At 51.5% G+C, this 141,229-nt stretch overlaps 5 protein-coding genes and 1 pseudogene across 8 annotated transcripts; 4 read left to right on the top strand and 2 right to left on the bottom strand.

Moving 5' to 3' along the window:
* Positions 1-48,975: 48,975 nt before the first annotated feature.
* TMEM270 (transmembrane protein 270) lies at positions 48,976-50,629 on the bottom strand. Its single transcript, XM_081557910.1, has 3 exons — positions 50,534-50,629; positions 49,474-49,893; positions 48,976-49,316 (listed from the first exon to the last, which is right to left on the bottom strand). The coding sequence occupies exons 1-3, from the start codon at positions 50,603-50,605 to the stop codon at positions 49,020-49,022; spliced, it is 789 nt and encodes a 262-aa protein (XP_081414036.1). The 5' UTR covers positions 50,606-50,629; the 3' UTR covers positions 48,976-49,019.
* Positions 50,630-61,707: 11,078 nt separating this feature from the next.
* Positions 61,708-66,222, top strand: LOC145532268 (cytochrome c oxidase subunit FA4 pseudogene; annotated as a pseudogene).
* A 7,293-nt stretch (positions 66,223-73,515) lies between these two features.
* METTL27 (methyltransferase like 27) lies at positions 73,516-77,785 on the top strand. Its single transcript, XM_081557908.1, is given in 7 exon segments — positions 73,516-73,550; positions 73,822-73,939; positions 74,462-74,590; positions 74,803-74,938; positions 75,299-75,391; positions 77,390-77,519; positions 77,521-77,785. Coding segments are annotated over 6 exon segments (810 nt in total). The 5' UTR covers positions 73,516-73,550; position 73,822; the 3' UTR covers positions 77,726-77,785.
* Positions 77,786-78,664: 879 nt separating this feature from the next.
* CLDN4 (claudin 4) lies at positions 78,665-125,881 on the bottom strand. Its single transcript, XM_081557912.1, has 6 exons — positions 125,067-125,881; positions 121,378-122,174; positions 115,569-115,729; positions 94,787-94,933; positions 94,159-94,224; positions 78,665-80,509 (listed from the first exon to the last, which is right to left on the bottom strand). Exon 6 carries the CDS (start codon positions 80,143-80,145, stop codon positions 79,516-79,518), a length of 630 nt encoding a protein of 209 aa, XP_081414038.1. The 5' UTR covers positions 80,146-80,509; positions 94,159-94,224; positions 94,787-94,933; positions 115,569-115,729; positions 121,378-122,174; positions 125,067-125,881; the 3' UTR covers positions 78,665-79,515.
* CLDN3 (claudin 3) lies at positions 106,054-111,178 on the top strand. The gene has a single exon (XM_081557911.1). The coding sequence runs from the start codon at positions 109,972-109,974 to the stop codon at positions 110,629-110,631; it is 660 nt and encodes a 219-aa protein (XP_081414037.1). The 5' UTR covers positions 106,054-109,971; the 3' UTR covers positions 110,632-111,178.
* Positions 125,882-131,870: 5,989 nt separating the features above from the next.
* Positions 131,871-134,338, top strand: ABHD11 (abhydrolase domain containing 11). Of its 4 annotated transcripts, none has more exons than XM_081557904.1 (6): positions 131,871-132,052; positions 132,276-132,411; positions 133,057-133,230; positions 133,378-133,548; positions 133,651-133,832; positions 134,061-134,338. In XM_081557904.1, the coding sequence occupies exons 1-6, from the start codon at positions 131,937-131,939 to the stop codon at positions 134,191-134,193; spliced, it is 912 nt and encodes a 303-aa protein (XP_081414030.1). In that variant the 5' UTR covers positions 131,871-131,936; the 3' UTR covers positions 134,194-134,338. The 4 variants fall into 4 exon arrangements, with proteins under 4 accessions (XP_081414030.1, XP_081414031.1, XP_081414032.1 ...); XM_081557905.1 differs by having other exon boundaries at positions 131,871-132,056; positions 132,298-132,411; XM_081557906.1 differs by lacking the exon at positions 133,057-133,230.
* Positions 134,339-141,229: the final 6,891 nt, after the last annotated feature.

Here is a 141,229-nt window from a genome sequence, read left to right as displayed (position 1 = left end):
TTATTGCTTGACTCCTTCTCCTGTGCTGTCCTACACTCCCCACCACCCCTTCCCAGGCTCCCCTGGGAACACCTCCTTAATAAATCATTCTCACAGAAATCTGCATCTCAGGGTCTGCTTCTAAGAAACCCAACCTCAGACAGCTCCCAAGCCTGAAACTCCAGATCTAGATGTTTACTGCAAACCCCAATCTGTTTATCCAAACTCCTCTGGGCATGTCCAGCTGGCCCAGTCCACCAAACTCCATAACCCCATCCTTTTCAATCCCACGCCTACTCCCCCTATTTACTACTCACTCTGTCTCCTGCTCCCAAAGTGGGAGGGTCATTGTCAAAGCCTCACCCCCACCCTCCATCTACAATATCCAGTCAGTTCCCCTCCATCCTGTCAATCTTCTTCACCACAGTTCAAGGTCAAATATCTGGACTTGATATCTGTGACCTCCCCACCCATGGCTCCCCATCGTTAAAGATAACAACTTCTGGCCACGCCGTTTGAGACTCTCCAGGTCTCACTGATGTCTGCTGCTCTGAACCCTGCCTCTGGCTGTGAACACAGAGGGGATGGAGCTGAGTCCAGCCCGGGCATGACCCTGGGAAGACATCCTCCCCCGGCCCAGCCCTCTCTCCTCCTCCCCACAGCACCCGCAGCCTCTCTCCTTCATTTAGGAAAAAAGAATTTTCATAATTCAATTATTCAGAATTTTCTGGCACTCCATTTCACAATCTGATCTCTGTGGCTCTGTTTACCACTGGGTGTTTGTATTTTGACGGTTTCTAGCTGGGCTTTGGGCAACTCAACATTTCAACCATCAGATGTGTCCTCTTGTGTCCTCTGGTTGTGTCTCCTTAGACCTCTTCTCAGAGCCTTCATGTCTGGCAATGGGCTTCCTGGGTAACATCGTCAAGCAACCATCTGGATGTCTTTAGACGGGGACCGGGGCCGGAAATCAATCCACAGGGTTGCCATTGCCGCCTCCCCCAGCCAGCACTCCTGTGGGCCATCTGAGTCACGGCAGGCCAGCATTCCTGGTTTGCTCCCACCCGGACACATGGGCCTCCCCATGTGGGGTCCAGAAGGACCACTCACCGGGCACCTGCCTGGCTCCACATCTTCCTGGCTCCGTCACCCTGGCTCAAGTCTTTCTCACAGGAAACTTACATCAAACTAGAAACAGAAAGAAGCAACGTGACCAAGTGCTTTTTATAGTCCACAAAGTATTTTCGCATGTCTGCAGCCCATCGTGCCTGTAAGAAGTCCAGGAGGTAGGCGTGATTATAACCATCTCCACTCAGAAATGAGGAACTTGGGGGCTTGGAGAGAGGCTGCAGGCTGCCTCCCCATCTCAGCTAGACAGCAGTGCAGGAACTCCAACTCAACCTTTGGCCTCCAATTGCTATGCTTTTTTCTGAAATAAACAGATACATAAATATAACCAGGTGTCCCTAGTGAGTGCCGAACCGCACAGACTGCAGTACCGACCTGGCATCCATGGGGTTACTGTGGTCCAGGGAAGTTTCCTAGGGGGGTGGCCCAGAGTTGGATCACACATTGGCAAGGAACTGGAGGAGCAGAGGGGAGGCTCAGACCTGGAGACAGGCAAGCGTGATGGGGGTAACTCACACATGTGCCTTCCCGCATCTCCTGTGGAGGGGCTTCCGCCTCCCTCACACAGGCAGGCAGTCACTTTCACTCTCTCCGTTTGCCCTTCTGCGAAACTGAGGCTCAGAGGTGCAAGGACATGGGTCAGGTCACCCAGGCCGTGGAGGGGAGGAGCCAGGCCAGGAATCCAGTGAGTGGGAAGAAGCTGGGCCCTTTTGGCCTGGCCTGGGTGCCAGTGAGACCTCTATGGAGAGGACAGGGCACAAGAAGGAGCCGTGGGGACCCAGGCCTGGGCCGAAGGCTGCAGAGCAGAGACCTTACCGATGAGGGGCAGCGGGCAGGCGTCCGCACCGCCGAGCGGGTGTGTGGCTTTGGCTTGATTCCAACATCGGCCTTGCCACACCCTCGCTGAAGCCTTTCTGGTGAGCCGGCAGGATGAACAGATAGACAGGGAGTTCGGCTCTGGAGAGAGGGCGTGAGCCAGCTCCCATCTTTCCAAGAGGAAGAGGCTGCTCTGCTCACCGCAGGGAGTGGGCTCCCAAGCCCCTCGGCCATTCCATTCTGCTTCGTTCAGCCTCGTTCTGCGTTATTTTTTTGGCTTCTGAAACTGTTGGGGGAGGGGCAGGGAAGGAAGGTTTGTTTCCAATTGGTTTCAGAAGGCTGGAGCGAGACCTCTGTTTTCCCGAGGCCCAACAGAGACGGTCTGCATCAGGGCAGGGAGCGTGAAATCCTCTCTTAAGAGGTTCCGTGTGTCACCGGATGGAGCTGGGCTTCACCACCACCATCTCACATTCAGGTCATTTCCCCGGACCAGATGGAGAACTTCATTCTGCCAAGCTCCCCTGGCCCCAAAGGTGCAGCACGATGGCCCAGGACAGACCACGGGGGCACCAGCTGCCAATCCTAGAGCACTTGACATTTTTGGAGCCAGTTGGAACCAGCTTGGGCTCTTCACTTTTGCCCCTTCTCCCCCAAGAAGCCTGCCCTGACTGCCCACCCACAGGATCTCACAGCATGGCACGCACCGGCCTTGGCTCAGGGAAGCATCATTGCCATTTATGCCCGGTCAGACACTTCACTGTAGCTGCCATATTGTAGAATTTTATAGCTGTCTTCCATTATGTTTTCTTATCACGTGTCGTTAATTCTTTCAACTAGCCATCCAACACACACTCATCAGATGGTTATTTGAGGCTAGCTACGGGGATCTGGGGTGTTAGGAACAAAGACATGGTTTAGACTTAGGCTTGCCCTCAAGTTGCTCACCGGCTGATGAGAAAGTTGCTCACCGGCCAGACAGGTAAAGAGATGTTTAAAATTAAAAGGTGCAAGTGCTGGGACTTCCCTGGTGGTCTGGCGGCTAAGACTCTGAGCTCCCAATGCAGGGGGCCCAAGGTTCAATCCCTGACCAGGGAACTAGAACCCACATGCTGTAACTAAGAGTTCACACGTGGCAACTAAAGATCCCACGTGCAAATGAAGATAGAAGATCCCACGTGCTGCAACTAAGACCCGGTGCAGCCAAATAGATAAATAAAAATAATTTTTTTAAAGCTCAAAAAATAAAATAAAATGTGCAAGTGTTGATGCAACAGAAAAAAGGATCTGGGCATTGGGGGAGGTTTCCCAGAAGAGGTGATTTTTGAGCTGGGTTGGAAGGAGTAAGAGCTCCCCAGCACAGACAGAGAGGAGCAAAATGATGGGGGGAGGGTGTGGAAGGGTGGGCTTGAATAAGTATAGTAGTAATGACATGAATATCTGAGTATCTACTAGGTGTCAGGTACTGTCCTCAATGCTTCATTTGTACTAATGTATTTAATGATCATGAATATCAGATAAAGTAGGCAGATGGGTGCTAATTATTATTATCACTATGTTATGGATGAGGAGATAGAGGAACAGAGAGGTTAAGCAACTTGCCAAAGGTCACACAGCTAGCAAGTGGTGGAGCTAGATGTTGGCCTCAGGGCAGTCTGGCTCCAGAGACCTGCTCTTAACTTTGATCAGGTACTGTCTCACCAAGATGTATCACTGTGGTTCTTCCAGCGGGTTGTGGACACATTGTGCTCATGTTCAGTCACTCAGTCGTGTCTGACTCTGTGACCCCAGAGACTGTAGCCTGCCAGGCTCCTTTGTCTATGGGATTTTTCAGGCAAGAATACTGGAGTGGGTTGCCATTTCCTCCTCCAGGGGATCTTCCCCACCCAAGGATCGAACTTGTCTCTTGCATATCCAGCACTGGCAGGTGGATTATTTACCACTGAGCCACCTGGACACATTAAAGCACAAATAAATTAGCTTTCCAGTCTCAAATGATCAATACCATCTCCCTCACACACACACACACACACACACACACACAAAGTTGCACCAATCTTCACTCACTGTCTCCTTATGACTCTCCTTTCCCCAACAAGGGCACAAGTCCATCATAACAGTGTCTGCCTCTCAAGTTACCCACCTCCCCAGCCCTGCTTTTGTGACCCATCTAGAGGTGAACCTAGCCCTGCAGTACTTGCCGGAGGAAAAGGTTAACTAAGGCCTCCCCACAAGTCACCTGAGCTGCCAAACACCCAGAGACCAGCCAAGTGGTGAGCCTGAGTGTGAAATTTTCCAACCCGCCACCCCCGCCGGCTTAGTCCTGAGTCCGGCTGCCCCAGGAAAGATGAGCTCACACAGGGTCTACCCAGCACCTCGCGGACTCTGAACTGCAACCAGTGCTGGGGTCCCTTCCAAATCTCTTAACTCAAAAAACCTGTCTATGAGCCCCGACCACGGAGCGTGTCCGCCACGCACGATCGGTGCTAAGGAATGGCGCCCGGGGCTGGCTCGGCTGCATCCCAGGCCCCGAAGCAGGGCCCAGGAGTTGTGGCTTCACAGCTGAGGCAGACTCGGCCAGGGCCGGCTATGAAGACCATGGAGGGAGCCTCAGGCCAAGCAGATTAGCAAAAGCAAGGCTAGGGGATGGAAGCCCAGCAACAATACTGAAAGGAGATGCTCGGGTTCAGGCCTGAACTGGGGTAGCGGCCGTGAGGCTAGAGAGAAGCAGAGTGCCCCCCTACTGCCGCCAGAGACATTGGAAAGGCTCTGTGGATGGTGCTGGGGCTCTCCAGATTGGTTGCTGGGGAAAAGGAAAGGGACAGAGTGAAGGAAGTGGGGACCCAGACTTGTGCAGCCAAAGGAAAAAAGGAGCAGTTCTAGAGGTGTGTACCACAGAGGAGAGAGAATGAGCTGAGGGATGGCGGAAAGGGAAACTGAGAAAGGGTGGATTGGACATCTCTTCAAGCAGAGATGTCCAACAAGCAGCTGCCCATTGGCCCACTTTTAGAAGGGAAGACAGGTGAAGGTCAAGTCTTAGATTCCATATTTACTGAGAGTCAGGCTTTGGAAGAAAATGAGATAGCCAAGGTGAACAGCCAAACCCAATGGAAAAGGGGGTCCAGAAGGGTCTTGGAGGGGGGGTGTTCCAGCTGGGGATTAAGAAAAGTTAAAGGACTAACAGATGAAAGTCAAGTGGGATGGAGAGAAGCCAGCAGAGAAAAGTCACAGAATTCTTGGGAGTTGTGGGATTCAAGAAGCAGAAGGCCAAACCAGAGTTCAGACGGGGTGGGCACAGAGAAAAGGCCACTGGGTATAGAGAGCAGGGCATTCCCCCCTACAAGAGTCCAGTGACCAAGAGAATCTTCTCTCAGACAAACGCCAAAGAGGAAAAAGTCCATGCATCATATTAACCAAAATATGCAGACAAGAATGTTCATAGCAGCTCTATTCATAACAGCTCCAAGCTGGAAACAACCCAGATGCCCATCAATTGATGAATGGATAAACAAATCATGATATAGTCACACAGTGGAATTGTTTCAGTAATGAAAAAGGAATGAACTTTAGCTAGAAGCAATAACATGGATGAATCCCAAAAACATTAGGCTGAGCAATAATAGCCAGACGCAGAGGAGTACCTACTGCTTAACTCCATTTATAAGAAGTTCTACAATAGGCAAAACCAACTTCCAGTGATAAAGGTCATAATGACAGTTATCTGAGAGACGGGTAATTCTCCTGGAAGGAATATGAAGGTGACGCCTAAGGAACTGAAAACATTCTAGGTCTTCATTCTAGGTCTTCATCAAGTGGCAGCTTTATGAGCATATATATATATATATATATATATGCAAAATTCATCAAGCTGTATAAAGCTGTTTGCAAATTTTTAAAATATTTTATTTATGTATTTGATTGTGCCAGGTCTTACTTGCAGCATGCACTCTTAGTTGTGGCATGTGGGATCTGAGTTCCCTGATCAGGGATTGAACCCAGGCCCCCTGCATTGGAAGCATGAAGTCTTAACCACTGGACCACCAGGGAAGTCCCTGTAAATTTTACCTGAAGAAAAATGTAAAGTTAAGAAAAGGCAGAGACCAGGTGAAATCACGGAAAATGATGGAGTAGACCAGTTAAAGAATCAGTCCTTCCACTGAAACAACCATAACTTGGCAAAAATGGACTTAATCAGCTTTTGGAGGACTCTGGAATCTAATATAAAATTTACGGCTACCAGGAAGATGCTTAATAAGAGAAAGGAAAACTGAATTTCAGCAAGAGAACACTGTGACATTTTCACCCGCCTGACTCTCATTTCTCATTCTCCAGCATGGTAGCAGCTGTGGGGATGACATGACAGCCTGCATTCCTGATGTAACTGACTGATGATGGGGCTAATATAGAACTTTGTTCTTAAAAACTGGAATTGCATGTTTTGACCTGACTGGGGGGGTCCCTGAGGAATGACTCAGAAGCTGACTCTTTTTATGCTCTCCCTTGTCAACATACACACACACACCTGGAGTGACTTTCCAGGCGGCAGCAGCATCTGTGGAAGGATTTAAAGTCATATATACTTCATGTCCTCCTGGGGCAAAGGGACAAGTGGGACAAGTGGTTGACAGACCCCAAAAAAAATTGGGAAAGAGGAGGGAGAGAGAAGGATGGTTATTAGGGCAATAAAAGCTGAGAAGGGCCACTGCACATACTGGGAAAAGAGTGCAATGTGCATGCCCAGGATGTAATGAGTACTCAGAAAAGACCTGAGGTGTCGGGACTTCCCTGGTGGTCTAGTAGCTAAGACTCCAAGCTTCCAATGCAGGGGGCCCAGGTGCATTCCCTGGTGAGGGAACTAGATCCCAAATGCAACAACTAAGAATTTGCATGCTGCACCTAGAGTTCACGTGCCACCAACTAAGGATCCTACATGCTGCAACTAAAACCCAGCACAACCAAAAATGTCATTAAGTTCCACCTCTGATAACTCTGTAGGCTCTGCACAAGCAGAAGGTGAAGACTAAGGTGGAGTTGTAAGCAGCATGGCTTACTGCTGAAGGAACGCCTCAGCTCAGAGTGAAGCACAAAGACCAAGAGAGTACTACTTTTTTTTCCTTTTTGGTCCCAGTGTCACCTGCTGACTACTGAGACAGTCAAAGAGAGACTTTAGAGACCACACACAACAAGGAATATAGTATCTACGAAAATAGTTTAGATAAGTCATGAAACAAATGGACCAAAGTAAACCTGGGGAAGAGAGAAAATCTGATTTCCAGAGTTACTACATTATAATATTCAAAATGTCCAGTTTTTAACAAAAATTATCAGGCATACAAAGAATCAGGAAAGTATAGCTCATTCATAGGGAAAAAATTAATCAACAGAACCCATACCTGAGGAAATCTGGTCATTAGACTACTAGATAAAGACTTAAAATATAGTGTTTTAAATATATTCAAAGAACTAAAGGAAACTATAAACAAAGAACTGAGGATATCGGGAAAGCAATACATAATAAGAACATAACAAAGAGATAGAAAAATATTTTAAGGCAATAAATAGACATTCTAGAGCTGACGTGTGTGTGTGTGTGTGTGTGTGTGTGTGTGTATACTTAAAGCTCCAAAAGAGAAAATTAACGAAGAATTTTCTACCTAGTAAAACTATCTTTCAAAAAATTTAGGCAAAATTAAGACATTCCCAGATAAACAAAACCTGAAGAAGTTCATTGCTAGCATCCCTGCTCTGTGAGAACATTAACGGGAGTAATTCTGGTTGAAATGCAAGGACATTAGATGTAATTTGTGGCCATACGAAGAAATAAAAAATTATAGTAAAGGTAACTACCTGGGTAAATATAAAAGCCAATGCTTTTATAATTCAATATTTTTAGACTCAAGGACACAAGTAAAAGGAAGGAAAATAATAAAAAATTTTAAGGCAAACTGTAACTAAAAGAGTTGAAATGGTTAAACTAATATGAAATTTAAAAAATTTAAGTAAAAAACTGTTACAACAGACAAAGACATTAATTGTTAATGAGGGGGTCAATTCATCAAGAAGATATAACAATTAAAAACATTTAGTCACAAAATAGAAGACCTTCAAAATATATAAATCAAATATTGACAGAACTGAACAGAAAAATAGACAATTCTACAATAAAGTTGGAGACTTTAACAGTGCATGTTCAATAATGGATAGACTGGGATTTCCCTGGTGATCCAGTGGTGAGAATCTGCCTGCCAATGCAGGGGACATGGGTTTGATCCCTGATCTGAGAAGATTCCACATGCCACAGGGCAACAAACTCTGCCTGCACTGTAGAACCTGTGAGCTACTGAGCCTGAGGGGCACAGCTCCTGAAGCCGGTGCGCCCCAGAGTCTGTGCTCTGCAACAACAGAAGCCACCTCAATGAGAAACCCACACACCACAACTAGAGAAAGCCTGCAGGCAGCAAGGAAGACCCAGAGCAGCCAAAAATAAATAAATAAAGAGCCACATGTTGGCTCTTAAAAAAAAAAAATGTCTAGACCATCTAGACAGAAGATCAATAAGGAAACAGAGGACATGAACATTACAAAACAATCGGACTTAATTAGACCTACATAGAACACTCCAGTAAACAACAGCCAGAATGCACATTCTTCTCTAGGGCACAGAGAACATCCCTCAAGATAGACCATATGTTGGGCCCACTGTGAGTTTCCGAAAATTTTAAAAGGTTGAAATCACATCTTCTCTCACCACCACAGAATGAAGCTAGAAATCAGTACCAGAAGGAAAAGGGAACAAGCCACATATGTGGGAATTAACACAATCGTAAATAACCAATAGGTCAAAGAAGGAATCAAAAGGCCAATTAGAAAATGCTTACAGATTATCCACGTGGGGATGTCCCAATCTCTCGGCTGGGCCCAGCATCTGCCAGACAAGGGACGGGGGCTCCTGGCAACCGGGGGGCTACCCTTCTCGCTCTGCCTGCCGGCCCTCGGAGCTCCTGCCCACCCGTTGGCGGTGTGTGGAGGGCAGGCGTGTGGCACGCGGCCGACCCTCGACCCTCAGTCTCCAGCCCCTGCCTCACAGGCGTCTGCTGACGCCATGGCACTCCCGCCTCACCTTCTCGGTGTGTCTCGCGAGAGGCCCTCCCCGCGGTGGGGGCTGGGGGATCCCACCTGGCCCTCATAGGCGCCCCTGGAGCATCTGGGTCGCCCCTCGGCTACCCAAGGCCGAGTGATAGCATCCTTTCCCTTTCCCAGCGAGCTCCTCAGGTCCCCACCACGGTGGTGTGTCAGGTGAAGAGCTCTGTTGGGGAGTGCTGTGGTCGGTAAGGGAGGCAGGCGCCTGTCCCCCGCTTGTTGGTGTGGGAGCGATTGCGGCGGGCTGGGCAATGCGAAGGGGGCCGGCACTCTTGTCCAATAAGGCCCCTCCCTCGTGAGGCCCTATGGTTGCCCACACCGCTGACCCCGGCTCCCGCCAGTTCCTTCTGATGGCCGGAAAGGGAGGTGACGGGTGGGCGACTCTGCGCCCCGCCTGAAAAAAGCCTTTTCTGGTGACACACAAGGGAGCCTCGAGCTACCAGACTCCCTCAGCCGCCCCTCCCCCAGAATGCGAAGTGGCCACAATGTGTGGCCAGACCCTGCCCTCCTCCCCAAGACAGACAAAAGGAGAACACAGCATTCTGAAACACATGGGATGTAGCAAAAGCAGTGTTTGAGAGGGAAATTTACAGCAGTTAATGCCTACATTAAAAAGGAAGGGAAATCTCAAGGCAACAATCTAACTCTGAACCTTAAGGAACTAGAAAAAAAAAAAAGAGCTAACTAAACCCAAAGCTAGCAGAAGGAAGGAAGTATAGGAATTAGAGTAGAGATTAATGAAATAGAGACAGAAAAACAATAGAATCACGACAAAATTGACATATCTTTAGCTTGACTAAGAGAAAAAGAGTAGGAAAGACAAATTACTAAAATCAGAAACAAACGAGGGAACATTACAGCTGAATTTACATAAATAAAATAAAAGGGATTATAAGGAAATACTGTGAACAACTATATGCCAACAAATCAGAAAACCTATCTGAAATGGTTAGAAATTCCTAGAAACACATAAACTAACAACCAACTCAAGAAGAACTAGAAAATTTGAAGAGACCTACAATAAGTAAGGAGATTGAATTATTTATTGAAAACCTCCCAATGAAGAAGAGCCCACCAGATAGCTTCACTGGTGGTCAACCATACATTTCAGGAAGTTCAGTTCAGTTCAGTCGCTCAGTCGTGTCTGACTCTTTGCGACCCCGTGGACTGCAGCACGCCAGGCTTCCCTGTCCATCACCAACTCCTGGAGCTTGCTCAAACTCATGTCCATTGAGTCGGTGATGCTATCCAACCATCTCATCATCTGTCATCCCCTTCTCCTGCCATCAATCAAAGGAAGATTTCATGCCAATTCTTCTCAAACTTTTCCAGAAAAATTGAAGCGGAGGAAATACTTGCTAACTCACTCTATGAGGTCAGTACTACCTTGATACCAAGGCCATAGACATTAAACAAAACTACAAACTAATATCGTTTATGGATATAAATGCAAAAAACCTCAATAAAATACTAGCAAGCTGAATTCAGCAGCTTACTGAAAAACTACACACCATGACCAAATGTGATTTCTCCCCAGAATCCAAGTGGTTCAACATATGAAAAATGAAGCCATGTAAAATGCCACGTTAATAGAATGCATTTTTAAAGCATGATTACTCCAACTGATGTAGAAAGAGTATTTGACAAAATCCACACCTTTTATGGTAAAAAAAAAAATCTCAATAAACTAGAAATAGAACTTCTTCAACAAAATAAAGACCATGTATGTAAAACTGAAAGCACACATCATACTCAGTGGTGAAGGGCTGAAAGTTTTTTCCCTAAGATTGGCAACAAGTCAAGGATGCCCATTTTTGCTATTTGATACCACAGTACTAGAAAATCAAGCCAGAACAATTAGGCAGGAAGATGAAATAACATGTATTCAAATTGGGAAGAAAAGTAAAACTATCTCCGGTCATAGATGATATGGTCTTATATGTAAAAAACCCTAACAAATTCACACACAAGCACATATACAACTACAAAAGCTATAAACTCAGAAAAATTGCAGGGTATAAAATCAACTCACAAAGACCAGTTGTCTTTCTATACACTAGCAATGAACACTACAAAAAGACTTTTAAAGAACAATTCTATTTAAAATAACATCAAAAAAACCTAAAAACCTCTTAGGGATAAACTTAAACAAGGAGGTGCAATTCCTGGACACTGTAAACTATAAAACATTGCTGGAAGAATTTTAAAAGGCCAAAATAAATGGAAAGATAGCCTGTCTTCATGGATTGGAAGACTTACTTAGTACCCAAAACAGATTCAGTGCAATCTCTATCAAAGTCACAGTTATGACGTGATTTGCAGAAATGGAAAACTGCATTCTAAATTTCATATAGAAATTCAAGGGGCTACAAATAGTCAGAACACTCTTGAAAAAGGAAAACAAGATAGGCAGCCACATAATTCCCAATTTCAAAACTTATCACAAAGCTACAATTAAAAAAAAGTAGCACTGGCATAAAGACAGACATAAAGACAGATGGATTAGAATAAAGAGCCCAGCATTAAACCCTCACAGTGATGATCAGTTGATTTTTGACAAGGGTGCCAATACTGTTCAATGAGGAAAGAACAGTTTTTTCAACAAATAGTGATGGAAAAACTGATTTTCCTCATGCAAAAGAATAAAATTGAGCCCTTATCTTACAGCATATACAAAAACTCGCTCAAAATTGATTAAAGACCTAAATTTAATGACTAAACCATAAGACTCTTAGAAGAAAACATAGGAAAGAATCTTCATGACTGTTTGGGCAATGGTTTCTTTAAAAAAGACTTTTCAAATGGTGCTGGGATAACCAAATATCTGCTTGGGAAAAAAAATGAACCTTGATTCTCTCTATACAATACACAAAAATTAATTTGAGATGGATTCTAGACCTGGAAGTAAAGGGTAAAGTTACAAAGTTTCTAGAAGAAATCGAGAAAATATCTTTCCAACCTGGAGGGAGGCAAGTGTTTCTTAAATATTTGAAAAAAGATTTTAAGAAAAAAATTTGTATTTTAATATTTTTTTAAAAAAATTTAAATTAGACTTTATCTAAAATTAAAAACATGTTCTTCAAAAGTCACTGACAAGAAAAAGAAAAAAAAAACACTGACAAGAAAATAAATACAATAACTACAGAACAGAGAGAAAATTCTCAGAAACATACATCTGACAAAAGACTTGAATGTAGAATATACAAAGAATTCCTACAAATCAGTAAGAAGACAAAGCAATTAAAAATGGACAAAGGACTTGAAAAGACATTTCACAGAAGAAAGTACAAAAATAGTAAACACATCAAAAAGTAATCAGCATCACTAATCAGTGGGATGCTTAAAGTCATAATGATATACCACTATATACCCTTTTAGAAAGGCTAAAAATGAAAAAGATTGACAATTTAAATGTTACAAAGGATATGAAACCATTGAAACTTTCATATGTTACTGGCTGAAATGTAAACTGAAAGATGGTTTGACAATTTCTTGGAGTTAAACATATACCTGCCGTACAGTCCAAAAATTCCACCTGTTCTTGGGGTTTCCCCAAGAGAAATAGGTATATCCACACAAAGACTTGAACACAAATGCTCAGAGCAACTTTATTTCTAATAGCCCCAAACTATTAAACCCCAAATGTCCGTCTACAGGAGAATGGATAAACAAACTGTGGTATGTCCATACAGTGGGATAGTATTTGGAACAAAGTACAAGCAGCATCATGGATGAATCTCAAATGTTATGCTGGGAATTCCCTTAGGGTCCAGTGATTAGGACTCAGCACTTTCACTGCCATGGCCCAGGTTCAATCTCTGGTCGGCAAACTAAGATTCCTGCGTGTGATCAACAGCAACAACAAAAAATCATGCCATATGAAAGGTAAAATTCTAGAATAGGCAGAACCAACTTATGGTGATAGAAGACAGTGAAGAGAGTGTAAGTGAAGGTGGTAGATGCTCAGTTGTGTCTGATTTTTTGCAATCCGTGAACTGTAGCCCATCAGGCTCCTCTGTCCAAGGAATTCTCCAGGCAAGAATACTGGAGTGGGTTGCCATTCCCTTCTCCAGAGGTCCCCTGCATTACAGGGAGATTCTTTACCGTCTGAGCCACCAAGGAAGCCTGATAGAAATCAGACCAACAGTTGACTCTGAGGGGCTGGGACATGTGAAATGAGCGCAGAAACTTTCACAGGTGATGGGAATGTTCTGAGTTTTGATATGCCTTTGTCACAACTGATTGAATGATACACTTAAGACTGCATCATTTCACTGTAGGTAAATTACACCACAATGAAAACGGAATTTTTTAAAAGACATTCCAAGTGTCAGTGAGTATTTAGAGCTTTCTTTCATCTGTTACAGATGAGAATGTAAAATGGTGCCGTCGCTTTGGAAAACAGTTTGGCAGTTTGAACAGATTCATGTTGATGTATGGCAGAAACCAACACAACATTGTAAAGCAATTATCCTCCAATTAAAAATAAAATTTTTTTAAAAGTTGGACATACCCTTACCATATGGCCCAGCAATCCCACTTCTAAGCAGATTTGCAAGAGAAAATGGAAACATGTGTTCACAAAAAGGATTGTACACCTACGTTTATAACATATTCTTTATACAAACTAGTCAAAATCTGGAAATTTCCCTGATGTTCATCAACAAGTGAGTGGATAAACAAATGGTGTACGCAATGGTATTGTGCTCAGCAAGGAAAAGGAATTAATTACTGATATACTCAGCAATGGGCTTCCCTGATGGCTGATTGGTAAAGAACCCGCCTGGCAATGCCGGAGATTTGATTCCTAGATGGCGAAGATTCCCCAGAGAAGGACCCAGAAACCCACTCCAGTGTTCCTGCCTGGAGAATCCCATGGACAGAGGAATTTGGCAGGCTACAGTCCATAGGATCACAAAGAGTTGGACATGACTTGAAGTGACTTAGCATGCATACACGCCCATGCAACTTGAATGGATGCAGTTTATTGTGTGTTGAGTAAACTTAATAAAGTTGAGGTTGTTAAAAAATAAAAAATATTTTTAATAAACTAATTTTAAAAGAGAGACAGTCGACCAACAGGCTGGCATGTAGGTAGGAGTTCAGGCCACATGGGAAGTCCATGTGTGAAATCCACATTGGAGTTTGGGCCACATGTGAAGACTTCCCCAGGCTCACCATGACACACAGCTCCCCGGATCCTCCACTATCACTCCTAGAGATGCCTGGGACCCTGAACCCCCATCTGCCACTACCGAGTGCTCACTGGGTGTGAGGGCCTTGGCAACAAGAAATGGCATTTTCCATACATTCATTCACGTGTTTATTCAACAAAGATTTGTCTACTGAATGCTAAGTCCCTCCTGGCACTTGGATCCTCTGTTAAGTAAACAGAAACAGATCCTTCTTCCCCAATAAGGAATATTAATAAAATAATTTTAAAACATGATTTGAAGGCATTGCAACAGAATAATAATGGGGTGGATCAATCAGCTTTCCAAAGGTCTGAGGGCTCCTCTGAAGAGGTGACATTTACACCAACGCCCACAGAAGAGAAGTGTCAGTAGGGGACATCCTCACATCCGGTTCTGCAGGGCCCATCACTGGTCTCACCCAGAGCAGGTGCTGGATAAATATTTAGGAATACAAAGATGCCTTGCTTTGGACTTCGCTGGTGGTCCAGTGATTACAAATCTGCCTGCCAATGCAGGGGACACGGGTTCGATCCCTGCTCCAGGAAGATTCCTCATGCCTTGGAGCAACTAAGACTGTGCGCCTGCGCTCTAGAGCCTGAGAGCCACGGCTACTGAGCCCAAGTGCCACAACTACTGAAGCCCATGCGCCCTAGAGCCTGTGCTCGGCAACAAGAGAAGCCGCCACAACGAGAAGCTCACACATCACACAACTAGAAAGTAGCCCCCACTCACCGCAACTAGAGGAAAGCTCATGCACAGCAATGAAGACCCAGCACAGCCAAAATTTTTTTTTTAATTTTAATTTAAAAAAAGCACAAAGATGCTTGCTTAATAAGTGAACTTTTAGGTAATGTATTAGTCCGGGTTCCCCAGAGAAACAAGACCAATAGAACAGAGAGAGACTGATTTTAAGAACTAACTCACAGGGCACAATACAGCCGTGGCAGGAGCAGAAAGCTGCCTTACTTGACTCAGCCACAGCTATGGGCCCCGTCAGCCCTAATGAGGGCCCCCCTCAGATGGAGCAGATCCCAAAGGAAAAGGACCTGCCCTCCCCGCTGCCCAGCAGACTCCCCAGGGCTGAAAGGAAGGGGGTGGATCAGAAGCTGCAGCATCCTGGGTTGTCAGCAATCTGCCCATGAGATGTGTCCGTGGACGCCCTACCTAGACCCTTCAGCCCACCCGAGTTTACCTGCTGCTGGCATGTTTCTGGTATGAAGATGGCTTCAAGCTACTGCCTCTGTCTTTCTCTTTCTTTGCCTGAGGGGCTCTCTGACACCAGAAAACTGGCTGGGCTGGGTGTTGCCAAGAACTGTAGGGGATTGATGCCCCCTAAGAGCGGGTAAGTACCCCAGCCTCCCCAGGAATGCGCTACAGTTGCTGTTGTTCAGTCACTCAGTCGTGTCCAACTCTTTGCAACCCCATGGACTGTAGCCCACCAGGCTCCATGGGGTTCTCCAGGCAAGAAGACTGGAGTGGGTTGCCATTCCCTTTTCCAGGGGATCTTCCCAACGCAGGGATCGAAACCGGGTCTCCTGCGTTGCAGGCTGATGCTTTACCATCTGAGCCAGTGGAAATACATTTCTTGAGTTGCACTAGTCGCATTTTAGCACCCAGTAGCTCACACGAGGCCGGTGGCTGCCACACCGCTCAGGATAGATTTAGAACATCCCCAGCACACAGAGCACTGTCTCAGAGGGTGCCCCGGGGGAATGGAGGCCTGCGCTGCCTGCTCATGCTGGCCTTTCGTCCTTCCCTGCCTGTCCTCCCACAACCTTCCTGGGACCTCCTCCCAAATAAAAGACCTGCAGCCAACATCTTGTCTCAAGGTCTGCTTTCTGGAGATCCTAAATCAATGCACCTGTGACATCTCTATGAAGACAACCAGGGGTGACTCAGTCCCCATCTCCTGAAGGCCCCAGAAGAAGCTGAGGTGCTGTGTTCCTGACCCTGGTGCTGCCCCCCCCACCCCTCCAAAGGGGACACGTGAAGTAGAGAGACACACAGAAACCACCGTGGAGGGAAATCAACAACCCTGAGATCTAGGGGTGAGCATCTTGGCCCCTCATGCTCTAAGTGCTGGAAAGGGGGGTCAGAGCCCCTGAGAGTCCCACCCAAAGGTCCCCTGCCCTGACTGCAGCCAGGCACGCAGGCACCAGCACATCCCTAGTGAGGACCCAGCGGCTCAGAGAGGGGAGGTGACTCTGAGAAGGTCACACAGCTGCTGAAGAGCTGAGCTGGCTCTCAGAGCCAGGTCTCCTGAGACCCTGGCCCTCCCTGTACCTTCCCCGTGGGTCTCTGGGGGCAGATATGGGGTGATGCAGGATCAAGGCAGAAGAGGCTGGCCCTTCCCAGCTGGGGGTCTTTATCACAGCCCCAGGCCCAGCCCCCGGAAGGCACATGCAGTGAGCAGCTGGTCTCCCCTTCCCTGGTGAGCCGCCTTCATTCGGCTTGAAGGCACATGGCTCTCGAAACCCTGAGCAGGCTGCTCCGTGGAGGGAGGGGTCCACACGGTGACCAGGAGCAGGGGGACAGTCTGGGACGGGGAGTCCCGACCGTCTCACCCTTCACTGCCCACATTCCCTCCCTGGAGTCTCCAGAGCAGGGCTGGACATGGTGGCAGTCCGTGAGCTCTGAGCCATGAGCGCTATCCCCAGGGCACTGTCAAAATTAAATTAACATTTTTTCCATTTCCCTGTTATTGCAAACATATTGAAGGCTGTTGCACAAACTCCAGTTCTCCACTGGCTCCTCCACCCACTGGTCTTTCAGCCTGGGCTTCCAGGGCAGGTCTGGAGAAGGGCGGGCGACAGGTCTCCTGCCCCCTCCCCAGCCAACTCCTCCAAGGATAAGGTCCCCCAGAGTCAGAGCCAAGTGCCAGCCCATGCATAAGTCCACCTGCTCCTCCCTCCCACTGCCGCCAGCCCTCGGGGTTCCCGGGCACCCACCCCACTCTGCCCCTCTCTGGTGGGATTAGAAATCTCAGAGGAGAATAAATCTCCACACACCAGCCATCAGCCCGTGGCAAAAATGCTCGAAACTCAGACCTGAGTGCTCAGAACTCAGAGCCGCAAGGGCAACTGGGGCCTCGGATTGCAACAGATCAGCAGGGTCCCCAAGGAGAGGAATGAGGCCTTCCTGGGCTAATTCATTTGTTCGTTCAGTACGTGTGTGGTGAGCACACCCTCTGGTCCAGGCCGTGGAGGGACCAGAAGGATGGGACCCAGCCCTGCCCTCCGAGTTCACACAGGAGTGGGGGACACAGCCAGGCAGGGATGGCGTGCACTGTGGTGGGCGGAGTGGCTGCAGGACCATAGGAAACCTCCCCGAGGGGACTTTCAACTCGGCCAGTCTGTTGAGAAAGGGAAGAAATGGGAGGTAAGAGATTGGAAAGGAGAATCGGTACGGCCTGGTTGGAGGTGATGGGTCTTTGGAGGTGGATGGAACACAAGGTGGGGGTGTTGGGTCTAGCCGGAGGGGTGGCCAAGGACCTGGACGCGGAGGGCCCCACGGGGCGGGGGACCGTGGGGAGCCAGGGAAGGGTGTTGCCCTGGGGGGCAGGGGCAGGTTTGCGTGGGAAGACGCGCCCTCTGGCTCCCCGTGGAAGGCCAGCTGGAGGGCCAGAGATGAGTGAAGTGGATGTTGCAACAGTGTGAGCCAGATAAGATGAGCTCAGAACGAAGGCGACTACAGCAGGGAGAGAACCAAGTCATGGGATCGCATGGCTTGGCCTTGGTCGATCCCTGGCACCAAGGGTGGGGATGAGGGAGAGGGAGGAGTCTCAAGTGATGCCCGCATCTCCACCCGGAATCAGGTAGGTGGCAGGGGGGAGCTTCACGGAAAGAGGGGGAGCCCTGGGGAGGAGCAGGGCAGGTGGGACCCCCAGACAGCTGAGTGCAAGGGCCCGTGGGTCACCCAGGTGGGTACGTCAATTTGGTTCCGGATGTACTGGTGCAGAGCCCTGGGGAGACGGAGCTGGCCATCTGATCTGGGGACAGCGGGGACAGTCATCAACCCCAGTGTTTGATAATCAGACTGCCAGCCCAGGGAAGAGGACGGTGAGCAGAGGAGGGGATGTGGGCTGATCACCAGCACAAGAAGGAGCCCCGAGGGAGGGACTGGGGGAGACAGGACAGACCAGCGTGGGCAGGCATTTGTGGCAGGTGAAGCTGAGGGCAGACAGCAGGGTTGGGACCAGTAGCTCTAAGCCATGAGAGCTTCAGCATCCCCCTCTCCATCTGTAGAGGACTGGAGAGGGATCCAGAGAGGGTGGGCCGTGAGGGCGGAGGGGATGGGAAGTGTAGACAACCCTCTAAAGAAACTTGACTATGGACAGATTGATAGAGGAAGCCTGGGGGCGAAGGTGAGGGTGGGCGATACCCAGAGGGACTTTCCTTTTAAGATGAGGGAGAAACTAAGTGTGGTGATGTGCCAAGAGCTAGGGAGCATTTGCAGACACGGGAGAGCAGGGTGATTGCTCGGTGTCTCTGGACAGAGGACACCCAGCACTCGGCGGGCAGTTTGGGGACAAGGGCATGAGCAAGTACAGATGGTGGGAGCAGGCTTGGGCCTCAGGCAGGCTCCTTTCGTGATGGGGACAGAAGGGAGGGGAAGGCCAGCTGGGCAGGGGAGTTGTTGCAGATAAGGCAGGGATGACTTGTGTGCTTGGAGTGATGGGGAGCTGGAGGAGAAAGAGGTCCCCAACGTTCTCTCCTCTCCGTCAGTCGGGAACACAGGGTTGTGTTGGGAGAGGAGCTGGAACAGACACTGCTTGCCATGGGACTAGAAAGGGCCTCAGACCAAAGGCAGGGGGCCGGGGTACAGCCCAGCCCAACACTTGACTCCACACGTGACCTGGAGCAGAGCCTTCTGCCCTCTTGGAGCCTCCGTGTCCCACCAGCAGGACAGGGCCTTGGCATCAGCGTGGTGTCAGAGGGATGCAATGTGACATTCCACAGGTCTCGCATTTCAGACCCATGGAATTCCGAGAAGTCACTCCTGTAGGATTCCAGGCTCCTAAAATCCTATAACATAATTTCTGTGTTGCCACCAGGGATGGGTCCAGCAGACATCTCTCCCCTCAAAAGTGCTCTGTCTGCCCATCCCAGCTGCCAGCTCTTCTTCTCTCCCTTTTCCCCATCAGCTCTGGGCACGGCCAGCCTCGAACACGTCCCAAGTGAGCACTTGGCAGGCGGGGGCCGTGATTCATGCCCCTCCAGGAGGCTTCGTGGCTAGCCCGCCCGCCAGAGTATGCAAGACATTCTTGGCTCGGACCGTGTGCTCGGGATTAGCAGGGCGGGGGCGGCTGGGGCTGGGGGAGGCAGACTGTGTTCTCTGTCCTCAGCGAGGCAGGGGGCATCCAGGCACGAGCATGTCTGAAGTGGCTGCCAAGCTGGCCAGGGAGGGAACGTGGCCCCATAAGCAGAGGCCACGTCTGGAACCCAGACGGCGGGGCTGGGGCAGGGACGTTCAAGGAAGGCCGCCACCTGCTCCGTGTCCAGGGAATGAAGAAGAGCCAGGAGTCCAGGGCAAGCGAGGCTGCTCACCCCAACCCCCAGCCCCTGTATCCGTCCATGAGTCCCTACCCACCCCCACACCTACTCCTCCGGCCTAGAGCCTGGTCCACTCCACCCCACTGCCCAGATCCCACGCTTGGCTGAGAACCCAAAGCTTGCTCCTGGATGGTCAAGGAGCAGACACACTCAGCTGCCTCCTGTCTCTCTCCCTGAGTCAACTTCAGGTCTTCCTCCCCCGTCCCCCCTTCTAGGACCACTAACATTTCAGAAGAAGACTATGTGTCCCTAAAAATAAGCCTCCCAAGTCAAGGCTGTGTACACACACACACACACACACACATGTTGAGACCCACATCCTAGGACAGGGCTTTGCTCTCATCAGACCATCATCCTAAATCAGGGCTGTACTTCCTCCTTCCCCATCAGACCCGTATCCCCTGGTCTCATCTCTCTCTCAGCAGTGACAGGAGAGGGTGGGATTGGGGGTCAACAGCCGCCCAGAGAAGAGAGATGAAGAAGGTTGCCAGGTCGCCAACCACCCTCAGGGTCTCCTGGTTCCTTGAGGAGTCTCTGTGCCAAGGACAGATATAGACAGTTCCCGACTCGGGGCAGGAGGGCTGGGCTGGACCACTCAGGGAGGGGAGGTCCTGGCGAGGTGACTTTGAAGAAGGGTCTGAAAGGTGGAGTTGTGTAAGGGTGGCTCTAAGAGATAGATTCAAGTGGGTCTGACCCAGCGCTTGAGCTCTAGTCTCTGCCCCCACAGGATTTCTGAGCCCCAGGTCAGGGATGAAGACTGCTCGGGGACAGCCCCTTTGAGCCCTGGAGAAGGACGAGGCAGCATTTTCACCCCCTACCCCAAGCTTGCAAGGGAGAGGGGCAGAGGGTTGCTATGTTTTCCAGAGGCCATACCCCTACCCTGGGGGTCCCGGTAGTCAGCAGGCAACATTTGCAAAGACTCCTGGCAAACACACCGTTGGCCTGAAATCCACCGGACTTCTTTCCCTCCCTTGGCCTCAGGTAACCCCAGGTGACAACGTGGCCAAGACAGGAAACAACGGATATGAGTCCGGCCGCGGGTCCTCCAGGAAGGGGCTGAGACAAAGCAGAGCGGCGGGGCGGGGAGAGAGCTGGCTGGCGGCTCAGGTCACAGAGGTGGGGGAGGGCCCCCTCCAGCAGGAGCTGGAATGCCCAGCACCTTGGGGCTTCCTCGTGTGTGTTCGTCCTCTCCCCAGTCTCCAGCTGAGCACCTGGTCAAGGCCTCCTTACACGGGGTAGCACCAGGGACCCAGGGGGACCCAGACATGGTCCTCCGTCCTGGAGCCCTGGGACGAGGCAGGAGGGTAGATGTCAAACTCCAGAGCGCAATGGGGCAGGACTGAGCAGTGGAGGGCCTGAAGGTCACGTCTGGGAACCAGGGACCCAACTCCAGCCCAGGAAGGAAGAGGGCAGGGGAGGCCATTCCCAGCCTCTGGGGAAAGACTGGGCCTGTTGGGGATCGGGTGCGAGGCCCCAAGGATCACATCATGTTGGCCGCAGCCTCATGGGCCTAGGGGACACAGCGTGGGGGCTCAGGATCCATAGGCAAAGCCCAAGGGTGGGAGGAATCATCCAAAACTGCACTGAAAAAGGAAAGATCACGGGGGACATAGAAAGAGGGTGGGGATATTACTCTTCCTCTGCTTCATCTTCTGTCCCCTGAGACTGGAAGACCAAGGACTGGGTCTAAATCCCGGCTGCCCCATAGATCAGCCAGAAGGCATTGGACAAGATACTTGATGTGTCTGAGCCTCAGTTCTCTCATCTATAAAATGGGAGTGACGATAAAAACAGAGGGCCTTTGGCTAAGTCAAGAAAGGGCCCGGCGCTGGGAAATGACAGCTGGGGCTACAGGCACTGTCTTGTTCCCCGTCTCCAGGCCTCCGAAGAAGCACCCAGAGGCCCCGGCTCAGGTGGAAGGTCCAAACCAGGCCCGGAGCCCCTGCTAGTCAGGAACAGCGGTTCCCAGCCTTCAGCACCGCCCAAGCGGGGACGAAGGAGGGACACAGGCCCAGCTAGAGCCGGCAGGCTTCCAAGCCTGGTCCATTCCTGATCTGAGCGCCGAGACCTCTCCCCACCGGGGCACCCGGCCAAGCCCCTCCAAGACGGGGCCAAATCCGAGGACAGCTCGGCCAGGCCAGGGACGCAGGCTTGCTCCCCGTTCAGTCCTTAAAAGTCCACCGGCCGGAGCGCCTCTCCCACGGCGGAGGGGGCCGGTCAGGGCAGGGCAGCATTCCCAGCATGCCACGGGCGAGAGCGGCCCGAGGTCTCCCAGGAAAGCTGCTCGCTCCGGGCCAGACCCTGGGAAGAGGCCACATCACCAGGACCTGGGGCGCCAGGACACTTGCCGCCTGGCAGCTGGGGTTCCACCTGCCTGGCAAAGCCAGCTCGGCCCAGGGGGAGGTGGGGAGGGAGGGGGGAAGAGTACAGTTAGGACCGGATCTAATAAGAGGGAGGGGGGCTGGGGGGGAGGGGGCTCAGACAGAGGAGAGGGGCTTCGTGACGGGAGAGGAGACCCAGGCCCTCCCCATCACGTTCCTCTTGTCCAACTCTTGCCACACAGCTATCACGGGGCCACCCGCTCTAGGTTGTACCTCTGTCCTCCGGCCTGCCTGGCACTGACCACCCTGCCACGTCCCTGTCCATCTGGGACCTCAGTGGATCCAGGACAGAACAGCCCGAGATCTGGGGCCTCTCTGAGGACATCTCCACAAAGGTGGGGGCGGTCCAGATGGAGAAGGATTCGCGCTCCAGGCCCTGCTCAGGTTCTGAGGCCATAGTGCCGAGGCAAAGGGACCCCTGCTTGGCTTTGCTCTGCAGTCGGAGGGCTGAGAATCAGCTCACCATACACACAGAGACCTGAGCTACTGTGGGTCATTTCCAGGTGTGAGCTAGCCTGTGAGGCAGTGGTCAGCTCTCTTTGGCAGCCCAAGGAAGCCTGCCTGGAGGAGGAGGCATGATCCTCAAGCTGGGCTTGAAGGAGTAGGAAGCCACATAAAGGGGCCTGGCTGCAGGGAGTAGAGGGGCCATCCTAGAGCAGGTGTGTGGCAGGCATGGCAGGGGGAAGGGCAAGGTCAGGGCTGCAGAAGGGGACAGGCATTGCCACGCACAGCCTGGCAAGTGCTGCCATGTGGATAGGATTGCATCTTAGAAGTTGGGGGGCATATGGAGATGTGTAATCAGGGACTGCCAGGGAGAGGGTCCCCTGAGGAGCAGGAGAAGGAAGAGGGGGTCCCAAGACTAGTCACTACAGGGTTACCCCTCTGCCTCCTTAGGCTTAAGGAACTTCTGGACTCTGCCCATCCATGCGGGATGCCCTATAGAGAAGGAATGAATGTTTCACCTGGTCAGCCTGAGGCTCCATCCAAGATCAAGGGTGAAATGGTCTCCTAGGGCCCAAGTCTCCTAAACCCAGAGGGGCTGTGGGTCATGGCGGGTGGGGTCCGTCAGCACTGAACCATTCTTCCCCCACCCTCCTCACCCCTCAGCCCTGGAAGGCAAGTTACCCTGGAAATACTGTTTAGGTACAAACACTTCTTCAGGAGCTCTCCTGAGGGGAAGGGAGGAGAAGCAAGCCAGCTGGGAAGAGGCCCCTCCTGGTCACCAAGTAACCTTGGTCCCTGGGGAAGGTGGGGCCAGGGCTGAAGTTCCTTTCCCAAGGCCCACAGGGAAAGCTAGGGGGAAAGGAGGAGTGACAGCAGAGGGAGGAGAGCCCTGGAGCAGGGTCCTAAGGCCTGGATTTACACCCAGCTCTGCTACTGGCTCTGGACCTCAGTTTACCTTATTGGTAAAATGGACAGTTTGTCCTGATGCCTCCTTTGACCCTGGTTTCCCAACTTCCATATTCTCGGCTGCTGTCAGGACCTTCCCCGGGTGGAGGGGGGAGAGGTACAGAGATGCTTCCTGCTCAGCCCCTCGCAGAGCCCCTCTCTGCCAACCGCTGCCCTGCTGGGTGTGGCCAGAGTGAGCAGCTGGATGGGTATACGGGGATGCCACCAGGGGGTCAGAGCTGGGGAAGCAGCCTGGAAGGACAGGGTGGGGAGGAATTTGGAAATTTTTAGAACCTTGACAGCTGGAGCCCGGTGAGTCAGAGGGGCAGATGGAAGTGATTAGGCGCTGGTGGGAGGTGCAGGGGGCGGAGATGGGAACCAAGCGTGAGGGCTCAGGGCTGAGAGCTCAGACCCCAGCGGGTGGCTTCTCCTAGCTGCACCGTTGCCACGGGCCTGGGGCTCCTGTCCTGGTTTGCAGGCAAGGCTGTGCAGCCAAGGCTGTGCAGCCAGGCTTATGTGCTGCAGGACTAGAAGGCTAGAGGAAGGACACCCCCCCCCCCGCCAGGGAAGAGAGGCCCTCAGGGCAGAAGAGAAGCATGGGACATGGGGTGCGGGGCCCCCTTGCCATCCACTCCATAACACTTGCTGTTCAAAGGAAGGAAGATTCCAGGTGCCTGTCCCACATAGCCACTCCCCACCCCCTAGAAGGTCCTAGGACCTCCCCTAGTGGTAATGTAAACACCTTCACCCCAAATCCAATCTTATACTCCCCTTCCCCTTGGGAGGCTGCTCTCATGACCCTCAAATCATACCTCATCTCTGGGCAAGGGGAAAGCAGAGAAGAAGGCATTTTTCAAAGAACTCCACGCTAAACCATTTATCAAGCCTTTCCTGAGCCAGACCTGTTGCTAGGTTCTGAGAAAACTCACTGAGTCCCTGCCTTTGAGAGCTGTCCGGTCAAGCAGGGGAGGCATATGGCCGTGGAGAAGCAGAGTGCCTGAGGACAGTCCAGCGGGGCCTGCTGTGAGGTAGGGGTGGAGCAGGGCCAGGCCTGCTCCCGGAGAGATGCTGAGGATGAAGGAAACCAGGAGGTGGGGGGCGGTGGCGGAGATTATATCCCGCTGTTCAGATCCTGAGATTAATGAGTGAAGAGGCCCCTGGTCTCCACGCCGCAGTAGAGTGGAGCCAAATTGGAGTAGACGGAGGGGTGAGGACAAGGAGAGGAAGTGGAGGTGATCAAAACCCAGCCTCGGGAGCAGGGGAGGCGCCTGACTGTCAGGGGGAGTCCTGAAGGGGAGGTGTTGGGAGGGTGGGGAGTACCCAGGCAAAGCCCCCCTCGGGACCCAGGGCCCAGAGCCCTCCTGCAGAAGGGACCTCAGGACTGTCCCTTCCTCCTCTCCAGGCCTCAGTGGTCTCATGAATCCAAAGGGGCAAAGGCACTACCCCACCTCACCACCCACTCCCACCCTGCAGACCCACCAGCAACTCCACAGATCATCGCAGCGCTCAAACACGAGCTGTGAGGCACCGGACCCAGCTTTTTTCCAAAGCATCTCGTAGCTCCATGTCTCCCCAGACGTCCCCCCGCCCCCAGACCCTCTCAGTGTTCAGCGAACATGGGCGGATGGCTGCCATGTTCCAGGTCCACGCCAGGCTCTGTGGTATGGACAAAAACCAAGCGTGGTCCTGGCCAAGGGAGGGAGACAGACGGAGTGTCCTGGATACCGTGACTGACTCCACCTGGGATGTGCAGATGCCGTGTTAAAGAGGCGAGTCTCTAACAAGGGGCGAGTCTGGCGCGAGGGGCAGGAATTTGTCAGGCAGGCCTGGGTGGAGAGCTCTCAAGGGCATGGAGGTGGGGGGATGGCGGGGGTTCTGCAGGGGGGCTTCACAGAGGGTGACAGACAGGTCTAAGGAGAAGGTGGAGGTGAGCAAGGTCAGGACATCAGCATCAGGCTCTGTCCCTAGAGGCCATGGGCATCATTGTGGCCGTGTGCCGTAACTACTGAAACTCACATGCTCGTGGGGGATTTATCAAAGGTTTGAAGGAGGGAGGATCAACGTTTAGAAAGATCTTTCTGATGGCTGAGACTTCCCTGATGGTCCAAGGGGCAAGACTCTTCGCTCCCAATGCAGGGGGCCTGGGGTTCGATCCCTGATCAGGGAGCTAGATTCCTCATGCCTCAGCTAAAAGATCCTGCATGATGCAACTACCCATGCAGCTAAATAAATGAATAAATTTAAAGGAAAGAAAGAAAAAAGATCATTCTGATGCCTGTGAACAGGCCAGTGCGTGCGTGCTAAGTTGCTTCAGTTATGTCCGACTCTCTGGGACCCCATGGACTGTAGCCCACCAGGCTCCTCTGTCCATGGAATTCTCCAGGCAAGAATTCTGGAGTGAGTTGCCACGCCCTCCTCCAGGGGATCTTCCCAACCCAGGGATCAAACCCAAGTCTCTTATGTCTCCTGCACTGGCAGGGGATTCTTTACCACTAGCGCCACCTGAAAAGCCCTGAACAGGCCAGAATAAAGCCCAGCTTTGATGGCCATGAAGAAGAAGGACACAGAGCATAGTAGGTAAAATCTATAGCATTTGGTAACAGCAAGGAGGAATTGAGGTGGGGGAGGAAGACGCGTCTGGGAAGACAGGAGAATGGACAGGATGCAGGTAGAGATGGAGACGGTGGAGGAACAGCTATCCGGTAGCATCCCCAAGCCTCCCTTGAACTTGATGGCTTCCAGCACCTGGAACATCTCAGTAGAGAAGACCCACAAGGGCTGTCAGCATCAGATTTAGAAGAGTCATTCGGGCAGTGGGGAGAAGGCTAGCCTGGGCAGTGAGAGACCAGAGGCAGGGAGACATAGGATGAGGATGAAATGTCCCCTGAGAGGCCAGAGCCCCATTGGTGGGTCCTAGAGCAGGTACCAGGCAGCCACTGATCTAGGCTTAAAAATCACAGGTAGATCTTACATTTTACATAAGTAAGTTCTTGACAAGTTGGGTGGTAAATGCTTGCTGCTGCTGCTGCTAAGTCGCTTCAGTCATATCCGACTCTGTGCGACCCCATAGACGGCAGCCCACCAGGCTCCCTTGTCCCTGGGATTCTCCAGGCAAGAACACTGGAGTGGGTTGCCATTTCCTTTTCCAGTGCATGAAAGGGAAAAGTGAAAGTGAAGTCACTCAGTCATGTCCGACTCTTAGTGACCCCATGGACTGTAGCCTACCAGGCTCCTCCGTCCATGGGATTTTCCAGGCAAGAGTACCGGAGTGGGGTGCCATTGCCTTCTCCGAAATGATGCTTAGGCTGATGCTTAATGTCAAATCCTATTTTAAATGACCTGATTCAAAAAGGAAATTAAAAGGTTGGTGGGGAGGGAGAAAAAATGAAGTTGGAAAAAAACAATTTCAGGACCTCTCTGATGGTCCAGTGGTTAAGAGTCCACCTGCCCAGTGCAGTGGACACAGGTTTGATCCCTGGTCTGGGAAGATTCCACTTTTGCAGGGCAACTAAGCCCATGAGCCACAAGTGCTGAAACCCACATGCTCTAGAGCTGGCGTGCTGCATGTACTGAAGCTCACACACCCTAGAACCCATGCTCTGCAGCAAGAGAAGTTGTGTGGTGAGAAGACCATGCATTGCAGCTAGAAAGTAGAACCCCCACCGTGAGAAATCCCACGCACAGCGATGGAGACCCAAGGCAACCAAAAATAAAAAAACAACATTTTAAGTTAAAAAAATCCATTTATAATAGCATGAAAAAGAACAAAATGTTTAAATATATTTAACAAAAGAAGAACAAGACTTGTACACCCCAAACTATACAACATCATGGAAAGAAATTAAATATCTAAATAAATGAGAAGACATCTCATGCTTATGGATTGGAAGACTTGATATTGTTAAGTTGACAAAGTTAACAAAAATAGATTCAATGCAAGCCCTCTCAAAATCCCGATGGTGTTTTTTTGCACAAATGGAAAAAGTCTTCCTAAATCCAAATGGAAATGCAATGAATCTCAAATAGTCAAAACAATCTTAAAAAAAGAAGAGAAAGTCAGAGGACTCACACTTCCTGATTTCAGTAATCGAGACCTTGTAGTACTGCCATGAGGACAGACATAGAGACCGGTGCAACAGAATTGAGAAATAAACCATTACGTTGATGGTTAATTGATTTTTGACAAGGATGCCAAGACTTCATTCAATGGGGGAAAGAAGAGTCTTTTCAACAAATAGTGCTGGAACAACTGGAGAGCCTCAGCAAAAGAATAAAGTTGGACCCCCTACCTCACACCATATATAAAAATTAACTCAAAATAGATTGAAGACCTAAATGTAAGAGCTAAAACTACCAGACTCACAGAAGAAAACATAGAGATAAATCTTCATGACCTTGATGTTGGCAATGGTTTCTTGGATATGACACCAAAAGCACAAGGGAAAAAAATAGATAAATTGGACTTCACCATAACTAATAACTTTTGCGGTTCAAAAATTACTATCAAGAAAGTGAAAAGACAACTTATAGAATGGGAGAAAATATTTACAAATCATATTTCAAATGACTTAAGAGAGTATGTTGGATGAAGGACTTCTCTCTGGTGGGGGTGTGGAGGGGGGATAACCCTGCTCAGAGGTACAGACCACAGGCAACCTACCCCACCCTCCAGGGAGTGAGCTTGCTCCCACGGGGATCTGCCCATATAGGCGATCAGAGAAAGGAGAATTAGGGGAGGGTGGGAAGAAGCAGGGACCCTTGCGCCCAGGGCAGCCACAGTTCTCTGGGAACTCGCTCACAAATTCCCCGAATTCCCCCATATTAATTTTAGAACAGTCCTCGAAACCCGAGGAGGCTGGGGGACGGCCCGGCGCCAGGGCGGGCAGCTTTCAGAAAAGGGACAGCGTGAGGGAGAGGCTGTCTGGCCTGGACTCCCTCTCCCGGCCAGGCCCGGTCCACAGGAAGGTCACGAGAGGCACTGGCTGGGGCCAAGCCCCGTGCAGGGCGCGGGCCCAGGCAATAGGCCAGAAGGTCGCGGGGCCTGAGGTCTCAATTCCCACTGACATCAGTGCAAGGTGTCAGGGGGCCTGAATCATCGGGGCCCCAGGCCAGCCCGCCACCCCCCCCCAGGGGGGAGGGAGAGAACATAGCAGAGGTATGAGGCAGTCCTGGCCAGGCAGGCGGCCCCGGGCTGGGCTGGACACGGTGACTGTTTTATAGAATTAGTGAGTGGGACCCGCCGCAGGAGGGGGTGGAGATGTCATGGTCCTGGATTCCAACAGGCTGCCCCCCCACCCCTGCCCCCTTCTGATTCACAAAATTCATTCCAACGGCTAAGGGAGAGGAGCCCGTCGGCAGGGCCAGGGGGTCATAAACACGGGGAATATTAATAGCTACAGCCAGGCTGCCTGGGGGGCTCGGGGGCCTGCCAGAGGGACTGACTTATTTAGTCTCCTCATTAATGATGTGGAAAGAAGAGCGTTTATCCGAGCCTGGGCCGGGTGCTGACCTACATCAGGCCAGGGATTGCCCAAGCTGAGGACAGACCGCAGGGGTCCCTCCAGGGCTCTGTTCCTCCGGTGAGGATTCCTCTTGCACTATCAGGACACCCCAGCCCCACAACCCAGCCAGGTGTGAGCTCTGCACACCAGGAGTGTCCCGTGGCTAGGCAATGATGACTCTCCTTCCTGACCTGCGTGTGGGTGTGCATGAACACACACACATGTGTTTGCACATTTCCAACAACAGGATCAGCTGCACTCTTTCCTCTTTCCAGCCAGGTGGACCCAACCTGAGCATGTGGGCCCAAGTCAGGGTGCAGAGTGTCCAGCCACCCAGAAGCATCTGCTGTCCAGGAAAGGACGGACTCCTTCCTGAACTAGACCCCTGACCTCCCTAGCCCTTCCCCCCAACCTCTTCCTGCAATGAATTAAGTCTAGGGATACAGAAAACTAGGAATTCAAAAAGACTCCGTGCACATGCGAATTCACACACACACACGCACACACACACACATCTTTTCACTCTGTGCACAGCCTGTCCCAAGGGAACCAGAAATCAAAGCAGTTGGGCCCACTCTGCCCCTTCCCGAGTCCCTTAGGTCCTGAGAACATTATTTCAAACAGACCCCCAGGATCAGGGGATCACGGGCAAAGAAGTCTATGAAGAAAAGCAGCTGGAAAGGGTTTGTAGAGAGCCTGTTCAAGGCATGCCCAGGGCCCACGGCAGACGGCCTGGGAGAACCGCTCCCTTCTCCTTCCGGGAAGCCCCCCGGCTCCCAGCCGCACGGCTCCTGGCTGCCAGCGCTGGGACAGACACAGACAGAGTGGGACTGGCAGCAGCTGGGGCTGGGAGCCTGCCGAGTCCCAGGCTGGAATGAGCGAGAAACCTGTCCAGCGATGAGATCAAGGAGATGGCACCCATGTCTCCCCAGGGAGCCTGGCTCCTCGTCCCAGGACATTCCAAACTCCGCGAACAAAACATAGGGTGGGAGGCCAGCCAACCTGGGCTGGTGCCAGGTGGCCCCCCCACCCCTCCCATCCGTGGGCGGGGTGGGGAAGAGGGGAGCTGCCCAGCAGTGGGACCAGCTGGGAACAGAGCATGAGCTGCCGGGAAGGCTGCCCGCACAAGTCGCCCGGGGACGCGGCATCCAGACACCTGCCACGTTCCCTCGGCAGGCCGCCACATGGGGCTCATCCGCCCGGTCTCTCTGAGCCAGGCCCCCCGGGAGGAGCACTGCGGGCTGGGGGAGCCTGCTCATCCACCTGAGCATGGCCCTTTGATTCAGCCAACACCTTCAAAGCCCTGGTCACACTTAATCACCCCTGCAGGAAGCCAAGCCTGGCAGGTTTCCCCATTTCTTCGGAAACGAGGGCCCAGAGTGGAATTTGCTTGAGACCACACAGTGTCTGAGAGGTGAATGCACGTTCTCACCCAGGACTGCTGCCTCCCACTCCGAATTCTTCCCCGCCACACTTCGTCCTGACAGCAAGAGGCCACCGAGACCCTGGGCCCAGCCCACCGGATCAACCCCTAGTTCCAATAGCAGAGCCTCAAAGATCAGCAAGTTCAATGTCTTGGTTCTATAATGAGGTCAACTGGGGTTTCAGAAAAAAAAAAAAAAAAGACAAAGGATTGCCCATGGTCAGAGGGCAACAGAGGTGAAGGTGAGATTCCGATGAGGGTGCTTCTGGGTACCATGCCAGGCAGCAGGCAGGGTCCGAGGCTTGGAAGGTTGGGGAGTTTGGGGAAGGCCTCCGGGAAGAGGTGCTTTCCCCAACAGTTGGGTTCTCCGTGAAGCCCATTCAGTTGATCCCAGGTGGAGACAGCAATAGATCAACCTCAAAGAAGAATCAGAGGGTGAGCTGTACCACCCATATGACCTTGGGATGGTCACTTCCCCTCCAGGCCTCAGTGGTCTCACGAATGAATACAAGGCGGGCAAAGGATGCTGGCTCCGACGGGATCACACAGTGACTCCGCTTTGCTCTGAGGACAAGCCCGGGGCTCCCAGATACTGACCACACTCAGGAGCCCTCTAGTTCTAGTGGGGCGCCTGGGGAGGGCAGGTGGACAGGTGATCCCTGTCTTAGCTGGGACGTGAGGCCTGAGGAGGGACCAGGTGAAGCCTCAAAGACATGAAGAGTCCTGGCAAGAACCGGAGGAGCGATGAATGGACAGGGAACAGAAAGTATGGGTGTGGGTGGCTGGCGTCAGCTGCTTGGATGATATTCCATAAATGATAGGAGAACAAGTGGATTAAGTAAGGCAGGGTCATGGTCAGGTTGACCACGGAGCTGGGGCCATCGGCCCACGGAAGAAGTCATCGTACAGCTGTCCGTGGCCTTGAAGCTGCAGCAGAAGTCGAGAAGGCTCTGAGTAAGAATTAGAGACTGAGTTTTTCTTCTCTCCCCATACATCCTGGACTGTGGGCCCTCGATGTCAAGAGGGGGGTTCTGGTGCCCAGGGCTGGCATCAGGAGGCAGGACTGGCCTGCTGACTGTGTGCAGACCCTGAGGGAGCCTGGCCATCAGAGCCCTCTGCACGGAGGGGCCACCCCTGGGCTGAACTGGGTCAAGTTGACCGAGGGCACAGCAGCCATCTGGTTCCCCCAGCTCCTCCCAGCAGCCCTTGCTTGGGGCACGGAATGGTTTCCAGAAATCAGTGGTTCAAATATCCACATCAAATTGGGGTAAAGTATGAGAGAAGACGGAGGTTTCAGGAGGAATTCATCCAACCTGAGCCAGCAAAGTCTCACTGAGCGCCTACTATGTCCAGGCTTGGGGCTGGTGTAGGGGGTGTCAGGTTCAGAGATCCATGAGCCAGGTAGCCCCCAGGAACACTGGGCAGTGGGCCCTTGGCGTGGGAAGTATCAGTGCCTTGGTGTGGAGAGGAGCTGGGGGCAAGGAGAAGGGGCAGTGAGGCCAGGGGGCAGGAGTTGCTGGGGACCACAGGGGAACGTGGGATGCCCGGGTCTGCAAGTGAGCGGCAGACAGGGGAGAGGGATGGGGGGCTGGGAGAAGGGACCTCAGAGAGGGGAAGGGGCTCGCCAGTCCAACCCAACCGTGGTGTAGGACCAGGACCCCGGAGCCCATCTTCCCCCAAACCGCCCATCCTCTGCCAGGTCTCGGTGGAGACACAGAAGCAGGGCTAGGGGCCATTTTCACCTTTTAAAAACCACAGACATCCACACTGGGCACCGGAGCCAAATTTCTGGGAGAGACAGAGGCCTTGTGAACGCCTCGCCTGACGTCAATCGGGGCTTCTCTTTTGTGTCTGCGGCTTCGATAGAAGGAGGCCGGATTAGGGGCCCGAGCTGAAAAGGCAAGAGAAGGACCAGAGGCCAAGGGCAGCCCTGGCCTTCTGACCTGCCCTCCTGGGCCCAGAGAGCTTGTGGGAGTGGTGGGGGGCCCTGCTGATGAGCAGTGCAGGGGTCACCTACTGGGCAGGTGTCAGGGCATCTGGGGTCAGCAGCAGCATTGGGACCCCTTACTGACCCCACCCCTGAGCCCTAACATTTAGGCCAAATTTGTTGTCTGGGAGGCTCCATGTCCTCAGAGGAGGCCCTTTGACTATGGAGGTGGCATCATTGGCCACTAAGGGAACCTAGATGCCTCCTGCGCTACAGACCCTTGCCCAGTGGGGTCCCAGGAAGAACTGTCCTTGCCCACCCCTCTTTCCTCCCCTGCCCAGGGCAGTCCCCCTCCCTGCCCCTCTCCAGGCCAGAGCCTTTGAAGTGGTTCCCCCCCCCCGCCCAGCCCTCCTCCCTCTAATCCTCTTGACATAGCTGCCCAAGCTGTCCAATTTCTGGAGCTCAGCTCCCTAACACTGAGCCTCTGAGACAGGGAAACTGAGGCCCAGAGAGGCCCGAGGGGCTGTGCAATGCCCTCTGTGTCCTTGGGTCCAGTCCAGGCATTGGGGTACATTTTGCTAAAAAAAAGAAAGCCAGACTGGACACCCTCCCCAGCCACCAAGCTGGGTTCCAGCCTTCATTCTGCCTCTGGACCCTTTAAGAGGCTTCAGGAGTCAGGAAACAGCTCTGCAGGGGTGGACATTGGGGGGAGGGAGATGGTGGGGAGGGGCCAGGGGTCACCTTTAACACGTACCTGCCTCAGTCAGCTCCACACCGGGGTCCAGCCCTCACACTGAGGGCCCAGTCTGATTCTAGTCCAAGCCTTGACCCCAAACCCAGAGTGACCCCAACACTCACCCTAGGCTAAGCCCAGCCATGACCCCAGAGTGAGCCTGGCATCCAATTGAACCCCAGCTCCACTCTCAGACTGGATTCCAACCTGAAATACAGGCTGACCCCTGAGCCCAGCACAGATTGAGCTTTGGGATTTAATCTCAATCCCAAATTAAACCTTGATCCTGACCCTGACCCCAAAAGTAAACCTTGAACCTGGTCCCAAGGCAGAGGACTAGAGCAGCATAAACAGCCCAGGAAAGACTCCAGGGAGACCAGGATGTGAGCCCCCACCTCCTCTGCTGCTGGGCTGGACAGCAGGTCCCTCTAAATGGTTGGGATCACTTATGGAGAAGGTATGGAGAAGGGAGAGGCAATACAAGACTTGCAGGAATGGTGGCCTGCCCTGGGGGAGGCCCTGTTCCAGAAGGGACAATTCCCCCACGCATTGAGCCTTCCTCCAGGGAGAGCAGACCATACTCAGAGCCAGCTGGATCAGGGCCACTCTTGACAGAGGGTGGCTATGCATGGGGCTCCCAGTGTCTGGTCCCCATCTAATAACAGGATACACAAGGTTGGGGAGGAAGAAATCCAAGTTCCCCGGGCTGGCTGGGTCCTGGGGGACCCCTTTCTCCCCACCAGGTGCCTCCTGGCCTCTGAATGTGGGAACCAGGGCCCCAGGGAGGCCTGTCTGAGCCCCCTTCTGCCTCATCCCAGTCCCTGGCCACTCTCCTCGCCTCGCTGTGAGAACGTGCGCTTGCAGCCGCCGGGAAAAGATCAGCATGAAGGAATGTGCTGTCCAGGCTCCAGCGGACAGGATGGGCCCGCTGGAGAGAGAGCAAGCGAGGAGAGGTCGGGGAGATGGGAGCTGGGAAGGAAAACAGAGATGTGCCAGGCAGCAGGCCAGGCAGCGCCGGGCCAGCCATTGTTCCCAGAGCCACAGGTCAGGTGCATTGGGCCGGGGCCGAATCCAGCCTCTGCTCAACAGGGCCCCAGGCTTCCTAGGTCTGCCTGCCTCCCTCTGTCCCCAGACCCTGAGCTCCGAGGCCCAGCCCAGCCAAGGAAAGAGACAGACTTGTCCTCTGGGCCCCCAACCAGCTTTATGGGCCTCTGTCTATCTTTTGCTTCATCTCCCCTCTCAGGTCCACAGCCTCGCTCCATCCAGACCTCTCTTGGGGAAGCTTCTGGTTTCAATGGCTCAATAAGCTAGTCCACAGGTGGGCTTTGATAGCTGACAATGGCTCAACCTGTCCTCGCTGTGGTCCCCAGGCTCATAGTATCAACATTACCTGGAAACTTGTTAGAAATACAAATGACTGGGCCCCACCCCAGATCTATGAAATCAACAGTCTGTTTCTTTAATAAGTCCCACAGGCCTACGCTGCCCACTCAAGCTTGAGCACCACTGACATCAGAGTGTGACCTTGCTTAAGTCCACAAACGTTGATAGAAATGATACGCAGTCAGATGAATGAACAAGGGAGAGGAGTGAGCTTCAAGAGGCCTGGTCTTATCCCCAGGCTTGAATATAATGATTCCTTTTTGCCCAGCTGGTGTCCGAGAGAACTGCAGACCGGAAGAAGAGAGGACCGAGTGGCTGGACTCCCTCTGAGATGGAGTGGGCTCTCAGACAACATCACCTGCAAAAAGCCCATCCAGAGGCCCTAGGGCCTGGGACTTGGGAGATGCAAAGGGGAGCCAGAGTTGATGGGAAGAAGGGGTCCAGCAGGTCCCTGGGACTCAGGATCAGGAACCTGGGACCTGGGAACCAAGCAAGAGGGCAGAGCTGGGGACATCCAACGGCAGGCAAGAAGGTCCTCAGCATACAGTTGGGTTCCAAGACTCTCATGCTAAGGAAGAATTGATGAGGGGCCCTGGGAGCAAAGTTGAGCCTCTGTTATTAGAACTAAGACACAACACTGGACACTGAAGTTGGCTCCTTCTGAAATGCCCTAACTGAGGTCAAGTCCAGCCCCAGAGTTTGTAGCAGAGGTGAGCCTGCCCGTGGAGTCCAGGGACTCCAGCTGTCAGGAGGGGACAGGGAGATATTTGGTAAGAACCCAGTACCTTCTGATCCCTGGTAACTTGTCCCCAGATCTGGTCTTAGAGTCGGATATCTGCTGAAGTTGGGATTGCCCTTTCCAGAACTTCACACCAACTGGATGAGTGAAATCCTCCCGGCTTCCCAACTGCCTGGGTCTTGCCCAAACTTGGTCACAGTTGAGCAAATCATGACTCATATTTTCAGAATAAATTAGCGAGATAAACAAGGTCTGTCCCTACCTCCTTCTGTCCACCTGCCAGCTCTTCTCCATTCAGCACCAAGGAAGAGCAGGCAATTCAAGTGACCAGATCTCCACTTGCTTGACACCAGAGAACCTCCATGGCCAGCTTCCTCCAACGTTGACCATTTCCCACTCAACATGAAAAAGCCACAGCCAGCATCTCTGCTGGGTCCCTTCTCCAGGGGATATTCCTGATCCAAGGATCGAACCTGGGTCTCCAACATTGCAGGCAGATTCCTTACTGTCTGAACCACCAGGGAAGACCAAGAAGCCCAGAGATGTCCTCAAAATCTGCATGGCCCAGAGTATGTCCCGCTTGTCGTAGGAAAGATTTCATGGAGAAAAAAGGCACTAGTATCAAATAAGCGTGGGAAACACTGCATACCGGTGTCTGTGTGTACTCGCTTAGTCATGTCCGACTCTTTGTGACTTTATGGACTGCAGCCTGCCAGGCTCCTCTGTTTAGGGAACTTTCCAGGCAAGAATACTGGAATGGGTTGCCATTTCCTCCTCCAGGGGATCTTCCCAACCCAGGGATCGAACCGCATCTCTTGCATCTCCTGCATTGACAGGTGAATTCTTTACCACTGAGCCACCTGGGAAGCCCCTTCTTAATAGATCAAAATAGACAAAGGTTCTATGAAGTCCCACAAGAGAGAAGTCTGTCTGACTTGTCAAATCCAGTGTCTCTCCAGCTTATTGGGTCCAGAACCTTTTTTTCTCTCCCAAAGAACATTCTGTGGAGCATCACTTGGGAACCACCCAAAATGCAAAGCGACATTTCCCACTGCCATCTTGACACAGAGGAACTTCTTTCTGGAATTCCTGGGAGGAAAAGCAGAAGCTGGAGGCAGGGGGAGAGGGGGCTTCTTATTAAAAGACCCCGAGATAGAGAGAGCAGGGACCCTGGCGGTCCTCAGGGGCAGGTGGTGGGGCCCTGGGACCTTGCAGTGGCAGAAGGCTCTATGGTCTCCCCCTCCCAGCTACTAGCTGAACCCCAGCTTCCCCATCTGTAACTGGGGCATTTTTGAGACCTAAATAACATACTGCGTGGGCATCCCTGTGTCTGCCTCCAGAAGGCCCCATCTCCAGAGCCACCGACCCCAGAAAAGAGGTCAAAGAACAGAAGCCGCAGGAGGAGGGGGCAAGCTTAGCCAAGAGAGGAGGTCGGCCATCTGCTGCATCAGAAGAGAAAACCATGGCTAATCTGGAAAAGCCAGCCTGCAAGGGAGTGACCGCATCTCCCAGCATCCTCTGGGGCAGGTACAGTCTCATCGTTTGGCTGGACACAAATCAAAGACCAACCCACCTGCCTCCCTGTCGTGCCCAGCAGAGCCCCCTGTTCTGTCTCCTTGTTCCTCTGCATCCTCCAGGGCCTGAGATGACCTCCCAACCCCCACCTGTGAGCTTTTGAGGCTCCTGTCTTCTTAGTGGCAGAGGGGAGGAAAATTCTGCTACAGCTCCCTCCCTCCCGCCTAGACTTTTGGCTGCCTTCTGAAACCGGACAATACTGGGAAATGTTTGCACCCAAACAACTCCGCTGCTTCAGGAACTGCCTGACCCTGCCCAGGAAAGCGAAATTCTCCAGCTCCACCCTGCGGCCCTCTTGGTCTGGGGATCAGAAACCAGCAGAGAGGTTATTACCAGAGCAAAGGGGGTCACGGGCATCCCCAAGATGGCGAGAGGAGAGTTCAGGGGTCACCTCCTTCTAAGGACTGGAGTTTTTTCCTTCCTGCCCAAATCAGAAAGGGAGCTCTGGGATGGGATGGGGGTGGGGGCAGTGGCGGGTGGAAGAGAGGGTGGAGGGGGCGAGGGTATATGTATACATATAGCTGATTCACGTGGTTGTCCAGCAGAAACTTCCACAACCTTGTAAAGCAAGTATACTGCAATAAAAAGAAAATAGAAAAAAATAAAGTCAAATAAAAAAAAAAAAAGAAAAAAAGAAAGGGTTCTCTGTCTCCGACTGCAGGATACACAAAAGCCAGATTGTCAATATTTATCTGGAGAGCCCAGGCTCTGGATTAATCTGGCCTAAAGATAATACAAATAACACTTTGATGTGACTTGAGAAATGTATTAATTCATTCAACAAGCATGTGCTTGTTGGGTTCTGGGCCAAGCCCCAGGCTGGGCACTGGGGATCTGGGGTAGATCACCCCCGACTCTGCCTTGGAGAGGCCCACCGTCTAGGAAGAGAGAGAGGGAGGTCCCCCAGAATGCAATAAGATGGCAGGTGGGGGCCTGCTCTGTCCCATCTGAAATTCCTCCTGAGAAAAGCCAGAATGGCGTCACCTTAAATAAGGGCTCGAGGGTCAGCAAACGCGGGGGTGGGATGGTCTAGGGAGGGCCATGCGCACCCGTGGTCACGGCCACCAGCTCAGGAAGCCAAGGGGTCAGTGCAGTGTGCGAAAGCAGAGGTCGACGTCCGCAGGGTCTGATAAAAGGCTGGAGGCACCTCCCCTCCAGAAAGCCCTTCCCATCCGGTCTGATTCTCCTCTCACACCCTGAGGTGCAGAACACTAGGTACAAGTCAACAAATCGTCCAGAGCAACAAGGAGGTAAAACAGATTGCAATCTCCTGTGTGGCTGGTGCAGATGCGTCTGCATGGGACATTGCCACGGGGTGACCCCCGCCCCGGTGGGGGAGTAGGGGTTCCTGCCCCCAGACCTGCAGGGCTCATCAGTTTCCTGTTTCCAGTACCGGGTGCATGGGGCAAAAAGGAGAAGATGTCAGTGACCCTGGGCTCCCACCTGCGCCCCCCGCTCCACTGAATCCCTCGTGGGGGGCCTGCCCTGCTGTGCAGCCTGCCTTTGAGGGAAGCAGGCAGGAAGATGGAGGGGTCGGCCGCCTGCCGGGGGCAGCTCAGGTCAGGACCGCCAGTCTGCCTGTCGCAGCCCCTCACACCCACCTCCCCCCTCGAGCCAGAGACTGTGTTTTTGTCTTTCTTGGGAGGGGGGAGGGGTGCGGCTCAGAGCCCTGAGTGATGAGTTAAGTGACAATGAATTTGCGCCACATGGAGCCCTGGGCTTAAGGGGAAAGTGTTTTGGTGAAACGCAGCTGGGATTTCATCAACCCCCAGCCCCCAGACAGTACAAAAATAGTCCGGGCCAGGCCAGCTCTGACCCACAGGCCTGGCCCAGTTTCACCGCCCCCTGTCCTGGAGAGAGGCTGCGAGTGGCCTCTTTCCCTGAATCTGGGTTTCGTAATCTCGCCTTGTTGTTTTGGTCGCCTGTTTGTTGACTGGCCTGGTTTGTCTTGTCTGGAGGATTCGCTCCCTCACAAATTCCCTGCCGCTTGGCCCTGCAGAGAGAGGGAGGGGGTGAGGCAGGAAGACCCTCCCTCTCTGTTGGGGACCAGGCCCACGCTGGGGACTGATCGCGGGGCGCCCTGTGACCTGGGGAGTGTGGGTGGATGGGGGACCCTGGACACAAGGACGAGAGGTGGCCTTCACTCCAGCAAGAACTGGAGGGGCCTCGTCAACCTGTCAAGCCCAACCCCATTCCTTGGAGGGGAAAACTGAGGCCAGAAGCGGGAAGCGAGTGAGCTGAAGTGCCAGAAGCTGTTAACAGCATCACCTGGATTCACTCCACATACTCGGCACCGAGGGCCTGCCAGACACCTCAGAGGCCCCCCCAGAGTGTGGGTGGATTGCAAGAGTGGTCAAAGCCCTTCATCCCAAACCTCAGCTCAGAGGAAGGAAACAGAGAGGGAGCTGGACCCCTGGGGGCAGAGCAAGGAGGCGGGGAGGTCCCCCAGCGCCCTGAGCTTCTGTATCTCCCTCCCCCCAGATGTGAATGGTGAGAGCTGCTCCTCCAGGGCTGGGAGCAACTCCCAGGGGAGAGAGACTCACCTGCAGTGAGGCCAGGGGCTATTGGGATGGGGGGCAAGACAGGGACACCCCCAGGTGAGACGACGGAGACAGAGCCGCATCATCCCTCAGACCAGCCGCTGGGGGCTGCTGACCACACAGAAGAAAGTCGCAGGTGGGAACCTGGGCTCCGCCTGGACACCTGCCTGAGCCCTGCCATCCTGGGGGTCAAGGTGAGGGCCCTGAGTGGTTGAGGCTGCAGGGTCACAGCGTTCCGAGGCCACTTTGAGGACCAATCTCCTATCCTGAGCGCCGAGGCTAAGACAGACCCAGTCCTGGGGACCATGGTGGACACAGAGCACGTGGTCAGGGCATTGGAAACTTGACAAGCAGCGGCAGAAGGGCCCTGGTTTCTGGGATTCCCCTCGTGGTCCAGTGGCTAAGACATTTCTCTCCCAACGCAGGAGGCCAGAGTTTGATCCCTGGTCAGGGAACTGGATTCCACATGCTGCAACTAAGAGTTTACATGCCTCAACTAAAAGCCTTGCATGTCTCAACTAAAACCTGGCACAGTCAAATAAATTAAATTAAAAAAAAAAAACGGGACCTGGGTTCAGGCTGACCCGGGCTCTCCCCCAAGTTAACATAAGGGATGCCAAAGGACAGCATCCCAGGGTTTGGTAATGAGGGGCCAGGAGAGGCCACTGGAAGTCCACCTTGTGAGCAGGGGAAAGCTGGGTCGGCTGGGGGTCCAGCAGCCAGGGCCCATCTCCCTTTCTCCCCACGTGCTCAGCCTGTCCAGAGGCAGAGGAGCTGCTGTCCAGGATCAACCAGCAGCTTGCTCCTCAGACCACAGGATGGGACTCACGTGGGTCCTTCCTTCCTTCCTTCCTCGGTCTCCCCACACAGGGTCTGGCCAGAATACCTCAAACACACACAGGAAGCATGGTCTGGGCACGCCAACCCCTACTGCTGCCCCCTGCCCCGTGGACCCAGCATGTCCGAAATCCCTGCCGGCCTGGTTCTCTCCACCCCCAACCCCCGCACCTCCAGAGGGTTTCCGCTCCTTTCTCTCCCATTGTTTTCCTTCTTGGCCCTCAGCCAGTCCCCAAAGGCCAGGCTAAGGCCCATTGAAGCCAACCCAGTAAGGGAATGGGGGGCCGTCGGGCTGGGGCTCTGGGACACCTGGCCCAACCCCAGGAGTCTGGGGGGTCGGGGGAGGTGTCTCCCCAGCCCTCTTGGTAGGGGTGGGAATTAGGAGCTTTGTGAGGGGTAGGGGGTCAGACAGGCCTTGATTTGAATCGCTTGTCAGTTGTGTGGAGAAGGGATTTGTCTTCTCTGAGCCTCAGTTTGTCTGTCTGTAAAATGGGAGTGAGGATAACACCCTCCCGCCACAGGTGTGGCGATTAAGTGAAGTATTACATTATGGTCCATGTCCTCACGGCAATACCTGGAACAAAGAAAGTACCCAGTGAGGACGGCTGCCGTGTCCATGCCCAAGAAGGGCAAAGGGCTCTGGGTGGGAGACTTTGTTCAAAAGTATCAATGGAACAAGGAAGGTCAGTCTGGACTGTCCAGCGATGACACTCCGGGCCCCAGAAAGTCCTCTCCTCCTTCTTTCTGCTTTTTCCTCTGGCGGGTCAGATGGTGGCAGAGGCAAACTGATGGAAGCCCCCCGCCGACACACACACACAGATGCACATCCATGTAGACCCCCAGCCCACAGCCCTGGAAGCTCCGGGTGACCCTCCAGACAGCAGCCCCACCTCGGGAGCAGGGGTACCCCGAGGACGCTGGCCATAGAGCAGGGTGGCTCAGGGCTGACCCTCACAGCCCCAGCAGCCTGAGATTCCCACCTTCCAGAAGAATCAGGGGAACTGGCTCCCACCGTAGAAAAGCCTGTCTCTGGGTCTGGAAGGATCAACAAGGCAAGGGACCGCCCTTGCATGTCTGACACCTCATCTGAAGGCCTGGGGGGCAGTTCTAGGACAGACCCCTATAACTCAGCTGGTCTGCTTCTCCTTCTGGGCAGCAGCCCTTCTCAGGGCCTCAGAGACCCCGGCCTTCTCCCCAGGTCCTTTCTACTTTTGCTCTGTCTCCCCCACCCATCCCACTTGCAGAGCGGCAGTGAGAGCGGGAAGGACACAGACTTGGGAGGCAAACCCCCCGGCTGGAATCCCACTTCTGCGACCCAATGGCTGAGTGTGACCTTAAGCCTCAGGCTCCCCATCTGTAAAATGGATTAGTAATAACAACCGTACCTCATCCCAGGGAGGCTGGAATGAGTTAATACAAGGAAAGGCCTCAGGGCGGTATCTGGCCCAGGGTGAACACTCAATAAATACTAACCCTCATTATTTTTTATTTGTGTCTCTGTCTTGCATGTTTGTTGACTCAAATTTTCCGTGGGTAAGGAGGTGCGGAAGAAGGCTTGAAGTTCTGTGGTCTAAACTGCCCGCTGCTCCCAGGGCCTCTGGGCTGGAGGCTACGGCTACAAAGGATTCCTTTCAATTGGGGCCAGTGATGCTCTGATAAAGCTTGACCACAGGATGCAGAATCAGAGGGCTGTGGGCTCACACCCCAGGGCTCAAAGGCTAGGCCAGCACCAGAGCTGAGGCCATTCGGGGTGGGGAGGCAGCAAAGCCCTCAGTCCCAGGGCACAGGCTGCCAACACTTCTCGGCGTTCCCAGTGCCTCTCTCCCCTGCTTCCCCCCGCCGCCTTCCATGCCAAATATCTGGCCTCCACCCATGGCTGTTTGTGCCTCATGTCATAGGCGGCTGAGTCTCAGAATCCTAGATGCCTGGAGTTACAGGGTTGGAATATAGTGATGGAAAACTATCTAACACAGCTTTGAACTCTTGGTGAGAACAGCCTCTGCCATATTCCTGATGGTAAGCAGCCCTGCCAGCTTGGATCCCCTCCTGTGACAGGGAGCTCACTATCACAATCCCGTGAGAAGCCCACGTGCTTTCATTCCTTAGTGTCCCACGTCTCCAGTGAGGTCAGAAGGGTCATGCCCCACATTGAGGAGGAACAGTCCAGGCCACCGCTGGGCAGTTTCCACAGCTGGAAGGTTTCCTCCAACCAAGACCTGCCTTCCTCCCCTAACGGCCCTATGCCATGTCTCTGCCCCAGGAGCCCCTCACCCCGAGGTGGTCTTTCCTGCAGACTAGTGCCAGTGCCCTCCAGCCACCTGCCCTTCCAGGCTCTCTTCTCTGAGTTGGGGGCCTCTGGGAGACATCTAAGCCCATCCTGCCAACCACAGGTACTGGCAAGAGATGGGATTAGAAAGGAAGTGACAGGTGTGCACATCATGTGAGGTGTGCTCCATGACAGAGACCCAGCGAAGTCCCACCATCAGCTCGTGAGTGGCTCACCCTGCAGCACCCTAGGCTCCCCGGGAGGGGCAGGGCAGACAGGCGAGCCGGGGGGCCCCAGAGACTCTTTCAAGTGACGCCAAGAGCCTGCTGGCTGAGTTGGTGCAGAGTGGCAGCTGTCACCACTCCTGGTGGGAGATGTGTGTCTCTATTATGTCACAACTCAGCTATTCCCCAGGCAGCCCCCAGGAGAAGCCCTGGGAGCTGTGACATCCAGAAAGGAAGGGGGTGGTGCTCTGCACACAGGACCCCCACCTCAGGGCAGGGCGCCCCAGGGAGTACCGACTCCAGACCCCGCTGGGCATAGGGCAAGGGAATGGCCACGGGGCTTGGAACCTCCAGACGTGCAGCCTGCAGACAGGCCAGAGCAGCCGCCAGGGGCCAGATGGGCTGCATTAACCTGGGAGCAGGCTCCTCGGGGCCCAGATGCTCCGTGTTGAGCCGGCAAGCCGGCTTTGGGCTCCAGATGTGGGCTTGGGGTGGGGAGGGGGGATGGGACACAGCTCCAGATGTGTGCAGTCTGAGCAAAGGACGACTGTGGGACTCAGCGGCAGCACCCCCGGGCCTGGAGCTTCGAGGGCTGGGCCAAGGGGGCCTCTCTACTCACACCCACTCCAGCCCACCCACCGCCCTAGCCCTTGGGCCTCAGGGGATTCAGGGTTCACAGAACTCTGACCCAGCAACTACCAAGCCCAGAGGCTACGGCCTCTTTTCGTGAGCAAGGACAGAGCCCAGGGACCTGCCCAGCGTCATGCAAGCCAGGGACAGGTGGGACCCCCTCAGCGGGAACAAAGGGTCTCGAGTCCCTCCGACCACATGCAGCTGGGGGAGGGGAAGGTGGCGTGGTTTCCAGGGCCAGAGGCCAGCCTCTCCCCAGACGCTGTCAGCCACACCCGGCTGACCTGGGCATCCCTGGGGGAGCGGTGGGAGGAGGCGTGGCCCTGACCTTCAAGGTAGGGTCCGCGGGGTGTGAGGGGACACGGTCCAGGCCCAGGAGACTCAGAGGACGCAGCCCCCCAGCCTCCTCCTGCCGCAGACGATGCTGCTCAGCAAAGGATCCCGGCCGACCCCAGGCACTCAGCCACCAAGCTGAAAGAGGCGCTCCTGCTCCCTGAGCACTACTGTATGCAAGCCGTGCGCAGGCCCCTTACCAGCCAGGGCAGTTCCCTACAGCTCTGGTGCGGGGTGCAGGGTCCACATCTGAGAGACAGCCGGTCCCAGAGGCGCCCAGGCTGGGCCAGGCAGGGCCGGAAGAGCACAGGGACCAGCTCCTGGTCTGGGCCTGCCGGGGCTCTGCAGGCTGGGGCCTCAAGATGGTGTCTGGGGAAAGCCTTCCTAAGGAAGCCTTGCGGGGAGGTGGCCTCCCTAGAGCTGAGCCTCCTGTCTCTACATAGAACTTCCGCCCCGGTGGTGGGACTGCCTCAGAAGCACAGAGACCCCTGCAGCAGCCCCTCTTCAATGTCCAGAGCCGCCCCCTCCCCACCCCTTCCCGTAGACCCTACGAGTGGGCTGAGAGGGCAAGGACAGAGGCCAATGGTGGGCCCTGGGAAAGCTCCTCATCCTCTAAGTCCTCATGTCTGCACAGGGGCCCCAGCTCTGGCCTCTGAACCAGGAGGGTGTGGCGGGCACCCCCCCCCCGCAGTGGGTAGAGGTCAGAGGTCAGACCCACCACCCACAGCAGCTTCTGGGAACTTCAGCCTAGAGGCGGCCTCTAGGCTCAAGTGGAGGAGAGGGGTGGGTGGGCAGGCACAGCAGCCCTGGGGGACTGCTGGTCACCCCGCAGATGTCTTCTAACCCTGCCCTGGTGAGGCAGCCCAGAGAGGGTCAGCAGAACCAACTCCGTCTGGCCCCCGAGCGGGGAGCCAGTCGAGGCGAGAGGCACTAACGGGTAATGTCAGGTGAGAGCTCTGGGGAGGGGGCTGCGCCTCTCCGCTCCGGCAGCCCCACCTGGGGCCCACGCGCAAGAGCTGGGGCCTGGGGAGAGATGCTGGCCCGATTCTGTGGGGCCAGGGAGGGCCGCGGAGGGGGCTGCCCGCCCTGAGCGGGGAAGCCTCGTTTAGCCACGGCAGCCTGGAAGGCAAGGCCCGGGTGAGCCCCCACCCTGAAGGGCCTCCGTTGGTGGCAAACACGGGGATACCCCCTGGGGCGGCAGGGTCTGTCCAAGCCTGCAGGGAGCTCTGCTTAGTGGGTAGCAGAGTCCTGGGGTGACCCCCAAGCCTCAGGAAGGGCCCTCTCGCATCCATCACTTCCTCCTCCGGCCAGACCCCCACCCCGGGGCTCCAGCATCCCATCCCCAACTCAGGGGACCCTGATTTCTCGTCTTCTCACTCTTCTGCCTGGGGCCTGCCCAGCACCGACCCACACAGCCCCCCCATCCTCGGAGATGCACCTTGACAGCCCCCAACATCACTCTCCGTCCTGGGGACAAGGAGAAGCTTGAAAAGGAGCCCGACTCCCAGGGCAGTGGGCTCAGGGAGTGACTAGGAGCCCGAGGACCTCAGCTGATGCTCCGTGCGAGGGTTGGGGGTAGGGGTGGGGGCAGGGTCAATGAAAGGCCAGGGACTGAGGCCTGGGACTGAGGAGGGGGCCCCTCACAATCGTGGCTGGGCGGCCAGGGCCCTGTGTGTCTTGGCCGAGCGGGACCCCTGGGCCGCCAGGTATGTAACAATTCCAGCCATTTCCTGCCCTATTAATGAGAAAGGGGCTGATATAAATACACGCTCAGCATAAATAAATATAGGCCAGGCCCGGGACTGCATAGCAGACAGATTGCGTGGAGCTGCTGGCCAGCCCTGCAGCCAGCTCCCCCACCCTGTCCGCACCCCACCACCACCGCCCCCCAACTTGTCTTCCCTCCAGCAGGCCAGGGCCCCCCCACACTCTCAGCCCTGAGATAGACAGACCGCCCACCCTCCGGACCTCAGAACAAGGCCCCCCGTGGCGCTGGAAAGGCTGCAGGCCTGAGAGAGAGAGAGAGAGAGAGAGAGAGAGAGAGAGGAGAGAGATGGAGGTTTCCCAGCACCGCCCCACCAGGTCTGGTGGCAGTACTGTTTGTGCTCAGACCCAGCGCAGCCCTGTGAGGCCCGAGGCTACGGCTGTACCTGTTCACCGGTGGGGAGACTGAGGCTCATGGGGTTAAGGAACTTGCCCAAGTTCACACAGAGAGGAAGGGGCGGTCCAGGGTTCAGACTGGAGCCTGTCTGACCCCAGGGCCTCTGTTCTCCTCACTGCCTGTGAGGAAAAGCCACGGGAAGGTTCACGCCTTCCTCCTCTTTCTCCCAAGTCCCAGCCCTGAGTCGCCAGGGCCCCTGGAAGGCCCAGGAGCCCTTACATTCATGGAGCCAGATCCCAGCTCATGTAAGGGTCTATGGCTCAGCAGATAAAGAATCCGCCCGCAGTGCAGGAGATGCGGGTTCGATCCCTGGGTTGGGAAAATCCCCTGGAGAAGGTAATGGCAACCCACTCCAGTATGCTTGCCTGAAAAATCTCATGGACAGCGGAGCCTGGCGGGCTACAGTCCATGGGGTCTCGAAGAGTCGGACATGACTGAACGACTAAGCAAGCAAGGACCTAACAGAGCTGTACAGGTGACTCCCTCCCAGCTGGAGGGTCCAGGATAGTGAGGCCCCCCCCCAACATTGGCTGTTTCATCAGGATCACCCAGTCACCCGACACTGTATAGACATGGAAACCAAGACCCAGAGGGGACACCCAGTGACATGTATTATGTGAGTGGATTCCCATCAGCGCATCAGTACAGAGCCCCATCAGTGGCTGTAGGGGGGCTGTGTGTGTGCATGCAGGTTTGCATGTATATTGCGACTAGAATGATATTCCACGTGCCATTGACTCTGTTTCTCTGAAGTTTAGAACCAGAGAGAAGGAAGCGTTTTTACCTTCATACCTCTGTCCCTTTTTTTTTTTTTTGGCTACACTATGGGGTTTGTGGGATGTTAGTTCCCTGACCAGGGATTGAACCCAGGGCCCTGGCAGTGAAAGCATAGAGTCTTAACCACTGGACCACCAGGGAATTCTCAACATCTCTGTACTTGTGGTAATTTAAAAAAAAAAATTTAGGAGAAGGAAAAAAAATAGCCCCTACCCCTATCCCCCACACCACCAAACTCTCCCCATCCACTGCCCACGCTGGTCCCAGCCTCCAGCCCCTTCCCAGCTCTATCCTGGCTCCGATCCTCTCTCCCCAGGTGGCACAGGTACTTGCCATCTCCCCTCCCTTCTTGGCCTTTGAGGCCACTCTCCACCTCCTCCCTCCCTCCCAGCACCCCAGGCTCATGGCCAGAGCCCTATCAAGTGCCCTCTAGGTCCCTAGCCACTCCCCAGGCGAGCTCTGGGGCCTCCTCCCCGACCCCCAGCCCCCACCTTCTGCAGAGGGGCCGAGCTCACACACCTCTGCGCTCAGCTCTCCCTGCTTGCTGGGTGCGAGTTCCAGAATCCCAGCTGTGTTGACCCCCTTGACAGGTGTTCTGCCTGGTTGGCCAGATGAGGGAGCCCTTCAGAGTCATTGGGCCAGGGGCAGGCAGAGTCTGCTCCTCAGACTCAGGAGAAGGGCCTGGAAGTTCACCCCACATCCGCCCCCGGGCCATCTGCAGGTTTTTCTATGAGAGGCAGGGCAGGAATCTGGCCCTAACTTCTCTAGGAGCCGGAATGGAGGAGAAGAAAGTAGAGCACAGCTCTCTGGAACATCTTCCCACACTCATCGCCCCCGGGGCTTGGGAATGACTAAGGAGCAATCACTAACTCCCAAGAAACCATCTCTCTGCTCCTCTCACAGAAGCACTGCCCTAAGGGTGGCGAATGGGGGATCTGACCCGCTGCGCCCTGAGCACACCTTGACTGCATCCACACATCTTGAGCAGGACCTGGGCAGCTGGGGCCGAGGGCCGAGATACCGGGTGTTTCCCTCTCCCTGGAGGAGATGGATCTGTGGTTGTATTTGTGGGTGAGTAGGTGGATGGACGGGCTTCCCAGGTGGTACTAGTGCTAAAGAACTCACCTTCCCATGCAGGGGACGTAAGAGATGCAGGTGTGATCCCTAGGTCAGGAAGAGCCCCTGGAGGAGGGCATGACAACCCACTCTAGTATTTTTGCCTGGAGAATCCCATGGACAGAGGAGCTTGGGGGGCTACCATCCATGGGGTTGCAAAGGGTTGGACATGACTGAAGCAGCTGGGCAGGCAGGCAGGCAGGGTGGATGGACAGGTGGGTGAGTAGGTAGACAGGTTGAGAGATAGACAGGTGGGTGAGTGGACAGATGGATGGATGAGTGGGGAAATGAGTGACCAAGTGTACAAATGGATGCACAGACCAGCTGCAGACTGGATCAGGAATAACTACTTTCTGAAAGGAATTTTCTAAATCTCTGAAATGTGAGGCCCTGGCACCCCCCAGAGGCCAGAGTCTCTAACTACCCATCGTCCCTAAAAACCTTGGGCATCAACAGTCTCAGGAAGCAGGCGCATGGACCCAGATGAAGTGAGGGGGTCTAGGAAACAAAAAAAACTAGGGTCCAGGTCCAGTGCTGGTTCTTGCTCTGACTTATTCTGGGACCGAGGGAATGAATGTTCAAGTTTCTAGGCTCAATCTCATCTGGATGTCTGTGCTTGTAAGTGATTTAAACAAAACTATGTGTGTAAAGCATCTGAGGGGGCTTCCCTGGTGGCTTAGATGGTAAAGAATCTGCCTGCAATGCAGGAGGCCTGGGTTCAATCCCTGAGTTGGGAAGATCCCCTGAGTAGGCAATGGCAACCCACTCCAGTATACTTGCCTGGAGAATTCCATATACAGAGGAGCCTGGTGGGCTATAGTTTTTTTGTTTTTTTCTTAAAAGATGTCTGAGGGTTACTTGGCACATACCAGGTGCTCACAGAAGGTGAGTTCCTTCCTAGAGGAAGCCCTAGGGCACACATAGTTTAGTCACTAAGTCCTGTCTGACTCCTTGTGACCCCATGGACTGTAGTCCGCAGGCCCCTCTGTCCATGGGATTTCCCAGGCAAAAATACTGGAGTGGTTTGCCATTTCCTCCTCCAGGAAATCTTCCCAACCCAGAGATCAAACCCATGTCTCCTGCTTTGGCAGGTAGGTTCTTTAACACTGAGCCACCTGGGAAGCCCCAAAGTACACATGCACCCACACAAATGCACGTGTGAGTGCATGCACGCACACGCACACACACGCACATGCACGTCCCTCCAGCCCAGTATGGAAGAGGCACAGAGAGTGAGACCCCAGGCCAGACCAGACGGGAGGCACAGGGGGACACATTTATTCTCCAGGAGTTCCAGACTCTGGCAGGACTGGCCTGGCCTCGGGGGCTGGGGGCCCAGGGAGTGGGGTCTCAGACAAGAGCCCCAAGGCCTTCTGGGGCTCAGCCTCCTGGGCCAGGGCCAGCTGGGCTGTGTGCTCAAAGGAGGCCTGCAGCAGGTGGGAGGCAAGACAGGTGGTCCAGGTGATGAGGTAGGCCAGGTGCCAGAAGGTGAGCGCTACCGTGCTCTCCACCCACCAGTACAGACTCTTCAGCAGCGCCAGTGACCTCTGCACCACGCAGCTCTCCAGCAGAGCCTGGGGGCGGGGGGCAAGTGGAGGGGCAAGCGGCTGTCCAGAGCTCACATGCTACGCTGCCTGGCCGCTAAGTGCCCCCCACAACCCCCAAGCCCAGCCCAGGCCCAGTGTCCTGGGTCTGCCCTCCCCAGCCCAGCTGGCACCCGCCCTCACCCACCTTCCTGGGCAGCCAGCCCAGGCTGCAGCACTGGGCTTTCCGGTACAGTCTCCAGACCAGCAGCAGCAGCAGCAATGCAGCCATCATCAGGCTGTGCAGACACGACAGGAATAGGTCCATCCAGGTGGTTGCAGACAGGCCCAGCTGCTCCCAGGTACCCAGCCACTTTGGGGCCAGGCCTAAGGCCCGGGCACAGCACAGCAGGCCTGCCCACACCAGCCTGGGCACCCACAGCGCCAGGCACACAGGTATCTCTAGCAGTGCCAGCCCGGCCCGGAGAACCCGGCCCATGGGGCAGCTGGCGATCTTGGGGGGTGGGTGGAATCCCTGGGCCTCCCGAGTCAGCCCCGACAGCCAGTGATTGAAGAGGAAGATCTTGAGGAGCAGGAAATTGTAGAGGTGGGTCCGGTTCTGGACCAGCTACAGGAAGAGGAGACCGTCATCATCCATTGCCACCCATCGCCGCGGGGGCCCACCTGTCCCAGGCTTTATGGTGCTGGTAGGGCTGCCAGGCCATCCTGGGCCGGGCCCTCCCCTTCTCAAGGCCTCAGTTTCCCCCACCCCAAGAGTGATCTTTATCTGTCCACTTGGAAGGACTCCATTCTCAGGAGGGAGCTTTAGTAGGTGTTTCATATTATATTTGATTTTCTTTCCTCTGAGTTGTTTTCTTTCCTCTCTCTCTTTTTTTTTTTTCCTGTCACACCAGGTGGCTTGCAGGATCTTAGTTCCCTGACTAAGAATCGAACCCGTGTCCCCTGCAGGGGAAGCACAGAATCTTAAACACTGGACCACCAGGGAATTCCCTTTCCTTTAGGTTTCAATGGTTATTTACCACCCTCCAGACTAAGGTCATGTTTGAAAAACACTGGTGGGAAGGTCAATGCCTAACGCACGGTAGTGACCCTCTAGAGAAAATTCTGCAGCTCTGTGGCTTGTGGGTGGGGTTTCTGAAAGCTATGGGATTACTCCAGGAAGGGGGCAGCCACCTTCCTTCACCAGCGGTGTCCAGCAGCAGCTTTGGTCCTCGCCCCCCTGGCCCACATCCCCCAATGCCCCTCACCAGTGCAGACAGCTTCACCACCCCCAGCAGAGTCCCCAAGAGGCTGGATCTGACTGGAGGGACGGCCTCCATGTCTGGCCCTCCTTTCCCTTCTCCAGTGGAAGAAGCAGGGTGACCTCACAGACACCGCAGGGTGGGGACCAAGTTACCGTGGGGACCCAGTTGCCACAAAAGTCTCCCCTTTCCCTGCCTCCTGCCCCATCACTGCACAAGAACTGGAGTATTTGTCTTCTGCATCCTGTCATCTTCCTAATGGGAGGCTGCTCCTGGCAACATCAACTCCACAAACTTCTGGTCCACCCAGCACAGGCAGCCAAGGCAGCACAAAGATGCTGTACCTTCCCACATCCTTCCAAACCCTGAAGGATCAGAGACCTCGGAGATAGACATCTTCACCCCAGGGCCGCGGGTGACAGAACGCTTGAAGGCAGATGGAAGCCTCAGCCGCCCAAATCTGGAAGCTCCTACCTAACCCCAACCCATCCTTCTTGCATTTTGCTAAAAGGTTGGTCCCGTCACAAAGCAGAGAAGTCAGCTGTAACCTTTATTCTCCGATCTGAGTGATGTGTCAGTGGCTTCCGAGACTCAGAGGAGAGCAGGGGAGAGAAAATGTGCCCACAAACCGCTTCAGAGGGTCTTGGAGAGAGCCATTCAGAGAGGGAAAGGGGGCAATTTGCTGAGCGAGACCCCTCAGGGGCCACAGGCTGCATGGAAGAGAGGTTTCTGGAAGCCGTGGATCAGAGTCAAAGTCTTAGAATTCTGGGAGAATCCAGAACCTTGATCACAGCCTTTCCTACAATGCTTTCCTGTCTGGGTCCCAGCAGGTGCCCCGAGATGCTGCAAGGATGAGGCTCTCATGCCGTTTAGAAATTTTTTAAAAGCGCGCCCTCTGGTGGCCCGTGAGTGCAGGGCACAATTGCAGTCTCCCTTTCTCCGCAAGGACCCTCGTGCAGGACACAACCCGCCATAAAGAGTCCCTGGAAGGTCAGAGGTGACCCCTGCCCAGGACGGGTCCCGTTCAGCCATTTGTTTCCGCTCCCGGGGCGACAGCTGGGGTCCAGTCCGAGGAGGGTGCAAAGTCCCTCTGCTCCGTCCGCTGCCCTTACCCCTCCCCCACCACCCTCTACAGTCCCCCCCACACTCTAGCCCTGAGGGGAAGCTGGGGTTCAAAAAGGCCTCCTTGAGCTAAGTTTTGAAGAATGGGTGGGAGCTTTCCGGAGGAGGAAGTGTGAAAGGTGGTATGGGCAGAAGAAACAGCATGATTCCAACAATTCAGTATGGGTGGAGCATAAAGTGCCCTGCTGGAGAAGGAACTGGCAACCCACTCCAGTGTTCTTGCCTGGAGAATCCCAGGGACGGGGGAGCCTGGTGGCCTTCCGTCTATGGGGTCGCACAGAGTCGGCCACGACTGCAGCGACTTAGCAGCAGCAGCAGCAGCCAGTGTTCTTGCCTGAAAAATCCCACAAGCAGAGGAGCCTGGCCGGCTGCAGTCCATGCAGTCGCAGAGAGTCGGGCACACCTGAATGACTGAGCTTGCAAGGAGGGTTTGTTTCTTCTTTGGGTGACCATTAGTTTGCACTCAAAAGAATCACAGTGGAACTTCCCTGGTGGTTCAGTGGCTGAGGCTCCGTGCACCCAATGCAGGGGGCCTGGGTTCAATCCCTAGTCAGGGAACTAGATCCCACATGTCGAAATTAAAGATCCCACATGCTGCGAGTAAGACGAAGCACAAATTAATTAATTAATTTTTAAAAAAGAATCACAGTTTACAGTTATTTTAACTTGTATTCGTATTGTTATTTTAAAATATGATGGTTATCTTTATCAAACCAGTTGATTTTGTATTAATAAATGTCCACATTTAAATGCCCACATTTGAATTGATGCTTTCAAAATACAGTGCTGGAGAAGACTCTTGAGAGTCCTTTGGACTGCAAAGGGGATCAAAGGAAATCAACCCTGAATATTCATTGGAAGTACTGATGCTGAAGCTGAAGCTCCAATATTTTGGCCACCTGATGGGAAGAGTCAACTCACTGGAAAAGATCCTGATGCTGGGAATGATTGAAGGCAGGAGGAGAAGGGGGCGACAGAGGACAAGATGGGTGGCATCACCATCACCAACTCAATGGAAATGAGTTTGAGCAAGCTCCAGGAGATGGTGAAAGACAGGGAAGCCTGGCACGCTGCAGTCCACGGAGTCTCAAAGAGTCGGACACGATTGAGCGACTGAACAACAACAACAAATCACTGGCCACAGGCGTCAGTTTCTACAAAAATCCCCCAATCAATAATGTGTTAAAAAGAAACAACAGGCCCAACAGGGAGTCACTTGTGCTAAGCCCCACCAGGACTTAATGTGAGTGAGCGAGCGAGTGAAAGTCTCTCAATGTCCGACTCTTGGAGACCCCATGGTCTATACAGTCCATGGAATTCTCCAGGCCAGAATACTGGAGCGGGCAGCCTTTCCCTTCTCCAGGGGATCTTCCCAACCCAAGGATCAAACCCAGGTCTCCCGAGTTGCAGGCGGATTCTTTACCAGCTGAGCCACAAGGGAAGCCCAGGACTTAATATTTATCTTAATTGCAATTTCAACCTCTCCTGGGAGTGGAATTTTAAGCCAATTCATCTGGAGTTTTTGCTTTCCTCTAAGAGAAGGTGACCTGACTTGAAATAATTCACCCTCTAACTTCCTTGTCCCGCCCTCCTCCTGCCTATAAAAGCCTCCCTTTTGTACTGCTGTTCTGCTCCTTGGAGCTCCTCTCTAACTGCTAAGCAGGATGCAGACTGTTCAAGAATTATTGAATAAAGCCAATTCGATCATCAAGTGTACTCAATTGAATTTTGACTATTAACAGATTTGGTGGCAGTGGTGGGATCCAAAGTGAACTTCTTCTGATGGCATTCATGGACAACGAGAAAGACAGGCGTGGTGCCGGCAAACCCCTTTTTGACTGCACTGTCTTTTTCTCACCATTTCTGAGGCCAGAGGAAGTTCATCATAGTTGTGAACTCTGCTCTCTTTGCATCAAGCGCCTGGTCTAATTGGTTTTCTAGTCAGTTCCCCTTTTGTTTGGAAACCTCAGTTCTTGATGCTGTCCCTGGATTTCATGTTGGGAATTGCTGGTGATTTAGTCTGCAGTTTCCCATTTCTTTGAACTCCTTCCCCAAATTCCACACCGGGAAATGCGGTAGCCACTGTAGTTCCCCATTTATTTGGAATTGCCATCTTCACTTAGCTGAGGTCTTTGGTTCAAGGCTTTTCCCCCACTCCAGAGTTCCATGGGAATTCTTGGTGGTTACCAGCTGGAGTTGGGCTGGGTCCAGCTTGAGCTGGACAGGGTCCAGTAAAAACAACTGCTAACAGGAATCTCAGAAGCCAAAAAGCTGCAAAATCGATAGGTCCTGTGCAAAACACTGGAGACGTCCAAATCAAATTGACCAGGAAGAGAAGTAGTTAGACATGAAAGTAGACTACTTCCACTCAAGACACCAGATCAAGACTTGATGCTTTACATGAAACTCAGGACTTCCCTGGCAGTCCCGTGGTTAAGACTCTGAGCTCCCAAGGTAGGGGGCTCAGGTTTGATCCCTGGTTGGGGAATTAAGATCCTGCATGCCACAGAGCTTGGTCAAAAACAAAACAAAACATGAAACTCTCTCTTTTTCCTCTCCTTTACCCTGGCATTGGCCTGGAAAGATAATGGCATCATTCATATCTCTCAGGCCATTGCTAGAGGGGTTAAGCTCTGGAATTTAGAACAATTTTTTATTTCAGGCTAGAAGTTTCTTCCCCCATATGCACTAAAAATCCTGAATGACCCTTGTGTGTGTGTGTGTGTGTAGGAGGGGTGTTTAGTTGCTCAGTCATGTCCAACTCTTTGTGACCCCTTGAACTCTAGCCCACGAAGCTCCTCTGTCCATGGGATTTTTTTCATACAAGAATACTGGAAGAGGTTGCCATTTCCTTCTCCAAGGGATCTTCCTGACCCAGGGATCGAACCCAAGCCTCCTGTGTCTCCTGCATTGCAGATGGATTCTTTACCTGCTGAGCCATCAGGGAAGCACAAAGGAGCCCTGGCTTAGGAGTAAATACAATGGAAGTAAAATCAGAAACCTCTCCTTAACTCTTAAGACATTGCAGATTGTGTTTCTAAGACACTGGCTACCCAGCAAAGATCCTTAGCCTCTCTGGCCAAAGTTGTTCTTGATAACAGAATTATCTTTTAGCTGAGCTGCTCTATGGCCAGCATCACCTACCGTACCTAGAGTTACTACTTCTGGGGAAGCCAAAATTCAGTTACGTAAGATCCCTGAGCAAACCATTGGCTTTTAAAGGTGATTGCTTCAATGGGGTATTCCTTTGATTAATTTGATCTTGACTGGTTTGGGTCTTGGAGACTCACGGCTCCCAAGTGCATTCTTAACACTGGGAATTATACCACTTGTAGTTAAAATAATATCTCTGGTACATTGCATATTCTCTCTAAAGCTTTAAATGCATATTCACAGCCTCTAATCAGCAAGTCAATCTCCCTAAGACTGGACCTCAAAAGCGGAACAAAGCAAATGATCGACTGAAAAATAGTGAGCCTGGAGTTGTGAACTGTGAATAGCACAGAGAGTCAGCAACAAAGCAGCATCAACAAAAGTGGTGAGAACTACAGAGCACTAGGTGAGTGGTGCCTTAAATTTTGATCACATTTCTCAGTTAGGCTGAGAGTTTGATCAAAGTGGAATTGTTGAAAAGAAACAACAGGCCCAAAATGGAGTCACTTGTGCTAAGTGCCACCAAGACTTACTACCTAACCTGATGGCATCACTGACTCAATGGACATGAATTGAAGCAAATTCCAGGAGATAGTGGAAGACAGAGGAGCCTGGCGTGCTGCAGTCCATGGGGTCACAAAGAGTCAGACATGACTTAGCAACTAAAAAGCAACAACAATTATAATTTCAGCCTTTCTCAAGAGTGGTGTTTTAAACCAATCAGTCTGGAATTACTTGGTGAGCACTAGTAAGGTAATCTGCCTTAGACTCCCTGACTTCCCCTAAGGGAAGATGACCCTGCCTAACTAGTCCCTTGGACTGCAAGGAGATCAAACCAGTCAGTCCTAAAGGAAATCAACCCTGAATATTCATTGGAAGGACTGATGTTGAAGCTGAAGTTCCAATACTTTGGCCACCTGATTCGAAGAGCTGCCTCATTAGAAAAGACCCTGATGCTGGGCAAGGTTGAAGGCAGGAGGAGAAGGGAACAACAGAGGATGAGATGGCTGGATGACATCACCGACTCGATGGACATGAGTTTGAGTAGGCTCCGGGAATTGGTGATGGACAGGGAAGCCTGGCGTGCTGCAGTCCATGGGGTCGTAAGGAGCCAGACACGACTGAGCGACTGAAGTGAACTCGTCCACTGTGTATACTTCCATGTTCCCGCCCCCTTCTGTCTATAAAAACCTTCCATTTTGTACAGCTCCTCAGAGCACCTTTCTGATTGCTTGATGGGATGCTACCCTACTCATGAGTTGTTGAATAAAGCCAATTAGATCTTCAAATGTGAGCTTCCCTGCTGGCTCTGTGGTGAAGAACCCACCTACCAATGTGGGAGCCGTGGATTTGATCCCTGGGTTGGGAAGATCACGTGGAGAAGGGAATGGCAACCCACTCCAGTAATCTTGCCTGGAGAGTCCCATGGACAGAGGAGCCGGGTGAGCTACAGTCCAGGGGGTCGGAAGAGTCGACTGAGCACACAGGCACACACATGCTACAGGAAAACCCAGACCAAGTTTTTGGCCAACCCAGTATCTGTTGAATTAATAAATGAATGAATGAGTAATGGCCTCAGAGATCCCCACTTGCCAGGCTGGGATGAGAGCAGAGGAGCTGCTGCAGAAGAAGCCCGCGCCCTCCCCGCCCCCGACCTTGGATCCTTCAGCAGGGAGCCCTTCAGTCCTTTCTCTTCCCCGCCTAACACCTAGGTTCAAGGCCATGCATGCACTAATGTGCTAAGTGATGTTAGACCACATCTCCCCTTCCTCACAGGAAGGACCAAGTGGGAGAAGGCAACTATTAGTGACCGTTGCATTGTCAAACGGAGAAGGCGATGGCAACCCACTCCAGTGTTCTTGCCTGGAGAATCCCAGGGACGGCGGAGCCTGGTGGGCTGCTGTCTATGGGGTCGCAGGGAGTCGGACACGACTGAAGCGACTTAGCAGCAGCAGCAGCAGCATTGTCAAACGCCAGGGGGCGCCATTCCCCGGGCCTGATCCCTCTCCGGAGAGACTGGCCTCCTCAGCCCAGCACTCAGGCCTAGAGAGGCAGGAAGCGTCACCTCCCTCCCGGTCCCAAAGGCTCCCAGGTGCTCTCCCTGAGGGTGCAGGACGGCGGCACGACCGCAAGGGGGCAGCAAACACCGGGGGCGCAGGGGCCCAACGCACCTGAGCGCGCTGCGCAAACTGATGGAAAGTTTTCTGTGGCTGATTTTGTCCCTTCTCAGCCTGCGACAACAACCTTACGTCATCCCGAGGAGCTCGCCCGGCGCAGGTCCCATCCTGCCTGAGTTGCTGGAGGCGAAACGGCTGAGAAATGTTGGGACGAATAGTTTTTCTTCCTCGTTCCAACATGAAAACCTCACTTTATTTCAAATCTTCATTTTTTTTCTTCTGAGGAAGAACGCAAAATTGATAAATATGCCTTCAAACTTACTGTGATTTGCTTTTTTTTTTTTTTTTTTTACTTTCTAAAGATGGTTTGATTGAAAATGCAAAAATGATCATTAAAAACTGATGAAAGCTGAAGAACACAGACTGGTTCCAAATAGGAAGAGGAGTACGTCAAGGCTGTATATTGTCACCCTGCTTATTTAATTTATATGCAGAGTACATCATGAGAAACGCTGGGCTGGAGGAAGCACAAGCTGGAATCAAGATTGCTGGGAGAAATATCAATAACCTCAGATATGCAGATGACACCACCCTTATGGCAGAAAGTGAGGAGGAACTAAAGAGCCTCTTGATGAAAGTGAAAGAGGAGAGTGGAAAAGTTGGTTGAAAGCTCAACATTCAGAAAACTAAGATCATGGCATCAGGTCCCATCACTTCACGGCAGATAGATAGGCAAACAGTGCAAACAGTGGCTGACTTTATTTTTCTGGGCTCCAAAATCACTGCAGATGGTGATTGCAGAAATGAAATTAAAAGACGCTTACTCCTTGGAAGGAAAGTTATGACCAACATAGATAGCATATTAGAAAGCAGAGACATTACATTGCCAACAAAGGTCCGTAGAGTCAAGGCTATGGTTTTTCCAGTGGTCATGTATGGATGTGAGAGTTGGACTATAAAGAAAGCTGAGCGCCGAAGAATTGATGCTTTTGAACTGTGGTGTTGGAGAAGACTCTTGAGAGTCCCTTGGACAGCAAGGAGATCCAACCAGTCCATCCTAAAGGAAATCAGTCCTGGGTGTTCATTGGAAGGACTGATGTTGAAGCTGGGGCTCCAATACTTTGGCCACCTGATGCGAAGAGCTGACTCATTGGAAGGGACCCTGATGCTGGGTAGGGTTGAGGGCAGGAGGAGAAGGGGACGACAGAGGATGAGATGGCTGGATAGCATCATCGACTTGATGGCCATGGGTTTGGGTAAACTCTGGGAGTTGGTGATGGACAGGGAGGCCTGGCGTACTGCGGTTCATGGGGTCACAAAGAGTCAGACACAACTGAGCAACTGAACTGAACTGAAGAACCTATCCTGACTAAGGGAAAAGGTTTTTGGAATTAGAGGACAGACTTGCAACTGAACTAACCTCTACCACTTAATCATAAATCTAAGCTCCCGCCCCAGGTCTTTTTATCTGTAAAGCTGGTACATAGTTTATATATAGAATCTGCCAGGTGAGGCCTTGGGGAGGAGCCGATGAAATAATGTCTGTGAAATGCTTTGCCCAGTACCTGGCCATGCACCAATGCCTGGGAGCTCATGAGTGAGTGAAGTCAGCGTCCACAGGTGCAAAGGAATGCAAGGATTTTTTAAAAAAAACAAAATAAGCTACAGATTGCTTTCAAATATGTACAAATTTCTACAAAGAAATCACCCCCTGAGGGCACACATTTTGTTAATTTGTAAACCAATACGTGGAACTATTCACTGCAATCAAACCACTTTCAAGCAATTCACTTGGAGCCCAAGACTAGGTTGTAAAATTTTTAAAAAAGAAAATGACCATATTGAAAAGGGTCATTGCTACTTTAAAATTAATGCAAAAACTTTATTGCACACAAGCATGAATGAAAATGCTTTAAAAAGAGTTCTTTAAAAGGATATGAAGTTGTGAAACTATCCCATTGTTGAAAAACATTCACCCCCCAAAAAAAGTTTGGATAAATGGGGAAAAAAGCACATCAATGCCTACAACAGATTGTAAAGTCATACTGCATGGTACAAAAAACAACAATGGAAAATATAATTTTCACCCATTCATTTATTAATCAATTTATGCAGAACCAATGTGTTTCACACTCTTGTTTTCTGCCAGGTCTCCTAGACTTCTCTCTGGGATCTTCCCCCACCCATCCACTCCCTACCCTTCCTCAGCAACTCCTCTCCCTACTTGCTCCTTCTGTCCATCAAAAGGGGGCTTCCCAGGTGGCTCAGTTGTAAAGAACCCCCCTGCCAATGCAGGGAACAGAGGAGACGTGGGTTCGTTTCCTGGGTCAGGAAGATTCCCTGGAGGAGGGCGTGACAACCCACTCCAGTATTCTTGCCAGGAAAATCCCATGGATAGAGGAGCCTGGTGGACTACAGTCCATAGGGTGGCAAAGAGTCAGACACAACGGAAGTGACTAAACACACACTCATCAAAGGACATTTAGGGTGTTTCCATTTCTACTGTGAATAACACTGCAGTGAACTTGGGAGTATAGATGGGTCTCTTTACAATGGGTCTCTTCACAATCCTGATTCCGATTCCTTTGCAGCCATACCCAGAAGTGGGATTGCTGGATCCTAATGTAGTTCTAAGTTTAATTTTCTGAGGAACCTCCATCCTGTGTTTCAGAATGGCTTCACTCATTTACATTCCCACGTGTGAGATGTGACCACGTGGATGGAGCTGGAGGACACTACTCTAAGAGAAATAAGCAAGACACAGAAAGAGAAATACCTCATGACCTCAGTTCCATATAGAATCGAACAAAGCTGAACTCTTAGAAACAGAAAGTGTAAAGACGGTGGCCAGAGGCTGAGGTTGGAGCAAATGACAACCCACTCCAGTATCAGAGGGTACAAAGTCTCAGTTATACAAGATGAATAAGGTTCAAAGATCTAACCTACAGCATGGCGATGACAGCTGACGATGCTGCATTGTGTACTTGAGACTTGCTAAGGGGCTAGATTTAATTACATCTTATCAACACACGCTAACTGTAGAGGTGACAGAAATGTTGTTTAGCTGGATTGTAGCGATCGTTTCAGAATGTGTATGTATACCAAAACACCAAACTGTAAACATTAAGTGTATACAATTTGGGGAGTTCCCTGGTGGTCTAGTGGTTAGGACTGGGTGCTTTCACTGCCATGACCTGGGGTTCAATCCCTGGTGAACTGAGATCCTGCAATAAAAGAAAGAAAAATGTTCCTCACTGCCCCTTCACTTAATCATTTAAGCCATATTTTTGAAAGAAGTAGTGCAGCCACCAAGCACTCACTGGCCATATAGCTTCTGCCCGTGCCTCCCCACTGCCCTGGCCACTGCCCTGGCCCAAGTCACTGATAAACTTCTTGTTGCTGGACCTGGTGTAGAGAGAGCTGGAGCAAAGCCAAAAGGTAGCGACAGCCTGAAAGAAATGTGTGCAACCCATCAAGCAGTCCAAGGACAAGTAGTCAGAATACACAGAATATCTAAGGAACGCCTACACATCAGTAAGATAAAATCAAGTGACTCAGTAGAACACCTAGGCAAAGGCAAGTCACAGGAGAAAAAAAAACCAAAGAGCCAAGGATGTAGGAAAATATGTTCGACTTTGTTAGTAAGCGAGGGAAATGCAAAATTAAAACCACAGCTAGATACTATCTCATAACTCATTTGCAAAAACAAAGAAAGTCTGACGCTACACCGGGCATGGATAAGTTCACGGGGCTACCAGAGCATCGGACTCTGCCCATCTCTGACCCCACAGTTCCCTGTTGTTTTTTCAGACCCTGAGAGTGGTGAGAAGGGTCCTGTACAAAGCCGCCATTACTCAGACATGGGAAACTGAAACGCGAAGTTAACAAAACAGCAATTACCCTTACTGCACCTTTGTTTCTCCCCATCCTATTTCACAACCGATTGGATTGTCTTCACCACCCCCTCAAGGGTTGCACACCCCAGCCTGAAAGGCACTCCTTCCAGAAGCATTCATCTGTGAATGAAAAAACATGTGCAAGACTGCGTGTGGCAGCATTTTTTCCATCACTAGGAAAATGAATAAATACACTGGGTATATCGGGCTCAGGGATGACTAAGCAGTGGTTAAAATGAATGTGATCTATATGCGTCAGCATGGACAGGTCTGAAAAACATAGTGTCACGTGAGAGGGGAAAGTTACAGAGTAATAGCTGTGAAATGATAGCATGTGTATAATTTTTTCAAACCCATTAAGCAGTCTTATATGCTGTTCTGGACACAAGTATAGTGAAAATATTTTTTTTAAAAACAAGACCTAGGGACTTCCCTGGTGGTCCAGGGGTTAAGCTCTGTGCTTCCAAGGCCTTGGAAGCACGGAGCTCAGGTTCAATCCCTGGTCGGGGAACTAGGATCCCACATGCTGCATGTTCCGGCCAAAGAAAGACCTAGAAGGTCCCTGCCCATTCGTGATGGTAGCGGGTTCCCTAGAGCAGCAGATGAAGGAGGGTGAGACTCAGAGGGAACTTCAGCTTCACCTGCAATGCATTCTTCTTTTTCTATTTTCAAATATTCAGAAGCCCTAATGACCAAGTGCTAACATTTGTTCACTCCAAATGGTGGATACCTTGAGGTTGAGAACAAGCCAGGCAAGCAAAGATCTGAAAGAAGAGTTATCCAGGCCAAAAAAAACCCCAAACCCAGCAGTACAAAGGCCCTGAGGTCACCGTACCATGTCTCAGGATCAGCAGAGGTCAGGATGCCGGAGTGAGGAAGAAAAAGGTTAAGGATGAGGTTGGTAAGGAATCTGACTTGAGGTTAAGCAGGAGGGGAAATTCACCAAACTTATACTGTAAAGACATCGTTCTGGTTGGGCGTATTTTATTAATGAAAGAAACGGAGTGGTAAACACATGAGGTTATTGTCTTACTCTCTTCTTTTGTGTGTGTTTGAAATTTCCCATAAGTTAAAAAATATAAGAATAATACAACCTCTGGCTGCTGTGAGGGAAACGGACTGGGTCTGGGGACCACGGGGAGGCAGGGAGGCCAGTTTCGAGGTCGCCAAAGGGGTCTGGGGAAGGTGGGAGGGGCCGGGGAGGAGTGGGACAGACTCAGGATTTGCCCACAGACAGAATGTGGGATGAGAGAAAATGAATTTGGGCTGAGTCTTGGCATGCCTAGTGGTTCCGGCGTCTGTGAAGATGGGAGGGGATTTGGGAGGAGGAGGCCCAGGAGAGGCCCGTGGCCTCTGAGGGGAGATGGCAGGCACACGACCCAGAGTTCAGGGAAGAGTCAGAGTCAGTCACCCATTTGGGAGTCACTGGGGCTTCCCAGCTGGTGCTAGTGGTAAAGAACCCGCCCGCCAAAGCAGGAGACACAAGAGCTGCAGGTTTGATCCCGGGGTTGGGAAGATCCCCTGGAGGAGGGCATGGCAACCCACTCCAATATTCCTGCTTGGAGAACTCCATGGACAGACTCGCCTGGCAGGCTACAGTCCATGAGGTCGTAAATAGTTGGAAAACGACTGAAGAGACTTAGCACGCACACTTGGCATATAAATAGCATTTAAACCCACGAGACTGGATGAGAGAGACCACCTGGGATGTGGGTGTTGATGGAGGAGAAAGAGGGCCCAGGACAAGCCCGGGGGAGCCCTTCTATTACAGGTGGACGAGAGGCGAGGAGGAGGCGGCAGGAAAGGAGACCTGAAGGAGCAGCTTCTCGGGAAGGAGAACGCCCCAGAGAAGGAAGGTTCCTCTCCCCTCATTCTCCGAGCTCCACAACGTATAATGCCCACGGCAGCCCCTGACGCTGCACAGACTCCAGCTCTTGCGTAAATAATTGCAACAGCCTCGGACCTTGCAGTCACTGGGTCGACTCTCACTATCTTTATTTTTGACTGAACCAGGTCTTAGTTGAGGCATGCAGGATCTTTACTTGTGGTGTGGGGACTCTTAGTTTCGACTTCAGCATATAGGATCTGGTTCCCTGACCAGGGATCGAACCCGGGGACCCCTGCCTTGGGAGCACAGAGTCTTCGCCACTGGATCACCAGGGAAGTCCCCACTCTCACCATCTTTGTCAAACACAGATCTGACGCTGTAACTGCCTGCAGCTCATTCAAGGTTAGAAACCAAGTCCGCAGCCTGGTAACCGCGTTCACCTTGGCCTGGGTTCTGCACGCAGCAGTTGCTCCACCCGCAAATGCTCCCACATCAAGCAGCAGGCCCTGCAGCTTGGACCAATAGCCATTCCCCCTTCCTCCTCCCTGGAGAGACCCTGCTTGCCTCCCACACCCCAGCCTGGAAGTACCAGACCTTGCTTTCCTGGTCTCTGGGGTTTCTGGGAAAACATCTTCCCCCAAAGGATAAGAGAGAGACCAGGAGATAAAGCCATCTGCAGCCCATCTTGAGGTTTTGTCTGTGAGGACACACGACTGCCTGAGCTGCTGTCACCGTCTTGGGACCAGGAGGGGCCCACAGAGCAAAGGCACAGGACAAACCAGCAAACCAGAGAATGGACTTTGAGTCCTGGGAGAAATCAGTGGTGCTTTGGTTTTGCTAACCACTGGACTTCCTGTCAGAGGAAACAGCAATCTACTGCTTATGCCACCGCGGGTGGGTTTGTGGTTTTGACGGCTGCATTCAGAAACATCCCAGCTGGAGTTGGGGACTGACTGCTGGCAGGGTTGGGGCTTCCGTGTGGATGATGAGCACGGTCTTAAGTTAACTGTGCTGATGCTTACGTAGATTTGAATAGACTAGAAACCATCCAACTGGCGGTGTGTGAATTTTACCAATAAAATTGATGAGAAAGCAAAAAAAATAAATAAATAGAACACCATCCCGACTGACCTCCATATGTTCATGCATTACGCATGCACACACCCAACCTCATATGCCTGACCCCTGAAAAGTAGTGCCTTTTCCCTTAGAGCTCATCTCCAGGTCTTGCTTCATCACGCCCTCACCCTGGTCCACTCCCTCGGGCTACAGATGACTCTGGCCTCTCTCCTCCACCACCAGCAACCCCTGAACTGTGGCTTGTACACCTGAGATCTGACGATAGCTTTGAAAGATGAGCAGCTGCTGTACTGAGGCAGGAGCTACGTGGACCCCAGGCTGGTCAGCCGTGCCCTGTGGACAGATGATCCAAGATAGCAGGAGCCAGAGTAGAGTTGAGCCTTGCCCAGATAAGACACAGAGACCACATATTTCTCATTCTCGAGATCAAGGAGACCTTCCTAACTATACATGCACAGAAAGGCTCCTTGAAGGTCAAAAAGGGAGGGGGCACCACTCCATAGTAAGTGATGTCAACCTGCCCGTCAGGCTCTTTGCTAGAATCCATCTTGATTAAGAGATGTGCATGCACACATGGAAGGGCCCTGAGATATACACCAAATATAGCCTCAGCACCTGGCAAAGCAAAATGACGGGCCAAGGGAAACCCAGAAGAAATGCCCCGCGAAAGTGATTCAGACGGAATTTGAGTCTGTCCTAAGGAGGTGGATGAACCTAGAGCTTCTTATACAGAGTGAAGTAAGTCAGAAGAGAAAGACAAATATCCTATAGAAAGAAAGAAAAGAAAGTGAAGCTGCTCAGTCGTGTCCGACTCTTTGCAACCCCATGGACTGTAGCCCGCCAGGCTCCTCCATCCATGGGATTTTCTAGGCAAGAATACCGGAGTGGGTTGCCATTTCCTTCTCCAGCAGATCTTCCCAACCCAGGGATCGAACCCAGGTCTCCCACATTGCAGGCAGATGCTTTACCATCTGAGCCACCAGAGAAGCATACTAGTGCATCTATATGGAATCTAGAAAGATGGTACTGATGAGCCTGTCGGCAGAGCAGTAATGGACACACAGACACAAAGAACAGATTTATGGACACGGCTGAGGGGCAGGAAGGAGAGGGTGGGATGTATGGAGAGAGTAACATGGAAACACACATTACCATATGTAAAATAGATAGCCAATGAGAATTTACTGTATGACTCAGGGAACACAGACAGGGGCTTGGGGCTCAGTCCCAGCCTAGAGGGGTGGGATAGGGAGGGAGATGGGAGGAAGGTTCAAGTGGGAGGGGACATGGGTAAACCTATGGTCGATTCATGTTGATGTTGAAACCAACACAATACTGTAAAGCAATTATCCTTCAATTAAAAATAGATAATTAAAAAAAAAAATGATTCAGGTAGAGACTTTAATCCCTGGCCTTGCAGGTTAGATTTTTTCTCTGTTTGGACTCGAGGCCTCTTTTGCAACCACACTCTGCCAGACCGTCGGTCAGGCCAAGAAGCATCCTAGCTTGATCCCCTTCTTCATATTTATTGGAGCAGGAGGTACTAGAGCATCATTGTATGTCTTGCACCTGGCCTTGTTCAATCCTGATGTCAGTTGGGACAGGAAGAATAATCCAGAAACCTAGAACAAACTGGAACCCTGGTCTGTCTAGTCAAAGCTATGGTCTTTCCAGTAGTCATGTAAGAATGTGAGAGTTGGACCATAAAGAAGGCTGAAGTGAAAGTTGCTCAGTCGTGTCCGACTCTTTGCGAACCCAGAATTATAGGGTCCATAGAATTCTCCAGGCCAGAATACTGGAGTGGGTATCCATTCTCTTCTCCAGGGGTCTTCCCAACCCAGGGATCAAACCCAGGTTTCCCGCATTGCAGGCAGATTCTTTACCAGCTGAGCCACAAGGGAAGCCCAAAAATACTGGAGTGGGTAGCCTATCCCTTCTCCAGTGGATCTTCCCAACCCAGGAATTGAACCTGAGTTTCAGGCAGATTCTTTACCAACTGAGCTCTTAGGGAAGCCTAAAGAAGGCTGAGCGCTGAAGAATTAATGCTTTCAAACTGTGGTGTTGGAGAAGACTTTTGAGAGTCCCTTGGACAGCAAGGAGATCAAATCTGTTCATCCTAAAGGAAATCAACCCTGAATATTCATTGGAAGGACTGATGTTGAAGCTGAAGCTCCAATACTTTGGCCACCTGATGCGAAGGACCGTCTCATTGGAAAAGACCCTGATGCTGGGAAAGACTGAAGGCAGGAGAAGGGGAAGACAGAGGATGAGATGGTTGGATGGCATCTCCCACTCAGTGGACATAAGTTTGTGCAAACTCCAGGAGTTGGTGGAGGACAGGGAAGCCTGGCGTGCTGCAATCCCTGGGGTCACAAAGAATCGGACACAACTGAGCAACTGAACAACAAGTGGAACAAACTGGGTCCTGATGGTCAGTACAAGTTCTACTCTGTGAATGTAGATTATAGCAAACTGAAGAAAGAGGGTCCAGACTTCTAAATGAAACGTTTCACTATAAAGCTGCTTAGAATGAAGGTCTTCCAGAAGCCATCCACACAATTTTCCACTTAACCAGGAAATATTTCCCCTCTAAGTGCATGCAATCATGTTGGTGTAATGTGTTGTGGTTTACGCTGATTAATAAATAGTCTGAAACTTAAAAAAAAAAAAAAAGTGAGTCAAACTACCATGAGGGCACAACTCTCTGATAAACACCCGTGTGTCTATCCACGCGCACCCTTTCTCCTCCTAATAAACGCTTTAGTTGTTTCACTACTTTCCATTTCTATGTGGAAATTCATTTCTACACATCTGACGGGCTTTTGTCATGACCACCGGGCCCTGGTGGCCAGCATTCAGCACTCTCATTGCCGCAGCGGGATTTCAGTCTCTGGCCAGAAACCAGAAACCCTGCCTCAAGCCGCTGTGGGCCAAGGACACCAGAGATCATTACTACCCCCTCCTCATCCCTAAACTGTTTTTCTGTTATGTGACCCTTTCCTCCAGTGGTGTCTATGGCCCCGGGAAAGATCGTTTTGGGCAAAGTTTCTAGAAACTTGAGATGGAACAATCAAAGGAGACAAAAATGTGTTGTCAGAGAAAAGGCCTCCCCGCCAGAGGCTAGAACAGGGGAAGGAATAGAGGGGGTTATGGGGAGAGAAGTCCATGAGGCCTGGGGTCCATGCCTGGGTGGGGAGGGAGCAGAGTGCTGTCCAGAGACCACCAACCCCACCTCCCACAATGTCTTACATGGCAAGTCTCTAAACGCAGGAGTCTTAGACATAGGTACCCACAGACTGTGCAGGTCGGGGAGCAGGACACCACTGAGGGGCTACGAGGGCAGATGGGACAAACAGCCCCCACCAGGGACCTTCCGCTCCAACCAGGGCTTCTCCTAGAACAACCCAAGGCCACCTTCTGGTGGTCCAACCAAGCTGCCTTTATCGGAGCCATCCACCTTACATGAAGGGTCACTCCCCACAATGATATTCCATCATAGCGCCCATCCACCTCCAGTCACAGCAGTGGTCCTGGTCATGCAGAGGGCGGGTGACCAAAGCCGGGACAGGAGAAGACACCCCACCCTCACTGCCACCGCCAGAACAGGGTAGAGTGGGGGCTACATCTGACTCATCTCTGTGACTGCCTCCAGCACCCTGCCCAGGACCTGGCAGACAGAAGGTGCACAATAAATATTTATTGGCCTAAATGACACATGAGGCTGCAGAAATGGGGCCCAGATATCACCTGGTTGAGCTAGCCGCCATCTCCACCCCACCTCCCCCCGACTCAGTGATGAGTCAGGGGTGGTCATGTGACCCATTCTGGACAATAGGATGATGCAGAAGTCATGGGGTGGAGCTTCTAATAAAGCTTTTGAAACAGAATAAACTCAGCTGGCCTAGCTTTGTGCCCTTTCCCCTTTGTCCCATTGGGAGGTGTAGCCGCTGCAACAGACATGAGGACAAAGGCCTCCATACAAAAGGAGGCAGAGAGAGAAGGGGACAAAAACCAGGGTCCCTGATGGTGTAACTGAGCCCCAGACCATGCTTTGCAGTCTCAGCTTCCTGTCTGAGACCTGTAAATCCCTCTCTGTTTAAGCCACACATACACAAGTGAAGTGAAGGGAAGTGAAAATCGTTCAGTCATGTCCGACTCTTTGTGATCCCATGGACTGTAGTCCATGGAATTCTCCAGGCCAGAATACTAGAGCGGGTAGCTGTGCCCTTCTCCAGGGGATCTTCCCAACCCAGGGATCGAACCCAGGTCTCCCGCATTGCAGGCAGATTCTTTACCAGCTGAGCCACCCAGGGGTCTATTATTTGCAGCAGGTTCACATCTTCTTGGTAAAGCTCTAGGCTAAGCTAGGTCGGGGTTGGGATCTTGGCTGATGTCAGTGAAAGAAAGTGACAGTGTTAGTCACTCAGTCATGTCCGACTCTTTGTGACCCCATGGACTGTAGCCCCACCAGGCTCCTTTGCCCATGGAATTCTCCAGGCAAGAATTTTGGAGTAGGTTGCCGTTTCCTTCTCCAGGGGATCTTCCCGACTCAGGGATTGAACCCAGGTCTTCCGAATTGGGGGCAGCCTCTACCGACTGAGCCCCCAGGGAAGACTGGTGTCAGGGTGTTACCAAACCAAACTTGGATTTGCTGGCCCACAGGAAGCAAATCAAGGTATTGACATAGGGTTGTGGTGAAGGAAAGTATAGCATTTATTGTAGAGCCCACCAAGAATGGGCGGCTTGTGCTCAAAAGACCCAGACTACCTGATAGCTTTCAGGGAAGGGTCCTTCAAGGCAACACTCGGGGAGAGGGCTGCAGAGTGCCTGACGTTCTTCTGATCGGTTGGTGAGGTGGCGTTCCAGGAATGTCATCAAGCTCCATCCTCAACCTCCCGTTTCCAACTGACCCATCTGCGATCTACCTTTTGGTCTCAGCACGGAGTCACCACCCTCCACCTGGGTGGGGACCTTAGTTCCTGCAGAACAGCTCCAAGATATGTGTCAGATGGTTACGTGTGTCCCTTAAAGAGGAACTAGGACTCTGTTTTATAGCTGAATTATTGTCATTATTTCCTCGCTTAACTGCTTTTCCTTTGTTTCACGATCCCTCACTTCCCTAGTTGGTAATGCTTGTGCCTGCTCTTTGGAACTCAGCGCAGCCCTAGGAGACTAAAGCCATTTTCTATAAACAGGAACCTGGCAACACAGAGAGGCTTTTGTACTCAGGAGAGTTTCATTCCCTGTTTTTCTCTGATACTCCTCAATCCTGAGGGGAACGGGTGTGAGACAAGAAAGAGCACCACGTTTTGGATAGAGGTTAATCATAAACTCGGCAGGGGAACTCTGTTTCAGGGGAGGAAGGAATTTTCCTCTACCCTTCTAGGTTCTCCTGGCTGACCTAAGATTTAAATTGACATGAGATTAACAAGAGAAAATCAAACAAGTTTAATAACATGTAATGATGGCTCCAGTGGTAAAAAAAAATCTGCCTCCCAATGCAGGAGGTTTGAGTTCGATCCCTGGGTGGGGAGGATCCCCTAGAGAAGGAAATGGCAACCCACTCCAGTTTTCTTGCCTGGGAAATCCCATGGACAGAGGAGCCTGGCTGGCTACAGTCCATGGGGTCGCAAAGAGTCGGACACGACTGAGTAAACCACAACAACATATGTGGGAGAGGCCCTGGGAAAACTGAGTAACTCAACACAACGGCTGAAATACTCACTTTAAATACCATCGTCAGCTAAAGATAAGGGAGGATGTTGGGGTAGGGGTCTGGAATTTCAAAAAGGGAGAAGGCAGGAGTTTCTTGGTGGTCCAGTGATTAAGAATCTGCTTCCCAATGCAGAGGACTTGGGTTGGATCCCTGGTTGGGAAACGAAGATCCCACATGCGGAGGGGCAATTAAGCCCGTGAGCCACAACTGGACAGCTTGTGCACCACAACAAAAAGACCTACAAAAAGAGTGTGCTACATAAAGATCCCAAGTGCTGCCAAGACCCAACACAGCCAAATAAATAAACAAACATTTTTTAAAAAAAAAAAAGGAAGAAGGCCATTGAAATAGACAGAAAAGTACATGTTTGGTAAACAAATGTTTGCTGTGCCAAGCAGAGACAATGGGGCAGAGAGAGGACTCTGATCTCTTGGCACTTCCTGGAATTTCCCCCCACCACACCTAGCTCACATTCTTTGCAGATATCTATGCTGATAGCTCTATCTAAATATTTTAGGCAGTTAGGGGGAAGGTCAAAGTTTCCTCTTTTTTTTTTCGCTACACCAAGAGACATGTGAGATCTTAGTTTCCCAACCAGAGATCAAATCTGTGTCCCTGCTGTGGAAGCATGATGTCTTAACCACTGGACCACCAGTGCAGTCCCAAAGTTTTTTTCTGGGTCTTAATAAAACCATGCACCTCAGATTGGGGTTTAAACCCACATCCCAGGACTTAAACTGAGCCAGAAACCATTGCTTTTTAGTTGAGTTCACATTCCTGGTCTCAGAACCTAATAAAACTCAGGTTCTTTATGTCTCATTGCAGAAAGAATTCAGGGAGAGACAAAGTGATAGGTAAGAAGAGAATTTATTGGGCTGACCAAAAAGTACCTTATGTTTTTTAAATAAAAATAAACGACATATGTTTTGTTTTCACCAAGAGCTTTATTGAACAATGTATTCACCATTTTGTTCCACTACCTTCTGCCATTTTTCAGGCAACTTCATCATTTCATCTTCCCAAAACTTTTCTATCTTTTCGAGTAAAAAAACTGTTCCAGGTGCCTCTTACAATCTTCCAGGGAATCGAAAGTTTTTCCATTAACAGAATTTTGTAGGGACTTCCCTGGTGGTCCAGTGGTTAAGATTTTGTCTTCCAGTGTAGGGGCTGCGCATTTGATCTCTGGCTGAGGAGCTAAGATCCTAAGTGTCTCATGACCAAAAAAAAAAAAAAACCCAACATAAAACAGAAACAATATGGTAACAAATTCAGTAAAGACTTAAAAAAATTTTAAGATAATTTTGTAAAGATGAAAATAAATGGACATCCAAAGGTGCAATGTTTGGCAAATACAGCAGATGAATCAGAACTTACCAGCCAAAATGTAACAGTTTTTGCCTGGTCATCAAAGAAGCATGTGGTGTTGCACTATCCTAATGGAAGATTATGGGTTTTCTATTGACTCATTCTGGATGTTTTTCACTGAGCGCTGCTTTCAATTGGTCTGAGAGCAGTACTTGTTGAAAGTAATCACTTGATTTTTCCAGAAGGAGCTCCCTTCCAATCCCAACATGTATACAACATCCCCTTCTCTGAATGAAGACTGGGCTTTGGTACGGTTGGTGGTGGTTCACTTCACTTGCCCTACAATCTCTTCCATCCACATTATTGTACAGTATCCACTTTTTATTGCCCATCATAATTTGCTTTAAAAACAGAAAGTTTTCATTACATTTCAATAGAGAATCACATGTGGAAATACGGTCAAGAAAGTATTTTTCAAGTAAGTTATGTGGAACCGAAATATCAAAGTGATTAACATAACCAAGCTGGTACAAATGATTTTCGAAGCTTAATTTGGATATTTTGAGTATGTTGGCTATCTCCCGCATGGTATCACGTTGATTGTTCTCAATGTCTCAATTGATTGCTATTAACTTAAGCCAGTCTACCTGACTGTGGAGCATCACCCAGCAAAAAAAGTCTCTAACACGAAACTTCACAATCACTTTTGACATGTTTGATTGGTCACATCTTCTCCATACACTGCATAAATCTTTTTTTTTTTTTTGCATTTCAATTGTATCTTTACCTTTCTTGAAATAATAAAGCATTATATGAAGAAAATGTGACTTTTTTCTTCCATCTTCAATATTAAAATGGCTACACAAAAATTCACCAATTTTGATGTTTTTTTAATGCACACTGATACAGCAGCTGTCACAGTCTAACAAAACTGTTTCAAATGAAGTTAAAGACAACTAAGCACTAAGCCGGACAAAAGTGAACAAACCTTCTGGCCAACCCAATATTTAGAGAGAAACACACTCCACAGAGTGTTGGCCATTTCAGAAGGCAAGAGGCCCTGATACATGGGGTGGTTAGTTTTTATGGGCTAGGTAACTTCATAGGCTAATGAGTGGGGAGGTTATTCCAACTATTTTGGATAAAGGGAGGAGATTTCTGGGAATCGGGCCACTGTCCATTTTTGGCCTTTTATGGTCAGCCTCAGACCTGTCATCTCACTGATGGGTGTGTCATATAGTGTAAACTAAGGAATTACACAGTTCATTGTGGGTTCATGTCCCATCTGAAGCACAGCTGGGTTCAAGTCTCCTGTGAGGCACAACTGGGTTTGAGGATGAGATGGTTAGATGGCATCACCGACTCAATGGACATGAGTTTGAGCAAGCTCTGGGAGATGGTGAAGGATAGGAAAGCCTGGTGTGCTGTAGTCCATGGGGTCACAAAGAGTCGGACAAAACTGAGCAACTGAACAACAACAGTGAATTACAATGAGCATGTAATGAGGCTCAAGGTCTGCTAGAAGTTGAATCTTCTGCCATCTTGGACCTAGTGGGTTCTAACCAGTTTATGTCATACCCTCAATGGCTATGTCATTCTTTTAAAAGTTGTGCCCTGCCCCCTTTCCCTCCTGTTTCATTAGGGAAAGGCAAATACCATATGATATCACTTGTATGTGAAATCTAAAATATGACATTAATGAACTTATCTACAAAACAGAAATAGACACAGAGAACAGACTTGCGGATGCCAAGGGAGAGGCTGGGATTTGCAGATGCAATCTATTCTATATAGAATGGATAAACAGCAAGGTCTTACTGCATAGCACAGGGAACAATAGTCAATATCCTTTGGTGAACTATAATGAAAAAGAATATGAAAAAAGAGCATATGTATATTATTGTTGTTGTTTAGTCACTAAGTCATGTCCAGCTCCTGTGACCGCTTCGACTGTAGCTTGCCAGGCTCCTCTGTCCATGGGATTTCCCAGACAAGAATACTGGAGTGGGTTGCCATTTCTTTCATATATATATATATATATATATATATATATATATATATATAAAATAGTTACTGTGGTAGACAAATTCCAAAATCTCAGTGGCTTAACAATATGAAAGTTTATTTTTTGTTCATGTTACAATGCAATGCAGGTTGGTAGAGAGGGCACTGCCCTACACAATCTAGGGCCCAGATTCCTCCATCTACAGACCCACTCATCTCTGGTGCTTGGAGCCTGCTCCATAGGCAGAGATTGTGGGTTCATGTCCCATCTGAAGCACAACTGGGTTTGAGTCCCAATCTAAGTTGTTTGGTTTCAGCAGCACTAGACACATTTCAAGTGCTCAACAGCCATTTGAACAGCGTGTATTATAAAACAATGCCATCACCAGTTCTATTGGACAGCCTCGCATGGATCTTGGTGACTATTCTAAAAATGAAGGCTGATCCTACGTCCCTTTTTGTCCTGCCGGAATTCTGAGGCTCCTACTGCCTAAAAGCTGATGCTTTGGGGAAGCATAAAGGACGTCAGGAGCCGGGAGGAAAAAGAAATATTCTTCCACCGGGATACCTTTCAAAGCGTCTCGGAAGATTCTGGGATCTTTCCAGGCTGAAGGCGTTCCCAAGAACTTTGAACTCATTGGCTGGTGGTGGAGGGCGGGTTGCCAGCGCTTTGCTCTGATTGGGCATTTTCTCTTGGCGGAAAACCAATCATTGAGGGAGATGGGGGCGGGGTCAGGCTCTCAGTACAGGCCCCGCCCAGAGTTCCGGAGCCCACCTGCCCCCCTGGCGGGTCAGATTGGCGGTGAGTTCTGACCACCTACGTCTTGGGGGCCCTTCTACCCTGGAATGCCTCTCACCTAGGCCGACTGGGAGACGAGAGCAGGTCCTCCCCGCCCCCGCACCGCGGGGAACACCCCTTCCGCAGCCCTGAGCCCCCAGGTGTCCAGCCTCGCCCTCTCTGTGAAATGGGATTGCATTGGGCCCGGGCAGAGGTCGCGTCCTGACAGCCTCCTCTGCTCCGCACGAGGGTGGGAGCGGGGTGGAGCTTGAGGTGGGCCATGTCCCCACAGCAGGATGGAGGAGGGCAGGAGCCTGCCCGAGGTGCGTGCGCTGGTTGGGGCTTCGCATGGCATCACTGACCTGGCCCACAAGCTTCACTTCTATGACCAATGGGCTCCGAACTATGACCAGGTAAACCGGCCAGGTTCTCACCTCTGCCCTCCTCCTCTCACCTGGCCTCAATTTTCCTGTCTATAAAACCGGAATAGTAAGCCTAGCATCATCCCAGGGAGATGAATGTGAGAGTGAAGTAAGAGCTGGGTGCAACCTCCAGTCCTGTCTGCTCTCCATCCGACTCCTCTTCAGCCCAACCACAGTGGCCCTGCCCTCTGACCCTCTTCCAGATTGGCAGCCCCTAGAGATAAGGGGCCAAGCCCTCCTCACCCAGGTACAGGAGTCCAGGCAGAGGAGCTGCCTGGAAGAGGTGCCGTGAGGGGTCACAATGAACTAAGCAGAGAGCGATGCCAAGGCCCACAGAAAAGGCTCGTTGGCAGAGGAAAGCACCTCACACCTGGGTCTCCCTTTACTGTAGTTCCACCAACTCCTGGGCCCCCAGCACACACATACAGCTTGGCTTGGCTGACTCTACCCCATGAGAAGGACCCCTAAACGCTGCAGTATGGGGTGGCGGTTGGCTCAGCATTCTGTCCTCAGGATGTGGCTGCCCTGCAGTACCGCGCTCCCTGCCTCGCAGTCGACTGCCTCACCCAAGCCCTTCCAGGTCCACCCCACGCTGCCCTGATCCTGGACGTGGCCTGTGGTACTGGCCTCGTGGCTGCAGAGGTGAGATCATCCCAGACCCTCTACCCTCACATCAGCCCCTACTTGCTCAAAATTCCTACTACCCCAGCCCCAGATCCCTGCCTGCCTGCTCAGACTCACTGTTTCCAGACACTAGGGTCACATCCACTGTGGGTCCCACTGTCCCCCCCGAGGTGCGGGGACCCACCTGGGAGGTGGCAGGTGTGAACTGTGAGTGGGGCCCCCCACCCCAGCTGCAGGCTCGGGGCTTCCACCAGCTGCATGGGGTGGATGGAAGCCCAGGGATGTTGGACCAGGCCCGGGCCCGCGGCCTCTACCAGTGCCTCAGCCTCTGCACCCTGGGTCGGGAGCCACTACCCAGCGCAGAAGGTACTTCCCCTCCCCCCTTGACAGCCCAAGGCCCACCCTCTGACCAAGCCCACCTGACAGCTGACAAAGCCCCTTCCTTTTGCCAAGATGCCATCCCCCTTGCCTAGCCCTCCCCAATCCCCCTCCCACACCGAGCCCCTCAATCTCTCATTGAGATGCTTTCTCTGAAACCTCCATTGCATGACCTGATCTCAGTCCAGGACTGGGCCACAGCTGCCTTATGGCCCAGGGGATCATGGTCCTGCAGACCCCAGGACAGGCCTGGTCCCTCCCCAGTCCCCACCATGAACACCGTCCTCCAGGGTGGTCAGAGGCCACACTGAAGACAAACCACCACACCACATCCGCACCCCCACACAGGGACCTTCGACGCGGTGCTGATGGTGGGTGCCCTCAGTGACGGCCAGGTGCCCTGCAGCGCGATACCTGAGCTCCTGCGAGTTACCAAGCCAGGTGAGAAGCAGCCCACCCAACCACACCCACGCACACCTTCCCTTCTCCACACGCCCAGACACAAGCCTCAGAACCCCTCGGGCCAAGCGAGGTGTAGGGTGGGGTTGTGTCCGGGGTCACACAGCCTAGCGTCTCAGCCACCAGCTTCCAGCCCAGGCTCGGCCTCAGCTGCCACCATCAACAGACCCAGGTGGTCAGCTTGCCTCCCAGCCATTGGGAAACCAGAAGCAGCTCCACTCCTTTTTGGCCTCTGTATCCTCACCAATAAGCAGAGTGGCACAGTCCCTTCTCCACAAGCGTTGCAGTGAGGATTGGGTGAAGTAGTGTCTATCAGCGCTTCCCTGATGGCTCAGACAGTAAAGAATATGCCTGCAATGCGGGAGACGTGGGTTCGATCCCTGCATCAGGAAGATCCCCTGGAGAAGGGAATAACTAACTACCTACTCCAGTATTCTTGCCTGGAGAATTCCATGGATAGAGGAGCCTGGCAGGCTATATAGTCCATGGAATCGCAACGAGTTGGACATGACTAAATGACTTTCACTCGATCAGTGTCTATAAGGCCTATATTTCAATCCTGGCACATAGTAGGGGCTCAGTTCAGTTCCCTCCTCTTCCAGCTTCCCCACTAACTCAGGGCCAGCCATTAGAGGTGTCTCTTTCACTTTCACGGCCTCAGTTTTCTTATCTGTGAAATGGAGCTGATAGATACAAGCACTTTTCTATAAACTCCACACACGGGGCTGCTGTGCAGGTGGGGATTGTGGTTACTGTGTTCCTACTGCGTACCTTACCCCATGGGAGCCTCTAGACTGGGGAGAAGGTACATACACACCCCACACACCCTGGGAAGGGGCCAGGGGAAAAAGACCAGGCCAGAGGTGGGCCCCAGAAATGCGGGTGCTCGGTCCTCTGAGAATTCAGGGAAGAGACGCATCTCCCACTTCTGGCATGGGGGCTGACACGAAGGCGCACAGTCTAAGCGAAGTCCCAGGCAGGGAGGAGAGTGGTGAAGTATGAGGACTGTTAAGGTTCAGACCCAGCTGAAGCACAAGATCTGGAAGCCCCGAAGGTGCCCCATCCCAGCAAGACCTCATCTACTCCTGCCCGCTTCACTGCCCTCAGGGCCCAGCAGGGGTTGTGGTTAAGTCAGGGCAGGTCCGGGCAGGCTTCACCCTCAGGGAACCACAGAGGCTGACTGATGCAAGGACATTGTGTTGGGGTCAGAGAGAGGTAGTGATCAGGCTCAGGGGGACAGGAAACTTCCATCACCTGAATCAGTAAGGAGACCAGGCCATCTCGCCCAGCCTGGGCTTGCCGGACCCCTCAGCTGGCCAATCTGCCTGCCCAAGGTCACGGGCTCTCCTGCTTCAGAGCCTTTCCTCTACAAAGCCCCCCCTCCACCAGTAGCACCCTGCTGCTCCTTACCTCCTCCTCCAGAAAGCCTTCTAGACCCCTGTCTCTCCTGAGTATATCTGAGCCCGTGCTGGGCACATAGTAGGTGCCTAGAGAAGACCTGGAGGGACGAGGTCACTCATTCATTCAGCCAGCGCTTACTGAGTGTGTTGCCTTCCTGTGAGACGGGGTAACCTTCCTCGCTTTGCCAGCTGGGAAACTGAGGCACCAAGAGGTGAAGGGACTTGCTCTAGGTCCAAAGCCCGTGAGCGTTCAGACACAACCATACCCTCCAGCAGACAGACTGGGTGAGCGGTGAGAAGGTAGCCCCCTCTGTCAAGGGGATTCAGCCAAGAATTCCCAGCGGAAAGGATGCTTGAGCCTTGAAGGGTGCATAGGAGGCCATCAAGCTGGGGGAGAAGAGGGTATGCCTGGGGGAGGGGTCAGTGAGCCCCAGAGGCTTGGAGATGGGAAACAGCTGGCCTGGGTTCAAAGCTGGGAGGACTTCCGCCTGTGAGGATGTGAGTGGGAAGGGGACCAACTTCCCTGTCCCTGGCTCCCGCCCTTCCCCAACTCACCTGCTTCTCTCCCACCCCTCCCCAGGTGGGCTGGTGTGTCTGACCACCAGGACCAACCCATCCAACCTGCGATACAAAGAGGCGCTGGAGGCCACCCTGGACAGGCTGGAGCAGGCCGGGGCATGGGAACGCCTGGTGGCCCGGCCTGTAGACCGGTGGGAACTGGCCACCTCTGAGCTCGAGGTGGGGCCTGGCACCTCCGACAGCAACGGCTTCATCTCCGGCATCATCTACCTGTACCGGAAGCAAGCGGCAGCCCAGGCCGAGGGAGGGAGGCCCGGTGCCTAGCCCCCAGCTGGCCTCCAACCCTCCTGTGGCCTCAGCCAGGCCCAACCTCGGGCCTCCTCTGTTTTGCCTGTAAAATGAAGCCAGTGAGTCAACCCTGCCTATTAAATGAGACCCAAAGTGGGCATCAGAACTCTGGTGCTGTAGTTTTCTCACTGCCTGCAAGAGTGATGTCTGTCCCAGTGGCAGACAGAGGGAAGAAACAGGACAAGAGAGGGCTCCCACCTCTGGCCATCCCTGAGCCTTGACATGCCAGGGCCACAGACGCGACTCCGCGACTCCTCCCAGGGTGGAGGGCCCTCTCCCTCTAACCCGCAGACCAGGAACCCGTGCTCATACATCTGGCCAAACACTTTCACGTGTCCTGGGTTTGGTTTCCTCATCTCAAGGGGTCGGAATGCGGAGCAGAGGATCTCAGGGCGTAGCTTGGAGGCTGCCCTAGAGCCGGGCAGGTGAAAGAGCCTCGATGACTAGTCAGCACCAGCACTGGTGGGGATGTGCCCAGGGCCAATGATAACTGCTCCATACAGGAGCCACGGGAAGGCTTCATGGAGGAGGAGGCGTGGAGCTGGGCCTTCAGGACTAACAGGGTTCAGAGGGTGGAGGAAGGAAAAAAGACATTCCAGGCTGAGGGCAGGGACAGCCTGAGCACAGGCTGGGGGAGAGGATCTGGGAGGTGAGCCGACCAGCCTGGCTGCCCAGACAAACCTGGAACAAAAGTGGGAGAGGGCAGGTGGCCCATCCCCCAGGGCTGGCTGTTCTCGTCTGTCCTCCCTTCTAGGGTCCCCAGCACTTCGCGAGGACCCTGGGCTTTACACTGACAGAGGGCTTGAGCAAGGTGACTGCAAAGGTTGAGGCCAGTTTCCATGTCTCACAGTTCCCCCAATATCAGTTTTGTAAGTCTTCCCATCCCAGCCACTCCACGGGGGTCCTGCCCCTCACCAACCCCCTGCCCAGGCCTCCAACCCCACCCCCCGCCCCATATCCACAACTGAAATCAGATCAGTACAGAGAATTCCTGTGCACAGGTCCCATTTATTGTAGAAAATAATAGCAATTACCGTGACAAATAGCTTAAATTACAAAACAGAAACCACGTAGGAGGCAGGGGAAAGCCCCAGGACTTCCTGAGATGAAGGCCAGAGAAAGAGTGTTCCCCCCTGCCCTCTCCAGGCTGCCAATGACCTTGGCAAGGGCGGAGGATCCAGAGGTGGCCAGGGTCAAGGGGCCGGGGGCCACGGTTGGGGGCTGGAAGGGGTTGGGGGCTGGAAGGGGTGCGGGCAGCTTGGGCCACCTCCACGGCCTCCTCCCCCACCACCACCCAAACCAGTTTGTAGCACCTCCACCCCTCCCCTCTAAACCTGTCCGTCCACTCTGCGCAACTAAGCTCCAAGGGCAGGTAGGTGAGCACGGCGGCCATTCTCATGGCCCCAGGTTTCCATGGGCAAGACCCAGCCTAGGTGCTCACTGGCCCAGCCAGAGAATGCTGGCAGAGGGGAGCACGGAGGACTGAAGAAGGGGGACGGTGGTCAATGCGGGCCCCATGGTCCGTCCACTGAGCACCCACTCAGAGGCAGAGCCCAAGCAAAGTCAGGGCTGAACTGTCCTGGCCAGCAGGAGCCAGCCCCCTGTATCCACAGCCATTCGGAGGAGGGTGGCCCAGAAGTCTTTTTCCATTCCTCCTTGTTGGTGTTGGAGGTGGCCTTGAAAAAGTGTCCAAGAGGGCCAGGAGGCTCTGGGGGCTGTTGACTCGGTCCCCTGCTGCCCATGGCCCGGCCATCCGCTAGGGTCACAGATTGCAGTGAGCTCAGTCCAGGGAGAAACAAAGACGAAAGGGAAAAAAAAAAAAGAGTCAACAGTAGCGCCTTAGACGTAGTTGCTGGCTGGGGCGGAGCGGGCAGCGGAGTACTTAGCGGAGTAGGGCTTGTCGTTGCGGGGCGGGCAGTTGAAGCAGAGCAGGCCCCCCCCAAGCATCAGCAAGCCAGCGGCGGCCCAGCCCACGTAGAGCGAGGCCCCCATCTCCCGCTTCTGGCCCGAGGCCACCAGGGGGTTGTAGAAGTCGCGGATGATGTTGTTAGCCGTCCAGGACACGGGCACCATCACCAGCAGGCCGGCCAGCAGGAACACCACGCCGGCCACAATCATGATCTTGGCCTTGGAGCTCTCATCATCCACGCAGTTGGTGCACTTGCCGCCCACCACCGACAACAGCACGCCAAACACGGCCAGGATGATACAGATGACGATGAGGGCGCGGGCCGCCTGCAGGTCCTGCGGCAGCGCCAGCAGCGAGTCGTACACCTTGCACTGCATCTGGCCGGTGCTCTGCACCACGCAGTTCATCCACAGGCCTTCCCAGATGGTCTGCGACGTGACGATGTTGCTGCCGATGAAGGCCGTCACGCGCCACATGGGCAGCGCGCAGCTCAGGATGGCGCCCAGCCAGCCCAGCACGGCCAGAGCGATGCCCATCACCTGCAGCCCCATGGAAGCCATGGCTCAGCGTCTGCGAGGAGGCGGGGCGCGTCTAAGACCTGCAAAAGCGGTGAGGATCCGGCCCTGCAGGCTGTAGGAGTCCAAGAGCCGCGGACGGCTACTTCTACTTCGCAGCAAGGCCTTTCACTGGGAGGGAGTCCTGGGGCAAAGCCAGTTGGAGCCGCTTCAGGCGTCTCTCCCGAGAGTCACAGGCACAAACCCAGCGAGTGTGACCCGACCAGTTCCCTTCCTGCCAACTGCTGCCGCAAGCTCGCGGGCTCAAGACTGGAGTGGTTATATGGTGCTCCGCGGGAGGGGCGGGGGCCGAGGGAGGGGTTTCAGTCCTTGGAGCCGCCCCCTGACCAGTTCCTCTAGATTCCTGAGCCTGCCAACAAAGGGACTTTCAGGTCCCAGCCCTGGGCCCCTGAGTCACGATCCAGTCTCAGAGGAAACTGCCCTTTCCCCCTGCCCCCAGGCCCCTGCTGAGGTCACCCAGGAGACAGACACTGAGTCACAGCCTCCGAGCACCTGGACATCCCTGAGGGGCCGGAGGAGGAGTCAGGCCCAGCTGGTTTTGGGGGCCTGAAGAGAAGGGTCCCCACGTCCCAGGGCTCCCTCGTTCCAGGCTTGGATGGTTGGACGGGGTGGGAGTCGGGGATTGTGTGACCACCATCAGGGAGAGGGTCTGAGGATAGAATCCTGGAAATGCCAAAGAGCAGTCCCACCTTGATTACTGTTGGCAGAGTCTGTATCAGCTTCATTACTGGCCTGATAATTATTAATAGCTAAGAGTCTCACCAGCCACCATCCTCACCTGAGGTCTGGACATTGGCCTGGTGAGGTCCAGTTTTAAGGAGCAAGGGGCTGGGGGGGCCCGGACTCCTGGGTCCCCCTCCTCTCTCACCACCATCACCTGGCTTCCCAACCCTGCCGGAGGACGGGTGTTGGAGGTGATGCCTTTTGGGGCCAAAGAGAGAAGGAAGCCTGCTCCACCCCACCCCTGGCCTCCCAAGCTCAGAAGTTTCAGCCAGTTGCTGCTGGAGCTAAGTTGGCTCGGCCAGAACTAGGTGGTGGGGGAAGTCACCAAGAGAAAGCCATGGGTCAGACCGTGGGGACTTCAGCCCAGCAAACAGGTGTTTACTTAGTGAAGATACACAGACCGGTCCTCCGATAAAGCCAGAATGAGAGCAAAGTCCCACGGGACGTCCAAGGGGAGGGTTAAATCAGATGGAGGTGGAGGTGGGGTTGCCGGGGAGGGGGCCTGATTGGGAGGGGAAGCTGCCTGGCACAACTCCAGGGGGCACTGTATTCTTGGGTTGTGCAGCAGAGGACTCTGAGGACAGAAATCACCACGGAGGGGTCCCCCTGGACTTGGGCAAGGCAGCCGGACTAGGCGAAGGAGAACAGAGACAGGGAACAGTGACCGAGGTGGGGAAATGCAGCTAGTTCTGGAAACCGAGCAGATTCAGAGGAATCCAGTCTGACCAGAGACAGGGGGGGTGGGGGAGGGGCCGGAGCGAAAGAGTCAGAAATCTCTGCCTCAGGCACCGCGAAGCCCTGGGCTGTGTACAGAGGCAGTGGATGAGGGCTGAGCGGCTCTCTGGGGGACTTCTCTGGTGGTCCAGTGGTTAAGACCTCCCTTCCCAACGCAGGGGATGCCAGTTCGATCCCTGGTCAGAAAGCTAAGACCCCACATGCCTCCTGGGCCAAAAAACCAAAACACGAAACAGAAGCAGTATTGTAACAAATTCAACAAAGACTTTTTAAACGGTTCACACAAAAAAATAAATAAATAAAAGAGAGGGGAGTCTCTGGAAACAGAATGAAGATGGAATCGGGCAGAGAACCAGGAAGGGCCTGATTCAGGGCAGAGGACTTTGGGAACCTAAAGAAGTGGCCATTATGGAGGTGAGAGAGAGTGGCCGGGCTCACCCTGGCTGGATCAAGGGCACCCCACGTGATCCATGTGCTGCAGAGCTCCCCACGTGCCAGGGAGCTCATCCTAGGGGCCAGGGCTTCCATGAGTCCCCAAGCCCCCAGCATCGTCCAGCCCCATGCCTGATGCCCTGGGGTGGCGGCTGGGCGTCTAATCGGACCCAGACAGTGTTCCTTGAGCTTCCTGAAAGAGAGCTTGCGTGATTTGGGTGGAAGCCTTCTGTGAGCTATCTGAAGCATGCTGATGGCCCATGGAACCACAGGCTGGCAGGGATCATCTAGCTTGATGGAGAAGCTGAAGTCCTGTACTGTGGTTGACTGGAAACACTTTGGTCTCCCCTATAAGGCTGGGGGCTCCACCGGCCATCAGCACACTTCAGATAGCTTACAGAAGGCTTCCACCCAAGTCACGCAAGCTCTCTTTCAGGAAGCTCAAGGAACACTGTCTGGGTCGGATTAGACACCCAGCCGCCACCCCAGGGCCTCAGGCCTGGGGCTGGACAATGCTGGGGGCTCCTGAGGATATTCAATCTCAGAGCTCAGTGCCCAGGTTGACACATACTGGGTGCTTGGTAAAGCCGGAGGTGTTGTTCCGGTTCACCTCCCCCACCCCCCTCACTCCCAGGCACACACAGCAACACAAACAGGGATGGTTTCTGCCAGCACCACGCCTTCCTGGCGTTTTCCTTACAAGGCTTTGAGGAACGGCACGCAAACAGGCTGTGGACTGAGCAACAGAGATAACTACCCTTTGAGACGCACGATAAGTGCTTCTCTGGGATGACCTCATCACAGCCTGCCCATCAGTGAGCCGGGCAAGGACTCTTACTGCCTCTGCACAGACAGGTAAACTGAGGCCCAAAGAGGGCTGGGGAGGGGGAGGGCTAGCCCAACATAGGGCGGGCCGGTCATCCCAGCCCTTCTGTACGGTTTCTGCCTACAGGAGTGAATTGGCCAGATGGCCAGACCTTCATTCACCCCACGACAGCCCCCGCCAACTTCCGGCTCTTGTTCTGGGACACCATCAGCTGGCACTTGGAGAAGCAGGAGTTGGGGTGGAGAAGCACACAGGCCCTAGAACTTTCTATGTGTGGCCCAACAGAAGTGACTAAGAAGCTGTACTTCCCTACCCAGCTCAGCCAAGCACATCAGAGGTGGGGGAGGGGCTGAGAGCTAGAGGAGTGGACAGCTGCAGGAGAGCCCCAAGCAGAGGACAAGCCCAGGGCAGCGGGGAGTGGGGGAGTGGTCTGCAGGGGAGCTCAGGCAGAGCTGGAGGTGCCCAGGTGTGAAAGAGAATCAGGAGCAGGCCCTGGGGGAGCCATGAACCCTCTGCACATGAGTGGAGCTGGAGAGATATTTGTTGATGCTTCATTTATGCCAGGAGACACTGGCTGGGTCCCTCCCAGGAAAAGGAAAAACACCAGTGAAGCCAGAACACTTCTGCTACACCCACTCTGGCTCCCCAAGCCTGGTCCTCCCAACAGCTTAGACAGCCTTTCACTGTGACACTTTAATAATGTGTCTGCCATTCATCACTTTTGCTTTTGAGGCTGGGAGGGCAGGGTTAGCACTTCTTTTTCTTTCTCCCAACAGACACTAATTTTATGCCAATAGAATTGTGTCTTACACTTGTTGAGTTGCTAAGTTGTGTCCGACTCTTTTGTGACCCCATGCACTGTAGCCCACCAGGCTCCTCTGTCCATGGGATTTTCCAGGCAAGAATACTGGAGTGGGTGGCCATTTCTTTCTCAAGGGGATCTTCCTAACCCAGGAATCAAACCTGCTTCTCCTGCCTTGGCGGGCGGGTTCTTTACCACTGAGCCACCACATGCTGGGTTTTTTAAATCTATGATAACCCTCCTTCCCAACCAGATAATCTCACCCATCCCTGCCGGTAACCTCTCACCAGCCCTGTGACCTTGGGGGAAGCCAGCCCCACATCTGGGCATCACCTTAAAACTGAAGGCGTTAGCACCTCTCCCAGATGTGAAATAAGATGAGGATATGAAAACGTTTCATGAACTAAAAAGCTTGAGGAGGAAAGAGCCAAGTTCATGTCCCAAACCAACAGCCCCTCAGCTGTGGTTCCACTAGGACTTCTCAGACCAGGGTCCCCAGGGCCCCAGGGGCTCAGCCAAGTCTTTGATCACCACACACACAAACACACACACAGTGCCCGTGCCCAGCTTCCTGAATGTCCCTGGGAAAGGGACAGATAAAGTGTCTCATCCAACCCTGAGGCACCCTGCTGCCTTCTGAACCTTCTTTGTCCCTCCCTAGTCTGTGCGGGTCCACCAGAACCCTGCCAGTCATCCAGAAGAATCTCTGAGGGTCAAGCAGAGCCAGGTCGTGGCCCCTTCACTCATCTTCTGGGACCTGGGACTCCAAAGCCAGTAATTCAGTGTCAACTTAAAGTTATTCTTCTTGGGATTTCCTTAGCCATCCAGCAGTTAAACACTCCATGCTTCGAACGCAAGAGTGCAGTTTCCATCCCTGGTCAGGGAACTAAGATCCCACATGCTGTGCGGCGCAGCCAAGAAAAAAACAAAAAAGTTTATTCTTCCCCTACCAGACATAACATTTTGATCAGTATAAAACCAAATGGCTTTTTTGAAGAAAAAAAGAAGCAGTTTCACTCTCAGCTGAAAAATTAGTCTAGCCGAAAGTTGGTTCTAAATGACTTGTTTTTGCAGGAGTTCATTAACTTCTCTGCCCATGGACACAAGTTAAGATCCTGTTGTTTTTTAACCACAGACAATGTCATTAAGTTAAAAATTTGTTTAAGTTTCAGTAAATAATCTGCAAAGGGGTGTCCTAATTCCCTGTGAGTGTAAAGATTATGTCACTGAGTCGTTTGTGAGCCATCTCCCTGGATTGTCCTGGAAGCAGGATCTCCTAGATGCTTTCAGCAAACGGGTGTTCACTTCCAGACCCAGGCCAGTGTGCACTGGCCACCTCTTGATGGCTCTAGCAATGATGGAGATTTCAGCAGGGAAGACCCAGCGCTGGTTGGGAGGGCTAGGTCCCCAGCTGGTACTTTCGGAATCTGGAGCAGAATGTGGTGTCTTCATGGCTCTCATCTAAGACGACTCCAGCCCTCCTTCAGTTGAGTCCCAGCTCTGTCACTACCGATTCTGTGATACTGGGCTATCGATTCAAACTCGCTCAACCAATTTTCTCATCTGGGCAAGGAGGACGACAGCATCTCCCTCTGAGACTCTGGGAGGCTCCGTGAAAACACGGAATCAAGGCCCACTTAGTCCACTGAGATTCTTGTGGCTGCCCTGACAGGGGTCTGGAGGGTCCAGCCCAGGCCCTAGAAAGCCACGGGCTCTGGGCTCAGAAGTGGAGGCCAGGCCCTCGGTTGAGCGGGTAGCCCTTTCGCCTGCGGCCTGGCAGCCCACACCGGTGGCCTTCCTCCCTACGGGAGGAGGGGGTAATGACAGGCCTGGTTGCACAAGAGGCCCAGCTGCCCAGCCTGGCCGGACTGGCTGAGCCAGTGCTGCCCCCAGGCTGGGCCCCACGTGTGTGCAGGGAGAAGGCGGGGATGGGGTGGCATCTCCAAGGAGGAGAAGCAAGAACTTGCTGCTGGTTACAGTCCCATAGTCCAGGCAAGGCAGGCACTTCCGGGGACAGGATGGAAGGATGAGGGGTGAGGTGGGGGTGGAGATGGGTTCAGAGAGAGAGAGAGAGAGCACGCAGGCCAGGCGGGGCTGAGTGGGGGTTGCAAGTGCTCTGAATGGGCTTGGTTAGAGAGAGGGTCTCAGATGGGGGGAAGGGTTCTGTGAAGGGGAGGAGACTGAAAGACCGAGTGAAAATGAGTTTTTAATTGTTTTTCGACCCCATGGACTGTAGCCCGCCAGGCTTCTCTGTCCATGGGATTCCCCAGGCAAGAATACTGCACTGGGTTGCCATTTTCTTCTCCAGGGGATCTTCCCCACCCAGGGACGTAACCTGCCCCTCCTGCATCTCCTGCCTTGGCAGGTGGATTCTTTATCACTGAGCCACCTGTTTTTGATTACTTTCCATTAAATTGGTCCTCCTGAGTCGAGCTTCTGCCTGGCAGGTTTAAAGAGCCCGTATTTATGCAAGACTGGAGCCATCCCCACCATCCCACCCTGCTGTCTGCTCTTCACAAGCTGTCCCCTACTTCTCAGAGAGGCCCATCGCAGGGACAGGAGAACTCCTTTCCTCCCACCCCACCTCCATCCCTCCCTCCTGCTTCCCCTACCTCACTTCAGAGCAACCCCTGTTTCCTGGTTGTAAGATTTCCATTTTCCAGAAGCAGAGGAAGAAGAGGACCTAAAGGCCAGGGGATTCCTGAGGACCCGATAACCCTTTGGAGGGATCAGTCCTGCCCATTCCATACTTGACCCCTCTCGACCCCCCTACCCAGAGAATCCTCCTTCCAACCAAGTCTCTCTTCCCACTGGTCAGCAAGAGTTGGGCCAGGCAGTAGGCTACGTGCCTTAGTATTACAACAAGTTATCATATCTCACTATAAAACCATGCAGGGCATTTCAGAGATGAGAAAACTAAGGCTCGGAGAACTCATGTGACATTCCAGGGCCACGAAAATATTGAGAACAGTGGGGAATTGAGCCAGTGCCTGACCCTGAGGTCAATGGATATGAATTTGAGCAAACTCCGGGAGATGGTGAAGGACAGGGAAGCCTGGTGTGCTGCAGTCCATGGGGTCACAAAGAGTCAGACACAACTGAGCAAATGAATGACAACTGACCTTGAGACCCCCTGATCTCCACAGACAATTCCCTAGCCCAGAGAAGCCACTCTGTGTGGTCTTTGGAGGAGCCACAGTCAGCAGCATCTTGAGGTCCCAGGCAGACATCCTGGAGGAGAGAGAAGGGGAGAGGAGAGCTGTGAAAGGAGAGTAAAAGCATGGAAGTCTATGGAAAGGAGAGAGTTCTCTAAAAAGAGGATCAGGGGAGACTGGGAGGGTGACTTTTGGGGGGCTTGTGGAGTCTGGAAGGCAAGTTGGGCACATCAGGAAAAACCACTAGTACTCAGCTTAAAGCTTGGAGGCCCAGAGGAGTCATGGACAGGCAAGGGCAGGCCCAGCTAGCTGTGACTTCTTAACTGGATGGGAAGAGACATGGATGGAGCCTTAGGACATTAGGGGACATCTTGACCCCAAAGCAGCCCTGCTGGCCTCATGTCAAGACAGTCCGAGCTCTCCCAGTGGACAGAGCCCGGAGCTGGAGTCTCCTTGACTCACTTCCTCCTCATCCTTCCAGTGGAGACCTCTGGAACATGAAATGAGAACTCCATGGAGACCCCAGAGGATCCTGGAACCTATTATGTTTTCCTTCCCAGCAGCCTGGGCAGCTTACACCTGATGACTCCGCCTTACAGAAAAGCTATCTCTGCTTCCATGACACACTGAGAGGAAGAGAGAAACCAGTAAGCCACCCAGAGTACTCCCAGGTAGGTAGCCAGTGAGTCAAGGGTGACAAGCCAGGGACCAAGCCAGAAGTCTAAGGATCACGAGTGGCACCCCAGCCCCAGGTGACTCAGAGATCATATTAATTACGCTCCCCTCCCGGTGAGAAGGCTCCCAGGCCTCACCTTTGGGCCCCTCCAGCCTTTCTCCTGTTCGAGTGCCTCCAGGCATGGATGGGGGAGACATCACCCACAGGTCCTGACCCCTGGCCCTCTTGGGGCCTAGTTCATCGGCCAGATCTTTGTCCTGCTGCCGGGTGCACCCTCTGACCCAGCCCTCACTCTTTGCTGGCTCCCAGGTCTGGATCAGTCTAGCCCTTGGGAAGGGTGCAGCCAGCCCCGACCTGCCCCATCAGCTGGTAGCAGCCACGCTTGTGGTTAGTTTGAACTTTTTTTCCTTTTCAATGTGCTTTTTATAGCAGGGCTTACCCTGCATGGTTTGAGCTTCTGTCGTGGGCCTGAGAGCTCATGCAAGGTCCTTGGTCCCACCCTCCCTTCTCTGCCCGTCCACTCCCTGCCTCCCTCCAATTATCCTGAGGGACTGCAGGTGCCCGGGGGGCTGGCCAGCTGCCACTGGCTTGGTGTCCCTGCCCCTCAGCATCACCCCACAGCTGTCCACCCCCAGGGCCCACTAAGACCACACACATCGGCATGAAGCTGCCCCCACACACGCGGGTGTACACCAAGGGTCTCATGTGTTTATTTTCTTTTAACCGACTTCATTCCAATTCTTTGCCAGGCTGGCTAACATTTCTTTGGTATGAAGCAAATGTTCTCAACCTCAGATCTTCCTGCAGCTCCATGTCTGATCAGGGAAACCCAACATCCCAGGACACTGAGAGAAATGCTTTCTTGAATCATAAGTCAAGGCCAAGCCCTGGTTGCCCTGGAAACCTCCAAGCTCCAGAGTGGGTGGCCCCTTCAGGGCCTGGGGCTCAGTGACCTCCCAGCCACACCCAGGCATCAGAAATCACTGGCCAGGAACCCTACGGTCATCAACTAAAAAGTGAATCATGTGAACAGTGCTGGATGCACAGTAGGAGCACACAGTAGGAACTTTCTCTGACACCTGACAGGGCACACTCTCAAGTCACCCACACCCCACAGTCATTGCTTCCCAATGGAGGAATCTCTCCCACATCCATTCCGCCTGTCCCCAGTCCAGAACACCAACTCCCAGCTCTTCTTGACCTTGGCCTTTCCCTCAAGGTCAAGCTCAGGGAGACCGTGACTCTTTTTACCACCCCACCGCAGTCCCAAGCCTGACCTATTGCTGCTGGGAATGGGGAAGGGGAGAGAGCAAAGGCAAACGGATGTGGCAATAATCACTCACACACACTCACACCAGCCATTGTTTCCTCATCCTCCTCGCTGGCCTCCCACAGGCTTCACCCTCCATACCCACTTGCTCTCAACCCCAACTCACCCACAGAACTCTAACCCAAGCACCAACATCCTTCCCCTGTACTGAAGTCTGGCCCAGCCTTCTCCGCCACATTCATATCCTGAATCATATCTGTATACACCAGGCTTCCCTGCTGACGGGGAGGTGGACCCCCCCCATCCCATGTAACTCTGTGGCCCGGGACCACCCTCTGGGATAAATCTGGTACAAAATGACCTGCCCCCGGCTCTTTCCCTTCTCTGTGCTCTGGACAGTCTGGGGAACTCAGGCCTCATTATCTTATTATTCATTAATAATGTATCATTAATATATTATTAATGATAATACAATATATTAATAATATATTATATTGCCTTATTATTATTAATAATAACTGCCTGAATGTTCACAGCAGCACAATTCCAATAGCCAAAGGGGAAACAACCCAAGGGGCCATCAGAGGATAAACTGATCAACCAAGTGGGCAATATTCATTCATTGGAATTATTTTTCAGCCATAAAAAGGAATGAAGTGCTCATATACGCTACAACGTGGATGAACCTTGAAAACACGCTAAATGCAAGTGTCAGACAGAAAGGTCACATAGTACATGATTCTGTTTACATGAAACATCTGTAATAGGCAAATCTATAGAGACAGAACGGAGAAGTCAATGGCACCCCACTCCAGTACTCTTGCCTGGGAAACCTCATGGACGGAGGAGCCTGGTAGGCTGCAGCCCATGGGGTCGCGAAGAGTCAGACACGACTGAGCGACTTCACTTTCACTTTTCACTTTCATGCACTGGAGAAAATGGCAACCCACTCCAATATTCTTGCCTGGAGAATCCCAGGGACGAAGGAGCCTGGTGGGCTGCCGTCTATGGGGTCGTACGGAGTCAGACACGACTGAAGCGACTTAGCAGCAGCAGCAGCATAGAGACAGAAAATAGATGAGTGACTTAGGGCTGGAGAGGACATGGGGTAGGGTCATAGAGGGTACGGGGTTGCTCTTCGGTATGATGAAAATGTTCTAAAACTGACTGTGGTTATGGTTGCATAACTCTGAATAGGCTAAAAAACCATTTTGTTACACACTTTAAATGATTGGATTGTATAGTATGTGAATTATTGGGTTGGCCAAAATGTTCGTTCAGTTAGTGAACTGTTGTCATTCACTTGCTAAGTTGTGTCCGACTCTTTTCCGCCAAGTGTCCCTGACCTTCAGTATCTCCTGGAGTTTGCTCAAACTCATGTCCATTGAGTCAGTGATGCCATCCAGCCATCTCATTCTCTGTCACCCCCTTCTCCTCTTGCCTTCACTCTTTCCCAGCATCAGGGTCTTTTCCAATGAGCTGGCTCTTCCCATCAGGTGGCCAAAGTATTGGACCTTCAACTTCAGCATCAGTCTTTCCAATGAGTATTCAAGGTAGATTTCCTTTAGGACTGACTGGTCTGATCTCCTTGCTTTCCAAGGGACTCTCAAGTGTCTTCTCCAGCACCACAGTTTTACATTGCCCAATAAAGTTCCTGGTGAAAATGAAAATTGTCTTTTTTTAATATGTATTACTTATGTATTTGGCTGCACCAGGTCTCAGTTGAGGCACGTGGGATATAGTTCCTTGACCAGGGATTGAACCCGGGCCCCCTGCATTGGGAGCTCAGAGTCTTGGCCACCACACCACCAGGGAGGTCCCCAAAAATATTTGTTTTTACTTAAAAACAAATTGAACTTTTTGGCCAACCCAATATATCAGTAGAGCTGCTCTGAAAATAATAATGATAACTTGTCAAATGCCTATCAGGTGCCAGGAAGGCCCCACACAACCTCTGTTACCCTCCACAACCCTGTGATGGATAATAGGAATGGATTTCTGCCCCAACGAAGCCAAATTCATATGAGTTTTCTTTTTTTAATTCACTTAACTGGCTGTTCCAAAAAGTTTTCCTTTGTCTATTTTTAACAAATATTTTGCTTTTATTTATTTGGTTATTCCGTGTCTTAGTTGCAGCACATGGGATCTTTAGTTGCAGCATGTGAACTCTTAGTTACAGCATGTAGGATCTAGTTCCCTGATTAGATATGGAACCCAGGTCCCCCTGCATTGGGGGCACAGAGTCTTAGCCACTGAACCACCAGGGAAGTCCCCTCTTTTCTATTTTTGATGATTGGAGCCCTTAACGTGCACAAGTGCACTATGGAATTGCATTTTGCATTTTTATTTTTCTTTATGTATTTGAGAAAAGTAGCAAAGCAAGGACCTGGAGATATATACTGAAACAATCTCCTTTGAAGAATTCAACACAAGTAGAAGATAAATATTTAAAGAGGAAAGAGGAGCGTTTAAAACACTGGATCAGTAAGTCATTTCTAAATTAAACAAAATTGGAATTGAAGAATACATAGGTTTCCAATTGGCTGCTGCTTTTTTTCTTTGAAAAATAAACATTGAAAAAGGGGAGTGAGGGGAATATTGTCCCAGTCTACTAATGTAGAAACCAAAGCTTAGAGCATTTAAAGTGACTTCCACCAGGTCACACAGCTCGTGGAGGCAGGATTTGAACCCAGAACTGTCTGAAACCACAGCAGTGTTTGTAACCACTGCAACAAGCATTAAGACTGCTCAAGTTTGTTTGTTTTCAAGATGTGACTGAACCCAGAGCTTCCTCGAGCTGGAGAGAAACTCAGAAACTGTCAGGCCCTGTCTTCAAGGGTTGCCAGTCCCGCTGTGGACATGCAGGAGCGGTCAGATGGTGCCGGGCTGGGGTAAAGAGTGGGGGGACATAGCAGGATAGTGGAAATTCGGGGTGCCTGTCCTAGGCAACGTTCCCTCCCCCCACCCCCTGTCCAGAATGAGCTGGGACGCCCAGCCAGGAGACAGAGGCCCTGGACGTCCGCCGCATGCCAGAAGAGGGTAGTGGTGTGGAGGGGGACACAATGGCTGTGTGTCCGTCTCTGTGCCTGGCCCTCTCAGGTGGCGCCCCCATGTGTTTGCTTGTGGCCACTGCAGCCTCTGAGGCATACTCCGCCTGTGGATGGGAATTTCAAAAATCCGTCCTGCCGAAGGAAGCTTTCCAGGTGGCACTAGTGGTAAAGAAGCCGCCTGCCAATGCAGGAGATGTGAAAGACCCGGGTTCGACCCCTAGGTCAGGAAGATCCCCTGGAGGAGGGTATGGCAACCCACTCCAGTATTCTGGCCTGGAGAATCCCATGGACAGAGGAGCCTGGCAAGCTACCATCCATACGGTCCCAATGAGTCAGACACGCCTGAATCGACACGCACACAAAGAGGGTGGAGGAATGAAGAGCTGTGACCATCAGAAAAGTGATGCGGCCTTGCAAGGTACCCCTAAATTGAGGTTCAGCGAAGGGAAGGGGTTCAGTGGTGAGCCATTAGAGTTTACAGATTTTTTTCACTCTGATGAAAAACAGAAGCTTATCAGAGCTGTCTGCATGGCAGAGGCCCGTCTTCCCCAGGGAGGGCCCTGCTGGACAGGCCTGAGGTGGACGCCCTTGGGTGTCGGCGGAGGGCACAGCCAGTGTGGCCGAGGCCCTGAGGCAGAGGCCGGGGAGGCGGCCATCCAGGGCAGGACTGTGAGGTCCACCGGCCGGGAGTAGCCCATACCTGACGGACGGATGGCTGTGCCCCAGCAGCAGAGGAGGGCCCCCCAGTGGAGCCGGCCGTTACTGCAGCCCGCCTCTGAGTCCCCAAGGAAAGCCCAGGTGCCGCATGGGGGTCTGCCGGGTCGGATGGGGCGGGGGCGCCTAGATTAAGGGCTCCGACGGACCCGAGAACCAGGGGTCCAGGAGTGAGGAGGGGGACTTCTCCCGGGCCCTCCACGGAGGAGGGTGGTGTGTGGGGGGAGGACAGGTAGGCAGGTGAACGTGTGCCTGTGTGAGGAGAGAGAAGGAAGGGGAGGGGAGGCAGGGGCTGTCCAGGAGCCCCCCGGGGTGATGGCAGTCACAGCCCCCTGGTCTCCCCTCCTCCCCATCGAGGCCCTGGGCCTGGGAAGATAGCGGGAACACTGGCCCTCATGTTCGTGATGCACTGGAGAGCCAGCCAGACGGAAGACAAGCTGGCACAGACACAACCCACCGCTGCCCTGAGCCCCGCCCGCCCCCGGTTATGCCCGTGGCCCCCCAGGGAGAAAGAGCTTGATGAAGAGACGGGGTGCAGAGAGCGGACTCGGAGAGGGGTCCTTGTGAGGGGAGGGGCTCAGTGAGGGGAAGGGGGGCTCAGTGAGGGGAGGGGCTCAGTGAGGGGAGGGGCTCAGTTGGGGAGGGGCTCAGTCGGGGGAGGGGCTCAGTGAGGGGAGGGGCTCAGTGAGGGGAGGGGGGCTCAGTGAGGGGAGGGGCTCCGTGAGGGGAAGGGGGGCTCAGTGAGGGGAGGGGGGCTCACTGAGGGGAGGGGCTCAGTGAAGGGAGGGGCTCAGTGAGGGGAAGGGGGGCTCAGTGAGGGGAGGGGGGCTCAGTGAGGCGAGGGGGGCTCAGTGAGGGGAGGGGCTCCGTGAGGGGAGGGGCTCCATGAGGGGAGGGGCTCAGTGAAGGGAGGGGGGCTCAGTGAGGGGAGGGGGGCTCCGTGAGGGGAGGGGCTCAGTTGGGGAGGAGCTCAGTCGGGGGAGGGGGGCTCAGTGAGGGGAGGGGGGCTCCGTGAGGGGAGTGGGGTTCAGTGAGGGGAGGGGCTCAGTGAAGGGAGGGGCTCAGTGAGGGGAGGGGGCTCAGTGAGGGGAGGGGGGCTCAGTGAGGGGAGGGGCTCAGTGAGGGGGAGGGGGCTCAGTGAGGGGAGGGGGCCTCCGTGAAGGGAGGGGCTCAGTGGGGGGAGGGGCTCAGTGGGGGGAGTGCGGCTCAGTGAGGGGAGGGGCTCAGTGAGGGGAGGGGCTCAGTAGGGGGAGGGCCTACCGGAGTGGGACAGAATATTCAGGACACAGAAAAGACCCGGGAGAGCCTGAGGGGTGGGTCTAGGCCGCCGGATCCCATCTGGGCGGCGCCCTCGGCTCAGCTCCGAGGCAGCCCCGGGGCTGGGTTTCAGCCACCTACCTGAAAACCGAAGAGGCTTGCGCAGGGCCTCTTTATGGCTCCTGGCGAAACCTGGCCCCGGGGACAGGGAAGAAGTTTCTCTAGGACAGTGGGAGGGGAGGAGTGACTCATGCCTCCCTCCCAGGCTCCTGACACCCCAGAGCCTGGGAATTACCCCAAAGCAGCCGACCAGCCAGGCCGAGAAAACACGGCTCCACCCCACCCAGGCCACTCTTACCTCAGGTCTCCTGCCGTCGGCGTCACCCACAGGGAGGGACAGACCATGCCCGGAACTGTGGACACCCTGGGAGAGAAACACACACCCTCTCACGCAAACACAAACAAACCCACGCAGACACACACCCACGGGCTAAACCCAAACCCAAACCTCCCCACCCAGAAATAAACACCCCCTCAACCCGCGGCAACCCCCAGGGCCCCCAGGACCCAGCCCACCTCCACCACTCAGCAAAACACAGCCCCCAGAGAGCCTGAAGACCAGCTCACAGACTCAGCCAGACCCGGGGGTGGGTGAGTCTGACCCGCTGGCCCTGAACCAGTTTGGTTTCTCAGTTGGCCAGTTTAAGAGGTTCATGAGGGAGGCAGAAGTCGAGGGGATGCCGAATGAGTGTGGCAGGGGGACCCCAACCTTGCTGGTGAGGAGAGAAAGGACAGATTGGGTTTTAACCGGCCCAGGGCCAAGTTTCACCAGATTCTAAGATGCCACCACCCCTGTCCTAACTGCCTCCTTAGGTGCCTCCTGCACCTAATTGTTTTCCTGGCCTTAGGCTCCATCTCAGAAAACACACATAATTGTAGTATCTCAGCACAGGTGTCCATGTAACAAGAGCCAGCTGCAAAATTACCTCTTCAATTGCCCCTGGAATCTCCAGCACCTGAGTACAGGGGCCGTTTTTGTTCCTTGGTGTGACATCTGCTCCCAGTATATGCGATTATCTGCTTCAGACTGAGACGTCCCAGGGCAAGGCCTATCTCTTCTCAAAAAGGTCTCCCTGTAGATACATGGGTTACACTCGTGGCTCAGTGGTAAAGAATCCGCCTACCAATGCAGGAGATGCGGGTTCCATCCCTGGGTGAGGAAGATCCCCCAGAGAAGGAAATGGCAACCCACTCCAGTATTCTTGCCTGGCAAATCCCACAGACAGACAGAGGAGCCTGGCAGGCTACAGTCCGTGGGGTTGCAAAAGAGTCGGCCATGACTTAGGGACTCAACAATAACAACAATGTAGATATTAGAAATAAACTAAACATCTACACGAGAAGAAAACTATAAAAATTTTAGATGAAAACAGGAACTATATTTCTTGGGGCTGGAAAGTGTTTCTAAACAAGATACAAAAGTATGTAAAAAAGAAAAAAAACTGATAAATTTGAGTACATTTTAAAAACTGGCATGATACAAGGCAATAATTTTTTTTTTTTTTTTTTACAAATAAGCTAGGCACCACTTCCCTGGTGGACCAGTGGCTAAAGACTCCATACTCCCAATGCTTGGATTTGACACCTGGTCAGGAATTAGATCCCCCATGCCATAGCTCAAGAGCCTTGCATGCCACAGAAAAGACTTTGCATGCAAAAACTAATACGAAATAAACATCTATTTAAAAAAATAAGTCATATCAAATCTGTATAGCCAACAAATGGTTAGTAATCAGAATAAGTAGGGAATTTCTATTAATCTATAAAGAAAAAGACAACCTATTAGAAAGATAGACCAAGGCTATGAACTGGCATCATATAAGTGTTCAACCTCACTAACAATTACAGAAAGGCAAATTACAATGGCAAATTACCTAGTTTATTTTTTAAAAATTTTTATTGTCTTTTATCATACTAGTTTTTTAAATGTATCCGAACTTATCAATTTTTTCTTTTTTATATACTTTTGTATCATATTTAGAAATGCTTTCCAGCCCCAAGAAATAGAGATAGTTTCTATGTTCTTCTAAAAGTTTTACAGTTTTCTTCTCATATAGATGTTTAGTTTATTTCTAAAGGCAAATTGCAATTACCATTTCTCATCCACAGAAGAACGAAAGTACAAAGTAACACTACCAAGTGTGGGTAGAGATGTGTACATCAGAAACTTTCCAACATGCTTAAGGAAGAGTTGGCTGGGACAATTTTAGAGAATCATTTCTCAGTGTCTGGTAGCGTGGTTGATGTATACACCTTATGACCCAACATTTCTACTTCTAGAGAAACTCTCAGGTATGTGCACCTGGAGGATAAGGACATGTGCCACATCTTGATTGTAAGAGAAAAACAATTAGAAACCATCCAAATGCTCATAAGGATGGATAGGAACTGTGACAGGATCACACAATGGAATGGTATACAACAATGAAAAAGAATAAACTACAGACACACACCACATGAGTGGACCTCACATACATTGTACTGAGTGAAACCAGATACAGAAGAGTACACACTGTGATTCCACGTCTACAAAGGTCAGAAAGAAGCAGAAGTGATCCATGGTGACAGGAGTTTGAAAGTGGCTACCTCTGGTCATGGGACTTCCCTGGTGGCCCAGTGGTTAAGAGTCTGTGCTTCTACGGCAGGGGGTGCAGAGTTGATCCCTGGTTGCAGAACTAAGATCCCACACGTGGCAGGGCACAGCCAAAATAAATAAACTAATTTAATTTAAAAAAAATAAGAAATTAAAAGAAAAGAAAAAGGAAAATGGCCACTTCTGGGGAGAAGGGGGATGGGACTTAAGGAAACCCTCTGGGGTTATAGAAATGCTCTATATCTTGATTTGGATGGTGGGCACATAATATGTGCCAATGTAAAAATTTCAAGTTGTACTTTTAAGATTTGTCCATTTTAAGGACCTCACTAAATATGTTTTATGCCTCAAAAAAAGAGAAAGAATAGACAAGCTAAACATGGTAAGAGATAAGCTGTAGCCCAGGAGAAGATATTTACAGCCATATAGCCAACAATCAGGGCTTTCCCAGTGGCTCAGATGGTAAAGAATCTGCCTGCAATGCAGGAGACCTGGGTTCAATCCCTGGGTCAGGAAGATGCCCTGGAAGAGGAAATGGCAACCTACTCCAGTATTCTTGCCTGGAGAATCCCATGGACAGAGAAGTCTGGCAGGCTACAGTCCGTGGGGTCGTAAAGAGTCAGACACGACTGAGCGACTAACACACACAGCCAACAATCAATTGGTGCTGAGAACATATAAAAAGATTCTACACATCAATAAGAAAAGGGGAAAACATTCCAACAGAAAACTAGGCAAACTCCATCAATGAGTAGCTCATAGATGAGAATGCTGAGATAAACAGTGAACAAATGAAAGATGCTCAGTGTCACGAATAAAGAAATGCAAATTAAAACAATAAGGAGATGTCACTTGACACCCGCAGAATGAGAGAAAACAAAAATCTGAATGCTACCAAGTTTTGGCAGAGATGTGTGGCAATAGAAACTCTGTGCTGAAGGGAGTGTCTAAGACTAACAGGCAATATTCTCTAGAATCATTTCGCAACACCTGGTGAGGAGGAGGGTGCCTATACCCTATGATCCAGCAATTCCACTTCGAGAGAAACTCATTCATAGGCACCTGGAGGCATTTACAAGGATGTATGTCACATGTTTGTAATAGCAAAACAGTTGGAAATAATCCAAGTGCTCACCAAGAAGAGAATGAATGGAAACCGTGACATTCTCACACCATGAAATACCACACAGCAGTTACATTGAATGAACTGGAGCTTCTTGTATACATTTCAAAGCCATAACGTCATCGAATAAAGCAAATTGCCAAATGCTGTGTACAATATAGGGCTTCTCTGGTGGCTCAGATGGTAAAGAATCTGCCTGCAATGCGGGAGACTCGGGTTCGATCCCTAGTTAGGGAAGATCCCCTGGAGAAGGGAACGGTTGCCCACTCCAGTATTCTTCCTTGGAGAATTCCATGGACAGAGGGTGTACAATGTAAGATTAATCATGTAAAAATGCTTAAAACACAAGATAGTTCTGTATATTGTGAATGAATATATATACCCAAGTAGAAAACTATACAAAGCCGAACAGGAAGATGCCATGTCAACTTCAGGATATTGTTACCCAGAAGGAGAGAAGTGAGTGGCATAGGGAAAGGGTGCAAAGGGTTTCTGGCAGAATGTAATGACTTGTGGGAATTCCTAGGTGGGCCAGTGGTTAAGACTCCGTGCTTCCAATGCCCAGGGCACAGGTTTGATTCCTGGTCAGGGAACTAAGATCCCACATACCATGTGGTGGGGCCAAAAAAAAAAAAATCAGAATAAGAATGTAACGACTTGCTAAATCTGAGTGGTGGGGCCCCATGGATATCTCTTGTTATTCTTTGTACTTTCCAGTGTGTTTGGTGGGGTGTCTTGTTTTTTTTTTGGCTGCGCTTCGCAGCTTGCAGGATCTCAGTTCCCCAACCAGGGACTGAACTTGAGTCATGGCAATGAAAGTACCAAATCCTCACAAGACCACCAAGGAACTCCCCTTGTAATTTTAGAAAACATATTCCAAGGGAAGTGGCAATTTTGCAGTCTAGCCGCAAGATGGTAGGATGCCATCTTGGTTTCTGTAGCCAATCCCAGGCTGTACCTTCCCTCCTTCACTCCACAGTTCGACTTTGGCAGCTCCTCAGCTGGGCCAGCGTTCTTCTCCCATAGAGATGACCTGTACTTGGTGGTCCTGCCTGGGGTGACAGTGGTCTTCTGTGAACATTTATCACTGGTGATGGCAACACGCAGACACCCAGGAGGATCCCTGAGCTCTACACAATTGCCCATGCTCCCATCTGTTAACTGCGACTTCACTTACCCTCTGTGGTCAGAGTTGATCGTCTCAGCCATTGTAGTGATCCTCCTTTGCCTGTTCTTGTAGGGGCCCCAGGAACCCCAAATGGTCAGGAGGCCCCCTCCCTTCCACTGTAGCGGGCCTGTTATCATGCAAGACCCCAGGAGTGCATCCTTCCTTCAGCAGAGTTCAGGAAACAAAACTCTTGACAGTGGGTCATTGTTGTACCTCAGGGTGATGCCTCCCCCATTTTTGCCCCTCAGTTCCAAGATCCTCAAATAGCACTGAGAGCCTAGATCCTAAAACAGCCCAAGCTCAGTGTCACATTTATACAGCTTGAACTAGAAGTACATAGGAACCCCCTACTCCCTCCTCCCTGGGGCTTCCCTGGTGGCTCAGACAGTAAAGAATCAGCCTGCAATGCAGAAGAGCTGGGTTCCATCCCTGGGTCCGGAAGATCCCCTGGAGAAAGGAATGGCAACCCACTCCAGTATTCTTGCCTGGAGAATCCCATGGACAGAGAAGCCTGGAGGGCTACAGTCCACAGGGTTGCAAAGAGTTGGACATGACTGAGCGACTAACACTTTCACTCACGGTTCCCTACCCCACCCTTGCCTTTTGAAAGATATCAAAGGTATTGAAATATGTGGTCGACCACAACACAGGTGAAAACTACCTTCCTTTCCTCTCACACCCCACAGTTGGTCCTCAGCAGATCTAGAAGCTGCCCTCCCAAACCTTTCTTTCATTCCTAGTCTAAAAAGTTCTTCCTCTGTCCATCTCAACACTATTATATGTATCAAAAATGCCTTTCTCCCAGCAAGCAACTCTTCCTCCTTACGATCAGTAAGATGGGAGGGGTGAGGGGAAACTTGGTGCAATTGCTGAATCCTCTTAATAGACCAGGGGAGGAGGAAGTCTGAATGCACATCTGTTCTGTCTACAGGAGAAACCGTACCACATGTAAGGGCATTTTCGAGATGGCAGTCGAATCTCCCACACTGTTATCTCCCAGCTAGACTGCAGCTGTCTTCAAAGGGCCATTTTATCCTTGCATCCCCTGCAAGGCCAGATGCTTCTAGATGGTGGGGTTCATGAGGAAAGCAGGACCCCTGGGACATCTCTCTGTACTTCTTTTGCTGTATGGCAGCTTCTAGATCAGAAGCAATATTGCAAGATTCACAAGAACAGCATATGAGAAGTGAGTAAGTTCAAGAATGGTGGTACTGGCAGAAGCATGATGCTCAAGTAAAACAAATCCAGATCCCAACTAAGCACCAATAAGTGTATGGACAAATGGCCAATGTCCTCAGAATAGAAGGGGTCTGGAGTGACAGGGGTCACATTGGATTGGCTGGCCCCTAAGGAAGGATGGTGCCATATTGGATTCAGGATTGGTGTTGCTTTGCAGCCGATGGGCACTGGGGTCAGCCTTGGCCAGAGAAAACCCTGAGTGTCCTCCCTCTCTACCACAGTGGTCGCTGTCATTATAAGCGCATTGATCAGGGACTGGGCTGGCTGATAAAGAGGCTACCTGGCACCCACAGGGCTGCTCATCAACTGACAAAGTTATTTAAGCTCCTTCCCCAGAAAGACTCCCCTTGGGGCTGAAGCTTAACCAGAGCACAGAATGCCAGGGGACTGCCCTGGCCGGTGAACATGGCCCCTGTCAGCGATAAGCCAGGAGGCACTAAGGGTTGAATAACCTCTGATAGAACCTTATCTTAAATCAACTACTCTTTCCTTGGGCCTCAGAAGCTGCTTTGTTTAACTTTGTGCTGTTAGGATGCAGATATGATAAGGTCCCCAAGGTTTAAATAAACTTAAAAGTCAATGGAGTCCTTTACCCTCCATTCCCGGGAAGGGAGGCTTAGTGAGGGGGAGGACAGAGTACTGTGCAGGGGCTGGGGGCCGGGGTCTCCCAACCCTCTCTCCTGCAGTGCCCCCAGCCCCAGCCTATCCCAACTGAGCTTCCTGGGGTTTCTTTTTTTTTCCTTTTTCTCATTCTGGTTGCCAGTAGGAGACCCAAGGCCAAAACACTGATCTACGAAGGCCAACTCAGGGCTCTCAAACTCAAGTGGTTACAGGGGCTGAGCAGGTAATGAATATGTGTACAGAGAACCAAGTGAAAGAAAACGGGTTGGGGGGGAAGTTCCTTGGCAGTCCAGTGATTAGGACTCTGTGCTTCCATTGCAGAGGGCATGAGTTCGATCCCTGGTCGGGGAACTAAGATCCTGTATGGTGAGGCCAAAAAAAAAAAAAAAAAGACAACAGTTGGGGAACTTTCATTCCTTTTTTAAAAATTAATTTATTTATTTGGCTGCATCAGGTCTTCGTTGCATCATGTGAAATCTTTAGTTGTGGCACACAGACTCTCTAGTTGTGGCACATGGGCTTAGGAGTTGCAGCATGTGGGTTTAGTTGCTCCAAGGCACGCGGGATCTTAGTCCCCTGACCAGGGATTGAACTCATGTCCTCTGTATTGCAAAGCAGATTCCTAACCACTGGACCACCAGGGAAGTCCCGAGAACTTTCACTCTTGAGAAGATGAAATAGATGTATGCGGCCCTATTCCTTTGGCCGAGTATAGCCGAAACCCCTGGACTTTATAGATAAAACAGGCACGAGAAGATTGAAAGATAGAGGGAAGGCAGAGATGCTTGGGACTTCGGGACCCAAGGACGCATGGTGACCTCATCGCGGTCACCATCCTGCTGGCTGCCCTGAAACTCCTAGTGGTGCATGGAGAGGGCCCCAGCTTTCTTTTTTTTTTTTTACTTTTTTTCTCCCAGTTTTACTGAGATACGGTTGATATTGGCACTGTATAAGTTTAAGGCGTACAGCATAAGGGTCTGACTTATATGTGTATATGTGTGCTCAGTCACACAGTCTAGTCTGACTCTTTGTGAGCCCATGGACTATAGTCCGCCGGGCTCCTCTGTCCATAGAACTATTCAGACAAGAATACTGGAGTGGGTTGTCATTATCTTCTCCAAGGGATCTTCCTTGCCCGGGGATTGAACCCTGGTCTCCCACATTGCAGGCAGATTCTTTACCGTCTGAGCCACCAGGGAAACCTTGACTTACATACATCATGAAATGATTATCACAGTAAGTTTAGTGAACGTCCATTATCTCCTATAGACACGAAATTAAAGACATAGAGGATAATTTTTTTCCTTGTGTTGAGCACTCCTAGGATTTACTCTCTTAACAACCTTCATATGTAACACATAGCGGTATTCATTATATTTATTATGTAATTTACATCCCCTGTATTAATTTATCTTAAAACTGGAAATTTGTGCTTTTGACTGTGGTGGTTTGGTGGTTTAGTCACTAAGTCGTGTCCGACTCTTGTGACCCCATGGGCTGAAGCCTGCCAGGCCCCTCTGTCCCTGGGATTCTCCAGGCAAGAATACTGGAGTGGGTTGCCATTTCCTTCTCCAGGGGATCTTCCCGACACAGGAATCGAACCCATGTCTCCTGAATTGCAGCCAGATTGTTTACCAACTGAGCTATGACTGCTTTCCTTCAATTCCCCCTGCCCGCTCCCGCTCTGATAACCACAAATCTGATCTCTTTTTCTATGAGTTTGCTTTTGAAATATAATTGACCTACAATACTGTATTAGTTTCTGTTATACAATATCCTGATTCGATACATTGCGAAATGACTACTATAATAAGTCTAGTTAGGATATATCACCATATAAAAGTTATTGACTGTTATTCCCCACACTGTACATTTCACACGCATGACTCTTCCCTTTTGCAACCGAAAGTTTGTAACTCATAATCTTCCTCACCTATTTCTTTCCTTCCCCCAACCTCCTCCCCTCTGCCACCACCTGTTTGTTCTCAGTATTTATAACTGTTTCTGTTCTGTTCTGTGTGTTCACTTGTTTCACTTTTTAGATTCCACACATAACAGTATTTGTCTTTCTCTGACTTATTTAACTTCGCACAATACCCTCTAGATCTATCCATGTTGTCTCCAATGGCAAGATTTTGTTCTTTTTAATGGCTAACATTCCATTGTATATATACACCATAGGTTGCTTCTGTATCTTGGCTATTGTAAATAAAGCTGCAGTGAATGTAGACGTGCGTATACATTAGACCAAGCTTTAACATGGCAATATTTACCTTAACTGTAAAGAGTCTAAATATAGGCATCCCTCAGAGATACTGCAGTTTTGGTTCCAGACCCCAATAAAGCAAATATAGCAATAAAGTGAGTCACTCACATTTTTCAGTTTCCTGGCGCCTGTAAAAGTTATGTTTACACTATATAATGCTCAGATGATCAATCAGGTGTGACTCTTTTCGACCCCATGGACCTCTGTCCACGAGATTTTCCTGGCAAGAATACTGGAGTGGTGTGCCATTTCCTCCTCCAGGGGATCTTCTGGACCCAGGGCTCGAACCTAAGTCTCTTACATCTCCTGCACTGGCACATGGATTCTTTACTGGCGCCTCCTGGGAAGCCCCTATGCTTACACTACACTGTATTCATTAATTGTGTAATAGCATTATGTCTTAAAAAACAACGTGCATGCTTGCTAAGTTGCTTCAGTCGTGTCCAACTCTTTGGGACTCCATGGACTGTAACCAAGCTCCTCTGTCCATGGAATCTCCAGGCAAGAATACTGGAGTGGGTTGCCATACCCTCCTCCAGGGCATCATCCTGACCCAGGGATCGAACCCACATCTCTTATGTCTCCTGCATTGGCAGCCAAGTTCTTTACCACTAGTGCCACCTGGGAAGCCCAAGAAACAATGTATATACCTTAATTTAAAAACACCTCATTGCTGGGAATTCCCTGGTGGCCCAGTGCTTAAGACCCTGCTTCAACTGCAGGGGGCACAGGTTTAATCCCTGGTTGGGGAACTAAGATCCCACATGCCTTGAGGTGCAGCAAAAAAAATTTTTTAAATAAAAATACTTGATTGCTTAAAAAGGCTAACCTTCATGAGCCTCACAAGTCATAATCTTTTTGCGATAGTAACTTCAAAGATCACTGATCACAGATCATCATAACATAATAATAATGAAAAAGTTTGAAATATTTCACCAAAATATGATGCAGAAACGCCAAGTGAGCAAATACTATTGGAAAAACAGCACTGATAGACTTGTTCAGTGCAGGTTGCCACAAACCTTCAACTTAAAAAAACACACAGTAGTGTGAAGTGCAATAAAAGAAGGTGTGTCTCTGTGTCAATTATAGAATTCTACCACAATAGTCAAGTTTCACTAATAGAATATATTTGTTGTTGTTTAGTTGCTAAGTCATGTCCAACTCTTTTGGGACTCCATGGATTGTAGCTTGCCAGGCTCCTCTGTCCATGGGATTTCCCAGGCAAGAATACTGGAGTGGGTGGCTATTTTCCTCTCCAGGGGATCTTCCCGACCCAGGAATTAAACCCGTGTATCCTGCATTGCAGGCATATTCTTTACCATCTGAGCCACAATATGTAAAAGAGGATTTATTAGAGGAATGGCTCATGCAGTTATAGGAGCCAAGAAGTCCCACAATCTTCCATCTGCAAACTGGAGAACCAAGAAAGCCAATGGTATAATTCAGTAGTCTGCCCACTGGGGAGAGGAGGAGGCCAGACTGAGTGTGCTAGGGGGATGGGGAAAGGGGAGGATGCCACGGCCGCAGTATGGGAGGGGCAAGCCCTGGGGCCCTGATGGCTACTTCTTGGGGGTTGGACACTGGGTGGGGGAACAGGTTAATCTCCTAGTTGTGGAAACTCTTCTTTCAGTTCCTCTTTTTCTAGCGTTTGCTTCTTGGAGACACACACACACACACACACACACACACACACACACACACACACTTCACTCCAGCACACCTGGTCACCTCCACCAGGCAAAGCCTTCTCCACCAACTCCTGCCCAACCTCCTCCTACGAGAAGCTTTCCTAGATTAACAGAGCCTCAGTACTCTCCTTCCAATGGTCACTGGGTACTAACTGGAGGGATTTTGGAGCATCAGTCCCATCTTGGGTCAAGGTGCTGTTTCTGGACAAGAGGCTCAGGAACGGGAGGAAAAGACAAGCATTGTGTTGGAGCCCCCAAGCCTCACCCTCCTCTCAACAGCACTCCCCCACTACCCAGAGTCATAGCACTCTCCATACAAAGACAGCTTCATCTCATCCTCATTCCCACCCTCTGGGAACACACACACACCACCAACATATATTGCGGGCCCCAAGCACCATCAGTTCAGTTCAGTTCAGTTGCTCAGTTGTGTCCGACTCTTTGCGACTCCATGGACTGCAGCACACCAGGCTCCGCTGTCCATCACCAACTCCCAGAGCTTGCTCAAACTCATGTCCATCCAGTCAGTGATGCCATCCAACCATCTTATCCTCTGTCGTCCCCTTCTCCTCCTGCTTTCAACCTTTCCCAGCATCAGGGTCTTTTCCAATGAGTCAGTTCTTCACCAAAAGTGGCCAAAGTATTGGAGTTTCAGTTTCCAGTGAATATTCAGGACTGATTTCCTTTAGGATGGACTGGTTTGATCTCCTTGCAGTTGAAGGGATTCAAGAGTCTTCTCCAACACCACAGTTCAAAAGCATCAATTTTTTGGCACTCAGTTTTCTTTATAGTCCAACTCTCACATCCATACACAACTACTGAAAAAAAACCTAGCTTTGACTAGACAGACCTTTGTTGGAAAAGTAATGTCTCTGCTTTTTAATATGCTGTCTAGGTTGGTCACAGCATTTCTTCCAAAGAGCAAGTGTTTTTTAATTTCATGGCTGCAGTCACCATCTGCAGTGATTTTGGAGCCCAAGCACCATAGTGGTTTTTATTTTAACAGTTTTATTGATACGATTTATCGACCATTTCACAATTTCTTCAATGGTTTTTCAGTATCTTCCCAGAGCCATGCAACCATCAGCACAATCAATTGTAGAACATTTTCATCACCCTAAAAAGAATACTGGAGTGGATATTCTCACTGTACCCATTAGGAGTCAATCTCCATTTCCCCCAATGCCCCACCCCAGCACCATCGAATCTACTTTATATCTCAAATATATTTTCCTACTCTGGATCATTTTTATGAATGAAATCACATAATACACACCATTCCTTGCAACTCACTTGCCATAATGTCTTGAAGGTTCATCCACGTTGTACCACAGATCAGAACTTTATTCCTTTCTATGACTGAATAATATTCCGTTGAATAGATATACTCCTTTTTGTTTATTCATTCACCAACCGACATTTAGGACATTTCTACTTTGAGGCTGTTAGCAATGTTGCTCCAAACATTTGTGCACAATCCTTTTGGTTTTGTTTTTTATAATTTATTTATTTTATTTTTGGCTACACTGGGTCTTCGTTGCTGTGTGTGGGCTTTCTCTAGTTGTGGTGAGTGGGGGGAGGGCCTTCTCTCTGTTGGGGTGCACAAGCCTTTCATTGCATGTGCTTCTCTTGTTGCGAAGCTCTAGTCAGTCAGGTTTCAGTAGTTGTGGTGCAAAGGCTTTGTTGTCCTGCAGCATATGGAATCTTCCTGGACCAGTGATCGAACCCATGTCCCCTGCACTGGCAGGCAAATTCTTAACCACTGGACCACCAGTGAAATCCCGTGTGTGAATTCTTCAGTAAACATATGTTTCCATTTCTCTTTATTTCTTTATATCTTCTTCATTTCTCTTTATATCTTCCATTTCTCATTATTAGGGTAAATACCTAATAATGGAATTGCTGAGTCATATGGTATACCTTTGCCAGGGGGCTTCCCTGGTGGCTCAGTGGTAAAGAATCTGCCTGCCAATGCAAGAGACGCAGGTTCGATCCCTGGTTGGGAAGATCCCCTGGAGAAGGGAATAGCAACCCACTCCAGTATTCTTGCCTGGGAAATTCCATGGACAGAGGAGCTTGGCAGATTACAGTCCATGGGGTCGCAAAGGAGTCAGACACGACTTAGCGACTAAACAACAAATGGTAACTCTGCCTTTTGAGGAATTCCCAGACTGTTTTCAAAAGCAGCTGCAGCATTGCACAATGCCATCAGCTTTGTCGGAGAGCTCTAGTTTCTCTACAGTCTCTGCGACACTTGTTATCATCTTTTTGATTCTAGCCATCCTTGTAGGTGTGAAGTAGTATCTCTTCGTGGTTTTGATTTGTGTTTCCCTGATGACTAATGGTGTCGGACAACTTTTCATGTGCACCTTGGCTATTTGGATATCTTCCTTGTCTATTCTGAATGTGTATGCAGATCCTTTGACCATATTTTTTTTTAAATTGGGCTATTTGGTTTTTATTACTGAGTTGTAAGGACCATGGACAATATTAAGCAAAAAGCTGATTGAAGCTATTTGCCCAGAGCCAAAGTCTTATTTGCAGAGTCCCTGAAGTTTGGCCTCTGGGCACGAAACTTTCTGTCCTTCTGGCCTCATCTCTTTCCTGCCCAGCCCAGTAGGTCCACCTCACTCAGGCTCAGGAACAAGGTACCTCTTCCTGCCTGTACCTCAAACCCAAGCAACTCAGAATAAACCCCTCTTCACGGATGAAGAAACGGAGGCTCCAGGTGGGAGAGGACTTGCTCAAGGTCTCAGGACTGGTGAGAGTGGAGCTGGACTCCAGTTCAGGTCCATCATCTAAACCCCACGCCTTCTCTGCACAGCTTCTCTGCACGCCGGCTTGTCCGACCCTGGTTGTTTTATAATTTGCAATATGCTCACGTTGCCTCTGTACTCATCACAGCGCTATGAGGTAGATCACGTAGACACCAGTTTCCTCATTTTGTGGAAGGAGAAAGTGAGGTGAGGAGACGGGATGTGACTTTCCTTGGCCTCACAGGTAGCAAGAGATAGAGCTCACAGTACAACGAGTAGGAAGCCCACTCTTGAGACAAAAGCATCTGCTCTCAGGCCCCCATTGCCACTCCTCTGCCCCAAAGTCACCCCAATAACCAGCACTTCACTGGACTTCAAGAACTTCCTCCAGGGCAACCCCCGCCCAGCACCAGCTGGGCCCTCTGGCCAGGCACTCCCAGCCCTGCCCAGCCCAGCCCCAACTGGCCCAGCCCAAGACCTTTGCTCCTGCAAGAAGTAGGACCCTTGTTTCCATTGGCCTTGGCCCTGTTTACCTCACCCCAGGGCTAGGACACTCACAGAGGAGGACACAGGCTGCTGGCCTGTGATTTGAGAGATGGGACAAAGCAGAAAAACCCCTAGGCCCGGTTCCATGAGGTCTCTCCTCTCACCTCAAAGTGCCCCAGGTTCTGACTAGGTTCCAAAGGCAGGTAACAGGGTAATATCCCATTACCAGTCATTCATGCCAGGAGGAGGGGCTCCCCCCTCCCCGAGGCGGACAAGGTTGCAGGAAGGCAAGAAAGTGATGCTTTTCCTCCATTCAAGTCACTAGATCAGGGACTTTCCTGGTGGTTCAATGGCTAAGACTCTGCACTCCCAATGCAGGGGGCCCAGTGTTCAATCCCTGGTTGTGGAACTAGATTCTGCACGCCCTAGCTAAGAGTTCCCCTGCCGAAAAGAAGATTCGGAGCGTGCAGCCAAATAAGTGAAAAATATTTTAAAAAGTCACGACATTAACTTTGTCTTCAGGACCCAACACTGGAGACATGGCAGTGAATAAAACCAGCAGAAACCCTTGCCTGTTTGGGGGCATTCTGGATGTCCCAATGGAGCTGACATACCAGAGCAGAAAGTGAAGAACTGGCAGTGTTAAATGCTAAAAGGAATGTAAAGTATAAGAAGAGGTCAGGACATTGTGGGGTGAATTGCTGAGATTTTATTTTATCTATTTATTTTTTTGGCCATGCGGCCCTTGGGGGAGCTTGTGGGATCCTAGTCTGGGGGATCCTTACCTTGTGCTGACCAGGGATTGAACCCAGGCCATGGCAGTGAAAGCATGGAGCCCTAACCACTGGACAGCCAGGGAATTCCCAGCTGGGATTTTAAAGAGTGTGGTCAGGGGAAGGCCTGGCTGGGAGCAAAAAGCTGAAAGGTGGAAAGAGTGGGCCATGTGGTCTCTACACTGTTCCTGTAGAGGACACAGCAAGGGTGGGGGCCCTGAGGAGAGGGGAAGTGAGGGACAGAATCTCCAAGGTCACCTCTGCAGGGCACTAAGCAAGGTGAGGGATAGCTCAGGTGTGGGAGCAAGGCCATTAGAGGTAATGTCTCTGACTTCCCACCTTTGCCGGGATCAAACGTCTTTCACCATCGTTTCAATAAGGTGGATCCGGGTACTGACTGCCCGGGGTTAGGACCCGGGCTCTGTGAGAGGAGGGTGCGGGTGCGCTGTTTCTAGGAGGCGAGGCCAGCTCAGCGAAAGGGATCCAGGGGCACTGTGAGGGTGAAGACCTGGGAACTGCGGAGGGGCTAGAGAATCTGAGTTCAGCACTGGCTCAGGGGTGTCTTCAGGGCGCCTTTGCGGGCTGTCCCCGGCTTCTGAGTCCAGACGACCAGGACTGGCAGTCCCATGGGCCTGGATCAGGCCAAGAGCGCGCGCAGGGAGGAGCGCTGCCTCAGAGGCCAGGGGGACCAGGAGCAGGTGCGCAGCTCCAGGGATAGCAGCCCACTCGGGTAAACAGCTGGGCCTCGCCCACAACGGGCTGGCCACGCCCACACTGCCCGCCTCTTCCCCGCGGATCCCGGGCCGCTGGCGGCGCCCCCCTCCCCACGTCTCCTTGCTGGGGGTAGAGTGGTGGAGTGACAAGCAGGTTGCGCTTTTCACCCCATCCCCCGGAGAATTCCTTTCCGAGCACTGGGGCGCGGGGTGGCCAGGAGCGAGGGGCTGGAGCGCAGGTCTCAGCCCCGCCCTCTCGGCAGCCCGCACCCTAGCGCCTTGAGCCACTCCTGGCCAAGTGCTTCCTCCCGGGGCGCTTTAGTGAAGGTAGAAGAGGGGCCACGTCACTGTCCCAGGCCTGGAAGAGCGCGGCTCCGCCCCTCCTGCCCCCGCCGGAGCGCTGGGCCGGGATCGAAGACTAACCGGCCCCTTCCTAGAGGCCAGCCCAGTCGCAGCCGCCCGCCTACAAAGCCACAGGCAGGTGCAGGCGCAGCCGCTGCGCCAGCCGGCAGAGCGGAGCCGTTAGCTCGCGCCGTCCTTGTGTCCGTCCGTCCGTCCGTCCGTCAAGCGGGGCGTCAGTCCGTAGGCTGCACCGCCGCTCCCGCCCAGGCCCCAGCGGCCCCGGCCCCTCGTCGTCTCGCACGTGGAGCCGCCCGGCAGAGCCGGCTTTGGCGCGGCAGCCATGTCCATGGGCCTGGAGATCGCGGGCACCTCGCTGGCAGTGTTGGGCTGGCTGTGCACCATCGTGTGCTGCGCGCTGCCCATGTGGCGCGTGACGGCCTTCATCGGCAGCAGCATCATCACAGCGCAGATCACCTGGGAGGGCCTGTGGATGAACTGCGTGGTGCAGAGCACGGGCCAGATGCAGTGCAAGGTGTACGACTCGCTGCTGGCGCTGCCGCAGGACCTGCAGGCGGCCCGCGCCCTCATCGTCATCGCCATCCTGCTGGCCGTCTTCGGGCTCCTCGTGGCGCTCGTGGGCGCCCAGTGCACCAACTGCGTGCAGGACGACACGGCCAAGGCCAAGATCACCATCGTGGCGGGCGTGCTCTTCCTGCTGGCCGCCCTGCTGACCCTCGTGCCGGTGTCCTGGTCGGCCAACACCATCATCCGGGACTTCTACAACCCCTTGGTGCCCGAGGCTCAGAAGCGGGAGATGGGCTCCGCCCTGTACGTGGGCTGGGCGGCGTCTGCGCTGCAGCTGCTGGGGGGCGCGCTGCTCTGCTGCACCTGCCCGCCGCGCGAGAAGTACGCGCCGACCAAGATCGTCTACTCGGCGCCGCGCTCCACCGGGCCCGGCACGGGCACCGGCACAGCCTACGACCGCAAGGACTACGTCTGATGGGGCGGCCACGGGAAGCCCCGACGACTCCCACAAGCTGGCGCGCCCACCAGTCCTGCGTGCAGCCTTGCATTGGAGACCAGCCCCCGCCCCCCAGATGCCAGGCTGCTCCCTCACTGAACTGGGAGAGGCCCGCCCGGCGCCCCCTTCCCCAGCTGCTAGCCCTCCTTGGTCCGGGGAGCCGGATTGTGGAGCCCAGGGGCCTGCCGGCACGAACCTTTGAAACCTTGCCCCTCTGGTGCGCGGAACCGGGGTGACCACCGCTATTTGCCCGCCCGGTCGGACTGTGGCCACAAAGTTCTCTTTGTGCAGGGACCCGCAGCTTTGAAAAGGGGCCACGATTTTTCAATAAAAACCTTTCGTTTTGCAGTTGCTGGCGCCTCCTTGTCCTGAGCGCAGACGGGCCTCCACCTACTTGCAGAACTCCCCCACCCCCATCCCCAGCCCCGCGCCCCCCCCAGAGATTGGCCCTGGCTGAATTCTGCGCTCCGGCTGCTGCAGGATGAAGCTTAGAGAGTTTCAATAAATTTTAAACTGAGCTGGGTAACCACTAGCTAGCTGGTCTTTTGGCCTATTCACTGGGGATTCAGACAAGGAAGGCCCACTCCGGAGGGGCGGACAGGTGCACTCCCGGGCATGGAGGAGGTGGGGGGATGTCAGGGACCCCCTTCTCCAGGTTTGCGTCTGGGACACCGGCCCTCCAAAGAGCTCCCCAACGCCTGAATCGCTCTGCAGCATGTGAAAGAGCACATTCAATGCTATGATTTCATATTTGGGAAAGGAGAACAAAAAGATCTATTGTTTTGGTAAAACACACCACCAAAGGAAGCTGGGTAGAATTGTGTCCCCAGGAGGAGAGATGAGAGAGGGGCCTCATTTTTTCCCCTGAAACCCTTGAGGGAAGGAAAGGGTAGGTGGGGGGAGGGGTACTCAGAACTCTCTGGTGACACTCTAATACTTAAGGTAAACAAGGCAGGAAGCACTTGTGTCTCAGAGAAGGTGTAGGAGATTCAGGCAGTGGGAAAGGGGCCCAATGTCCGGACCCAGGAAAGTGGGATTTCACCTGGCTGGGTGGATAGCAAGGTGAAGGAGAAAGTGGCTATGGGGCCCTGGGCCCTGGAGAAGCCAAGTCACGGGGAGTCTCGTGTGCAGAATTACAGACTCTGGATTGTACTTGATTGTTACCGGAATCATGGAAGGGAGGTACCTGATCAGATTTATGCTCTAGAATAACCTCTCCAGCTGGCCCTGTGGAACTGGGACTCAGGTAGAGGGATGAAGGCAGGAGACCATCTTAGAGGCTGTGCAGCTGTCATCACGTGAGATGATGCAGCCCAGAAATAAAGCAGGGACGGGGGATGGGGGACCAGGCTTGATTTGGGGGGGGAGGGGTGGATGAAAGAAGCAGGATGAGCCGGAGCCGGGCTGGAGAACCATTTCAGTATGTGGGGAGAGAGAGCGGAAAAAGCTGGGTTAACCCAAATTTTTGGCCTTAGGTCAGTGATTGAATGGTGGTGCCATTTACCAAAATAGGACCAGGTTGCTGGGCTGCCAGTTGATGGGCTTAGTTGTGAGTGAACAGAGTTTGGCCAGCCTGCGGGACCTCCAGGCAGAGACATCCAGGAAGAGACAGGGCATATATAGAGATCTGGAACTCAGGAGTGGTAAACCTGCTGTTGTTAGAATACATATGGCAACCGAAACCAGGGAAGTAGATGAGGTCAGTCTAGAAACCAAAGAGCAAAAAAAAAAAAAGAGTTTCAAGAAGCTAGGCATTGGCAATGGTGTCGGAGGCTGCGGAAGTCGTCAGGCAAGAAGCCTGAGAATTCAGAGCACCAAGGCGGTCACTGGTGGCCTTAGCAAGAGGCCTGACAGCGGACACAGTGGACGGACAAATGGGTGGGAGATGAGAAGCAGAAACAGAACAAGTAGGCCATGTGTCCTAGAGGTTTGGGGCATCCAGGCCAGGAGAGCAACTTGCAAAAGAGCAAGAACAGGTATTTATCCCAGGACAGGTATTTGGGACTGTGGACGGTCGCAATTATTTCAAAGTTATTGTATCTTGAACTTCTTGACCTGCAGCAAAACAGAAAGCAAAAGGCCCCAGGGGCAGGCAGATTTTTCAGTAGAAGGCTTTCAGTTCAGTTCAGTTGCTCAGTTGTGTCCGACTCTTTGCAACACCACGGACCGAAGCACGCCAGGCCTCCCTGTCCATCACCAACTCCTGGAATGCTTCACATTGGTCCAAAATATTCTCCTCTCATTAAGGAACAACTGACAAGTCACTACAGTTTATTACCAGAAGAGGAAATAGGGTACTGTAAACAGTAAGAGTACCCTGGCTTTAGAGTGTTCATTCTTAGGAGATTCCTGGAAAGGGCTTGGGGTTGGCATTACTCTCTCTCCAATGCAAGCCTCTTTGGGAACCAGTCCTCTGGCCTGGGGGGAGGAAAGAGGGATGCAAACATGAAGGAGGGGAGGGGGTGATGGAGACAGATCCCAGGAAGAGCTAGAGGAAGTGGACCTGGGCTCAGAGAGCGGGAAGACTTAGCAAGAGGGGAGGGGCTTCATGGGGAGGCCTCTGGGGAAAGGGGTTGAGTTGGGGGGAAGGGAGGGGAGGGAGCTCAATGAGAGGGAAGGGACTCAGAGAAGAGGGTCAGTGAAGGGGAGGGGCCTTTGTGGGGGAAAGGATCAGAGAGGAAGGAGGCTTAGCAGTAGAGAGGAAGGAGGAACTGAGCAGACATGTTCTCTGGGCCTGTCTGGGATGGGATTTTGGGGTGTAGGCAGAAGGGGCCAAGGGATTTACATCTGAACCCCCACAGTCTCTGGCCAGGGACACCAGGGGAGTCAGGTTGCACCGAGCCATAACTGAAGGGCACCAGGTGGCTTCTCAGTCCCAGAGGGCTCTGCAGGCAGGAGCGAGGTTATTCATTTACCACTGGCTTCAAGAGGGAAGCCTGGACCCAAGGCCTCCCAGCTGCACTGCAGCCTAAGGTTCAGAACTAACCAGCCCCCTGTGGTCCGTTCCAGCCCCCCCAAGCTGGGCAGAGAAGGCAGACGGACCCGGATAGATCTTCCCCTGGCTCCCTAGTCTCTCCCCAAGGCTGGGCTCCCCTGCTGGGTAGCAAGGTACCCTTCCCACCCCAACATACATACACATCCTTGCCTCGCTTCTGGATCTGTCCTAACTCAACCTCTTCTTCTTCTTTCTGGAATTTCCAGTCTAAACAGAGGGGTTCGAGTGTGCAGCATGCAAACCACAAGTTGGGAAGGGTCCCACATGAGGGGGTCCCAGGAAATCTTGAGACCACTAGAGAAGAGAAAGGCATCTGGTGTGACTGGGCTGGAAGTCAGGTGGGATCCACTCCTTTTCCTGTGTGACTGCGCAATTCCCTTCCTTCCTGGGTCTCAGTTTCCCCATCATTTCAACATAGGTTTATTTAGAGTGTTCATTCTTAGGAGATTCCTGGAAAGGGCTTGGGGTTGGCATTACTCTCTCTCCAACGCAAGCCTCTTTGGGAACCAGTCCTCTGGCCTGGGGGGAGGAAACTCTAACTTGTCTTTTCCATCCCCATTTTTATCCGTATCATCTCCCAAAGAAGAAAATTCGTCAAGACTTAGAGGGGTGGAATGGGAGGAGTGGGAGGGAGGCTTGAGAGGGAGAGGATATATGTACACATATAGCTGATCCACTTTGTCATACAGCAGAAACTAACACTACATTATAAAGCAATTATATTCCAATAATAAAATTAAAAAAAATTTTTTTAAAAGAAGAAAATAAGTCAGAACCAAACTGACCAGGTTGGTAGGGCAGTTCACTCTCTGAGCCTCAGCTTCCTCATCTGCAAAATGGGTATGCTGTGTTGAGGATTAGCTCAGCCATCCTCTGGATCCCCATGCAGTCTAGTTTCATCCCATCACAGCACATACTACGCCATGTTGTCGTTCTGTTTCTTGTGAAACGTCCTCTACAGAATGTCATCTGCCAAGCTCAGGGACACTGTCCCAAGCGTCCCTCTGTCTGCAGCAGCCAGTGCAGTCAGCACCCATTTCTGGAATGACGGCATGTCTGTGTGCATGAAAAGCACCTGGCACAATGTTAAGCACACAGTAAGACCTCGATTAGTGTGAGCTGGTATCCGTACAATTTTGGTGAGAAAAAAAAAAAAAAGATTTTGGTATATTCTGCCAAGCAGGAGTCTGGGAACATGAGAGAGATGGTTGGGTCGTGAGAAAGTCCTTGGATTTCTTCAAAATCCACTGCCCCCGGAGCCCCCCGCCAGGCCCTGGGGCTCTGTCCCACGCCACCCTCCACCTGTGCTGCAGGCTGCCCTGGACTCGCCACACCTGTTCTAGCTCTTCCTCCTACTGAGACCAAAAGCCAAGTGCTTTATCAAACAAACACAGCATTTATTGTGGCTCCCTCAAGGTCTGCAGCAGGCCTAGAGGAACAGACAGTACCTTCCTTCTCCCTGCCCTGCCAGGGCTTCATGAAAGGTCATCCTTGCCAAGTATGCGCCGCAGACCAGGTAAAGAGAGCCAGGGCGTTGGCCCTGGTGCCGGCTGAGGGACCTTGGGCGAGTCACTGGCCAGCTCTCGCCCTCCTCTGTAAAAGAGGTGGATGTTGTCCCTCCTCTATTTGATCCCCTTAAGAACTCTGCAAGGCAGGCCTTACATACGGAGACCCCCGAGGCTCAGCTGCAGGCCCTGCCCCCTCCTGTCAATTACCAGTCTGTCATTACTTCTCATCTTCCCTACTTGTACCGCCGTGACTCCAACCAGGCTGTCACCATCTTTCTGTAACAGCCTCAAGAGGATCTCCCATCTCCAAACTCCCTCTTGATACTCTCAATCCTCCCTTGTTCTTTTTTTTTTTTTTAACATTAATTGAGCCTTTGTTAGATCTAGACAATGTTCTAATCAAAACTACTTACCTGCATTGATGGAGGAGACTTCCCTGTAGCTCAAATGGTAAAGAATCTGCCTGCGAGGCAGGAGACCCGGGTTCGATCCCTGGGCTGGGAAGTTCCTCTGGAGAAGGGAATGGCAATCCACTCCAGTATTCTTGCCTGGAGAATTCCATGGATGGAGAAGCCTGGTGGGATACAGTTCATGGGGTTGCAAAGAGTCAGACACAACTGAGTGACTAACACAGTCCAGTAATTTTATTAATTCTTATCAATTTTTATTAATTCTTATTAATTCATATTGGAGTGTATTTATTGACATCTTATTGGATGCTATGTTGGTTTCTGCTGTACAGCAAAGTGAACAGCTATAATGTTTATATATATCCCCTCTTTTTCAAATTTTTATTTATTCATTTTTGGCTGCGCTGGGTCACAGTTGCTGCGCTCAGGCTTTCTCTAGCTGCAGCGAGCAGGGGCTTCTCTCTAGCTGTGGTACGCGGGCTTCTCATTGTGGTGGCTTCTCTTGTTTCAGAGCACGGGCTCCAGGGCACACAGGCCCAGTAGTTGTGGCACATGGGCTTAGTTGCCTGGCAGCATGTAGGATCTTCCCAGACCAGGGATCAAATCCATGTCCCCTGCATTGGCAGGCAGATTCTTAACCACTGGACCACCAGGAAAGTCCCTTTATTAATTCTTCAAACTGAACTCTGCATAATCTCTCTCTTCTTGGACTCCTTTTTCAAGACTTCTTTCATCTCTTGTCTATTATGGTCAATCTGTGTACTGTCCTACCTCTTTTCTAGGTTGTAAAATGTGTTGATTATGGAAATGGTCTTGCTTATCCTTGCATTCTTTGTAAAGTATAAAAGAGAGTTCCTTTATGAAGTAGGAACTTGACAAATACAAATTGTATTACAAAGCAGACCTAAACTGACTGCCTGATACATAGACTATTTCTTTTTATGACTTGCGTTGATATAGCCTTTGCCCGCTTTTCATTTGATATGTTTATTATATTTATATGGAACTGCAAGACTTTCACTTTTACATGTTAAAGATATTAACTCTTATGACTCCAATTGAATATATCTGCCTTAGATAGGCAGAGCTAAAAGGAAAAGGTTTTCCAGGCAGGAATTATGGATTGGACAAAGGCACAGAGTCAGGCCAGAAGTCAAGAGCTGACCAAAAGGCCAACTTGGCTGAAGTAGAAAATTTGTATACAGGTCAGCAAGAGAAAAGATTGAAAAATTGGATAGGGACACGGAGTTACAATTCAAGCCAAATTTCTCTGGCTGCTATTGTATTCCAGGCCCTTCACTGCCTCCTTCCCAGACCCAACAATGGAGCCCCTGGAGTTGTTCCAGCCCCCACATTTTTTCTTTTATTGAAGCACAGCTGATGCACAGTAATGTTACAAAAGTTACAGGTGTACAGGATAGTGATTCACAATTTTTAAAGGTAATACTCGATTTATAATTACTATAAAACAGTGACTTCTATTCCCCATGTTGTACAACACAGCCTTGGAGCTCATTTCACACTTAGTAGTCTGTACCTTTTAATCCTTTGCCCCTGTATCACTCCTCCTCCCTTCCCTCTCCCCATCCAGCCTCCACAGTAGCTTTTCGGTGTGCAGGGTGCAGGGATCGAACATAGTGCAGCAGTGTGCAGGGTCTTAGTGTGAAGTGTGCAGGGATTGAACCCATGCCCCTTGCAATGGAAGTGTGAAGTCTTAACCACTTGATCTCCAGGGAAGTCCCAAGACGTTTTGCTGTCCCTATCCTTCCACCTTGCCTTCTGTTCACGTTCTAATCATCACTAGGGAGTTGGCAGTTCACTGAAAACCTGGATGGATTAAGGGTTTAACACAACAAAACAAACTACTAATGAACTAGAAGACAATGCAGAAAGTGTTTTTATAATATCAAACTGAGGAAAGCCTCCCTAAGCAAGACGCAAACCCTAGAAAAAGTGAAAGAAAAGATGATCAGGTTTGAGTGCATAAAAAATGTAAAATAAATAATCCGAAAAGGAAATTAAGAAAACAATGCCACTTACAATAGCATCAAAATGAATAAAAGTCTTAGAAATAAAGCCTAAGCCAGGAGGTGAAAGACTTGTACACTGAAAATTACAAAAAACTACTGAAAGAAATTAAACACAAATAGATGGAAAGACATCCCATGTTTATGAATTGAAAGACTTATAATTGCTCAGAGATTCAAGTCACCCAGTGATCTACAGTTTCAATACAATGAAAAATCCCCATGTTGTTATTTTTTTTACAGAAATAGAAAAGTTCATCCTGAAATTCATATGGAATCTCAAAGGAACTGAATAGCCAAAAAGAAGAACAAAGTTGGAGGATCTGCACTTCTGGATTTCAAAATATTACAAAGTTAGAGTAATCAGATCAGTGTGGTACCAGCATAAAGACAGACATAGAGACAAATGAAATAGAAGAGAGAACTCAGAAATAAACTCTCTCACATACACACAAAAATCTCAAATGAGTTTCAGTAAGGATGCCGAGAACACTCAACGAGGAAAGAACAATTTTTTCACTTGGATCGCCACAAGTGAAAGAATGAAGTTGGACCCTTGCCTAACTCCATATACAAAAACTAACTGACGCTGGATCAAAGATCTAAACATAAAAGGTAAAAAAATAAAACTTTTTGAGGAATGTGGGACAAAACTTTGCATCATTGGATTTGGTGACAGTTTCTTGAATGTGACATCAAAGGCATAGGCAGCAAAAGAAAAGAATAGACAAATTTGACTTGATGAAAATTTAAATTTCATGCATCAAAAGGCACTATGGATAGAATGAAAAGGATTTGGAATATATTTGCAAATCATATATCTGATATATGATTAATATCTAGAATATATAGAGAATTCCTAAAACTCAAAACAAAACCCGACAACAACCCACAAAATAACAACTATTAGCAAGCATATGGAGAAACTGGAGCTTCTGTGAACTGTTGGTGGGAATGTAAAATGGTACAGCTACTGGGGAAAACAGTGTGGGGGTAAGAAATTTTAAACAGAGTTACCATAAGATCCAATAATGCCACTTCTAGTATATACCCCCGAAGAGTTGAAAGCAGGGTTTTGAAGAGATATTTGCATACCTGTGTTCACAGTACTATTCACAACAGTCAAGTGATGGAATGCAAATATCCACCTATGAATGAATGGATAAGCAAAATGTGGTATAAACATAAAATGAAATATTATTCAGCCTTAACAAAGAAGAAAATTCTGACATACGCTATAATATGGATGAGCCTTGAGGACATATGCTAAATTGGAATAATCCAGCCATGAAAAGACAAATACTGTATGATTCCACTCATATAAAATACATAGAGTAGACAAATTCACAGAGACAGAAAGTAGAATGCTAGCTCCCAAGGGCAGGAAGAGGAGGAAAAGGGGTGTTGTCCTTTAATGATTATAGTTTCAGATTTTCAGGTGAAAAGGTTCTGACTATATGTTTCACACCAATATAAATTTATTTAAAATGACTGAACTATACCCCACAATTAAGGTGGTGTATTGATGCTTTTGAACTGTGGTGTTGGAGAAGACTCTTGAGAGTCCCTTGGACTGCAAGAAGCGCAAACCAGTCAACCCTAAAGGAAATCAGTCCTGAATATTCATTGGAAAGACTGATGCTGAAGTTGAAACTCCAATACTTTGGCCACCTGATGGGAAGAACTGACTCATTGGAAAAGACCCTGATGCTGGGAAAGATTGAGGGCAGAAGGAGAAGGGGGCAATAATGGATGAGATGGTTGGATGGCCTCACAGACTCAATGGACATGAGTTTGAGCAAGCTCCAGCAGTTGATGATGGACAGGGAAGCCTGGTGTGTTGCAGTCCATGGGGTCAGAAAGAGTCAGATATGACTGAGTGACTGAACTGAACTGAAGGTGGTGTATTTTACATTGTGCGGTATTTTTCCCACAATAAAAAATTATGTAGCAGAGAAAAATAAACAAATGTCAAAGATAAGCAAGAGACACGGAGAAAATGTTTACATCATACGTAACAGAAAAAATGTTTAAAATATCTAATATGAAAAGAGTTCCTCCCAAAGTCAGTGCTCTGTGACAGCCTAGAAGGGTGGGATGAGGAGGGAGTTGGGGGGGGTTCAAGAGGGAAGGGACATACATATACCTAATGTCAGTTTGTGTTGATATATGGCAAAAACCATCACGATATGGTAAAGAAATTATCCTCTAATTTAAAAAAAAACTTTTCATTAGAGAAAAAAAGCGTTCCTGCAAAACAATAGGGGAAAGTATAGCAATCCAAAAGAATAATCAGCGAAGAAGAAGCAACTATAAAAATAACTATTTATCCTAATAAATGTATGAAAGGATGCATAACTTCCCTATTAAGTGGTATTTCTCTAAATCCTCTAAGTGAAACCAATGTTTTCCCTTTTTTTTTTCCTTTTATTTTTAATTTTTATTTATTTTATATTTATTTTTGGCTGCACTGGGTTTTCCTTGCTGTGCTCAGGCTTTCTACAGTTGCAGTGAGTGAGGGCTACTCTCTAGTTGTGGTGCATGGGCTTCTTATTGCAGTGGCTTCTCGTTGCAGAGCAAGGTCTCTAGGCCTGTGGGCTTCAGTAGTTGCAGCACAAAAGCTCAGTAGTTGCCGTGCACCAGCTGAATTGCTCTGCGGCATGTGGCGTCTTAGTTCCTCGACCAGGGATGGAAGTCGAGTCCTCTGTATTGCAAGGTGGATTCTTAACCACTGGACCACCAGGAAAGTCTCACATGCTGTGTTTTAAAGAGACTTTACTGAAGGACTATGTATAGAGAGGTATGGGTAGAGCTAGGGAATTTAGTGAAGAATATTGAGGTATCATGGAGAAAGAAATGGCAACCCACTCCAGTGTTCTTGCCTGGAGAATCCCAGGGACGGGGGAGCCTGGTGGGCTGCCGTCTATGGGGTCGCACAGAGTCGGACACGACTGAAGCGACTTAGCAGCAGCAGCAGCAGCATTGAGGTATCAAGAAACTAACAAAATAAAAGAAAGAAACTAACAATAGTGGGGACCCTTTATCACCCCTAAGCCTAAAGAAACAATGGGAGGAAAACAAGTTCCAGGAGCCAGGTTGAAAAATGGAGCTGTGGGAAACAGGGTTACCAGACAGTAGCCACAGCTGTAGGAGGACACACCCTCTGCTGGAACCACAGCAAACCAGGGAGCAGCAGGGGAAACAAATAGGCCAGCATCTCTCTCGCTCTGCTCAACTCCGGAAGCCAGAAGGCAAGGCTAATACATCCTGCAAAGGTGAACCTCCCAGAAACACAGACAAGAGTAGAAAATGGATTTGGGGACAGTAACCTGCGCTTTGATGATATCCCATATGATAGAACAATAACTAACAATTTCTAAGTGCAAGTGTTGACTGAATAGTGGCATTATTATCATCCCCATTTTATAGATAGGAAAACCGAGGCACAGAGAAGTCATACTAGTTGTCCAGATTTCACAGATATCACACAGAGGTGCTGGGCTTTGAACCCAGGTATCTGATCTGCTAGAACCCAAGTTGTTAACCACTGCATCCCTCTGACTCTCGTTTTCCTTTTCCCTAGTTGGTGAAGTATATATTGATACAATAACTGATTTTTTGGAGGGCAATTTGACCACTTCTATAAAAAATAAAGACCTTATAAACAAAAAAGGTCTGAGATCCAGCAATTCCACTTCTAAGTAGCATTGTTCAGACATTCTCAGTGTCCCAGGATATGGGATATTCATCTTATACGTTTATAGACAACTTGAACAGACCCCTACCTCCAGCTTCAAGGATAACTCCTGATTAGCCTAAGCCAATGGTGGCGGTTGGTCTCTTCCTTCCACGGTGATTGGCTCAGAGTGAGCATGTGACAGTTGCAGCCAATGAGACGGAAGGGAAGGTCTGTTGCCAGGCAGCAGGGCTAAGCCTCCACTTGCCCAAGAAAGAAATCACTCCCCTCTTTCCCTAGACCGTTCTTCAGTCAGGTGGTGACATCGAATTCTATCACCAACTTGAACCCCAAAGAGAATGAGCCTGAGGACTGCACCCAATGAGGAGGAAGGACCTCTATTTGAAGAGGAGGAACCTGGAGCCCTGGAAACATTTTCTATCCAATAACTGCCTCCTCTTTGGGGCTCTCAAGTTCCTCTAGATCTCTGGTTGTGGGAGATGTGGGTTTTCTTATTGGTTAAGCTGGTTTGACCTGGGGTTTCCAGCCAAAGGTGTCCTAAACCAGTATGACTTGGCTGCCATAAAAGAAAAATCAAGTTCAACATCTCTTGTGAAATAGTCTTGCAGAAAAACAAAAATCAAAATAATAAATAAATGAACTTTAAATCTTGTCAACTTCTTGATCAGAAGATAAATTTACAGCACATGCAAAAGAGAGAGGAACACATACACAGAATACTGTCAGCAAAATCCAGATGCGGAGAACTCTATCAGACAAATGGATTCTTCAATAATAAAAAACTTAAAAAAAAGAAAATGAAGCGTAGGGACCAATAGATCAAAAAAGAACAAAAGACTTATCAACCAGCCACAGATGTGGGTCTCAATTGATTCCAGATTCAACCTGTTAAAATAAAAGTATGGTATTTGTGAGACAATTAGAAAAGTGAACATTGAGTGGATAATTGATAACATTAAGGAATTATTATTTTTTAAAGTGTGTAAGTTACTGTTCCTGATGGCTCAGACAGTAAAGAATCTACCTCCAATGCAGGAGACCTGAGTTTGATCCCTGGAAGATCTCCTGGAGAGGGAATGGCAACCCACTCCAGTATTTTTGCCTGGAGAATTCCATGGACAGGGGAGCCAGGCGGGCTATAGGCCATGGGGTCACAAAGAGTTGGACATGACTGAAGGACTAACACAAAGTATGTAAATCAGTCATCCCCAACCTTTTGGGCACCAGGGACCAGTTTCGTGGAAGATAATTTTTCCACCGACAGGTGGGGGGATGGTTTCAGGATGATTCAAGCGCATTAAGAAGGGAGAGCTCAGCCGTAAATACAGATGAAGCTTCACTTTCTGGCCAGCCGTTCACCTCCTGCTGTATGGATAGGTGGCTAACAGGCCACAGGCTGATACTGGTCCATGGCCCAGCAGTTGGGGATCCTTGATGTAAATGATACAGTGGTTTATGTTTAAAAAACAGAAAAGTCCTTAGCCTTTAGAGAAACATTAGAACTATTTACAGATGAAATAGTATGATGTGTGATATTTACTTCAAAATAATGCAGAGATGGGACAGGAGATACATGGGGAGAGATGAATCAAGATTGGCCTCGAGTTGACAATTGTTGAAACTGGGTGATGGGTGATGGTGATCCTTTCTCCCTTGAGGTATGCTTTAAAGTTTTCCATTATAAAAAGGTGTTGTTTTTTTTAAAGGTAGAGCCAGGGAATTCCCTGGTGGTCCAGTGGTTTTCACTGCCATGGGCCTGGGTTTGATCCCTGGTCAGGGAACTAAGATCTCAAAAGCCATGCAGCACAGCCAAAATAAAATAAAATTTAGAAGAATTTTAAAAGGCAGATCCGACAAAGTAAATTAAGTAAATAATGAAAATAAATTAAATGTTTTTTAATTTTAAAAATAAAAATTTTTTAAGATAGACAGAAAAGAAAAAATCTCCCTCTGAAATACCTTCTTTCTCTTGCATTGTCAAACTGCACCCACTCTCTACTATATCCTTCACATCAACATATACACGTTTGAATATCTCCCATCTTAAAAAATAAAAGTCTCCTTGCCATCACATCTCCAAAGAGATGCCGCCCTTTTCTCTGCTCATGTCAAGAGGTATCTCACCCCTGCTTTTGCTTCCTCCCCACTTGCCAATCGGCCACTCCTCTCTGCTCCTGCCCCCACCCTTGCTCCACTCCAAGCTGCTCCTGGCAAGGGCCCAGAGGCCTCCAGGTTGCCACGGCCAACGGTCACTTAACTTTGCTATCCAGAGTGTACTCTAAATGCTCTCAGCAACTTTTGACACAGCTGATTGCTCGCTCTCCTCCTCCGAACTCTCACTTGTCCTGGCCTTTGTGACACCAGCCTCACCTGCCCTTCCTCCTCTCTCTACACATCTCCTCCTTATCCCTTCCTGTCATCTTCCCAAGAGCCTCTGTCTGCGGTCCTCTTCTCTTCCTCCACTGCACCATTATCCCCTTTGAGTGTCTCTCCCGTTCCCACGCCTTTAACATCCTCCAGCCCCCACACCTCTCCTCCAAGCCCCCCACTACCTGCATCACCTGTGTCCCGAGATGCCACGAAGACAGTGGAGGGCATTGGTTAATAGTGTGGCCCTTGGGGCCCAATCATTTGGGACTGGATCCTGGCCCTGCAGTTTCCGAGCTGTGTGACCATGGGCGATTAATTAACCCCTCTGTGGCTCAATTCTCTCAGCTATTAAAGGAGGGGTTGAATAATACACATACCCTCTCACTGTCATTATGAGGGGTAAATGAGTCAATGAATATGAAGCACTTTGAACAGTGCTTGGCATGTTAAACTCAGTAAATATTAACTATCATTGTATCTCACGGGTTTCACAAACTTAACATGCCTCAAGTGGAACTCTGGATTCTCCCTTACTATTGGTACCTTTTAGAGGGAAAAAAAAGAAAAACTTCCTCTCCAGCCTTCCTCATTTCTATAAATGACACAACTGCCCTCAGAAACGGAGTTGTCCTTGATCTATTCCTTTTCCTTTGTACCATCTTCCTCTCTACCCATCTAATTCTTCATCCAGGGGAGTCTCCGGCAGTCCAGTAGTTAAGACTCTGTGCTCCTAATGCGGAGGGCACAGGTTCCATCCTTGACTGGAGAACTAAGATCCCGCATACTGCAGGGCACAGTCTTAAAAATAAGTAAAATAAAAGAAAATGGAAAATATGTCTCTCCCTGCTTAAACTCTTGTTATTGTTTAGTGGCTGAGTTGCGTCCAACTCTTTTGTGACCCCCATGGACTGTAGCCTGCCAGGCTTCTGTGTCCATGGCAATAATACCGGAGTGGGTTGTCATTTCCTTCTCCAGGGAATCGTCCCGACCCAGGGATCAATCCCACATCTCTTACATTGCAGGCGGATTCTTTACCACTGAGCCACCAGGGAAGCCTACTCAAACCCTTACTGGCTCTCACTTCTCTCTAATAATGGACCCTTACATGGACCCACCCTAGCCTACCTCCTATATGCCCTTCTCCTCTTGTTTTCTCTGCCTGAGCTTCCTCTGCCTTCTTCTCTGTTCTTCTAACAAGGTACAGTCTTGTGTACCTCAGGGCCTTTGCACATACTATTCCCACTGCCTAAAACATTTTTCCCTGATGTTTATATGATTGCTTCCTTCTTATTTTCCAAACTTCATCTTACCTGAGAACTTTCCTTATCACCCTACTTAATATCCTCTACCCCTGTTACTACTGAAAACAGCACCCTGCCCACTGAACTTAATACAATTTGTACTTACATATTTATTTGCTTGTTTCTTTGTTGATGGCCTGTCTTCCCCACTTGAGAGTAGATAGGTTGGCGGCGCGGGTTGCCTTTTTGTGTTCCTTGAGGAGGAGGGGCGTGTAATTGCCATATCCCTGGCTCTAAAATTCGTATTTGGTAACTGTAGGTACTTGGTAAATATTTGTGGAATGAATTATTGGATTGTTGATTCATAAAAGAACTCTGTGTATATGGCATTGTGGCAATTATGGAAGTCACTCCATAAACTGAGGCATGCAATAACGTTATTTCCTTGATGCTCCATTCTGCTGAGGCAGTTAGAAACAGGTTGAACTTCAATCCTTCTGAGGTTGGGCTACAGTTCCAGGATATTCAGCAGGGTCAAATTTGCTGGGGATATGGTGGACTGGGGGCAGGGGGCTCCCAGGTGGCACTAGTGGTAAAGAACCCACCTGCCAATGCAGCAGACATAAGAAATGCCGTTTCAATCCCTGGGTCGGGAAGATCCCCTGGAGGAGGGCATGGCAGCCCACTCCAGTATTCTTGCCTGGAGAATCCCATGGATGGAGGAGCCTGGAGGGCTATAGTTCATGGGATCACAAAGAGTTGGCCATGACTGAAGCTACTTAGCATACACATGCATGTGGAGAAGCAGGTAGATGAGAGAGGAGGCTGGGAGGGGAGCAGGCTGGACAGTATCCAGCCCTTAGGCAACAGTGATCCCTACTGAAACATCACCATCTTGTCCCCCTGGCCCTCTTGGTCCTGTGGTTTGCACTGTGTCTGCTTTGGGCTCAGAGCTCAGAATGATTTTGCAAGCTGCCTATGGTCTTGCCTGCCTAGTAACCCCCTGAGCCACTTCTTTCTGGGGACCCTGCCAAGAGGTAAGTGGCAGACCCCCCTTGGCATTCTTGGCCAAGATACTTAACACTACTGAGGCATCTTCTTCCCCTTCGGACTTCAGCTTTTGAAACACAGAAACCAGCTTTTCTACTCTTTCGAGACCCTGATGCTGAGAAAGATTGAAAGCAAGAGGAGAAGGAGACAACAGAGGATAAGATGGTTGGATGGCATCACCGACTCAATGGACATAAGTTTGAGCAAATTCCAGGAGATGGTGAAGGATAGAGAAACCTGGTGTGCTGCAGTCCATGGGATCACAAAGAGTCAGACGTCACTGGGCAACTGAACAACAACGTTTGCCACCTGTATCCCCAGGAGCATTGAACACAGAACCCAGAGCACCGAAAAATAGGTGGGGGGGGGACGGGGGGGCGGGCAGGGGTACTGGATTAGCATAGAAATATGTGTTTGGAAAGATCAAGCTTCCTACTGTGTAGGGAAATGACTATGGAGACTGAAATGGACAAGTCCAGTGAGAAGGTGACGATGATAGAAAGGAGTGATATGGCCGTGGAGATGGACAGAAGCCAATGGATCTCAGAGATATCTGGGAGATAAAAATCAACAGAAGTAGGTGAGGGACTGCTTAGGGGTGGAGCAGGTAAGGAAGGAGGCATCAGGAATGACTCCTGATTCAATCTTGAGAAACGGGATGGCTTTGCCATTGCACATGGAGTCCCCACTTCTGGAATATCCTCCTCCACTGTGACCTCTTTAGTGAGGTTACTGAGTCCTACTCCTCCTTCAGATCTCCATCCAAGCGTCACTTCTGCAGGGCCAGTCACGTTCTTCGGTTTGATGCGCTCCCTCTCCTTTGCATACTTACTGGGTGTGTGATCACACATCTGTTCACATCTTCCCCACCAGACTGTCAAGTGTGTGAGTGGATCAGAGCTCTCCCCTGTATCTCCAGTGCCTGGCACAAAAGGCTCCCAAATGAAATGAAAGCTCCAAAATGCAGGCAGAGGAGGCTCATGTGCGTTCTGCTGGCTGCTGTTTCTCAAGGGGAGTGTAGGGGAGTGTATGCAGCTGGATTTCAAAACACACAGACTCCTCCACCCTCAAAAGAGGAGGTGTCCTCACTCCACCTACTTTAAGAATCTGTGTGTGTGATGAGGCTGTTATTGGGAGTACAGTGACTGTGCACGTGAGGTAGGAAAAATCTCGACAAGAGTTAGCAGGGCCTCTCGGGGGTTCTGGAGCAAGGAGCCAGTGGGTGAAAGCAGGAGATGGAGGAGCTGGAGGGCCGGAGAGAAGCTTAGAGGGGAGGATTACAGGTCAGGCCTGGAGGTGGCAGAAAGTGTCCCCAGAGGTGTTCTGGACAGCAGGGCTGTAGGACGATCACATGCAGCCTCTGTCCTCTACACGGGTCCCCAGGAGCCTCCCTGCTGTCTGCTTCGACGAAAAGAAATACTCAACAAACCAGGCGTGTATGTCAGTCGCTCAGTCCTGTCCGACTCTGCAATCCCAGCCCGTAGCCCACCAGGCTCCTCTGTCCGTGGGATTTCCCAGGCAAGGATACTGGAGTGGGTTGCCATTTCCTTCTCCAGGGAATCTTCCCGACCCTGGAATCAAACTTGGGTCTCCTGAATTGCAGGTGGGTTCTTTATCACTGAGCCACCAGGGAAGTTCTCACTAACACACATCCACTGCAGTGTGGTTCATTAGTCTGTTGCTCAGTTCACTGGCTGTCTTCAGAAAGGTGTTAAGATGCTCAGTCGTGTCCAGCTCTTTGTGACCCCACAGACTATAACCCGCCAGGCTCCTCTGTCCATGGAATTCTCCCGGCCAGAATACTGGAGTGGGTTGCCATGCCCTTCTCCAGGGGATCTTCCCAACCCAGGGATTGAACCCGGTTCTCCTGCATTGCAGGCAGATCTTTTTTGACTGTCTGAGCCACTGAGGAAACACCCTCCCCTGTCTCTAGAACGGTGCCTGTGTCTATAAAGGCGTGAGGCTCCAGGAATATCTGTTGAGTGTTGAATGAAGGCACTCAGGAGCAAATGTTCTCAAAGTGTTCCCTGAGCGTGTGTGAGGCAGGGCATGTGAGGCAGGGCGGAGGCACAGGGGATTACTACTGCTCCTGCATGGATTAAACAAGACAAAGTCTTGGCAGTTTAATACCCTCGGGTCAAAATCTAGGAAGAGAGAAGCTGGGTTGAGCATGAGGAGTGTTGTGGGAAGAGGCCGGATGGGTGTCACAGGGCAAGCGGGGGCACCCCTGGGGCATCCCTGGGGACAGACCCAAGGGAAACCATAAGGGGTCTTCCAGGAGGCTCCGCGACCCCAGCCTGACTGATGGACACCCCTACCCTACCGGGCAGTTGGGGGCTGGCAGGAATTTGCCCTGGTGACCTCCCCAGGCGCACTCCTGTCACCATGGTGACCAATCGCAAAACAAGCAGCCTGATTGTCCCTGCTCAGCGGGGCAGGTGAAACCCCAGCCACGTGACCGATACTGGGCCAGGTGCGGTTAAGGGACACCCGCTGCCTCCCTGTCTTAACCCATTCAACACCGCAGTGTCCCTGCCGCTGCAGGCCCCACCCCCTTGGTTCTCCGTCCCCAGCCAATGGGTGGTGACAAAACACCCAGAGCACTGCGCCAGGAGTCACACGGCACGGGAAGGACGTCCGGCTGGGTCACGCGGGGGCTGCGTGACTGCCGCTGGGTCACTTTGCCTCCCATGTCTCCGTTCTCTCAGCAGTAAAATGAGGATGCTAACACCCTCCCTCTTCCCAGGGAGGTTGGACCACTGGGAACAGAGATGCGGAAGTGGAGAGCCATCACAGACATAGAGCATCCTCGTTCTGTACCCCGCTTCTTCCCTTACATCAACCTCAATATATCAGGGGCTTGCCACTTCTCCAAGAGGGAGACCCTCACCAACCACCAGCGAGTCCAGTGGCCCGTTCCTGACATGCTGGGAGGGAGGGGTGGGCAGCCCTCAGGTGGACCCCTCCCCAACACCCCATCAGCAGAGTCCTTCCAAGGTAGCAAGAACCCCTCTCCTGGCCCCACAGCTTTTTCTGGAGTGTTCAAGTGAAAACCTCAAGCCAACTGGTTTTTCTGCTTGCCAGCCAGCCCCTAACCAGCCACGTGATACAGCTGGGGCCCAGGACTCAGAAACATCTCAAGACGCTTCTGCTCCTAGACCCAGGGCTCCAGCCAGAGGCAGATGGTCAAGGGCTGCGGGCCAGGCTCAGGTTACCCAGTTAGTCAGCAGGCTGGGGTGGGGTGGGGACCCACTTGAAACCACCTTTGAAATGTTATGCTTCTGAATCACCAACATGACGTCAACCCCCTTCCCATTTACCCACCAATTCTAGAAAAACACCCTGCCTGTTCTCCAAGGACCCCTCCCAGACCTTAGGCCAACCCCCTCTCCAGGGCTCAGATGTTCTCCTCATTCCCCTAATGACTATGCTGGCAACAAATGATTACACCACCTGGTGTGTTTAGAGTCCCCAGTGACCTCAGAGCCCTCCCCAGATTAGAACAAAACACCTGTCTGTCACCAGCTGGCTCAAGATGGGGACCACTTTATTAGGCAAGGTATTGATGAGGCCATATAATTAGGATGCTCCTAACTGTACTGACTCCATCAGGCTTGTCCTCAAGAGGTAGGGGAGAAGCCACTGTAACCCTGGATGGCCCAGGACCATGTCCTGGAAGGGGCGTGGACCCAGTCACCAGCTGAATTGACACCTAAGCCTCAGCTAGTGCCTGACTCTCTCCATGATCATTCAGTGAAATTACTATTGCTCTTTGTACCAGATGAACAAAACATGACCTGGGGCTTCCAGGAACCCCCAGCCTATGGTGGACATAAAGAAGGCCGGACTCTTGACAAATGCTTTGAGAACATGGGGTGGAAGAGATTAGCTTCAACTGGGGAAATCTGGAGAGGTTTGAGGAACAGGTGGCAGTTATCCCGGACCTTAAAAGATGTGGAGGATGGCCAACTGGCTATTTGGATGGTGGCACAGCACTGAAAGCGGGAGGAGAAGGGGATGACAGAGGACGAGATGATTGGATGGCATCACCAACTCAATGGTCATGAGTTTGAGCAAGTTCTGGGAAATGGTGAAGGACAGGGAAGCCTGGTGTGCTGCAGTCTACAGGGTCGCAAAGAGTCAGACACAACTGAGCGACTGAAAAACAACACAGCATCCCAGTGGGAAGTAGTATTGGTAAGGACCTGAAGGGAGGTGTGTAGTGTAGTCTTTGGGGGTGCCTGGTTGGTCCGCACCACGTGACTTATAGGACCTTAGTTCCCCAACAGAAATTGACTCAGGACCCTCAGCAGTGAGAATACAGAGTCCTAACCACTGGACCACCAGGGAATTCCCCTTGATGTTTGTTTTGAAATAGAAAAGCTATTTTATTTATTTGGCTGTCTTTGGTCTTAGTTGTGGTATGCAGGATCTTCAATTCTCATTTCCGCATGTGGGATCTTTTATATATATATGTGTGTGTGTATATATATATATATATATAATTTCATTTGCTGGTTTTGGGCTGTGCTGGGTCTTCGTTGCTGCACAGGCTTTTCCCTAGTTGCGGCAAGTGGGGGCTACACTTTGTTGCAGTGCTAGGGCTTCTCATTGTGGTGGCTTCTCTTGTTGCAGCTCCTGGGCTCTAGGACACAGGCTCAATAGTTATGGCGCAGGGACCCAGTTACTCTGTAAAATGTGGGATCTTCCCAGACCAGGGATAAGACCAGCATCTTGCATTGCAGGCAGAGATTCTCCACCACTGAGCCACCAGGGAAGCCCATGCAGGATCTTTGTTGCAGTATGTAGGATCCAGTTCCCTGACTAGGTGTCAAACCCAGGCCCCTGCATTGGGAGCGCGGAGTCTTAGTCACTGGACCACCAGGGAAGTCCCTCCCCTGATGGTTTCTGAGCAGAAGAACGCCTTAGAAAGAGCAGCTACTCTTGTAACTGCTGAAGGCTCGACTGCTGTGGAACCCAGCTGAGACCTGAGACAATGTCGCCACTGCCACTATTAGCCCAGACAAGGAAGAGAACATGGCAGTCCATCAGGGTTCCAAAAAGAGGGTGACATCCTTGCACGATGTGCTGAGCCGGTGGGCGGATTATTAATATTTCTCTGCTGATAAATGGGGGGCGTGGTGAGCACAGCTGAACCCAATACAGCTCAGTGCACTAAGCAAATGCCCTCTCTAGTACAAACAACTGGCCTCCCACCTTGACTCGCAGACCAGATTCCGGTTCTACCGCTTGTAAAAGTTACTTGCCTCGGTTTCCCCATCTGTAAAGAGGTGGTGGGGGAGGAGGCGGGCAGGTTGGAGATGACCTCTAGAGTCTCTCCGAGCCCCTTCTAGAGTCGACTTCAAGATTAGTGAGAGGTGTTCTGCTCCTTCCGGCCTGCCTGGGCCCTCGGCAGTGGAGCACAGCGCCTCCAAGCTGGCGTCTCGGCAAGGGGAGCCACTCCTGCCGCCGTGCGCGGCACAGTAACACCGCATCTACCCAAGGCGGCGCTAGAGGGCACAGGAGCAGGCCGCAGCGGGGCCAGGCAGGGACTTCAGCGGCTTGCCAAGGATCTGCCCCGCGGCCACAGTTCAACCCCAAACCCCGTGACTACATCTCAAGCGGCTGAGACCAGACTCCGAAACGAAAGCTCCGATTCCCGGCATAGGCTCTGCGCTTGGGAGGAGCCGGGCGGGAGCTTAGCGGGGCGGGGTCAGGGCATTGGGCGGCTCCGCCCGGAGCGTGGCCAGGGGCGGGGCTCTCCCCTGTGGGCGTGGCACCCGCAGTGTTACGTACGCGCGCAAGGGGCGGAGCCTAGAAGAGAGACAGGTTTCCGGGATTACGTAGGGAGACGTGAGCGGAGGCGGGGCGCTCCGCGCTAGGGGGCGGGGAGAAGGCGGAGCTCCGGGCGAAATTGGGCGGGGGCCTGAGCGAGGCGAAGCCAAGGGAACAGCACGAGGTGCGCGCCGGGTAGCAGATCCCGGAGATGCTCCGCTGGACGCGCGCTTGGACGCTCCCCTATAGGGGGCTCGGCCTCTCCAGTTCCAGCTTCTCCAGACTGCCTATCGCACCCAGCAGCAGTCAAGGCGGCACCGAGCCGAGGTCAGTCAAGGGCGGCCGCTGGGAGGCCGTCCCTCGCTCCTCCCCGCACCGCCCCCCCGCCAGTTTGTCCCAGTTGGCTCCGCTTCCCCCGCTTGGGCCCTCCCTCTCCCAGGCCGCTCGCTCATCCGCTTCCCCCGCTTGGGCCCTCCCTCTCCCAAGCCGCTCGCTCATCCGCTTCCCCTGCCGGTTCAGACCCTTACCCCACCTTCGTTCCTCCCGCCAGACCGGTGCCGCTTTCCTACAAGCTTCTGGACGGCGAGGCAGCTAGCCCGCCCCTTGTCTTTCTGCATGGGCTCTTTGGCAGCAAAACCAACTTCAACTCCGTCGCCAAGGCCCTGGCTCAGCAGACAGGCCGGAGGGTGAGCTTCCGGAGTCGGCGGGGCCCTGAGAGAGGTGGAGTCTGTGGGCGGGGCCCTAGAGGAGGCCGAGGTGTGGCCAGCTTCTCTGTCCCCAGCACTTGGGAGAGGCGGGTCTCTCTGATCGGAAATCAGAGATTGACCTTCTGAGGATGGAGGCCCCAGGGCAGACCCAGGCCCACGATGAACCCCATTCATTCCCTGGTGCTTTCACGCACCCAGTCCTTCACTCGTATTATAGATCTCCGTCTGTATGCTCCACCCTGACTCAGGCTCCTGCCCGCTAAGGGGGCCAGACCCTGCTTGTTCACCAGGGATGACAGGGGCTTTCCACCTCCTGCAGCCGCCCGCCCTGCTGTGCTCCAGCTGTTGACAATTCTTGGTGTCTGCTTTCTCTGTAGCTTCCAGCAAGCTAGGCCAAATGTCTGGAGACGTGGTCACACTCCTTGGGCCTTCTGGCATGGTGGCTCCGGTTCTTCATCTGGGCCTCCAAGGTCTGAGAACAGGAGTCTTCTCACTGTCCGGGCCATTTTCCCCCTTCTGGATCTCCCCCACCCCGGGCTCTCCACCTCCCTCAACCTGCAGATCTGCCAGGCTTTTGGCTCTGCCCTGACTGTGGATGCCAGTGCTGCTCCCCCCCTTCCCCAGGTGCTGACAGTGGATGCTAGGAACCATGGTGACAGCCCCCACAGCCCAGACATGAGCTACGAGGCCATGAGCCAGGATATGCAAGACCTCCTGTCCCAGCTGGGCCTGGTACCCTGCGTCCTCATTGGCCACAGCATGGGAGGCAGGACCGCCATGCTACTGGCACTTCAGAGGGTGAGCCGTCTCTCTCCAGGGCTTCCTCCTATCCGCTGTTGCCCCTGAGCGCCCAGCAGGCAGCCTGGAACTCCAGCGAGCCTTGGATGGCCGAGTTCCAGATCCAGGAACCTGCCCTAAGGTCCCCAGTCTGCTTCTCTCCCGCAGCCGGAGCTCGTGGAGCGCCTGATTGCCGTGGACATCAGCCCAGTGGAGACCACGTCCAGCTCGAACTTTCCAAACTACGTCACAGCCATGAGGGCCGTGGACATGGTGAATGAGGCGTCCCTTTCCGGCGCCCGAAAACTGGCCGATGAGAGGCTCAGCTCTGTTATCCAGGTAATGCACGCAAGCCCCTGCGTGGTGTTGTGGGCAGAGGAAGAGTGGCAGCCCCAGGCCTCACACAGAGCCCCCCACCCCGCAACCGCGGGACCCCCACAGAGCGTGAGCTTGCGGCAGTTCCTCCTCACCAACCTGGTGGAGGTGGATGGGCGCTTCGTGTGGAGGGTGAACCTGGATGCCTTGGCCCAGCACTTGGACAAGATCTTGGACTTCCCCGCACGACAAGAAACCTACTCTGGGCCAACCCTCTTCCTCCGGGGTGGAAACTCTCAATTCCTGCTGTAAGCCAGGCTGGGTGGTAGGGACAGGCATACCTGACTTAGCCAGCCCCTCATCCTGCCTTGGGGAGGGCTGGGGTGTGGGTAAGGGGTGCCTGAAAACCGGAAACACCGCTGGGCATGTAGACTCACGTGGCTCTCCCTCTCTCCCCGCTTGGCCTCTGTGTCTCTCCTTCTCTCTCCACCTCCCTGCTGTCACCCCTTCTCGGCCGCCTTCTCTCTGGATTATAGTCCCAGCCACTACCCTGAGATCAGGCGGCTGTTCCCTCGGGCCCAGATGCAGACTGTGCCGAACGCTAGCCACTGGATCCACAGCGACCGCCCGCAGGACTTCATGGCTGCAGTCCGAGGCTTCCTGGCCTAAGGGTTGCTGGCCAGAGGGGACGTGAAACCCCAGGCGTCAAGGCTCTGTGTCCTGCTCCTTGTTTCCATACAGAAGCACTCCGAGGGCACGAGGATGCAGAAGGGGTCAAACCTCAAACTTTAATGAATAAAGACACTCCTTCCAAGGTCTTGGGCTGAGCTCTCTCACCGCCAGCGTCCCCACCGACTCAGGGGGAATCGGATCCAGGGAGTCCTGGCAGTTCCAGGGTCTACGGGGGCTCCCGGAGCGCCCCGGGACTCTCTCTGCAGCTGACTCTCAACCTGCTGCCTCACCAGCCGTTGCATGTCCTCCTGGGGGCCGGGAGAGCAGGGTCAGGGGCCAGGCCTGTGCTTGTCTGGCCCTGCCTCCCGGGCCCGGCCAGCACGCCCACCCTACCTCCCAGGCCTCCACCTCCTGCCTCAGTCTCAGCTTCTCCTCCAGAACTTCCAGCAGCTGGGCCTCCACAGCACGCAGCTTGGCTCTGCACATGTCCAGCTCAGCCTCCACGGCCTGCTTCCTGAGAGGGACAGAGAGCAGCCTGAGGCTCAGGCCCTGCAGACGTGGTTCTGGGCCCTGGGGGTGGACCAGTGTGGCCACAGCCCCCTGCCTTGGGACAGTATTCATACAAGTATCTATGCAGCTTTCCTCCCAGGAATGCCCGACTTCCCTGCTTTCCCTCCTGGCAGGACAGAGCCTCGATGGGGAGCCATCCACCGCCCTCCCAACCCCCACAAGCAGCTGCCTCTCACTTGGCGATAGCGTCATCTCGCTCCCGGAGGACCTGGTCCAGCGAGGGCTCTGTCTGGGTGTCCCCCAGTGCTCCAGCCGCTTGGGATTCTGGGCTCTGCGGTTGGGTGACAGGAGGGAGCAGGGGTTTCTGGGTCTTGCTTGGATGAGGTGTCCCACGTGGCCCTTCCGCCCTGAACTTGATCCTGATGCCAGTGTCAGGAGGGGAAGGGTCTGAGACACTGCACCTGCCTGCCAGTGCCCCAGTCTCTCCTTCCTGCTGAGGGGATAGTAGGTGTGGCCCCCTTCCCACCTAAGGGGGAGCAGAGGGGACAGAGTGTTTGGGCCACCGGGGAGGAAAGGCATTCTTACCCAATCCCCAGGAAAGGGATGAAGTGGCTTCAGAAGGACAACTTACCCCTCTAGGGCCCCAGACTGAGAGGGTGGCCTGGGGACCGGGACTCTTGTCAGTGGGGTGGAGCAGGCGGAGGACATGGCCCTTTGCCCTTCCTGTCCAGGCACTCCCTGTTAGGCCCCACCCCCAGCGGCTGCCCAGGCCCTCGCCTCCCCTCCTGGAACCCTCTGGCCAGACCCAGTTTTCTCAGCCCCTTCCTTGCCCAGTCATTCGTGCCCTTCACCTCAAGGGGGCGCTCCACTCACGTCAGGAGATGAGAAAGGAGTGAGAGCCTGTGCTCAGTGACCGAGTCCTATCAGACTGCGACCCTCTGGACTGCAGCACGCAGGCTCCTCTGTCCGAGGGATTCTCCAGGCAAGAATAATGGAGTGGGTTGCCATTTCCTCCAGGGGATCTTCCTGGTCCGAGGATTAAACCCACGTCTCCTGCAGCTCCTACATTGACAGGCGGATTCTTCACCACTATCCTGAAGAGTTGGCATCTTGGAACCTTGGATGGCATCATCCATATAACCATAACCTTAGCTCAGCAGAAAACAAAAGGGAAATAGGTTTAACTGTTCCTGGCAAATTTCTCCTAACATCTACCAAAGACAGTTCCCATCTGGGGATTCCCAGGCAGTCCAGTGGTTAGGACTCCATGGTCTCACTGCCAGGGGCTTAGGTTCAATCTCTTGTCAGAGAACTAAAATCCCACAGGTTGCACAGCAAAAAAAAGAAAAACATTCTCCTAACATCTTGAACATCCATCCTCCCTAGCAATACCTCCAGTATTCCCATATTATTGCTCATTATCCCCCCAATACTCCCCACATTCTGATCCTGGAGCATGGGTGGGGGTGCTGTGTTCTGAGGGGTTGGGGGTGGGGTGGTCTCGGAATCTCAGTATCCCACACCTCCCTGGATGCAATCAATGAGTGCCCAGGGGACATCAGAGATATAAAAGGGCTTCCCCTTTGAGAGACCTCTGCAGCACAGTTCTGTCTTGGACATAGACCATTAGACCCTCAGTCCTGCTCTAAACAGTATATCCTTTTCCGAGATCCCCCCCCCAGGAAGCTCCCTGCAGACATGACTCCCGATGGTCTGTGGGTCCCACTCAGCCAGGTGCACCTTCAACAGCCAAATGTCCCAGTTTCTTTGAGCCCCAGTGAGGAGGTAGAACTGAGCTGAACCCCTAAACACCCCTTTTGTGGAAGTTTCCATTCAATGTGTTTCCAGAGGAGGCTACTCTGTCATGATCCAGAGAGGACCCCTGCTCTCAGACCTCTGGGTATAATCAGAAAAGGGTGTCAGGGAGCCCAGGGACAGGGGTAGCACAGAGGGCCCTCACATCCAGTCACGGGGGTTCCACAGGGGCTTATCTAAAAATGAGTCCCGAAGGCCAGCAGGAGTCAGCCAGAAGGGTTCACATTCATGCCAGGCTAACATTCATGCCATTTCTTTTAACCTTTTACTTTGAAACAATTTCAAACTGTAATGTCCAAAAAAAAAAAAAAAATCTAATGTGGTGTTAAACATTGCTCCCAGTTGTCCCATCTCTCTGGCCTCCCTCAATCTAGAACAACTTTGCAGCCTTTCTTTGAATTTTGACCTTGGCGTGTTTGAAGATTACAGGGAAGTTATTTTGTAGACTGTCCTGTCCTTCGATATGGGTTTGTTCATTCCTGCCTCACGATTAAACGACCATTACACATTTTGGGCAGAAACATAACAAAAAAAGATGCTGTGGGTTTTTTTGTTTTGCTGCGCCACGGAGCCTGTGGGATCTTAGTTCCCCGAACAGGGATTGAACCCAAGCCGTGGCAGTGAAAGCACCAAAGTGCCAAGTCCTAACCACTGGGCCACCAGGGAATTCCTGATGCTGTGTTCCAGTGTCATTTGGAACCATGACTGGTGGTGCTGGTAATGTTGACTACTTGATCATAATTAGTAAGTATTGAGAAAATGAGGTATTTTATGACCATAGGTTTCAGCATCCATTGATGTGTCTTGTCTGAATTATTAATACAATGGCTTGCAAATGGCGATTTTCCAATTTTATTATTTCTTCTGCATTTATTAGTTGGCCCTCTATTATTAATACAAAGAAGAACTTTTTCTTCACCCCTGTTTCTTCATTTTACTTATGTCAGGTGGACTTGTGATATTCTATTTTATTCAACAGGTTATAACACATTCCTATCATTTATTTTGATGCTTAGATTGTCCCAGGACTGGTCAGGGGGTGGCCCTTGCCGACATTCATTTTAATGTGTTGTATCCTTCTTTGGAACCTTCCATTCTTTCTGGCTCAAGAAGATATTCCAGGTTCACCTTGTTTTTCCCTGCCCCCAGCCCTAGAATTATCCATTTTGGCAAGAATACCTGTTTCTTTTTGGTGGTGAATAGTATTTAGAAACCAAGATGTGGGTGGGTCTTAGTTGTGCTCAATGCAGTTAAGGGAACGACTCCTGCCAGGCCCACTCGGTAGACACACATTTTATATACACACATAAACATACACATTTATACCTCTGTCTATTCCTTCATCTGTGTGAGAGTTAATTTTGTATGTCAACTTAGGACTGAGTCACTGGATGCCCAGTTATCTGGTTAAACATTACTTCCGGGTGTGTCTGTGAGGGTGTTCCCAGAAGAGATTAGCATTTGACTTGGTGGCCTGAATAGAAAGGGTGGCCCTTCCCAAGATGGACAGGAATCATCCAATCCATTGAGGGCCTGAAAAGAACAAAAAGCCAGAGGAAAGGCTGAATTCTCTCTTCCAGCCTGTTGAGCTGAGATCTTGGTCTTCTCCTGCCCTTGGACTGGTACTCACACCACAAGGGCACTTGCCCTTCTCAGGCCTTTTTTCTCAGTCTAGAACTCCAGCACCCTGCTTTCCAAGTCTCCAGCTTGCAGACAGCAGACTGTGAGACTTCTCAGCCTCCATAATAGCATGAGTCAATTCCTCATAATAAATCTCTTTCCCTATATTTATCCTATTGGTTTTGGTTCTCCGAAAACCCAAATGAATACAACTTCCATCTATTGAAAGATGGTTGTCATTCAGACATTACATTCCAGTCCAGAGGCACTGGGCTCATCCTAGCTTTCCCCCTTTCCAGATTTTTACTCCCTTTTCCCCAGTTGTCTTCAATATATTCTTATAATCAATGTATGTAGCTAACCCTGTATGTAGCTAATCCCCAGAGACAACAACAGGCTGCCCCCGACTTAAATGCCCACCTTACAAGGGGTTGGGTCCAGCAGGGCTGCCTTCTTACCCCACCCCAGTGCTATCTGCACACGTGGCCCTGGCTGCCATTGGCCTATCAGACATTTCTAAGAGATTTTTTTCTGAGGGAGGGTTGCTGTACTGTATGTGGGATCTTAGTTCCCTAACCAGGGATAAAACCCACACCCCCTGCCTTGGAAGACAAGACCTAACTACTGGACCACCAGGGAAGTCCCTCTAAGAGCCTTATCTTCATTCATTCCACAGGTATTTACTGAGCACCTACTATTACATCAGGCGTGTTTCCAGGTGATGGAAAGCAGGAAGACAAAGTTCCCTGGCCTCCTGAGCTCACATTCTAGGGAAGGGAGACAGACAATAAACAAAAAGTACACCAGATGGTAAGAAGTTTTGTGAAGAAAGAGGAGAAGAATAAGAAAAGACTAGGAGACTGCTAGTTTATGTAATCTTGTGCTACCCTAGGGAGAGCGCAAATATTAACCTACCACTTAGATGAAAAATAGCCATTCTCATGACTTGGAATAAGAATTTTTCCAGCAACAGCATCATTTATGGATTCAAAAGGTCTGTATTTCCAAACACAAGTGAAGATGACACATTCAAGAAAACTGTATGGGGAAAGTCAAACAAGGGGCTAGGTCTGGCTCATGGCAGATGACAATGAGAAGCACAGATGCAAGTGAAGGGTTTGAATCAGCTTTCACAAAGCGTGAGCATGGAAAAGAATTGCCTTTGAAATAAAGTTATTCTTAAAAATATGTGCTTTAAAATCTTTCAATTTGAAAAAAACACTTTCAATATGAAATGTTTTCACTAAATATCATAACCAGGCAGTTGCATGTTTCATCTACATCCCTAAATGTTTTAATTAGAATAGTGGGCCAAATTCCTTGTTTAAAAATATCTCGCTGGGAAAAGGAGGGCAATGTATTCAAGCATATCGTCAATTTCATCACCCACCCTACCTCCAATTATCACGTGCTGAGCAGTGAGACTCCTTCTCCAGCTGCCTACTCCCTGCGTCTCCCTCCTCCACTGCACCCCCAGCATGGCTGAGCCCAAGCCTCAAGACTGAACTGGAAGATGGTTACAGGTTGACGGTGGGCTGGGAGTCTGGAGCCTGGAAGGAGAAGGAGAGCTGCCTGCTGGGCGGGGCCCAGCTTTGTGGTCAAAACAGCTTGGGTTTGCAAGGGCTAGGTGGCTTAGAAACCGTGTCACCTAACCCTCAGTACCTGCTATGTGTTTACCTCTCTGAGCCTCATCATCTCATCTGTGAACTTAAACTAAGGAGGGTGTCCCTGAGAGGGCCACAGTAAGGGTGAGGCTTACACAATGGCCAGCACATGGGCCGGGGCCAGACTACCCAGGAGAGGAGAAAGAAGAAGAAATCCTTCCAGAAAGCAGCAGAAAAGCCACAGTGGGAGAACATTGACCACACACACACACACACACACACACACACACACACACGCACGCACGCACACACACACTTCTCCCAGGCATGGAGCCTGGGTCAGCTGCCCCTTCCTGCTCTGCAGCCCCCACAAGTCGGCCCCAAGGACAGTTCTGTTCCCAAATCCTATAAAGCTGCCTTCCATTCCTCCTCCTGACCCCAACAGCCTCTGGACTTCCCCATCATTGTCTTGTCATGGTCAGGGTGTCTCTCTCACCAGTCTGGAGGACAGGTGATGACTGTCATCATCCCAACCTGGGCACAGGTGCTCCAAGCCAAGGACATGGCCGAGGCAACACCGGCTTTGCCCAGCAGGTGGCAGCAGTTGCCAATATCAGAGATCTGGTGGGCAAGGACCGCCAGCCTGTAAAACGGAAACCCCAAACTGCCTGGGCTTAGGGGGCTTCCAGATGCCCAACCTGTCCCTCAGTGCTTCTTTACAGGAACACGGCTCATCCACACGTGCCAATGTTTATCGCTTACCCCACAAACACACTTTCTGTGCCATCCCTGCGGAATCAACAAGAGCATGACCCAGGTCCTTCCCTTGTGCTGCTGAGTTGCTCCGTCATGTCCGACTCTTTGTGACCCCATGGACTGTAGCCCACCAGGCTCCTCTGTCCATGGGATTCTCCAGGCAAGAATCCTGGAGTGGGTTGCCATACCCTCCTCCAGGGGATCTTTCCTGGGATCAAACCCGAGTCTCATATCTCCTGCATTGGCAGGCAGGTTCTTTACCACTAGCGACCCCTGGGAAGCCCCTCCTTCCCTTTAGGTGTCCCCATCCAACGAGGGGACAGACACCTAACACACACTATATCCACACAGGACAATAAGTGCTGTAGTCAGGATAAATACTAAGATCCCACAAGCTTCCTGGTGCAGGCAAAAAAAAAAAAAGTATCCAGGGGAATTCCCTGGAGGTCCAGTGGTTAGGACTCAACCCTTTCACCGCCGTGGCCTGGTTTCAATTCCTGGTCAGGGATCTAAAGTCTCACAAGATTCAGCCAACAAGTAAAGTTAAATAAAGAAAAAGAAAATGTTTCCAGGATGTGACCACTTCTCATCACCACCACTGCCATCACCTTTGTCCCAGCCACACGCACAATCGCAGTCACTTCCTAAAGTCCCTCCTTCCTCCTATGTCCTCTTCCATCCATTCTCCACCCAGCAATGAGAGCAATTCTGCTGAAGTCCAAGATGGA

Source organism: Giraffa tippelskirchi, chromosome 13 (genome assembly GCF_054371585.1).
Source record: "Giraffa tippelskirchi isolate mGirTip1 chromosome 13, T2T-mGirTip1v1.2.pri, whole genome shotgun sequence".
Classification (NCBI taxonomy): domain Eukaryota; kingdom Metazoa; phylum Chordata; class Mammalia; order Artiodactyla; family Giraffidae; genus Giraffa; species Giraffa tippelskirchi.
Note: the sequence above shows the minus strand (reverse complement) of the source record. Positions and strands in the feature narration are given on the sequence as shown.

Excerpts from the sequence above, each read along its gene's own strand:
- ABHD11 (XM_081557904.1), top strand. The coding sequence starts at position 131,937 with ATGCTCCGCTGGACGCGCGCTTGGACGCTCCCCTATAGGGGGCTCGGC. Across the intron at positions 133,231-133,377 it reads TGCTACTGGCACTTCAGAGG|CCGGAGCTCGTGGAGCGCCT; the intron begins GTGAGCCGTCTC and ends TCTCTCCCGCAG. Across the intron at positions 133,549-133,650 it reads GGCTCAGCTCTGTTATCCAG|AGCGTGAGCTTGCGGCAGTT; the intron begins GTAATGCACGCA and ends GGACCCCCACAG.
- CLDN4 (XM_081557912.1), bottom strand. The coding sequence starts at position 80,145 with ATGGCTTCCATGGGGCTGCAGGTGATGGGCATCGCTCTGGCCGTGCTG.
- TMEM270 (XM_081557910.1), bottom strand. The coding sequence starts at position 50,605 with ATGGAGGCCGTCCCTCCAGTCAGATCCAGCCTCTTGGGGACTCTGCTG. Across the intron at positions 49,894-50,533 it reads TGGTGAAGCTGTCTGCACTG|CTGGTCCAGAACCGGACCCA; the intron begins GTGAGGGGCATT and ends CTCTTCCTGTAG. Across the intron at positions 49,317-49,473 it reads TGGGCTGGCTGCCCAGGAAG|GCTCTGCTGGAGAGCTGCGT; the intron begins GTGGGTGAGGGC and ends CCCCGCCCCCAG.
- CLDN3 (XM_081557911.1), top strand. The coding sequence starts at position 109,972 with ATGTCCATGGGCCTGGAGATCGCGGGCACCTCGCTGGCAGTGTTGGGC.